Raw genomic sequence first — 121067 nt, forward strand, 5'->3', positions numbered from 1 at the left:
CTGTGTTGATGTGATTGTTTGATTTGTTCTTTACATTTTCACTTTTTTCTCAAGATAAATTGTGAATGAGGCTCTGCTTGGAGTTTATTTGACAATGAAAACAAACACACAGGTTTTCTCACCATATTACCCTTTATTACTTTCTCCCTGTTTCGCTTTCTATCCCTACCTTGGGCAAACACATTCTCTCTATTACTTCCTGTTGCCTCTTCCTCCCAATACAAACAAGTTTTATTTCCCTTTCAAGCCCCCCCACCCCCCCACCCCCCCATCCCCCCATATAGTCATTTGTTTGATTTTAATGAGTTGTTTTGTTTCGATGCCTTCCTTCTCGTCTCCACTCCTTTCATTTCTGAGTTCAAGGTTGTTTTGTATGTCTGTTATCCTCTGCCATAGCTTTTCTCTTTATCTTGTGATATTACCAATTTCACTCTTAAATTGAGATTTATACCCTATCGTGAGGTATCTGTTAAAGCTCTGGAGAATATTCTTCTCTTCACACAATTTATGAGCTGTTTCTTTTCTTTTCATCTCTGTGTGAATTGAAATATTGGTTCTGTTTGGTTCAATGGATGGAGCGTGACACTAACGCTGTCAGGGCGAGCAGCTCCTTTCACTGTTTAACTAAACATGCAGAACAAGTCATTTGTGCCTGTGGTTCACATATCCTGTGTGACCTGACACATACAGGCTTCGTATGACCTTTTCATTCTTGTTTCTCTTGATTCTCTGAAAATGTTTTACAAGCAGCATGACAGGAACATGAGACAAGATTATCTTTTCTGAATCAAGAGGTTCTGCACTTGGATGTCTTTGCGTGTTGATACCACGTGGAAATGGGGTCAATCTGTCTGGATGTTTGATCTCGATCAGGAAAATGGCATGCTAATGCAGGTGTAAATGCATGCAGAACACATTGCAATCAGAATGTGACTGTATCAATCAGACCATGACTGATAGATCTGGCTTGTGTTGTGATCAGATCTCAGCCTGGTGTAAATGACAGCACAGTCCAAAGTCACCTGACTCCACCTCCTCCTGCTATATCAAGCTGCCCGTCCAAAAGCTACAGACAAGCCCTTTTTCTGCAGAATTAAGAGTTCCACACGACAGCGTCACCATGTCTGTTAACAGCTCCTCTTATGAGATCGGTGACAATGCAGGTTACAATTGGGTTAGCAAGAAATCAAATTTATACCAGGTGTAAATGCCCATGATGAGATGTTATTCTCCAATAAACATATCCAGATACAGAGAACAGGCAGACGTGTGGTCTTTCAGTGTCCTGTTTTTTGAAAATGCTTCTTGTTCAGGCAGCAGCAGTCCTTTTGTAACTGTGGCACTGTGCATAGTGTTCAATTCAAATGTCAGGTAGTCCACATTTCAGGTCATTGATCTTAGTTCGCGCTCCATTATCTCTATCCACATTACAGAGCAGTGCTTTTTAAACTTTCACTCTTTCGACAACTTTATTAATATTAGCAGTGGTTAAATTTAGCTGAGGTTTGCACATGACTGCAACAGGACAACACCATGTATAGCCAGTATATATAGATAAAAGTATTAAGTAGTATCGTATTGGCCCAAATATTAGACAACCCTATAAGATGACAACCCGTCTGACCTTGGCTGTCAGAAACTCCTACAGTTTAAATTGGGCATCCTAAACACATTTGGGGCTGACTCTCTCTGAAAGAAGTGAAGAAACTTGCTAGACTGTAAACATTAAGGCTACATACCATAGACTATATATAAAGATGGACGACGCCTCTCCACTTCCTCCCACTGTACAGAAATGAAGTGAAATTATCCCGGATACGGGGGCTGCCATCTTGCTCGTGATGTCATTTGGAGCCAGATTCTGTGCAGTAGTGATCGGGGTTGGAGCCGCGGTATCGAGGTCCCGCCCACACACCCGGCAGACTCAGTTGTGAGCAGAGCTCAGCTGTCAATCATGACGTGAAACCACATTTTTATAGCATCAAATAACAATTAGAACCAACCTTATCAGAAAAATGAACACTTGAACATCAGCGTGATCAGATCTACCTAAAATAACAGAAACCATCTCTGGGAAAAATGTATTTGACCTGTACTTTGATTTTTTTGTTTGGCCCGTGTCCCCCCGCTGACATGGAGGGGCCGGGGTTTATGACCCACACTGCAGCCAGCCACCAGGGGACAATCAAGATGTTTTGACTTCACTTTTGGGGCAGTTGTCAAGCCGTCCATCTTTATATACAGTCTATGCTACAAACCCATAATGCAACACTCCCTGGCTCACCTTGTAAGGCAAGGTACTCGCTCCATTCAAACACAAACATGCTCTTTTAAATATGTAAATATTGAATCATCAAATATAATATGACTCCAATTTTTTTAAACGCATCTGTTTAAAGAAATATTGTCTTATACCTATGGGCCAAAACAATAATAATGAACATATGATGCAGACAATTGCCACTGTCTCACACCAGTGGTGTTGTATTTGTTTCTTTTTCTCCAAATCAGAACCACTTTTCCCATCAGCCTCATTGCTTCCTGTCCCCCCAGTAAATGTAAGTATTTTTTCAATCTACCTCAACACTCGCTCCACATCTACCTGTCACCAGAAACTCTGAAAACTTTAAATCTGTTTTGGTTTGGAGAAATCGGGTTCTCTCCCTGTTCGGAGCCGTAAAGTGATTTCTCTTCAAATCCGTCCTGGTTGATGCCGATGTCCTGTTTTCTTCTCATCATTCTCTCTTCACATAGTTTATTCTCCTTCTCTCTTTCTCCTCCTCTATTCTCCACCATCCTCTCCAGTGGTGGAAGGTATCTAAGAACATTTATTCAAGTACTGTAAAAATACAATTTTGCAGCACTTTACTTGAGTATTTCCATTTTCTGCTATTGTACTTTTTACTCCACTATATTTATTTGATAACTTTAGTTAATTTCCAGATTCATATTAAGAATACAAAATATAATCAACAAATAAATTGATATTATTACAGATGCATCTCAAAAAATTAGAATATCGTGGAAAAGTTCATTAGTTTCCGTAATTCAAAATGTGGAACTTTCATATATTCTAGATTAATTTCACAAAGTGAAATATTTCAAGCTTTTTTTGTTTTAATCTTGATAATTACAGCTTACAGCTCACGGAAATCAAAAAACACTCAAAATATTAGAATAAAGAATTTATTATACAGAAATGTCAACCTAAGAAGAGCTCTAATCAGCTAATCAACTCAAAACACCTGCACCTGCAAGAACTTGGGGAGCTTCACACGGAGTGGACTGAGTCTGGAGTCAGTGCATCTGGAGCCACCACGCACAGACGTGTCCAGGAAATGGGCTTCAAGTGTTGCATTCCTAGAGTCAAGCCACTCCTGAACCAGAAACAACTTCAGAAGGGTCTTACCTGGGCTAAGGAGAAAAAGAACTGGACCGGTGCTCAGTGGTTCATTTGGAAATCAAGGTCCCGGAGTCTGGAGGACGAATAGAGAGGCACAGAATCCAAGTTGCTTGAAGTCCAGTGTGAAGTCTCCACACTCAGTGATGATTTGGGGTGCCATGTCATCTGCTGGTGTTGGTCCACTGTGTTTTCTCAAGTCGAGAGTCACTGCAGCCATCTACCAGGAGATATTAGAGCACTTCATGCTTCCATCTGCTGACAAGCTTTATGGAGATGCTGATTTCCTTGTCCAGCAGGACTTGGGACCTGCCCACAGTGGCAAAACTACTAGTAACTGGTTTGCTGACCATATTATTACTGTGCTTGATTCGCCAGCCAACTTTCCTCAAGAGGAAAATGAGAGACACCAGACCCAACAATACAGACGAGCTGAAGGCTGCTGTCAAAGCAACCTGGGCTTCCATAACGCCTCAGCAGTGCCACAGGCTGATTGCCTCCATGCCACGCATTGATAGTAATTCATGCAGAAGGAGCCCCGACCAAGTACTGAATGCATAAATTAACATACTTTTCAGAAGGTCAACATTTCTGTATTATAAAATACTGGATTTTTGATTTCCATGAGCTGTAAGCCGTAATTATCAAGATTAAAAGGCTTGAAATATTTCACTTTGTGTGTAATGAATCTAGAATATCTGAAAGTTCCACATTTTGAATTAAATTACAGAAACTAATTAACTTTTGCACAATATTCAAATTTTTTGACATGCACCTGTATATCAATAAGACTGTATTGATCCCGAGCAGCATATAAAGTAATATATATAAATTAATTAAAATTAGCCACATTTACCAGCTGCAACATTATTGAACACATTAATGCACCAGTAATTATAATCCAATAATATAATAGTTGACTCTTCCTCTACCTGCCATTTCTCTCTCATCTATTCCTTCCTCCCTACCTCCTTTTTCTTTTTCTCCATCTCAGTTTTTCAGCCCTCTTCCCTTTGTGCTTTTAGGTAATTTCTTTCTCCAGTCATCCATCCATCGTCCACATTCCACTATCCCGCTATTCCTCTATAATATTACATCCTCTTTTTATCTACTCATCATATTGGCCCGCCTTTCCTTCCTGTAATAATACACCTCCCATCTAAAAACACACAGTTTGTCATGCATACATGCACACACACACACACACTCACACACACACGCAGAAGTACTTCTTTTTTTCTCATGGAAGCAATCTCAGCAGCCCCCGATGGCCCTTAGGCCATTTGTTGTGGGTTTAATATCTACCACACACACACAGTATAAAACACACACACACATACTCTCTCACACACACACACGCATACTCATGAACAGAGGCAATCTCAGCGTACCTGCTTTCTCTCCAATCCATATGAACTGAGCTGGTGTTCAAAGCTGGTCAGCCTGACTCACTGCTCCCCAAAATGCCATCGGCACCCTCTCCCACTAGACACACACACACACACACACACACACACACACACACACACACACAGAACACAGAATGTATTGTATGTGCATTTTATATAATGCAAACAATTTTTTATGCTATCCTATCACTTTAATGATTCTTTGCGATGAATATCACAGTCTCACAGAGCAGCCAGTGAGGCTGTAGACTTTTACTCTTGTTATGGTTATTTTTAGGCAACTTAAAGAACCAGTGTGGAACATTTAGGAGGCTCTATTGGCAGAAATTTAATATAATATTCATAAGGATGTTTTCATTAGTGTATAATCAACTGAAAATAGGAATCGTTGTGTTTTCATTACCTTAGAATAAGACGTTTATACCTACAGAGGGAGTGGGTCCCCTTCCACGGAGGCCGCCATGTTGCACCGCCATGTTTCTACAGTAGCCCAGATCGGACAAACCAAACACTGGCTCTAGAGAGGGCCGTTTTTCACGAGTTTTTACCGTAGTTTCTCCTACACGCTTGGAAGCGGAGGGTGATGCGAGCGGTATTCAAATAGTTGCAAACTGCAATTTCACCACTAGATGCCTCTACTACTACATACTGCTCCTTTAAAGCACCTGCTTCAGGTTAGGGAATGATTGTCGTTTTGGTTAAATATTGAAAAAGGCAACACTGACTTGAAGCATGAAACAGCAAGTGTTGACTTTTTCAAGTTAACATACTATCTTTCCCTATCCTTAAGAAAGGTATAGTACTGTAGTAGCCTAGACCTAACTCAACCCTGTATCCCTGTATCACTAGGAATTATGTCCATACTGGACGATTCTGCACATCAAGACTTACATCCAGTGCCAACGTTCAGTGGTCATACAGGAAATAGTGAGTATTATGTAGTAAGGCAGATTTCGTTGTCCATCAAGGCAGAAAGTGAAAAGGTGTGGTGGATGGACGTGCAACATTTCTGACTTTCGTGTGAGAGACCAGAGTTTGTGTCCCATCCAAGCGGCAACCTCCAGGCCTGAAAAATCAAGCCAACGCGGAAGTGCCAGAAACTGCAGTTCCTCAAATGACCACTTGAGGCTCCAAATGCGAGTCAGTCCCCATAGAGCCGCGTGTTAAAATGCCCAACTTTACAGCATGTTTACAGCCTGGGTCAAAAAAATGGTTTTGGTCTCTATAGCAAATTTCCCCCTTCATGACAACTGTGAGGGGGGTGAATTTTTTTTATAACTCACCCGTTTAAATTATGTTAAGGCTTAAAGTTGCGCATATTTAAGGACGTGGCCACTTTGAGTGACAAGTGGATGTCCTATCAGGTGGCATGCTGCTAGGTGGTTTCAGCAACCAGGCTTCATTTGGCCCGCCTCAGCTCCACCTCTTTGCTCATTTTTGGATTAGCCGGAGTCGGGGACTGCCAATATGGAGATTGCTGGAGCCGCCGGGAGCCGCCTACTATGGTTGACGTCACGGACACTACGTCCATGTTTTATACAGTCTATGGTCCCATCACGGACCCGCAACCAACATTTGCCTTTTCATTAATAGTAGCAACAGTCTTTCCCTACCTTTAATCATACCGTAGTTGTCATGCACAGATGTTGCAGATAGAAAGAATTGTTAAAAATATTGGCATTAGACATTTAAGGACATTGTCATTGAACATAATCCAAATCGACTCCAAATCATAAATGCAAAGAGGTTGATTCCTTAAGTATTATGTCAGAGGGAGCAGCTAACATTAAGACTTGTTTCTCTATGTGCAGACATTTTAGATATAAGTGTAAACAGTAGTTTTCAGCCTTATTTACTGTAATAAGATTGCTTAAATATGGAGGTAAGATCCCAAGAATAGCTTGGTATTAGTGTGTACCAGGGCAAGCAGCCTATTATACAGAACGCAATGATGGGTACAGGCAGTTAGTGATAAACTAGAGTACTGTGGCAAATAGAGTTCAGAGTTTGCAGGCATTGAGAAGAAGCCAGTTTATATACAGTATATAATGTATGAAATGCACTCATTCAGCTGATACAAGCCTGATTTTACAACAAAGTTGACATTTTGGACAGCATACACACCCCCATCAGGCGCATGAACACAAGCTATACACCGTGCAGAAATACACACATTAATTCAACACATGCTGGCTCCCTCTAATGCAATCCCACCATCCCACCTCACCGATTACCACAGAAAGGGAGAGAGAGGCTAGAGAGACAAACACAGGCAGATAGCATCACTGTGCGCTCTGTAAAGCCACGAGGCATCAGGGCCTCATTCAATGTGCTTTTATTATCCTAGCCTGGCACAGAGCAGCAGGATGGCAGTGACTAAAGTGTTAGCAACTGCCACAGCGCTTCCACTAAGGCCCTACACGGAGTCACAGTGACACCTGGTGGTCACACCATACAGTGGCACGGATTCATGTGCTTTTATTTTTACCCTCATGTATCCAGGGAAAGTAGAAGGACATCGTCAGTCATAGTCATGTTTTCACACATTTACTCTGGAAACTACCCGGCACAACCATGGTCTGCTACAGGAGCGAACCAGCATGTTCAGAAACCTTGCAGTGTTTGTTTGGTCTCCTAACAACGAAGGAAAAATATGTGTTGTGCTATCTTTTTGCCCGAACAAAAAAATCTCTTATTTAGTCAACATTTCAACAGCACTGTCTTCATCAGAGCATGATAAAATAAAATTACATCAAAGATAGAAATATAAGTTAGGAAACGGAGAAGGCCCTGCCTACAGCACTCATCACATCCTCCCTTTTCATTAAATAAAAAACTCGACATGATGGAGTCACCCAACCCAAACCCCACAAATAGAATTGGACAAATTAAAATTAGCAGCTAAAGCAACTAAAACTGCTTGGTTAAGGTTAGGGAAAGATCGTCATTGTATTACCATTACATATTTAAAAAGCCAACAACTGTTAGTGTGAATCCGGACATGAACTCCAGTCTATGGCATCTACTTCGAAGGTATACCCTTCCTTTTATTAGACACAGTCTAACGCCAGCCATGTCATCAAGACACTGATTTGGCGTTAAATAAAACTGTGATAAATTACTACTTGAGCAAAAATCGATATCCCAAAAAATAGGTCCAACAGGTCAAGAAATACAAGCAGTCAGATGGTCAAACAGGTTTTAAACAAGCCGACAGTTTAGCCACATTAGCTGAACCAATTTATTTGTAGGTAAAACTTAAAGTGAGTCCTCCTGAAATGTCTGTAATAATCCTTCATTGCATAGGAAAAACATTAATGCTCACAAACACAGCAAGTAGTTCAGCAGGAAGTGGGTCTGTAAACTGAGATGAATGTTTAAAACAGACAGTTTGGGTAATTATGTTTCCAATCGTCTTCCCTGGAGGTTTGTTACAAAACTGTCTGATCGTGTCTCCTGACGTCACCATGTTCTGAGATTTTAGCAATTATGTTGGCAAGTATAATGTTGTTAAAACTGATAAAACCCATGGCTCGAGCAATTGAATTTTTTTTTTTTTAGGAAAATGAGTTTATTTTTATAGTTTTGGTCATCATCTCTGAAGGTGTTAATGGTATTTTACTCACAAGCTAAGCAAAACAGGACGTGCATGAGGCTCTGTTGCATACAGTATCCACATCATGTGCATCGTGCCTCACAGACCGTTTCAGCCATGCCGATGCAAAAAGTATAAATTGAGTCCCCAGTTTAACCGTTTTATCTAAGGTGAGAGTGCCAGGAAACAGGGTTTTATTATCATGTATGATATCAAGTATGAAAGGTTCAAGTTCAACCTCGAAGTAGCCCTCCAAAATAAAGCACATATTCCTTGTTTTCACTTTCAAAGGTGGTTTAAACAGCATGATTGGAAAAACATAACAAAATAAGTTATTTTTAAGGTTTAAAGTAGTTTAGTTTCACTCGTTTCTACATAGCTGCTTACTCTAAATACATCTTGTGAATGCACATAAACAGAAAGCAGTGAAATCCCAACTCAGTCTCTGCTGTTTCCTGATATCTATTTTTACAGGGAGGCCTTTGAATATAATTTGCAGCATAACATTGCCAGTGGCTTCATAAACCCTCTGACTAAAATGAAACAAAGTCAAAGTCATTTTAATCTCCATCTGAAAAAGACCTGGGTGTATGTGGAAAGGAAGTAGAAAGACAGATAAAGAGGGACAATCGACAGATGGACGGATTGTGGGTTTATAGTTGGTGAAAGAGAGAGACATCCAAAGAAGAGAGACAGAAGTGAGGATTATGGACTTATATTTAGCTATTGAGACAGAGAAAGGGAAAAATGACAGAGAAAAATATAGAGAAACAGCCAACCAAACAGAGAGAGAAGTACAGATGAGTCACTGAGCCCTGAGACACAGTTATTGACAAGAAAAGATGGAGGAATAAAGAGAGATGGAGAGAAAACGAAAACTCAGGGATGAGGGGGAGGTGGAGGAGGGACGGAGAGAAGGATTGGGAGGAGATTGGACATGAAGAGGATGGAGAGAAGTCTGCAAATAGAAAGCTGAAGCCCAGATTTACAGCTCACTGAGAAAAGACGGTTATCTGTCTGTCTGTCTGTCTATCTATCTGTCTATCTGTCTGTCTGTCTGTCTGTCTGAACAATCAATTGATTTGAGTGTAAAATTCATTCTTTATTTCCTTGGAAAACAATCTTAACTCACGGTCCACTTACTATCCTTTTCTGGAGTTTTCAACCACATCTCATGGTCTTCATCAATGAATGGAGTTTGCTAAATATTATATAGTTGTAAAAGATTAATTGACAGGTTCATCAGATCTATCTACAGTGTCTGTCTTACTGCTTAAACGATTAATCTACCAACTGAAATGTAATCAACAATAATTTGGAGTGATTGGAAGAATAGAGGAGGAGATGCATGCAAATATAAAATTATCTATCTATTCAAGGCCGTAATTTCCACTGGGATGGGGGACGGTTTCAGTTTGATTTACTCACTAAAATCCCTCTAAACAGTGTCCTCTGACTGTCCATGTGTGATCCACATGAGAGAAGAGAGGCGCTGATGTTGATACACTCATTTACGACACCTTCCGTTTCTTCAATTACTGCTCGTAATCTTTATTGCATTCATGGCAATAAGATTAACAACGAGTGCTCCCTGAACTGTTTAGCCCTGGGTTTCACCTCTCAGGCTTCATACGGCTGCCCTGCTCTCTGATTATGGCGGTTGTTGGGGCCGTATGCAGCATGCAAGAAGAGCAGCAGACACTAATCAGGGCTGAAAAAAAGTCCTGCCAAAGGAATTTGCATTTTGATTAACAGTTAATATTCTCCCAAAAAGATGCTAGAATTTAACATTAATGAAAGATAAGGCAGTAAACAACAGCGCTCCTTAATATGCCAAGATGCAAATACAACATTAATGAAACTAAATGTGATTCAGGACAGATGTGCATTAAAGGAATAGTTCACTGCACAAAAAGTTTAAAAGCAACACATTGTGGTTTTGTCTGCCGGACTATTTCTTGGCCGAGTGAAGTAACTTCCTGGAGTCTCTGCTGGTTGTCTGGCAACCTCACGGTGACGACAAGACTGCAGGAAGTTACTGCGCCCAGCCATGGTCTGGCACATAACCCAGTGAAAAGTTTTTACACTTCCACTTTTGTACGGATTAAACAAAGAAAATATAACATGTTGATCAGTGAGCTTTAGAGGTGCTGGTAGGTGGATTTTGTTCCTTTGGACAGAGCCAGGCCAGCTGTTTCCCCCTGCTTTCTATCCATCTATCTATGGATTTATCTATCTATAATTCCATCTTCTTCTTGTTATTTTTTTGTCGGCTGTGTGTTTTTCAGATTTACTTACGTTCAGCTTCACAGCGCTGCAGGGAGAAGAGGCGGCAGAGGTGAGAGATCAAACACACACACACAAACGCACGCACGCACGTACACACAGGTGAGTCCACCAGAGAAGCTCGAACAGAGCATCTTGAGGGAGAAAGAGGTGGAAACATGCCGAGCATACTTTAACAGGGAAAGACCGAGAGACAAAAAGGAGGATGAGAGAGTGAATGAGGAAGAGATGGAAAGAGAGAGAAATGGAGAGCAGCAGTCGGCAGCCATTAGCAGGCCTGGAGTCTGTCTGCCTCTAAGTGCTCTGTAAACATCGCCTTGCCTTAGTAAACAACATTATTCCTCTTTATTGGGCCATTATATAATGGCCTGATCCCCCACAGTATGCAGATTGGTGTCGCTCCATTATGTAAGCTTTCTCTTCCATTATGTAATAATTCTCCTCCACTCTTCCTCCTTTCTTCTCCCTCTTTATTTCTCCATCACTTCCTCGTCACTCTCTCCTTATCTTTTTAACGCTCTTTTCAGTCCTTGCTTCTTTGTTTTGCTTTTTCCTCCTCCTTCCTTTCTTCAGAAACTTCTCTCTCCTCTTTCCTCCTCCTCTTTTCCTATTCTCTTTTCTTTATCTTTCCTTTCTTCCTGCTCCCCATGTTATCCTTAACTTACTTTTCTCCTCTTTTCACTTCTTTTCTCTCACTCCATCATCTCCTTTTCTCCTTTCTCCTCTATTTCTTTTCCCTTATTTCCTTTCCTCATGTTCCCCTTTCTCCTCTTTCTTCTCTCTATCCTCTCAAGTCTTTCCTCTCTTCTGTCCTCCTCCACTTATCAACTTACCTTTCCTCCCTCATCGCCTTTAAATAATTTATCTTCTTTTCATCTGCCTTCTCCTCTCTTTCATATCTTTCCTTTCATCACCTCTCTTCTCTTTCTTTCTTCACTTCACCTTACACATCCTCTCCTTCCCTCTTCCCTCTGGTCTTTTCTCCTCTTCATCTCTCTTCTTTTTTCCTTTCATCTTTGTCCTCTTTCCTCACCCTCACCTTTTCTCTTCTATTCTCCCCTCATCTGTTTTCATCCCCTCTTCTTTTCTCACTTCTCCTCCCCTACTCTTTTTCCCTCCTCGTCGTCTCTCCTGCCACACCCTTCCTTCCCCTCTCTACGTCTCGTGAGCGTTGCTGATTTCAGACGGCTTCATTCCAGCAGCTCGACGGGTCAAAGCTCATTTCTTAACTGCGGTGCAGTCGAGTGAAACAAACTGCTGAATAAGATCAAATCTTCTGCTGCAGGACACAGCTGGACAAAAGACAACAAAACCACAGCAAATTACAGCTGGACTGTAGACCTTTACTTTTCATTACTGTTTGAATACATTAACTGTGCTCGTTTTTAAATCTGCCGTTTTCTAAAAAGCACTGGCATTACATTTTTACTGTTGCATTCCAAAAATCCATTAAACATAAATTTACATATAATTGTGATCTCTGATTTTTTTTTTTTTATTAAGCGCTCTTAATTTGGCAATTCAAGTTCGAGTATGATGCTTACTGAGTGATATTCAAACCCGAGATGCCATGTTTTCTTTTATCTGCATTATTACGTCAGATGGACATATGGCTTGTGAATCATTTTGTATTAATCTCCATGCTAAACATTTTTCAAAACTTTGGGCTTTTATGTAGAACTTAATATTGTCCCATGAGTTTGACCAATGGTTGGTTGCTCAACAATGAATGATGAAATGATTTCTAACCCCAGTATGTTCCTGGTTTTGGAATACGTTCTTTCACAAAATACTACAGTTTACTCAGCGAAGCGGGGAGTGTGCCATCTGATTAATTAGACCTTTACAGCATTTGTTTAGAATTGAATAATAACTACATTTTAAAAAGCAATTATACATTGAGTCATTCAGTTTGCATTTAAATGATGCATTCATGAACTCAAATTAAAGTAATAATAATAAACATTGTGTTAAATTTGCCATTTAATAATTGTGTTTTCTTCCATTTTTTTCTCCGTTAAAAGGGGGGGGGGGGGTTCCCCATTTGAATCGAGGGTCTAAGGACAGAAGGTGTCGTATGCTGTACACACTGTAAAGCCCCTTGAGGCAAATGTGTGATTTGTGATAGTGGGCTATATAAATAAAATTGACTTGACCTTCCTTATTCTATCTTTAGGTGATTAATTATTGCATTTACTTATGTGGCCATCCTATTATATTCATTCTAACAATTAATTTGTTTCCTGCGTTTGATTTCATTTAATGACATGTAAAAAATAATAATAATTTAAAAACCCACAGCAGCATGAGCTCTGATTGGTCAGTCTATAATAATTCTGGTGGCGCACTCAAGGCTCTATAATACACAATCCCATTTGTCAAATTTTAATACACACAGTCCACAGTGGGAAACCATCAACTATTGACCAAGTCTTATGTGATTATTGACATGGAGAGTTCATTTTAAACACTTCCCTTCCCCCAAGAATGACTTGTATATGACTTGATTTTGTATAAATCTCCTCCTGACCATAGTTTACTCTCATTTGCATTTACTGCACTTCAAGGGCCCCCTACTGGAAAACTTTGAGGTGAACTACTTCACTTTCCTGCACATTTATTAGTAGTATCTCCCCCATGCACCACAGTACAGCTTTACCATCTGCTTTATTTACCAGACAAAGAAAAGTGTTGTGATGCCATTTGTTTGCCCACAGTCTGTGTTTCAAGTACAAGTACAAAAGAGTTTGTGGGTGTGAAGGGGGTCGTTTCCAAAGCAAAGTATAGGCAGGAAATAGGTTTTTAAGCCTGAAATCTCAGCAGTTGGCCAAGCAGTCACTGAGTCATCAGTACTGAAAAACAACCTTATAGACCCCTGCAGATACTGCAGGGTTTTTTGTGATTTTGGACAAGGTGGGGGAGGATACCAGCACTCTTTTTCTTTTGTCCAAAAAATGGGATGTCTGAAGTGTGTAGGTTGAAAAAAAAAATAGAACAAGCAAATACTCAAGGAACCTGCACACTATAAGGGAAAGAACTCCACAAGAGTTCAGCTGATGGAAAAACAACTTTACTTTAAGTGGGAAAGAGTGAAAAACCAAAAAAAAAAAAGATTTCACATACATAAATCTGACGAGCCATTTTCCTGCATTATGAGTACTTTTTTCTACTTTTACTTTAAGTATATTTTGCTGATATACTTTTACTTAAGTAAGATTTTGAATGCAGCACATTTACTTGTGATGGAGTATTTTTAAATTGGGATATGGTTCATTTAAAAGAAAAGTATCACCATAACAAACAACACTAAAATCAGACTTAATGCACCTTTAATTACAGTAGTCAATCATTCACTCATTCAATCTGTATCTGTCTCCTTCACTTGTCTTCTTCAGGTGTCCCAGTGGTTTGCATGGTCACATCCTTCTAGTGAGCCCTGATGATCAGGTATTCCACCCAGAGACGCACCCTACCCACTGACGCCACCTCACCCCAGAACTCATGTGAACATCCTGTGGGCAGCCAGAGGAGGATAAACAGCCTACCTGTTGACATGCAAAAGGCTCCACAACGTTGGGATCGAATAAGATGGATACAGGTCAGGCTCTGGGCTTTGGAACCTGCTCATGTTCGGTGCTTAACTGGGGCTTGAAACCTTGGATCAGAGGAATCAGAGTGAACACAGTCTGGAATTCAATGATCTGATGGGGTTTAAAGGGTGTCGAGTGGATTTAGTCTCTGCATTTGACAGTTGCAATCCATGCGGACACTAAATGCTGCCCTGGTAATATACTGAACGGATTAATGTGGATTTGGGAAAACCCATTGTATGACATTTTTCCAGGATCTTCTCGATTGTTTTTTGTCAATGGTCAGTGGCACCGCTCTCCTCTTTCCCCAGCATACAGTCATATGCCAAAGGATTACTACAGTATTATGACAGCATTATTACAATATTGGGAGAATATTCAGACTTCCAAAAGCACACCTCTCTGTTATCTCTTAGCAGTCAAAGAGAAAATACATGTTGGGCCTTGGACTGAAAATACGAGCACATTGTCAACGTCTTGTCTCACAGCATCAATAATAACAAACTGTCAAACTAAACGGTGAACTTCTCTGGCACTTTAATAGTATGTTTTCATCTCATCTCTCTTCCCCTCCTTCCCGCTCTCTCTCTCTCTCTCTCTCTCTCTCTCTCCCTCCCTCTCATTTTCATGAACAACTGAATAGTATACTCTCCAGTATTACCAATCTAACTCTTCTGGCTGCGAAAGACTTAGATGATGTTGAAATAATCTGTGTTTGCGTCCATGGTGGATTGGTTCTCTCTATGTTGGAGTATTAAAAAAAACCTTGGTGTCCCGAGAATGGAGCCTTGAGGAACACCAGCGAGGATTTCTCGCCAAACTTAAAGCACAGACGTCTGGCTCTACATTTGATGGTGAAAATGGTGAATTCTGATGTTCTGTTTGACACTGGAAAGCAACTGTACCTGTACGAAACAATGGTGAACTTGACCATAAGTGTTCCTATTACTAAAAGCTGGCACTTGAGATCGTTAAATGTATTAAGCGGTTTTAAAAGATGGCCAGCAGAACTTGCGCTGTCCCGTCCCCTACCTCCCCCTTGCTCCCCCTTTGCCGTTTGACAGTGTCTGTGTTTGTATGTGACATACACCTTACAGTCTTCGTTGGTTTGATACCCATGATTTACTTTGAATATAACGAAACAAATGACCACAATAAGGAGAAAAAACACAACAACATACGAAATGGGGATTTTATGCTTTCATAGATACAATTATGTGGATTTATAATGAAATAAAAAGGTATTTTTCTTGGAGTGTATGTGTTGTTATTCAAATTTCAAAAGAACTCTGTAAATATTCTTCTTGTGACTGATAATGAAGGGGATTCAAATAAAACAATTTGCCAGTACATTCTACTTGACTAGCAGCAATAACATCCAGTAGTGCAATAGGCAAAATATGCCTTATTTTGAAATGATGAATATTTTGGCTGTAATATTCTGTCCACATGCATATTACATCTAGTATCATGTATTAAGTGTATGTTTAAAAAACACTGGTTGTCCTAATAACATTACTGAGATTGTAGTGACCTTTTGCAATACCTAAAAGCCACTGAAGGGCTGTTACTCTGACTTATTATACATTTCTATACAGCTCATCAGTTGCTGTCCCAACTCCATTGCTTCTTTCTCACATAACATGGGCTAAACCAAAGTATTCCACAGAAAGTACAAAGCGCAAAACTGGGTATAAACAAAGGTGCGAGGCATGGCAAAACCTGTATGCTTCTCACACAAAGCAGCAGCACACCTGAACTTGATTACATTACACTCCTTAAGTAAATTTCCGTCAATTTCTTCAAAAGAAGGATGTTTTGCCTGGTTGTTGGAGGTGTTAATACAAATAAACACAAATATACATACATACAACTGAAAATAGCCCTTCAATGTGTGTACAGATTAAACTAATGAGATACGTTATTAACATTGTTCATCGGTGAGCTTTAGAGGTGCTGCTAGGTGTATTTTAACCTTGCCGGACTAGCTGTTTCCCCCTGCTTCCAATCTTTGTTCTGAGCTTGCCTAATCACATCTGACTCCAGCTCTGTACTCAACGTACACACATGAGTGTTGATCTTCTCATCTCACTCTGGGACAGAAAGCTAATAAGGGTTTTCTTCCCCCCTAAATATTCTATTCCTTTAAATCAACATTCTGTTCAGATGACCTTGTGAAAGTCAGACATGCACCACAAAAGTTTTAAAATCAGTAGTCACGGGGGCTCATTCATATGAATAATCATGTCGAGGTCAAGCTCTTTTTGCACAATCATGTCTGAATACAAAGATTTTGTATGTACAGATCAAAAACTTGATTTGTATTGTGACGTCTTGATAGTTCATTTGCATAGCCATGTTTCAGTGGATTGACAACGGTTTCTGTGTCGTGCTTTAAACAAACAACTGATTGTGATTGTCAGTTTTGAATACAGAAGCTGAATTGCCTTGTCATGGTTAGACAGTGATAAATATTTTCAGATTGCCTGAATTGCTGCTTCCATTACCCAGTGGAGAACTTTTAATGATGACAGGCAGCACTGCGTGTCATCGTCACCCTTCACAAACATCTCCAAAATGTCAGCCTGTCAAGAATAAGAAAAGCTCATTTTCCACTTTGAGGCATGCTTTTTTGATGTTTTACAAAGGATTTCCAATGTTTGGCTCGATCCCTGGGTAATATTGGACTTTTGTGCCTCAATAAGGCCTTCTATAAGGCTTTAAATAGTTTAGTTGACACTTACACCTGGCATCAACTGTTGAGATACAAGGTTGAAGTAGAACCCTGACGAAACTTCCATCAGGATCTCAATTTAGCAAAAAGTGACAAGTGACAAGAAGGCTTCTTAGCATACAAAACGCATTATGATGTGTCACTGGGTGTCTGAATATGTGTAAGCGGTGAGTACTGATCTAGAATGGCAGAGAGTTAACTAAACGTTGGATTGAAAAGTTTAAAGCTGCACCTACCCATGTTTTTTTTTTACATATGTTTATGTATGTTTTTGTATCTGCTAGATGTGTAAATAGGCAATTGTTTGCAAACACTTTCGCCATAAAAACTTCATAAGGTGATAATATGTCAGATGTTGTGTTTACAGGTTGTTCCACGAAATCAAGACATCAGTTATGGCTGCTTTAAAAAAGTTGTAACAAGTCTGTTTGTTTGAGTCTGAAGCTTGATTGATTGTCACCTTGACGGTCTGCTTTCATACTTGTTTACTGCTGTTCCAGTCTGTAATGTCCTGTCAACAATGTGTGTTTAATTTCTTAAAGTGCATACTTTTCCCACTAACCAAGAGGTGACCAAAGGGAAAAGAATCAGTCCAGCTGAAATCCAGAAACACTACTAAGCGGTGTTTACCTCTCACTAATTAAAGGCTTAGTGAAACTGCTACAACAGAAAGACGCTCTATAATAACAGGAAAGTCATCCACACATTCCAGTCAATGCAAGCTTCATTTATTGTCATACATTTTAAAAAGCACATTGTTTAACTGTTCAAATACATTGACCTAACAACAAATGATGTTTGTAATTTGGTTTTAGTGGCTTAGAAGCCCCTCTCATCGACTCTAAAAACCCATTAGTCTTAAAATTATGTCTGACAATAAGTCATCAGACACAGAACACAGACAGAAACATCAAAATATTACTTAGTTACTTACTGCAATTGGTTGCTTCAAAAAATGAACAACATTTAACTTATCATCAGCTTTCTTAATTCATGGAACTCTGTCACCATTACTCGCATCTTACTTTCATCATGCAAAGAACCAACTACAACTGTAACACCTTTATAATCAATTACAATAGTGACTTTAATGATCTGTACTGTACATCCATATTCCCAATAACCATTGCAGTTTCACTGATATTACTTTTAGAACAGGGGTAAGGGTATAACAGGGCGTATTATGTACATCTCCTGTATGAAAAGGGAACACTGAAAATGTGTCCACCTCAGAATCCATGAAGGTTTTGTTTGTTTCAAATGAAAAACCTTCCAGAAAAGGGTGGGATTATGTCCTATGTAATGTGAAACATCAGTGCAGGAATTTAAAATCTAAGAATATAGTAAGAAAACACGAATGTATATATGATGATATTTATATATATGATATTTCACCAGTTATCTTTACCATTTGTAATGGTTTAAAAGTCTGGCAATTTTTCTTTTTTTTGTGAAATTCACTTTTTACCTCCTTGGACCCCAGAACCGAGTCTTCTCCAGGAAAATCTGCAGGATACATATCCCACACCTGACAGACAAGGGGATGGACTTTGACCCAAACAATAAGATCGAGATGAAACACTGAATTCAGAAGAATGCTGCGCTGATGTGTTGTGTGAGAGCTGAGCAGTCCATCTGGATGTGCACCTTGAGGATCCTAGTCTTTTCCCTGGGCTCCTGCCTCTTCATCCAGCTAGTCTTCAGCACCCTTAAGGTAATCCAGCTCAATGTTGTCCTCTCTTGGCATTTGCCCTCTGGTGGCCTACAGAGACATGGCAGAAAGTGTCTTTAAGTCTTTAAATACCTGCTCTTTTCTAAATACATATACTGTATGTTAAGTATTCAACTCAAACCCCCAATTCTGTAGGGATCGCTGTATTAACTAAGTAGTCTTAATAGTCTAATACGGTCTAATTACAGTCTATGATTTAGCACCTGTGGATCGTAAATTCAAAGCATGAGTAATTGTTAGCTACCATAAATTCTCAAATAAAAGCCGATTAAAAAAAAAACACAGAGGGAGGCTGAAATGACCTGTATTCTAATAGTTAAAATGGTAAATTCAGTAATATGTAGATTTCCAGAGCGCTAATTTTATCATAACAACAATACAGTAATGTGATTTATCACGTATTATTTCCAATCACTTCTACTTTTCTATTGCTGTTACGCTATCATCAGTGAAAAACAGTATTTTCTGCAGATGTTTTAAATTAAAAGCCTACCAGGAAAAAGAGGGATCCTGTCCTGTGATCCACTGGAAGGTTTTTGATGTGAAACATCAGTGCAGGAAGTGCTGAGTTTGATACAAAGTAGCTCAAAAATGTAGCTTTTTTAACACATACCAAACTGTGATCTCAAAGTACATTGAATACTGAATTTTGGATATTACATTCCTACAGTCCTTCCATTGATGTGTATCATACCTTGCAGTAGAAAAACAGGGCAGCAGTGAACGCCACAATCAGCACTAGGACAACCAGTCTGATGAACAGAACTGTTAAAGAGGCTGAAACAGATTCACAATCATTACGTCCGTTTATGCAGGAGTGTGTGTGCAGCAGTTTCCTTTGAAGATAAAGTTGCTTCATTAAAATTATTTTTGGCTTTTCCACCTTATATTTTAAACGGTATTTTCCACTGAGCGAAATCACATCCACAGTATTCATTGTGTACAAGAGTACAGTCTAGACCTGCTCTGTAGGAAAATTGCAATGAGAACTTCTGTTATGAATTGGAGCTATATAAATAAAATTGAATTGAATGAGCAGTATCTGCAGTGTGCCGATCACACCATGTGCATACTTCTCCATCCCTGCAGCAAAGATAAAAAAAAATCAACCACTGGAGATCAGCATAAACAAGTTTTTGAGTTAAGGAGTTAGTTAAAGTCCAGCTGAAATTACACTCATCCCTTTTTGCAGTCAACAATAAGTGTTTAGAAAATGTATTATTAATAGTCTTTTTATTATTAAATAAAGAAAAACTGGTCTAAGGGGAAATATTAGAAATGCTCCTTTTTGTCTCAGCAGCTGGAGGGGCGTGTCAGTCTTTGTGTTTGATTGACAGCTGGGAGGCTGAGCTTGTGCTGTAGTTTACAAGCCATGGACAGACAGTGTGTTATTAGCAGTGGTACAGAAGAGTAAAGGACCACACCAGCATCTAAACTTACCAAAGAGATATTTTCACATGTTTACATGCTGTTTAATGTGCTGCAGCTGACCAGCTGATTAGTTATGTAGCCAGCAAACTGACGTTAGTGCTCTTTTCCCCAGTGAAGCTAAGGTGCAGGACAGGACATGTGTTCATGTTTGTTAGTTAGACTTTAGCAGGAAAGCTAATGTATGCTGTTTAAAGTCTTTGGCCCCTGTTTTGTGCAGCAGGCTGCTGTCTGGCTGTTAGTCAGTGAGACCGTCTGCTCTGCTTATGATAGAATGCTAATATTACCGATTTATGCAAATATGGTTTGAAACGAAGTGATTTGATTGGCTGTATGGAAAAAAGTTCTCCATCAACCTAGAAGGAGAACTAGCGGTGCAACAAATTAATAAAAAAACACCATCATGAAACCAAAAAATATAAAATATATTTTTCTCCAAAGGAGAACACAGGGCATGCTATTCAAAGAGTGGATATGTGTGCTGTTGCAGAGAGAAACTGCAATTTAATTTCACTTGGACTTGAATGCTATACATCTTGTTTTTGCTGACTTTTAGTGGTTGAATCCATAACAAAGCTGCACTTCTTATCCTCTGTCTTCTACTATGTGCATGGTATTTAATGAGCCCTGGGTAAACTGATCCACTCTATGGTCATGGACAGAAATCACAAATCTGCAGACTGCTGGTTTTCTGGATGGAAGTGAAGACTTTTTGTTTTCTCATTATCACAGATTGTCAGGTGCTCAAATAAACACATAATCTAATTCTATAAACCAACACTAAATTAATTTTAAATGCAGTTCAGCTAAAGTGTTGTATTATCCTGTTGGGAATGCACTCATCACATCTGCAAACCTGCAATCAAACTTGATATTAACTTTATACTTAGTTACAGTTTGCATGTCCTTTATCCATTCATTCATTCATTCATTCATGAGATTAGTCTGAACAGCAGCAGGAAACATGAAGACATCGTATGCTTCTTGTATGTCTTATAAACAGTTGCCACCTCATGACTTTTTATCTGATTCAGACAAATAATACTTTAAGCCTGCATGTGTTGTCAGTGTCACATTTCCCTGTTTGACCCATATTGTCTATGAAGGTACCTGAGACAGTGAGAGAGAGTGGCTGGCTCTCAGAAGAGAAGTTACTGGAGAAAACATAGATGTGATAAACACAGTTGTAGTCTCCTTGGTGGGTGTGGTCTGCAGCAGAGAACAGGAAATGGGCAGAGTGATTGACAGCTGGCAGGGTGTAGTTCTGTGATGTAGCTGAGGTGGTCAAAATAAGCTGGAAGAACCCTCCTGGATACTGTGGCAGGATGGAGCAGCTGATGGTGAAGTTGGTGCCCATGAGCACCTGAAGCCCCTGCTGCTTGGCTTCAGAAACACCGTCAATGTAGGTAGAGAAGGAGATGTTTGGCTGAGCCAGAAAATCTGCGAACACAGCGGGAGATGAGAAATTTAGTCAGCATTTAAAAGTAGAATGAGCAGGATTTTCCTAAAAAACAATGTATAGACTCAGACCAGGTTACATCACTGTCTCTGTCTCTGTCTCTCCTATGCTCTCTGCTCAAAATCCTTCTTGCAGGGTTGGGCGGAGGGGTGGGCATGTTTATTTGTGCTTTAGAATATAACCGCTGTGAAACAATCAGAAAATAATGTTTTATTTATCTGTTTCACTGATTTGTTCTCACTAACGCCGCTGCCTCTCTTCATTCACTCTCTTGCTCCCTCGACCACAGCCGCTCTCTCTTTCTTTCTAGCTTGTTGAGCCGGGAGGAGGGGCCAACTTATATCAACATATGTTGTCACTGTCACAGGTTGTCATTTGTCCTATTGATTGGTTGCTGAACGTCAAAAAGGCGGGTCTTATCAAACATGAGCCTGTCAGGGGGCAGACCCCAGAGGGTAAAAAGAGGACAGAAAGAGAGACGGGGTGGAGAGAAACATAAGCACAAAAAAGTTGCCGTCCTGCAGAGATACAGGGAGGAACTCTTTCATTGAGACCATGATTGAGAATAAATAATAACCCTCATCCCTGAAGTATTTTGGTTTAGTTTCGTTTGTATAGGACGGTGTAGTCCCTCGTAGTCCCTTCGTTTGTATAGTATGTTAACATACATGAACTGAAACCAACACCGAATTGTTAGCCATCAGTGTTTGGTTGTCAATGCAAGGAGAGGACCGGAGTGGACCCACCCCAACTAGGCAGCAAGTGAAGCGACTGTGGGGAATGAGTCGAGGCCCCCATCTCTTCTCAGTATATGTTTTGGACTGTTAGCCACTGGTGTATCCATAAGACTTTGGCCGGTTTCAGACCGACTTTAGCCCTGCGTGAAAAAACACAGCTTCGTCCTTCATTTGAATTGGGCCAGTCTGTGGACGCAGCGAGAGTGCCAACGCATAGGCCTTTGGCAAAAAACTGCAGGGTCTTCCAGCAAAACAGTTGAACCTGGCTCAATTTATTGCCACAACATGACGTCATACGACCAAGCGCTATAGTGGCCAATCAAATATGTGGAAGTGCTCATTCCCGGTGGATTACATATGTGAATAGGCTATCAAATTTCTAATGTTCATCTTGCGATCCTCACAACGAAAGATACAATAATAATTTGTTGCAGTATTTGCAGTATTCTGCGATAATTTTCCAGAGTTATAACATCCTGTCAGAGTATTATAATCCTCTGTGCAGAGCCTACAAACTAATGGACCTGTTATTCAAATTGGACTTCCTAGATTGTGTTTCATGTCCTTTCCTCAAAATGACAGCGATTTCTTTACATTTCAGTCTAATAAACAGACAGGAAAGAGAATAAGGATTTCTGTTAAAGTTGTTGCCATTGATAGTGTTACCTGAGCAGGTGATTTCCAGACTATTACGGGAAGAATCGGGCCGTAATACTGCACATTCCCTGATTGCAGACTCAGACAAACCACAGTAAGATGTAATTATCCATTTATCTACGTTGTCCGAATCATCTCTTCTTTGTGTTGAAAGAGCAGAGCCACAGTCCAGCTGCCTACATACTACAGCTGCGGACATCAGGTCCCAGTTAGAATAGCTGTTAGACACTGGTCTCCACTCTCCCTTGTGTTTCATCTTAAGTCTGCCGACACAGGGGCTTGCTCCTCCAACCAACTGGACATCATCAGGCACTGAACAGATACAAGAGAGTAATTAGTTAAAGAAGTTAAGCAACTTGCATTACAACAGAGATTAAGCCAAAACAAAGCTGCAGCTCCTCTCCTACCTGAGCATGTAAGTTGAATAGATTTGCCAGGTGAGCAGGTGTTTCTAGCTGAGTCTGAGCTTCTACAGTCCAGGAGAGCAGACTCGTTGCCTTCACACTGGAACTCTTTGGTCCACACTGGAGCCTCTGCTTCTCCATACAGCGCCCCCTGGAGGACTGAAGGAGCCCCACAGCCAAGCTCCCTACAGACCACCTCTGCATCCTGCTGGTCAAAGTCATCCTCACACACTGAGGACCACAACTGATTAGACTTCACTTCCAGTCTGCCTGAACACAGACTATTCCCATTAACCAGCCTGACAGATTCTGAAGAAAGACAGCGACAGAGTGAGATAGAATTAGAAGTTTAAGTGAAAAACAAAGATATGTTTATTGCATCATCTCTCGTCTATCTACAAAAACTCTGGATTTGAAGGATGAAAGGAAAACATCTTATAACTCATGTTACTGCATTGAGGAAAACTGTAGGGTTAGGGTTAGGGTTAAGCACTGGATGGATCCTGTGTATGCAAGTGCCAGCTGAAGCTCAAACTGTTCTCTAAGGGTTTGAGATAGAAAGGGTTGCATTGGCTTTCTTCCCCAGAGGCCTCCTAGTGATTCCTTCTGGTTGTATCCAGCCAAGTTTGACTTTATGCTACCAAACCAGAAATCAATGAAATATGTTTGGGGAAGATTTTCCACAGCATGGCACAAAGACATTATTATCATGACAGAGTCTGTTAGCCTCCTTTGCCAAAGAATCAGACATTCGCACAAATCTAACAACACAGCAAAGGCTGTTTTCCGTCTGTGAAAGACTTTTGCTCAAGACTTGTTGGAGCAGGCTGGTTCATCATCTCTCTCCCTACTAGTGGCTATAGTTAGGAGAATGTCAGTAGTTCATGAGGGGCGTGATGTGTTGATTCTCCTGCAACAAGCCCAGTTCTTTATCCTGCCATTGGGTTGGATAACCCCATACTTCAGTCCAATTTAAACCAGTGTCTGTCTAATTAACAGACAGATGCTCACGTGGTATCTCTTACCACTGATATGCTGATGATACCCAGCTATGTCTGTCCTTTCCACCAGACAACACCAGGACCGACTTTAGCCCTGCGTGAAAAAACACAGCTTCGTCCTTCATTTGAATGGGGCCAGTCTGTGGACGCAGTGAGAATGCCAACGCATAGGCCTTTGGCAAAAAACTGCAGGGTCTTCCAGCAAAACAGTTGAACCTGGCTCAATTTATTGCCACAACATGACGTCATACGACCAAGCACTATAGTGGCTAATCAAATATGTGGAAGTGCTCATTCCCGGTGGATTACATATGTGAATAGGCTATCAAATTTCTAATGTTCATCTTGCGATCCTCACAACGAAAGATACAATAATAATTTGTTGCAGTATTTGCAGTATTCTGCAATAATTTTCCAGAGTTATAACATCCTGTCAGAGTATTATAATCCTCTGTGCAGAGCCTACAAACTAATGGACCTGTTATTCAAATTGGACTTCCTAGATTGTGTTTCATGTCTAATGAATGATTTGGAAATTACCCAAATTACATTTTCTCTTTCCTCAAAATGACAGCGATTTCTTTACATTTCAGTCTAATAAACAGACAGGAAAGAGAATAAGGATTTCTGTTAAAGTTGTTGCCATTGATAGTGTTACCTGAGCAGGTGATTTCCAGACTATTACCGTAAGAATGGGGCCGTAATACTGCACATTCCCTGATTGCAGACTCAGACAAACCACAGGAAGATGTAATTATCCATTTATCTACGTAGTCCAAATCATTTGTTCTTTGTGTTGAAAGAGCAGAGCCACAGTCCAGCTGCCTACATACTACAGCTGCGGACATCAGGTCCCAGTTAGAATAGCTGTTAGACACTGGTCTCCACTCTCCCTTGTGTTTCATCTTAAGTCTGCCGACACAGGGGCTTGCTCCTCCAACCAACTGGACCTCATCAGGCACTGAACAGATACAAGAGAGTAATTAGTTAAAGAAGTTAAGCAACTTGCATTACAACAGAGATTAAGCCAAAACAAAGCTGCAGCTCCTCTCCTACCTGAGCATGTAAGTTGAATAGATTTGCCAGGTGAGCAGGTGTTTCTAGCTGAGTCTGAGCTTCTACAGTCCAGGAGAGCAGACTCGTTGCCTTCACACTGGAACTCTTTGGTCCACACTGGAGCCTCTGCTTCTCCATACAGCGCCCCCTGGAGGACTGAAGGAGCCCCACAGCCAAGCTCCCTACAGACCACCTCTGCATCCTGCTGGTCAAAGTCATCCTCACACACTGAGGACCACAACTGATTAGACTTCACTTCCAGTCTGCCTGAACACAGACTATTCCCATTAACCAGCCTGACAGATTCTGAAGAAAGACAGCGACAGAGTGAGATAGAATTAGAATTTTAAATGAAAAACAAAGATATGTTTATTGCATCATCTCTCGTCTATCTACAAAAACTCTGGATTTGTAGGATGAAAGGAAAAGATCTTCTTCCCCAGAGGCCTCCTAGTGATTCCTTCTGGTTGTATCCAGCCAAATTTGACTTTATGCTACCAAACCAGAAATCAATGAAATATGTTTGGGGAAGATTTTCCACAGCATGACACAAATACATTATTAACATGACAGAGTCTGTTAACCTCCTTTGCCCAGGACGAAGAATCAGACATTCGCACAAATCTAACGACACAACAAAGGCTGTTTTCCTTCTGTGAAAGACTTGTTGGAGCAGGCTGGTTCATCATCTCTCTCCCTACTAGTGGCTATAGTTAGGAGAATGTCAATAGTTCATGAGGGGCGTGATGTGTTGATTCTCCTGCAACAAGCCCAGTTCTTTATCCTGCCATTGGGTTGGATAACCCCATACTTCAGTCCAATTTAAATCAGTGTCTGTCTAATTAACAGACAGATGCTCACGTGGTATCTCTTACCACTGATATGCTGATGATACCCAGCTATGTCTGTCCTTTCCACCAGACAACACCAGGACCGACTTTAGCCCTGCGTGAAAAAACACAGCTTCGTCCTTCATTTGAATGGGGCCAGTCTGTGGATGCAGCAAGAGTGCCAACGCATAGGCCTTTGGCAAAAAACTGCAGGGTCTTCCAGCAAAACAGTTGAACCTGGCTCAATTTATTGCCACAACAGGACATCATACGACCAAGCGCTATAGTGGCTAATCAAATATGTGGAAGTGCACATTCCCTGCCACTGGGCTGGATAACCCCACTCTTCAGTCCAATTTAAATCAGTGTCTGTCTAATTAACAAACAGATGCTCACATGGTATCTCTTACCACTGATATGCTGATGATACCCAGCTATGTCTGTCCTTCCCACCAGACAACACCACTGTCTTGACAGGTCTTGGCCTGCTTCACTGATATCTCAAAATGGATGATGGAGTGCCACCTTCAACTCAGTCTCCTAAGACTTAACTCTTGGTGATCCCAGCCAGACCTTCTGTTCAGCTCAACATTATTATCACTGTATAACATCATCAATATCAGGTTTTACGTGACTGAGTATGCCACTCAACTCCTTGTACAGATCATCTCACACCTTGACAACTGTAACACCCTCCTGACAGGGCTTCTCCCATGCACAATAAAACCTCTGCAAATGGTCCAAAATGTGGTGGTATGTTTGGTCTTCAATTAGCCAAAATGTTTCACTACTGTCCACTGACTCCCTGTTGCTTCTCACATTAAGTTCAAGTCACTAGTCAGTGAACAACAACTAGTCCCATTTGCACTTCTGTGTGCTCCCTTGGTGGTTGAATAAATCATCTAAGTCATTGCTGCCTTTTCATTTCCTTTGCACTTATGTCTTGCTGCATGCACCTGCACCAATGTGGCACCTGTGTCAGGTGGAATGTAAATCTGCACTTAACAGAACTTATTCTTGATTATTTCTCCTTGATCTACTGTGGCTTGGATGGTACCTGATTTGCACAAAAACATCTGCCAAATAAAGAAATGTGAATGTAAGCAAAAAGACTGTAAAGATTAACGTTATAGCTGATGTATTTTCTGGTGTTACCTGAGCACTTGATTTCCAGGTTGGAAGTTGAAGAGTCAGACTTTGTAATTACACACTCCCTGAATGCAGACCCGGACTGAAGACAAGTTGATCTAATCCACCATAAAAATCTGTAAATATGACCTTCTCTCTCCCCTGTTGATACAGCAGAGCCGCACTCCAGTTTTCTACACACTATGTCTGCTGTCTTTAAATTCCAGCGAGAGATTTTGTCATTCACTCCTTTCCATTGTCCCTGTTGTTTCACCTCCAGTTCACCAGCACAGTGACTGGATCCACTCATCAACCGGACATTATCGGGCTCTGAGAAGACAAACAGAAGAGTAATTGGTAAATTTATTAACTTTATTAAAATAGAAACTCAAACCAAATCAAATCAAAGCTCCACTTCTACCTGAACAGGTGATTTCAACAGTGTCGCCAGATGAACAGGTATTTCTAGATGAGCCTGAGTTGTCAATCTGACAATCCAGGAGAGCTGACTCATTGCCTTCACACTGGAACTCTTTGGTCCACATTGGCACCTCCATTTCCCCATACAGCGCCCCCTGGAGGACTGAAGGAGCACCACAGCCAAGCTCCCTACAGACCACCTCTGCATCCTGCTGATTAAAGTCATCTTCACACACTGAGGACCACGACTGGTTAGACTTCACTTCCAGTCTGCCTGAACACAGACTATTCCCATTAACCAGCCTGACAGAGTCTGAAGAGGAAGAGAGAGAGAGAGAGAGAGAGAGAGAGAGAGAGAGAGAGAGACAGAGTGAGAAAGAAAGACACAGAAAGGCATGTAGACAGAGAGTTTGAATTTTAAATATTAGTTTAAAGGGCATGGCAAAATAACACTGACACAAAACAATGAAGTGGTCCTAGAGTGTTTGCCAATCGTAATGCCAGGCAGTGCTTGTTTGTCTGTGCATGTTTTTGAGCACTGTTCCTCTGCTAATACAGTTTTCCTGCATTTGACATGTCCTTTCCTGTTTTTTTACCCTTTGACATCTGTTCTGTCAACTTTAAAGACATCATAGTATACCTCAAATGAAAAATAATTTCTTCAAACAAAATCATCAACAACACAATTGGTCTAATCGACACATCAGGCAGCAAATTCAAATCAGTACCAGTTAGTGGCAATACCGTAACACAATATTAACACAGAGATGACCAAGATGTAAAAAATATACTATAGTACCCAGAAATTACACAATAAACAAAAATCAGCAGACTTTACTGGCAAGATTCATAAAATAACATGGATGTTTGTAACAGCAAATCCAGTCAGTCATTAAAATTGAATCCTATCAGTCTCTGAGCTTGGTTTGTGTTTTTTTGTTATGGCTACTGATGGCGTTACCTGAGCAGATGATCTCCAAACTGGTTTGAGGAGTCGTGGACCTTTTTGTTAAACATTTAGTCAGTCCAGATTCAGCATCAAGACAGGAAGGCGTGATGCTCCATAAAGATGAGTATTCATCAAATCTTGAGACAGCCCGAACCACAGAACCACAGTCCAGATGTCTGCAAACTTCATCTGCTAACTTCAGGTCCCAGTTACGGTCATTCACTTTTCTCCAAACTCCCTGGTGCTTCACCTGTAGCCAACCAGAACAGCGGCTGGATCCTCCCACCAAGTGGATATCTTTCATCTCTGAACACAGAGTAAGAGTGTAATTAGTAAAATAATCTCTTGTGTAAATCTTAATTTATATCTATTTTCTCTGTTTACCTTCTGAATTGTCATTTCCCTCTCTCTGTAGACCTGGGGAGAATCATAAAAACAAAAAAATAATTAGACTATGATTATTTGTTCTGCTCTGGACAGGTTAGGCAGAAAAGTTGCAGTAGAAGCACCCCTTCTCAGTTTTCTACAGAGTTGATACAAACAAGCCATCGAAAAAGATCGAGGGCTCACAAGCTCATGGTTCAAACTTCCAATCTGTTCCAAACGATGTTCACTTTCAGGAGAGATGTGTGCAGCAACATCCCAATATGGAAGAAATATTCAGATTCTTAAAGTAGCAATACTGCATAAATACTCCATTACAAGTCAAAGCCCTGCATTCAAAGTTTTACCTGTGTTATATTATTATATACTTGCGTTATTATTTAACAATTAACATTTTAATGTTAATTTTAATTAACATTTAATTATAATTTCAATGACCTTTTTTATTGCTGGGTAGTAATCTATAATGATGTATCATATTTTATCACTTGATATGTTTTGTATTTGAAATCTTAATCTGCTGCATGTGTTCAGCGTGACCTTCAGTTTTGCAAGCGGGGCCTGACATAGGTCAAGGTTTTTAGAACAAATCATGGCAACTTTGTTTAACTGCAACAAAAACTAGACTAAACTAAACTGTATAATTTAGGTTAATGTCTATCAAAAGGAAGCCATGGTGAGTGCTTCACAAGCAAGTCAGCAGCTTATTCTCTTCACAAGTGGAAATTAAAATAACAAATAACCTGTGATGAAATTAAGCAGTAAAAGTAGTTAAGTAGGGGGACTTCCGGTGATGGCATAACGAGTCAGACGTGTTTGGTGACCGCTCTCCGAGATTGATGGAAAATACCCACCTAAACTCGATGATATATTATCCATTAATAGAGTAAGTTAAGCATTAGAGTGGGGTTCGAAATATCAAAGGCCCAAAAGACGCAAAATGCCTAAAGGAGACAAAGCAATAACCGCGACAAAAGCTAGCAACGCAACCGAGCAAACAAACACGAGCCCGGGTGGAACTAGCAAAACTTCGAGCGCTATATTGGAAGCAATAGAAACGCTTAAATCCGAATTGAAGGAGGACAATGACAAACTAAGGAAGGACATCAATACCCTGCGACAGGAGATGGGTAATAAACTTGACGGCCTGACGGAGGAAATGAGAGGCCTGACGGAAAGAATGGAAGAAGCGGAGAATCGCGTTGGGCACGTTGAGGACATGACAGTGGAACTGACTGAAGCGCTGACTGAAAGCATTAAGCGACAGAGGAGTATTCAAAACAAACTGACTGATCTCGAATCCAGATCGCGAAGGAACAACATTCGCCTTTTCGGGATAGGAGAAGGAGAGGAAGGAAAGTCGGTAACGCAGTTCGTGACAGATTTCCTCAAGCGTGAGTTACCTCTGCCAGCCGACTTGGATCTTAAAATTCAGCGAGCCCACAGAGTTTTCGCAGCCAAGCCCCGACCCAATAATAACCCGAGACAAATTATAGTAAATTTTCAAGAATATACTACTAAAGAGCTAATCCTCAAAGAAGCGTGGAAAAAAGGACGCATTCAGTCAAATGGAAGAAACATTTATTTTGACCACGACTATGCAACTGAGATCGTCCAGAAACGCATGGCATATCAAGAGATTAAGAAAGTGCTGAAGGAAAAGGGTGTACGTTTCCAAACACCCTACACGAGCATACGAATCCACTGGGAGAGCGGCGTTGGAACATACAGCAGCGCACACGAAGCTGGGATGGAGTTGCGGAAGCGGGGCTTGGAAGTGGAGGTGCCGACAGCGGTTACTGAAGAAGTTGCTATGGAGACTCGACTTCAGAAATCCTTGGGATGGCAGCGGGAGGCGCGCCCCCGGCGAGAGCACAGAGTCCCTACTGCGCAGAGGGCAAAAGAGAAATTGATGGAGTTTCAGAGAAGCGGGAAAAAATGACTGATGTGTAGTGTTTACATCATCGACACAGGGAGGCCTCTGTAATTCGTGGTACTGAAGGAGAGGCACCAGAGAAGGAGTTAGGACGTTGGACATTTAGGATGGAAGTAGTTTCCAAACCTTACATAGGGCCCTCCCATTACAGGAGACATTACCCTAGGCCTACCGACGGGGCCCAGTTGGGAGAGACATTTTTCCCTTTGAGTTGGAGTCACAGGTATCCCCTGTATCATTGTTATTTCTTAATGTTTTTTGTTCTCGTTATTAGTTCTTGTTCACTTGTGGGGTCTACAGTAATAATATATTCAGGGTATGAGTGGGTCATGTAAACTGAAAATTGAGACAATTAATGTAAACGGTCTGGGTAACCCGATAAAGAGGAGTAGGGTAATAGCGAAATTAAAAAAGATAAAATGCAAGTGATATTCATACAAGAAACTCATTTGTCAAATGAAGAACATGAGAAATTTAAAAAGTTTGGTTACATAAATTCCTTTTATAGCTCTCACAAGAATAGCAGAAGGAGAGGAGTTATTACCCTTATTTCAAACACAGCTAATTTTGAATTGACTGAGGAATGTTCCGATAAATATGGCAGATATGTGATCGTTAAAGGGAGGATTGATAATACTATTGTTACATTAGTTAATGTGTATGCACCCCCTGAGGAAGATAAAACATTCTTTAAATCATTGTTCGACAAAATAACAATAATGAGTGAGGGGATTTTGATATGTGGAGGCGATTGGAACACAATTTTGAATTATACTAAAGACACAACAAGTACTAAAAGATATACAAACATTAAATCCAAGAATCTTAACATCCTAATTAAAGATGCAGGTCTCTGTGATATCTGGAGAGATCTTCATCCATCAGAGAGAGACTATACGCATTATTCTGCTGCTCATAAGGTACATTCTAGGATTGACTACTTTCTGATAAATACTATAGATAGACACCGGGTAATAGACTGTGAAACCGGAATAGCAGATGTGTCAGATCACAATGCTATATACTTAACCATACATCTTGATTGCCCAAACAAAACAACATTATGGAAATTGAATGTTAATATTCTTTATAATGAAACCGTGATGCAAGAAATCAAAAAAGAGATTCAGGACTGTATAGCCAATAATAAGGATGAACAAATAGAGCCAACAATAATATGGGACACTGTCAAAGCAGTGATGAGGGGAAATCTGATATCAAGGCTAGCTCATAATAAAAAAAAGAAAAAGCAACTACAAGCTGAATTAGAACAAAATATGAGAAAACTAGAAAAACAACAGCATACAGATAAGAGTGATAATTTGGCTGGAATGATAAAAGGAATTAGAAAACAATTATCAGATATGGCAAATGAGGAGATAGAAAAGAAATTGAGATTCACAAAACAAATCTTTTATGAATCAGGTCCCAAAGCTACCAAAATATTAGCAAAAAGATTAAGATCACAGCAAATAAGGAACTCAGTTATCAAAATCAGAGACCCAGAAAGTAAGGACATAAAATATGAACCTGAGGAAATCAAAAATATATTTTATAAATATTATAAATCTCTGTATAATCAATCAGAACAAGTTGATAGAAAAGAAATTGAAGATTATCTAGCTGAATTAGATCTCCCCTCCATAGGAACCTCTCAAAATGTATCATTAAATTCACCCATTACTAAAAAAGAGCTTGATAAGGCTATCAGTAGATTGAAAAGTAAAAAAAGCCCAGGGACGGATGGCTATCCTAACGAATGGTACAAAGTTTATAAAGAAGACCTTGCCCCCCTATTGTTGGAATCCTTTAATTGGACACTCAAACATGCAAAATGTCCTCCTTCATGGAAAGAGGCTATGATAACAGTCATACCAAAGGAAGGTAAAAACAAAGAGTTATGTGAGTCTTATCTTCCAATTTCCTTTTTGAATGTTGATTATAAATTATTCACGTCTATAATCGCTAGAAGATTAGAAAACTTCCTCCCAGACCTGATAGATGAGGACCAGACAGGTTTTATAAAAGGTCGCCAAACGCAAGATAATATCCGCGCACACTACATATAATTAATGAAGCCAATAAACAGAGCTCCCCACAGCCTTAGTAAGTTTTGGCGCAGAAAAGGCTTTTGATAGAGTCAGCTGGAATTTTCTTTTTGCGGTTTTGAAAAGAATGGGTTTTGATAAAACTATCATTAAATGTATACAGGCCCTGTACGATAAACCAGTGGCTAGAATTAAAATAAATGGCGACTTAACAGACAGATTCGAGCTCTTCAGAGGGACAAGGCAGGGATGCTGTCTGAGCCCCTCCCTATTTGCCTCGTTTATAGAGCCTTTGGCTCAATGTATAAGACAAAGTAATGAACTTAAAGGAATCACAGTAGCTAAGGATGATCATAAGTTAGATCTCTTTGCAGATGATATTATTATATACCTCAACAATCCGGATTATACATTTCCTAAACTTTTAACTTTACTAAAAGACTTTGGAGGGAAATCTGGGTATAAGTTAAACATATCAAAAACCCAAGTTCTTTGTATAAAATATAGACCAGCTGACTCAATCAGACGAGCTTACAAACTAAAATGGGATTCAGGAAAAATAAAATATTTAGGTGTCTACCTTACTAGAGAACTAAATACATTATATGAGGCTAATTATAATAAGATTAATAAAACTATACAAAAAGATTTGACAAAATGGGCAACACTAGTCATGGATTTAAGCTCAAGGATAGAGGTGATAAAAATGAATGTGTTGCCTAGATTGCTTTATTTATTCATTTCACTGCCAGTTTGTATACCGAATACTCAATTTGATAAATGGGATAAACAAGTGAGGAGATTTATTTGGAAGGGGGCAAGACCAAGGGTTAAGCTCAAAACTCTACAACTAGAAAAAAAAAGAGGAGGACTTGCTCTTCCAAATTTTAAAGAATATTTCCTAGCTGCCCAGCTGAGATATATAATTTTCTGGTGCTCACCAGAATATTACTCCAAATGGAAACACATTGAGCTTAACTACGGATCATGTCAGCCACAAGCAAGGTTGGGTGAGAAAACAATTAACCAACTTATAGAACCAAATCCTATAGTAGATACAACAATGAAGATCTGGTGGGATGTAATGAATAAATACAAAATGGAGGAGGATTGTAAATTGTTGATCTGGCCATTGTATTCTCCAAAATTCAAATGTGGTCAGATGGATAGCACATTTACAAGATGGATTGACAAGGGAATCACCGCAGTGTGTACATTAACAGACGGAAAAAAGTTTAAATCTTTTGAAAACTTGAAAAGAGAATTTGACTTGGAAAACTCTGATTTATTTAGGTATTTCCAACTAAGACATCTTTATAATACAGACATTGAAAATCACCTTTCTCAAGAGGGCAGTGAACTAATTGATATGGTCACAGGGGCTTACAGACATTTACCTTCGAAAATTGTATCCAGGCTGTATAAAAGTCTACAAAATTGCAATAGGTTTGACTCACTATACATAAAACAGAAATGGGAAGCAGAACTGCAGCTTAAACTGTCAGAGAATGATTGGCATTCAATCTGTCTTTTACAACAAACTTCTACTAGCTCCAGACAATGGAGAGAATTTGGCTGGAAGAACTTGGTGAGATACTTTATTACACCCCTCATTAAAAGCAAACAGTTAAAAAAACCAACAGTGTTGGAGACTCTGCGGGGATGTCAATGTCAATCATTCTCATATATTTTGGTCATGTATAAAAATTCGCCCCTACTGGGAATCTATTGTAATAGAAATGGAAAAGATTTTGGGTTACAAAATATCGAATGACCTACAGACTCTGTATTTAGGCCTGTTAACTAAAGATGTTGTTAGAGGGGAAGACATTCATCTATTCAAAGCGATGCTGATATCAAGTAAGAAAGTTATAACGAGGAATTGGTTGAAAAGTAAGCCTTTGAGTCTGGACCAATGGAAGAATATCATGGCGGAAATTTTTACAATGGAAAAAATGACCCACGACCTGAGATTGGATGCACATAAATGTAAATTACGATGGCGGAAATGGACCAACTATGTAACCCACTCAAATATATGAAACAAATGGAAGATCTGTATTTGTAGCACCCTACCAGTTGTTATCTTGTTCATTGTGAAAATTAAAAAATGCAAAAATAAAAAGTAAAAAAAAAAAAAAAAAAAAAAGTAGTTAAGTAGTTTGAAGTAGTAGTAGTTTTAAGTAGTTAGAAATAATTCGTTTTGCCTGATTTTTACAAGTAAGTAGCTCACAGGATGACATTGTTACTGTTGTCCATTCTAACCTTACAGTTTACTTTGTCTGATTTTCTTTCACGTCCATCCAGATGGCTGCTGGCGAGGATGCTGCAATTCAAGGCCGCAGCTCTGCAACCTCTACTGTCAAGGTAGTAACCAGCCTAAAGCCTGCTGCACACTACAAGCTTTTGCCTTAAACCGCAATTGCAATTTAAGTTCAGTAAAGTCCTGTAGTGTGCAGCAGTCATAAGCAGAAGCTTGCAGGATGTAATTGTTACTGTTGACCATCCTAACTGTTAGTTAACTTAGTCGGATTTTCTCTCTCATCCATATAGATAGGTGCTGTAGAGACCGGAGCTACAGGAGCTGCAAACCAGAGGCCCACAATGTTAAGAATTTATCTGTGATAACAGAAAAGAAAATCAAGGTCTGTGTGCTACATCTGCATTCACTTTACATTATTATATAAAAACCTTTGGTAAGTTCAGCTGTCTTACTAAACAGCTGCTGGCAAGGATGGAGATTCTCTTGGCCACAGTGATATCTCCTTAATCGCCAATGTAAGTTTTCAAATGATGCATATTCACTGTTTTTAAACAAAACCTACTTTTTCCTCAATATTAAGTATAATGTCATATAAAATTTGGGAATTGAAGACAGCTATAGTGTACAGATGAATGTCACACGAATGAAAGAGGAGTGCAAAACGGCCCATCCAAACATGGACATCCTGAAGGAGAAAATGAAGAGGAAGAATTGATCACATCTATAAAGTTAGGAAGGCTTTTGAAAAGCAGCAAAATTGTTGCAGAGGCCAGAAGGAGGAGCCTGGGCGAGGAGATTCTAGTCCAGTACCAGAGGGCACTCAGCCAGGAATGTGAGGAGACTCACAAAGGTATTTGTAACTTTATTTGAGGTTCTTCAAATAAATTTTGCCATCATTGCTAGGTAGGGTAGCTCATAGGTAGGGCTCTTGTATGCCTTGCCGTATTTTGTTTTAATGGAAGTCTGGAGTGTATTACTCCTTGGGTGTGGGTCATTTGGATAGGTGAGTACAGAAATACATTAGTCCCACTCCCATCGTGCCTACTGGAAATTGTGGGATTTTCTTTTGCTTATGACAGTCTTGCAAATAACTTATTTCTCATTTCCTTGTATTGCATATAATTGGGTGAATAATATAACTATATATATATACTGCCAGAAAAGCAGCTTGTGTGGTAAACATGATCAGCTAACTTCCATGTGCTGACTAATTCTTCTGATATTCAGTGCACATCTGGGATAGATAGGGCATCCCCACTTATCAGAATGAACCACACCAAAGAAGCAATACACTCCAGATTTCCATTAAACCAAACAAAACACAGCAGGCATGCAAGAGCTCAGAATATGCAAAACTGTTGTAAGCAAAAGAGAATCCATTTCCAATAGGCATGATGGTACTAATGTATTTCTGTTGACCCTCCAAGCATTTGGCTTTAGGTATACAATGTGTGGTCTGTGTTGTTTTTAAGGAATGAGCTAATCAAAACAAGTTTAAGTAATGTAACAAGTAATGTATCAGATCTTATGGTGGGTTGAAGTGCCCAAATGTTCCCGTATTAAAAGGGGAAATGAACAAAGGGTAGACATATCTAATAGCATTAAGTGAAAAGTGGTCAGTGGCACACAAAAGATTTCTGCAATCCACATCCGCAACAACCCTCAAACCTTACGCTTACAGCACTTTACAACTTAACTGCAAAACAATGTCACTGTTTAGAACTTGGTATCTAATTAATGCCTAATAAACCTACACAAGATTAATATACAATAGAAACAGCATTTAAGCTGCCACTGCAGACAGTTAGATCCCACTGAATGTAAATGTCATATATTCATGTCAGATACTGTATTTGTTGTGTGCTTTTCATAGGTGGTGAAGGCTCCAACACCGGTGCTGCTGGCGAGCGGGAACCCCTTCAGTGCCAGAGGTGAAATCTCTCTTCTGGATGGAGTTGACATTGGGAAGCCAGATGTCATCTCAGTGGGAGTTAGTGCCCTACTGGGGATCGGTTTCATCTTTGGAGTTTGATATGCAGAGAATACGAGGAAGTCTCTAATTTTTATGCAACAGTGAATGGTTGGTATGAAGTCAAATGATAAAGTTCCACTAGGGGTCATTAAAATGGCAAAGTTCTTGCTATAAATTACTTACACTGATATTGATACATAGACATTTTGTCAGCTGATCAGAGTACATGCAAATATTTTTATGGGAACAAAAAAGTGAGCCTCGTATGGTACATGTGGACCTTTAAAGATTTTTCTCACAACAGACATTTGACTCGTCAAAAACAACTGTAACTTGAAACATTAATAATGGCTGCATTTCATTTGGGTGTGGTGGTGACAGGTCTCTGCTGGAGGCCTAAATGCTGACTCACTGCTGTTACATAACTGAAGGAGGTCCCTTAATGCAATTAGTCCTACGTTTCCTGCTAGTCTGCAGTCAGTATAAGGTAATAACTAGTCTAGATTCCTTCTTTGATTGATTGATTTTATTTATGGCGTGTCGGACACGGGGGGGGAATCCAAAGGATAACATGTTAAAGTGAAAACACATATTTTCAACATGGTCCCAAGATGTTAGAAGACACAGAAAACAAAGAACCACAAGACATTCAACATAAAAACTAAACAACACAATCACAATCCTGAAATCCAAACGCACATCACCACAATTTAAGAAATAACTCCCACATCAAAAAACAATCTGTCACCCTGTTCTAACCTGACTTCTATAAGCCCCTCTCATATTTAAAAACTTGATGTGTAACGGAAGGCCGTTCCACAACATGGCACTTTACATCAACGCACACTGGCCCTGGTATTATAGCCTAGTTTTGCTTGACTATGATTTGAAATATTGGTTTAAATGAAGTTTACTTATCCGCCAGTGGGTCAGTCAACCCACACTCATGTTGTGTGGGCAGCAGTCAGGGGGTTAAACAGATTGCAGTCCTACCTGAGCTCCAGAGGAACATGAACACCACCAGTATGTGATCCATGTTCAGAAGGTGACTTGTCCATACCATGCTGTCTCTTGATCTTATGTCTTTTACAGCTCTTCTCTGCTAGTCAGATATATAGTTTCCTCTCCATCTTTTAATCTCTCCATCAGGCTTCGTGTGGTTTCTCTCTTAATATCACGCCAAACCATTTCTCAAGATTTGCTAACAGGAAGCTGCAAGTGATAATAATATACCAACATCCTGTATCCTTGTGATGTTTTACATCAAAAACCGTAAAAACTGCAGTACCATTTAGTGGAACAGGACTGTGTTCCAGTGAAAGTGTGAAGGTGTTTCTGCCGTTTGGGGAGCCTGAAGGGGAAAATGTTCAAATTATAACGTAACCACTTTAAAAGTGTTGTATTTATTCTTTGGGCGCTTTGAATGGTTTTTACAGTATCACATCAAACTAGCTTTAGTTTCATTGCACTGGTTGCCAGTTTCTTTTAGAATGCATTTTTAATCCTATAAAAAGGCTTTATAGGTCTACAGGTGCCGCGCCACAGTGCATTAGTAAACTTTTAAGACTTTCTGAAAACGCAGTAAAAAAGGCTTCTGACAAGAGATTTTTAGGACCTTAGCGACATTGATCAATTTCATATATCAATTTGTCATCTTCTCTTGTAACTTTGTCACTGTAAGTTTGAGGGGTAACACATATCTGCTGCCCTACACAGGGGAGTTAGCGCTGACCAAAGACAACAGTGCAGAAAGAAATTGGTGGATAAATAGATCAACAAACACTGCAAGTGAAGTCTTGTTGCTGTTGTATACTCTAGAAAACTGTTTTAACTCAGTAATATCTACAATTCAATAAGTTATACGTCGGTATATTCACATCTAACATGTCTGCAACCAGCAGAGGGTGCTGTTAAGTACAATTTCTCAGCAGCTGAGTTCAATAAGAATCTTTCATTCAGCAGGTTGATGAAATAAAAATAAGAATATCATTAAGAAAGTGCAGGGGCTCCTGTCGTTTGAAGGAGTATTTACAGCCTCATTTGTGTGTAAAGTTCATGGTTGTAGCTCTGAGTCTGGCACACCAAACTAAAACCACTTCTCTGCTGTTGGACTGTGCATTAAATCATGTAACAATCAAAGGGCAGTTCTGTAAACACTCAGACTTCCTCCACTGCAGGAAGGCCAGTGGTATAAAAAGTCAAACTTCATACTGAACAATGACTCAAGAAAAAGTAAGTCACCAATTACTATATTACTTAAGTAAAGGTTGTATTGTACATGTAAGTCTACTATACATGTATCAAAAGTAAATAGTAACAAGTCATACAATAATAAAAAACAAAGCAACAACTTTTGTATAAAGTTTGTTCGACAAAAAAAAAAAAAACAGCATCAGTAGTAAAATTTTTAAAAAAGTGACAATTTGAGAGGTGACGACAGGCTGTGTGTTCTTTTTTTACTGTTCAACTACCCACTAGTGCTCATATTGGCCTACTAGTAATATTATAGACTAGTTATTTTTAATTTGTGAGAAGGCCTTTCCAAAGCAAGCATACAAATTTGTCTTTGAAGATGAAAAAACTAAAATATAGTCTCATTCTTGGATCAGGTTCGGGTCCCAAATTCGGCAGTACCAAGCGGGTTCAGTCGGGTCGAGTCTTGAAAGGCCACGGGTACGGGCCAGGTATGGTTCTCGTTCTAGGCCCATGCAGAACTCTAGTAGTTACACATGGGAGGTGTAAAGATTACATATGCATATTATACATACACCATTTCATCATCTGGCTAAAAAGCATCTAAAACCACTTGGTTTTAATTAATAATTGAATTTTAGTCCATCTCAAATGCTCCTTGATTGCATTTTCACTTTTGCTTTTTTGATATCTGCTAACAGACACAGTCAGAGAGCAGCTGGTGAACACACTATCTTCTCTGCCAAAGACACTTTAAAGAGTAACTTAAAACCAAAGTTTCAAGCCTGTTTCACCTCTGACCTGGTGAGAAGTTAAACCACTGGAGGTCAACAAGGGTGTTAAGTTACTCAAGACCGAAGATACTGTACGTGTAAATGGGATCAGGGGTCTCACAGATTTGAATTTGAAGGTAACAGCTATCTAAAATCTTTCACTGTTTTCACTGTTTCTATATCTGAATGTGAATCAACCACCTTGGAGATACTACTCTTTCCTCTGGGCTCCAGCCTCTTCAGCTAGCCAGCCTGTAGTACGGGAACCACCAAGAACATAATCATTAATCTCAGCGTTCTTCTCTCGTCCCGGCCTCTGGCTTTTGGCCTGGAAAGACATGACAGCAAACATATTTTGTTATAGCTAAAACAAATGGTCTCTTCTAACTAAATATATCATGCTAAATACTCAATTTAACCCAATCCTCCCCTGAATAAATGTGTGTACAGTACCTTAGAGCCGAAGCAGAGGGCAGCGATAAGTAACATCATACCCAGCAGGAGGACAACAAGTCTGATGATCAACTCTATTAGAGAGGCTGAAACAGATTTAAAATCATCACATCTGATCATATGACTGATCATTTTAATTAAAGGTAAAGTTGCCTTATGTCCCTTGAAACCATTAAATAAAATGGTCAATATTTATCGCGTTTTATTATTAAAATTATAAAACAGATTAACACTAAAAAAATTATACAATGACAGAGTCAAATTTACTAATTGTCAGGAGCTAAATAGAAATTTTAGTTGAATAAACCAGCACCAATGCAAGTAAAAATATCTTAAATTGTTGTTTTGTGACACTGACAATCTGACATGCCTGCGCTTTAATTTACACTATTCACCAGGGTTGTATAGAAGTGTGACAGTTCATAGAGCTGAGAGTTGACTGCAGTATCATCTAAATCTTATCAACTGGTTTTATGAGCAATGGCAGCAGTAAGTAACAAGAAAAAGAAAGCTGCATTTAGATGCTTGTTTGGTTTCCTGACAGACATTTGCTGCAGTGACTGCGCGTGACGCTCTGACACAAACTTACCAAGAACTCCACTTCCTCCTGCCTTGACCCTCGTGTCCATTTGTGTCTTTGTATTGACTTTGTTTGCATCCATGCCCAGTCGTAAATATTGCTTTACATTGTAGAATGTAACTTAACAGCTGCATTCACCACAACTTTGAAATTTAAGTTTATGGCCAACTAAAATGAATTTGAAGAGTGTTAGGCTCATAAAGTTTGTATATTTCCTGAGGACATTTTTATTTAGGAATGTTTTACTATTTATTCAGTTCAGAGAGTTAATTAAATATATTATAATTGTTATGAAAAACAGAATATTGAAACTGAAAACATTTTTGGGGAGATGAAAATGGCTAAATCATAAAGCATTGTAAGCTGACTGCTGACTGAGTGCACAAGTCCTCCAGTGTACAGGAGTTAGCAGTTAGACAATAGTATCTTAAGAAAAAGACACCGCCATCACTGCACCTGAGCCAGCTGCATTTGCTAATGTAGATTATCAGAATCAGAATCAGAATCAGAAATACTTTATTGATCCCCGAAGGGAAACTCTTTGTTACAGCAGCTCGCCTTTACGTGAGTGCACACAGGAGAAAGTACTAGCAAAAAAATATAATACAATACACTATAAAAACTATAAAAACAGGTCAGAAAATAAATTAATAAATTAAGTGGGTATAAGTATGAAATAAAATAAATGAGATGCGGTTTAAAGTTCAGAAATAGCTAGTAAGTGGACCTTGGACTGGAGTTCTGTAAAGCATGCATGTTAAGATAGTCAGTGTCACATTTCCCTGTTTGACCCATATTGTCTATGAAGGTACCTGAGACAGTGAGAGAGAGTGGCTGGCTCTCAGAAGAGAAGTTACGGGAGAAAACATAGATGTGATAAACACAGCTGTAGTCTCCTTGGTGGGTGTGGTCTGCAGCAGAGAACAGGAAATGTGCAGAGTGATTGACAGCTGGCAGGGTGTAGTTCTTTGTTGTGTCAGAGGTGTTGAAGATAAGCTGGAAGAACCCTCCTTGGTACTGTGGTTCGATAGAGCACGTGATGGTGAAGTTGGTGCCCATGAGCACCTGAAGCCCCTGCTGCTTGGCCTTGGAGACCCCGTCAGTGGACGGAGCGGGGGAGATGTTTGGCTGAGCCAGCAAATCTGTTTACAAAAAGAGACATGATTAGCTAGCAGACATGTAAACACAGAGAGATAAAGAGCCCTATTGTAAAGCTAAAGTAGGCAATATTATTTCATTATAATTTCAGTTGAAATACCTAATTTTGACCATTGCATGTCACTAACAATTTTTAATTGAAGGGTTACTTTAAATTTGTATTTAGTTTTTTTTTTTTAAACTGAACCCGGTCTGAATCAAACAACCCAGTGGGACACTGGCCACATCCAGCTTCGCCCTTGTCCTCTCTTTACATGGCTCTGCTCCCTTCCTCTCTGCTAGGCTCAGCGGACCTCCTTTGCCTACAACGACGTATAGCAGGCAACAAAACAAGCCAAATCAAGGAATAGCTTGGAGGAGAAGAGAGAGAAAGAGCTAAATTGAAAACAGAGCCGAGGCTAGCCACGGAAACGTTCACTATCTTATTTTTGCTAAGTTAGCTTAATTTAGCACTTGTCAAGAATGAATAGGGCAACCTCCACATCCCTTTTCAGCTCCTTTCAATCATAGACTGTATCAGCGCGGCTAACAGCAGGCTAGCCACGGAAACGAATTACCTTGCAGGTACTAATTAAACATTAATTAGCACTTCCTTTTTCTCCCTCTTCTCCTCCAAGGTATTCCTTCTTTTGGCTTGTTTTGTAGCCTGCTATACACCGTTGTAATGTAACACACCTCTCTACATGGCTCTGGAAGAGGAACCAAGACATGTAGAAACCGGATGACCGTTGTTTGTACAGAGTTGAAATACCACTTTTGCTAAAAATTGTAAAAGAGGCAATGGCAACAGGAATAATGAGCCCAGGCAATCGAGCGTTTCTGACAAACATAAATAAAGCCCAAAGAATTGAAATCACAAATTATTACGTAATTCATCCATCCTCAATGGCAAGCTTGATTTCATCCCTCCTGTTTTTTTCAAAGTGATCAACAGTGACAAGATTTGTTAGCAACCGCAAAGGACATCGATCTCGTACATGCATCTGTAATTCATACATTAGGAACCAGACAGCCAGTCATTGAGAAGGCATCTTAAGATGTGACTGTTCAGTATTACCTGAGCATATCACGTCAAGGCCGGAAAAGGTTTCAATAATACCAGACAGTACTACACACTCCAACAGTGCAGATGTTGACTTGACACAGGAAGACTTGATCCACCACACAAGTCTGTCAGAAGAATCATCTGTCATTGTTGTTGAAACAGCAGCACCACAATCAAGCAGTCTACACACAGCAGCTGCAGACTTCTGGTCCCATTCAGACTCCCAGTCAGCCACTGGTCTCCACTCTCCCTTGTGTTTCATCTCCAGTGTGCCAGCGCAGCGGCTGGCTTCTCCCACCAACCTGATATTGTCTGGATCTAAGCGGAGACAGGAAAATTATTAGTAGAGGAAGTAAGCTAGTAAGCCAAATCAAAGATACAGCTCCTCTCCTACCTGAGCAGGTGAGTCCAACAGCTTTGCCAGGTGAGCAGGTGTTTCTAGCTGAGCCTGAGCTTCCACAGTCCAGGAGAGCAGACTCGTTGCCTTCACACTGGAACTCTTTGGTCCACACTGGAGCCTCTGCTTCCCCATACAGCGCCCCCTGGAGGACTGAAGGAGCCCCACAGCCAAGCTCCCTACAGACCACCTCTGCATCCTGCTGGTCAAAGTCATCCTCACACACTGAGGACCACGACTGGTTAGACTTCACCTCCAGTCTGCCTGAACACCGACTATTCCCATTAACCAGCCTGACAGATTCTGTGGATACGGAGGGAGAGGGAGCGAGAGAGAATTTTTTAATTCTAAATATCCATCCATTCTCTCAACTGCTTATCCTGCTCAAGTTTATCTGGGTCCGGGTCGAGGTGGCAACAGGCTAAGCAAAGCAGTCCATTCGTCTTTGTGTAAGGGTGAGCCCAGCCTCCCTGTGAAGGAAACTCATTTGGGCCACTTGTACTCATGATCTTATTCTTTCACGCTTGTCACTTTTGAGAGGATGGGTCTTACGTAATATCAGCTGGCCTGAGGGCAGACACCAGAGGGAAGAGAGGAGGGTAGGGATATGGACACTTGAGAGTGAGTGACACTGCAGGGAACAAGTGGAATCATGGCAAAAACCCAGTCGAATTCAATTGGTTTCAGGTAAGTCTTGTTGTTGGTTATGTTACGGCTCGTTAGTATCTGGTAAGGCTTATTGGTAATTAAATCCCCTACACCTAAGAAAAAATTACATCCAAATTGGATAATTTCCTGCCACACCATTCATATCCTATGCCAGTGTTCAGTACCATTGCAGGAAGCAGTGTATCCTTTATGTAGTGAGTTGGGAAGTTGGGGTGGGTAGACGAGCGTGTAACACTTCCATCTTTCATGCAGGAGACCGGAATTCGTATCCCATCACAAACCAATTAATGTTTGTTTTTATTTACCATAACCATGATCTTTTCCTAACCATAACCATGCCATAGTTGCCATGCAGAGATAGTGTAGAAAATGAGAAAAAAAACTCTTTCCCTTGGGGCAGTTACTCAGTCCCCACCTGAAGGGATAAATTCACCGTAACGTGGAGTACCACGGCCTCAGACTTGGAGGTGCACACACTTGGCTGAAAACTGCCCCAGTGAACAGTGGACGTCATAGTCTGAACAGAATCATGATGATGCGCAACCCTGGCAGAGCCCAATGAGCTTGTCTTCCTGCTGAGAATGCAGAGCTGCTCTCACTCCCGTTATATAGTAAAAAGGGAGAAGGAAGGTGTGAGACAGTAACGTCTCCTGCTGGTGGCCAATATCAGGGTGTTTAGAGCAGGATAACTTTACAGTTCAGTCTAATGCAATCCACTACTAACGATGTAACATAGTAACATTGCCTCTACCATAGGTGTCATTAATGGTGTTACCTGAGCAGGCGATTTCCAGGCTGGAAGAGCTGGACTTTTCCCTTGCTGTTACACATTCCTTCACGGTAGTGTTAGACTGAACACAGGAAGTGTTGATCCACCATACAGATCGTTCTAAAGAATCTGTTTTCTTTCTTGTTGAAGTACAGGAGCCACAGTCCAGCCATCGACATATTACAGCTGTTGCCCTTAGATCCCAGTCAAAGCCTAAGTTATCCACTGCTTTCCAGTCTCCATGGTGTTTGTACTCTAGTATACCAGTGCAACGGCTAGCTCCTCCCACCAACCTGACATCATCAGTGTCTGAACAAAGACAAGTGAATGATTAGGGAAAGAAGGAAAGCGACTTGAAATAAAAGAGAACTTAACTCAAATCAAAGCTGCAGCTCTACCTGAACAGGTGAGTCCAACAGCTTTGCCAGGTGAGCAGGTGTTTCTAGCTGAGCCTGAGCTTCCACAGTCCAGGAGAGCAGACTCGTTGCCTTCACACTGGAACTTCCTCATCCACACTGGAGCCTCCACTTGTCCATAGAGACCCCCCTTGAAGACTGAAGGAGCCCCACAGCCAAGCTCCCTACAGACCACCTCTGCATCCTGCTGGTCAAAGTCAGCGTCACACACTGAGGACCACATCTGGTTAGACTTCACCTCCAGTCTGCCTGAACACAGGTTAATCCCATTAACCAGCCTGACAGATTCTGGAAAGTGAGAGAGAGAAAGAGAGAAACAGAGCAACTTTATGTTGTTACATGACACTTTAAATTCTTCACACGGTTTCCGAATCTCTCTAGTGGAGGCTGTAGTAACGAGCTGAATAAACTGAAAGCGCCATATTTCAGAACTTATCTAGATTTTGATTTAGTTCTTCAAGGGTTAAAGGTGCCCTGTGGAGTTTTCTTGTAAACAAAACATTTAGAGTTACTCACCAAAACACACTGTGTGTTTCCCTGAGGTCAACAAGTGTGGAATAAATTCCCTTCCTCATAAAACCTTTGCAAAGCCAATTTTTAAGTATTTTAAATCCTGTATAATTTACAGCCATGTTGACTAGCTTGCAGTCATCTTCTTCCCTGCCTTTGTTGGCGCATTGCTGGGTTGCTTGGCTTATTACCGCCACCTGTAGATCACTGGAATAGTGTGAAACCATTTGCAGGACTGTGACACTTGCATGTTCGCACATAACAAAACGGGGACGAACTTTTAAAATAAAATTGCTCTCACTAACTTGAGATCTGCTCCAGCTCTCAGTTCTTTTCAGAATCAGAAATACTTTATTGATCCCGAGGGGAAACTCTTTCGTTACAGCTGCTCACTGTCACGTCAGTGCACACAGGAATAGAAGCACTGAGCAAATCAAAATATAATACGCTATAATACAGGCAAGATAAATTAAGTACAAAGTGGATATACAGTAAGTATAAAAGCTAAAATAAGTGTAAGTACCAAAGTGGATTTAGAGGTTGATAAGTATGTATGGTATATTACAATCTAATAATATAAGTAATAAGTAATAGTGCAATAATGAGTATTGTCAAGTTAAGTGTAGCTTAAGATGATTATGAGACGGTGGATATTGCATAGCAGTAATAGAAGTATGAATAAATATCAATAAATAGGGAATTTTATACTGAAAACAGTATATTGCCCAGCAGTATCAAAGAGAGAATATTGCACAATTATTTAAAGTATAAAGTTTAAATCAGGGCTTCAAACCTTTCTGTGCCACTGCATTTTATTATGTTGAACTTGGAACTATTTATTCAGATCTTGCACTGCAATGTAGCTGCACTGTAATTTTTGTTGTGCTCTTTGATTTTTCTTATTCTATTTTAGCTTATTTTTATCTTATCTATTTAGTTTTACTCTTTTTAAAATCCTATTCATGTGTGTCTTTTTATATTGCCTTGTGTTTGTTTAACAACCTTTCTTAATGCCTTTCTGTCTGTAAAGCACTTTGAATTGCCTTGTTGTGGGAAAGGTGCTACACAAATAAACTTGCCTTGCTCCATAGCACTACTAGAGGTCACAAACTCCACAGGGTACCTTTAAGCACTCCATGTTGACAGCCAAGCCTATCACCAGACAGAACATCAAAATTGGCTCTTTAGCTGCTAGATGTTGCACTATGGTCACCATCTTTGTCTTCCATTTGGTGCTGGGCAGGTGTATAGTGGGTTTCAGAGCTTTTCACTGAAAGCGGCTGCCTTCTACTGGAAACAATGCTGATGAGAGCACAGAGACTGAACCAAAACAGTAATGTTGTGGGCCGTAAAAAAAAATAATTTAAAAATGGATCCCTTAAAACGCTTGGTAGAGCTAAGGGGAACTGCAGAGTCGGGTGATTATTCTCTGTGGGTTCATCACTACCAGCAACCATTTTCATCTTTCATCAGCTATGAAGATGACAGATTAGTAATGAACACCAGAAACTGAGCAAAATTTTACAACTATATTTATATTAGGATTTTAAATTGGGGACAGATCCCTTTATATGATTGTTAACAAAAAACAAAATGCATAATCTTCCAGTAGATCAGTTAGTGCTGCAAGCATTACTCAAGCTTGACTCCACTGTCAGGTGAATGACAGGCAGTGGCAGTCACCTTCCAGTAACAAACCGACTTCCCTATTCTTTACGTTGTTGAGTTTAAACAACTGACAGACGTGTGCCAGATCAAGTCGCTGTAAAGATTATGAGTAAATATCATTAACGGTGTTACCTGAGCAGGTTACCTCTAGGATGGAAGAGGAATAAAGAAGTCTTGTAAAACATTTCATCAGTGAAGATGCATCACAGCCAGATTTGACTCCCCACATAGGTTTTTTTACGGGACTCCTTCTGCTTCTGGTTGAAACAACAGAGCCACAGTCCAGCTGTCCACACACTGCATCTGCTAACCTCAGGTTCCAGTTCCTCTCATCCACTGGTTTCCATTCACCCCATTGTTTAATCTCCAGCGTGCCGCTACACCAGCTGGCTCCTCCAAACAACCTGACATCACCAGGTTCTGGGTAGAGACAAAACAAGACAAAACTGAACTGACTTCATCCAAACAGAAATGAACCAATATGACAGCTCCAGTCAGTGGCAGGGCTGTAAGCAGGGTTCACCTGGACAGGTTGCCAGTCAGTCACATGGCACATAGATACAGACAATAATGTTATGTTTACTGGTAATGTTTTCTTCTACCTGAGCAGGAGATGCCAACAGCTTTGCCAGAAGAGCAGGTGTTTCTAACTGAGCTGTCACAGTCCAGGAGAGCAGACTCACTGCCTCCACAGTGGAACTCTTTGGTCCACACTGGAGCCTCCACTTCTCCATAGATCGCCCCCTGGAGGACCGCAGGAGCCCCACAGCCAAGCTCCCTACAGACCACCTCTGCATCCTGCTGAGTAAAGTCATCTTCACACACTGAGGACCATGAATGGTTAGACTTCACCTCCAGTCTGCCTGAGCACAGGTTAGTCCCATTCACCAGCCTGACGGAGTCTGGAAAGTGAGAAGGAGAGAGGAACTCTCCAACTTAATGTGTAGCATCTCAAAAAACACTGAGCCAAAAGACACATTCTGTAGTTCTTTGTTAAACTGTGGATTTTTCTTTCTGACTTTACAGCTGATTTATCTCTTCAATTCAGTTCATACTGGTTTGATTCTTGCCGGGTAAGCATGTCATACCCCTCTCTCTCCCCATGTCTCCTGTCTGCCTCTGTACTGCCTGCTATCGAACTAAGGGACCCTGGAGGGCGCCGTCCGCTTCCCTTTTCCTAAGTCAGTGTTGACTTCAGACCTTACCTTAACCTTAACCATGACAACAAAGCTCCCCTAACCTTAACAAAGTACTAATTTTAACCCAAACCATGATGTTTTCCTAATTCTAAGTCATGTTTGAGCCTAAACCTAACCAAACCACTGACATACCAGTGTCAGATCAGAAAACAGTCATTTGTCACAGTTTTGGAAGGAACTGACAAATATCGTTGTCCTGTCAATAGGGGCGTCAGATCAGAAAACTCTTAAATGTCGTTCAGGAGAGCAGTTACAAACGACATGTTTTGCATTATTACCTCACTTGAGGCCCCATCCTGTAGAGGGGCCCTCAGTTCAAATCTAGTTTTAAATCCTTCATCATTCCAGTTTATACTGGGCTCACATAGTCCATATTCCTCGCTTCACCACAGTGACAGACAAAGAAGGAAAGTGAACTGTGGTAGCAGCTGTAAAGTTTACCATCACAGTTAATGACACTGACCTGAACAGGTGATCTCCAGGCTGGAAGAGGGAGCTTCATCTGGCCACATATTAAAGAGCTGCTCAGGGTCAGAGATTAAATAGTCAGTTATTATATTATTAAATGCAACAAAGGAAACACGTGTTCTTCGTAATGAAACAACTGAACCACAGTTGAGCTGTCTGCACACTGCAGCTGCCGATATCAGGTTCCAGTCATAGTACTGGTCCTCCACTGCTCTCCAGTCTCCCTGGTGTTTCTTCTCCAGGCTACCAGCACAGTGGCTCGCTCCTCCCACCAACTTGACATCATCAGTCACTGCTGAACAGAGACACGAAAATAATCAGTACATGAAGTAAATTTACTTCCATTTATTGAAAAATAAATTGTTGAGAAAACGTTGGGTTCTCCATTTGTAATTTTTGTTGCTATTTCTCCTTTACCTGTTGAACTGTGTGTGTCTTCAGCCCAGAGCCCTGAGGAGAGGAATAAACATGGAAATAAAGAGTTTTGATGATTTAACCAGAGTTTTGGATAGAACAAAAATTGTAAGTCTGGCTTCTCCCAACTATCTGCCTCAACGTCTGTTTAAAAGATACAAGAATCGTGAATTTGTTTTTACTTAAATTTGATTATGTTTATTTCGTTTATTTAACACACCAGCAAGTCCACCTCTGAATGGCTGCGGAAGAACAACATGAAGACTTTGGAGTGGCCTAGTCAAAGTCCTGACCTGAATCCTATTGAGATGCTGTGGCGTGACCTTAAAAAGGCAGTTCATGCTCGAAAAACCCTCCAGTGTGGCTGAATTACAACAATTCTGCAAAGATGCGTGGGCCAAAATTCCTCCACAGCGCTGTGAAAGACTCACTGCAAGTTATCGCAAACGCTTGGGTGGCCCAACCAGTTATTAGGTTTCGGGGGCAATCGCTATTTCCCACAGGGCCATGTAGGTTTGGATTTTGTTTTCCCTTAATAATAACAACCTTCATTTAAAAACTGCATTTTGTGTTTACTTGTGTTATCTTTGACTAATATTTAAATTTGTTTGATGATCTGAAACATTTAAGTGTGACAAACATGCACAAAAATAAGAAATCAGGAAGGGGGAAAACACTTTTTCACACCGCTGTAGTTTGGCAGTGTTTCCACACATGGTTAAAAAAAAGGGGGGGGGGGGGTCCAAACAGGTAACACTGGGGGTGCTCCAACCCCTGACGGACATAATGCCAGTGTGTGCCTGTTGGGCAGGGTTTCCACTCACACAAAACGGCTCCTGCGCTTATGCCAACCCGATCGAGGCTCCGGAGGAAGTGAACAACGTGCCAACACGTGTCCTTCCGCTAAAAAACGGCACGCCAGCACGTCCAAATGGAGCGCACTGCGCTCACCTGGGCATCTCCTTTAATGTGTGAGTGACAGTCATTAGTCTAATTATTGTTGGCAGGAGGTGACTTCCCGACTTCCGTGACGCGTTGAGCAGTGAAGGACTATCCCAGGAGAAACTTGTACATTGGGCACACGTTATGTTAAACAGCGTGGGGCATCGTTAACACAAAGCGCCCGTTACAAACCGGGGGTGAAAGTGCAATAATCGCTGGACTGTGCCCGTAAAAACAAGGACATGTCTCTCCGACACAGTGAAATTAGTAGTTTGTTTCTTGGGGTTTTTTACCCAGTTCCAAAGCGGCAGGAGATCTGTTGTGTTAATCAGCCAGACTGCACAAAAAGGTAAGTTATCAGTAATTACTTTATCATTTCAAGGCCTAATATTCCCATAATTCCCACTAATATCCATACAGAGACTGAGAATGTATGTGGTAGGATTTATTGATTTTATACTGAATTTAACATAGCCTATTTTACATTCTTTTATGTAATTTGTATTTACTATCCTATCTTATGTTTCTGTCATCTGTATTGTATTTATACTTAACTTAATACATCTTTATCTTAGTTTTAATTGATCATACATAGTCACATACAGTACATTCTGTTGTAGCTACTCAACAGTGAGATTACAGTACAGTATTTTTCTCATATAATATAAAATAAGGAGCAGATGTTCTCCAGACACCTTTCAAATGTCCATCATTAAACCAGAGTCCTACCTGAGCTCCAGAGCAGAAACACAATCAGCACTCTGTGGTCCATGTCCACTCAATGTGTCATCTCCAGCGACCTGTCACTGCGTCTTCTTCACTATCTCTCGTCTTGTCTTTATCAAGGCAGGAGTCAGGTCCAGCCCTCAGGGGGATTTCTGCTTTTATTTTTGTAGAGATAACTATTTCCTGTTTGCCTCTACTTCAGTAGGAACCATCACAAAGCTGTAATTTGGGCTGTTTTCTCTCAGGGCATGACATACTTTATTTTGAGGCCTCTACTTGGTGAAATATGTAAATTCAGATACAACTTCATTAAAACTCAAGGAGACATGGCATTTGGCAGAAAGTTTCCTGAAACAAAAGCAAACGTAGATGTTGTTGAAAATTGAATGTATAATGTATTATTTCCTCCTGACAAATTCATAGCAAAACTGTATTTAAAAACACTTAATAATGAATATGTTTACTTGCATATAGACAATTTTCAGGCTTTCTGTCTTGAAAATAATGCTTCCTGGCCAGTTTTCTTCAGTGATACTGCAGGCTGCTTCTCATGGGAGATACTGTATATATGCAAATATATAATAATTGTGCTAAAGTGTTTTGATTTTGGACAAATTGGCCTTTAGACATTGAAATGTATGCTTGCGTGGCATCAAAAATACAATTAAACTCACTCAGCTCTTCCTCAATGAATGTCTCCTGTCTGCCTCTGTACTGCCTGCTATCGAACTAAGGGACCCTGGAGGGCGCCGTCCGCTTCCCTTTTCCTAAGTCAGTGTTGACTTCAGACCTTACCTTAACCTTAACCATGACAACAAAGCTCCCCTAACCTTAACAAAGTACTAATTTTAACCCAAACCATGATGTTTTCCTAATTCTAAGTCATGTTTGAGCCTAAACCTAACCAAACCACTGACATACCAGTGTCAGATCAGAAAACAGTCATTTGTCACAGTTTTGGAAGGAACTGACAAATATCGTTGTCCTGTCAATAGGGGCGTCAGATCAGAAAACTCTTAAATGTCGTTCAGGAGAGCAGTTACAAACGACATGTTTTGCATTATTACCTCACTTGAGGCCCCATCCTGTAGAGGGGCCCTCAGTTCAAATCTAGTTTTAAATCCTTCGTCATTCCAGTTTATACTGGGCTCACATAGTCCATATTCCTCGCTTCACCACAGTGACAGACAAAGAAGGAAAGTGAACTGTGGTAGCAGCTGTAAAGTGGGCCTGGTTAACTGCACCTTCTTTGATTTTGAGTAAGTGAAGTATGTCAGCCTCAGCAAGCATCATTTTCATCCTGGGCTCTAACTGGAGCTTTTGAACTGTCTAAATGAAACTGAGAAAACCTTCATTAGGCCTGTAGGTTGTCAAGAATATGTAGATTGTTAGTCTTCCTGAAGTATTAGGAGTAAACAACTGCAATCTCATTAATCTTGTTTAGTCAGCTTTGCTTTTGATTTAGAATAATAGTTTTCTCTAAGGATAAATCTGAAGGGTCACAGGATGATTAAAAGGATGAGACTTTTGGGTTTTTTTCCAAATTTTTGCCTTTTTTTTGTGGGAAGCACTTGGGGACTTGGCTTCATATGAACAGCCCCAGAGGGAAAAATATTCTTTAATTTACCTACTCACCAACTCATGTCTAAACTGAGGCCATAACCTGTGATGAGGGGTCTCAAATTGACATTGAACACATCCTGCCAGCTTCTGATATTGAAGCTCATTTAGCAAAATACACATTCTTAAGCAGTACTTAGAGAGAGAAACACCCTGAATTCGAGGTGATTATTATGAATTTGTGATGGCTCAAGGTGAAGACTGTCAAGAATCAGAATCAGAAATACTTTATTGAAACTCTTTTGTTACAGCAGCTCACTGTCACGTCAGTGCACACAGGAATAGAAGTAAGCAAATCAAAATATAATACGCTATAATACAGGTCAGAAAATAAATTAAGTATCAAGTGGGTATAAGTATAAAATTAAAAGGGAAATAAAAGTGACATAAGCAACGTGCTGACTCAGATGGCCTACTGTTACGACATAGCGCCGCTGGTCAGATGTGCTGTTTCCTCTCCATCCTTTAATCATCTCATCGCTTTCATGTGGTTTTGATCATCAGTCCCACGTTTCCTGCTGAACGCACCAATATAAAGCTGCTGTTTTTAAGTGCATTTTATTATACATATATAACACAAAAGGTGACCTGTCCATTATTTAATTTCAGGCAGTGCACCTCCACTAAGTTACTGGAACTGGCCATCCAGACTGGAGTGGAAAGCTCCTCCCAGCGGGAAAAAGTCAAAACAAAGCTACAGTAAGGCCCCATTTTTAAAGCCTTTGATTTATTTACACTAGGATGCTGTATGACATTTTTATCTGAGTTTATGTGTTGAGCAACAATATTAGTGGTTTAAAAGCAGTAATGCTGCCTGTGATCCGGTTGATGGGGTTGATTAGGTTACTGGTTTTGGTGTTAGTGACGAGTGCAGATCACAAAGATGTTGATAACACTGAAGTGGTTATTAGTTCATTTGACTGGAAAGCAGATCAGAGGATGATTTCATAAAATAATACTAAAAAGACTCAATCACTGAATATATGTAGAGTATTCAATGTATGTGTGTGTGCATGCTATTGTAATTATATCTTGGTAAGGACCAATATGGGTTTCACACACTGAGTGAGGATAGTTTTGGAAAGTGAGGGCATGTTGGTCTATGCTCACTTCTTTAAAGTGCTGTATTTTTGCTATGCTAGACCAAATCGTCCCCACACCTCTCTGTGCTGGACACACAGATTGTAACTGAGGGTTCAAACTCTGTCTTAAACTAGTAAAAAGACCAAAACCAACAATGTTTTAGTCTGTCTCAATACTTTCTGACTTCTCTACCCTGTCCGTGGCTCTCAGCTCCAAGCCCACTGGTTCCTACTGAAGACGTGAAACACCTCATTTCATTTTTACTAATTTCCTTTAACAGCTGCTCACTGTATTTTCTAGCAAACGCAGCACAAACAGGAGGAGATAGTCCATTTGTTGGGGACTATATTCAGCGGCGGATGAATCCACATGTGGTGCTGTAGTGAGTGTTTGGGGCAGCAGGACGGTGTGTGTGGGACTGAGTCAGAATAAACTACAGTGTGTGTGTTCATGGTGATGAAGGAACATGTCACCCAGTGCAGCAGTGCGGCTCGCTGATGTGTTTTTAGACAACAGTAGAGAGATATGGCACAGATGAATAAGATATATCAGACTTTGGATACTCACACAGTATTTGTTAGTAGATACATTCATTGTTGGTTTTGGTCTTCTCATGTGATTTGTTGACGGTTAAGAATATCACCAGACCTATACTTTATCTCGCCACTGCCTTTGTTGCATTGCAATTGTCAAAAAAATTCAGAAAATACTCTCCCAACAGATTTGTCTTCTTTTAATAATAAAATCTTTATTCTCAGGATTTGGTTGTAGGAAACATCACATGGCCTGGTGTTACAGCACAGTTACATGTCATTTGGTCAGTCAGTCAGACAGAGAGAGCCAACTGCAAGTGAGGAATTTAGAATACAACGCTGAGCTGGACAGCATAAAGACGGCCAAAAAAATGAGTTTCAAAAGCACATAATCATGTGTTTTGTGGGCAGCAGAACATCCAAAATACTAACATGTACATGTTTCTATGCTGAGGCGTTGTCTTAGTTTCTCATAAACAAAAGCTTAACTTTTAAGTTGCTAATATATAGATATATTTATTTTTTAAATCTGTATATTTGGGATTTTATGAGGAAGACTGTATAGTAACTCAGCTGGTCATTTCTAGTTACACCTGTGCTGTCACTCCAATTACAACTGGGCCCCAATGCAAGATGGCCATTTGCAACTTGTTTATTAACATTACTTGTTCACTAGTTTTTACTTTGCATTGTGGGATAACTTTACCCTGTTCAAATAGTGTAAATCAACTCCCATCAGACAATCAAACCAAGGAACACAATGTCAAGTAAAATGAAGTGAATTTTGAACACATACCTGCGATAGCAAATCAGATTTCTGTGCAGGCTTTCGACAGTTCAGTAAATAACGGTTACACAAAAAAACAAAACAGACAATGAGTTGATTCAGGGTTTATCTGCACTATACAGGAATGAAATACTTCAGCACAATGCCAGCATAACTTAGGGAACTTTGTACCAAAAGTGGCTACATATCAGCAGTTTGACATCAGTTAGCCTGGTGTAACAACCGGTCTGAAAGTGACCAGAACCCCTTCCTGATCAAGTATAATAAAAATAATAAAATGTTTACTTATATCTCCTCATTGGCACAGGATAAAAGAAAATATCCATTCAGTGTGATTTTAGTTATATCAGCTGACACCTTACGGTGAGTTAGGCAGGTGTTTAAGGACTGGAATCAAATCAGACCTACTGATTTCTCTGACTGGCTCCTGACAGGAGCGTGCACAATAGTTGCTCTCCTCTCAATTAAATTAAACCGTTTTGGGACAGAAAACTAAATAAATAAAAGGAAAACCTCTGATCTTATATAATCCGAGGCAGTCTGAGACAAAACATGAAGGCATTTTGGAAGCAGGTTACTACATCGCACAGAAATGGGATAATTATTTGTCCTTCATGACTCAAATGAACCCTTTTGAAATTGTAGAAGTTAAGTGTTTCATCAACAAGCAGTAAATTCAGCAGTAGCATCAACAAAACATGTCACTTGCGTTAAGACTCTGTCCTTGCATCATCTAGTATGTTCATCTGTGTTTTTATCTCCACATATCAGCACATCCAATGAGTTAGCCTGTGTGGAAATTTGTAAAGGGGTGACATGATTTCAGCAGCTCAAAACACTACCTTTTTAAAATGCCAATTACAGTGTGGAAAACACATGAGCCTGCCACAAACAAACAGTAAATACAGAAGAAAAAACAAGATTCTGGCACATAATTAAACAGCCTATGATATCATGGCCTAAAACTGCATGTTGGTGCCACTAGTGTGCATTTGGGCAAAACATTTTGCCCCATTTTCAGGAAAGGAAAGCAACTTTTCTGTCCAGCAGCCATAGTGGCTAGTAAAGTCAAATATCACCCATCTCTTTCATGCTTTTTGCCAACAAGAACAAACCAAGATGTTAAAATCAGAAGGACTCCAGGTTGTGGCTGATCGCCTGTAATCTTCTCCCGCACTTGGCTTGTGGTTACTTCTCATCCTGGCATGTTGTCTCTTTTGAAAACCTACTAGTTTATTCATTTCCATTTTTCAGAAATGCGAAGTGGGATGAGGATGATGATGATGTGTCCCCATTTGTCCACTGTTGGCTTTGTCTCTCAGCATTGTCAGCGCTGTGTTGGAGAAATCCCTCAGGATGTCCACCGTCTCCCTCTGCAACAGCAGAGACTCCTGCACAAACTCTTGCTGGCTCTCCACCAGCAGCTGGACAGACTGAGCCAACATCTCTAGGGACTGAGACACAGAGGTCAGAAGCATCCTGCTGGCCCGCTGCTGCTGGAGGCTCTGGGAGGCCATCTGGGCCACGTTGTCATGGGCCCTGCGGGAGGACGCTCCGGCTGGGAGAGGGTCAAATGACTTTGAGCCTGATGTGGAGGAATGACTGGGTGGGAGAACTGAGGAGGAGGGAGAAGGTTGATGAGAGTTGGAAAGGGGGACAGAAGAGGAGGGAGCGGAGGTCACATTAGTAGCAACAGAGGAGGAGGATACAGCAACAGAGGAAGTGGGAGGAGCGGGAGGAGTAGGAGGTGGTGGGATGGAGGAAGAGGAGGGTGCAGGGTGAGAGGTAGAGACATTGGCTGTAACAGATGTAGAGGAGGAGGCGGGAGGAGGAGGAGGAGGGGGAGCGAATGAGGTGGGAGCAGGGAGGGAGGAGGCAGTCATGTTGGAGCTTGTGGGGGACTGCGATGGGGGAGGAGCAGCAGAGGACGAGGCAGTGTCTGAATCTGACACTGAAGGGAAAACAGAGGAGGTGGAGGCCACAGAAGAAGATGGTCCAGGTGGAGGTCTGGATGAAGTGTGGTTCTGGATGTGGTTGTGATTCTGGCTGTTGTTTCGGGAGTAGGTGTGGACTGGCTTGATCCTCAGCAGGGCGTCGTCAGGCAGGGGGTCCAGGGAGGTGGAGGAGGGCGGGGGGAGAGAGGGAGGGTAGGAGGAGAACACGGAGTCGTCATTTTCGTCAAAATCCATGGTACGTTCTGGTAGAGCACAGAGACAAACATGTCAGTCAATTTTTCCCTCCCCATCACAAGAATCTTTTCGTTGCTCTCAAACTGAAGTACCAAGTAAAATAAAAAAAGTTGTTTTAGACACTAAATCTTAAGTGTTAATGTCACTGCTTTAAACTGGCTAAAACAGAGTGAGGTTTCATTTATCAGCATTTCCTATCCAAGTATCTATTGGTCACATTCATACAATGTCGTGATAGCTTACAAACCCATCTCATATGCTTGTTTCATATGAATTTAAATGGATAGATTTTAGATAATCCTGTGCCATTACAGCCAGAACCAACAGTCAGGTTGCTGGGCTGAAAATACCGGCTGTATAAAAACTACATTCTTACCTCCGTCGTCAGCCAGGTCTAAGTCAAAGTCAGAGGAGGAATGGAAAGGATCACCTGCAAAACATGGGAACGTCACATCACCATGGAGGGCTCAGCAGCAGTTGGAAATTTTGCAATGCCAAAATGTCTAACACCGCCTCTAACTTGAAGTATTTTAGACAGGAGGCAATATAGTAGAAAATAAACTGAACATGCATAAACTCAGTCTGCTGTCGTCTACCTTGCCACTGTGGGCAAATGTGTTTATTCCCGCGGCCATTAATGAGGTCAAACTCTTCTAGTTTGTAAATCACGAGTAAACCGTGAGACAGAAATGTCTGTACACTTTTCTATTTTTTCTACTCTTCATTAAAATGAACTCAGTCATAATGCATACTATTGAGTTGTTTTGTAATGTGTATATTATTCTTTGCTTTGGTGCAAGAATGTGTGTTTTACTTCAGTGGAGTTCCGATAAATCGCCCTTCCTTTCTCACTGTTTCCAAAGTATTATTGAATTGATCCCTTTGGAAGCTATCACGCACTGGCTCAAGGACAAACCATCAATGTTTTATAAAATCTGGGTCACGTTCTTGAATTATCCTGGACTTGTGGGTAGACAAACTTGTGAGAGTGGTCTCTATGGCCTGAACTGAAAAAGTCACAAATTGCAAATGTTTTTTTTTCCTATTTGTCTTGTTTTAACTTCCTTTTTTTTTTAATATTCTCTCAGTGCGGGTTCTTGTTCAGATTGTTGTATATGGATAAACGTACCTTTTCTTAGTATTATTTCATATTAAGTGGTTGTTTACCATCAGGTTAAAACAAATTAAGATATTTCACAAAGTAATGTAGATATTTTTGATGTTGCACCTTATCTTCCTCTTTACAACTCACCTTAGTCTCTTTATCTTTCCCCCGTTTGCTTATATATTTTTTAAGCTTATATTTAGTATTTTTTTCTTATCTATAAGATTTTTTCATACTGCCAATCTGGCACTCATTAACTTTGGGATTGGGACTTGTCTTTTGTTTTCTTTGATTGTCTTGACAATTAAGTTATATTTTTGCTGCCTGACTCACATATAAAAATGCTACCAGTCACTCAACACTGTTCAGTAACTGCAAATAAACTTGTACAGGGGAACATACATACAAAGCTGTGTGTAAACTGTGCACTGTGGCAGTTTAAGCCACTACAAATCCTTTCTTTCTGGTTGCAAATGAGGGAAAACACACCAATTCTGATCTCACTTTAGTTTTAGCTCACTCTAGCAGCCACTTTGGTACATCAACAGTCTATGTAGAGATAGAGGGGGTAGATAGAGAAACTGGCTGGTCAATTTTCACATTAGTGTACACACTAATGTACACAAGTGAATTTCCTGCCCTGTTACTGGTGCAGACTCATTGCGTTTCTTAGTATCCAGATCTACTTACCACTGAGCTCTTTCTCTGGTGACGAGAGAGGAGAAAGGTCTAAGGAGGCTCCTCCAAGTAAAGAGTGGGAACTGTCTGTCAAGCTGAGGTAGGAGTAAGCTGGAGGGTTAGCGTGTGGGCCTTTACTGTAAAGCTTTGAAAAATCATCATCATCGCCCAAGTCCTGATCACTGTCGCCATCTGAGAAACCAACAAATGAAAACTAGTTAGTTAAGGATTTCATTTTTGTTGAACACATTTCCAATACTTTGCTTGTTTACGACAGGTACACCAGCTGTCAAAAACAGCAGTGTTGAACCACAGACACACAAAACCACTAAAATTCAGCGTCTCTGTTGTTTTTGCATGACTTTCAGTGCACTCCACCTCATATATGCTGCTGCATTTGAATTTTGATATTATCTTTACGCTGGAGATAAAGAGAAGCTGTCTAAATACTGTCCAGTCCTTCCTGCCACAACAAATCCACAGGCACACTGGATATTATACAAAACACTATCCAACAAATTAAGCCATGTTTGTTGTCTTAATAGGAAATATATATAATTTTTTCAACTATTTCAGGGGCAAAATCTGTCTTATGCTTCATTCTACTATGCATTAAGGCTCTCACAACAAAGGCTCTACCATTAATTAACTTTCATCTGGTAAAATCATATTTCACAGACGTCTCGCTCTCTTCTCCTCACCTCCTCTAGGACTCATCATTAGTATCTTATGGACCATCCTCTCCACAGGGCCCAGGTTCTTCTTCCTCAGGTTGCTGCCATTGGGGCCCCGGAGGGCTACGATGCGTCGCTTTCCATCACATTTGAGGTCTGCCCATTTCTTCATGATCTGACGCACCTGTGAGAAAATGAAACCTCCTTTAAAAAAGTATTTTACTGTGATGATATACATCCTTTCCATGTAGGAGCCTGCTACTACTACATCCTCTAATGGTGCTTCAAACTAGTGCTGAAACAATTGGTGGATTAGACTGGACAGAAAATTAATTGCCAGCCATTTTTATTATCGATTAGTAATTTGTAAAGCACAAAAACACTTGGTTCCATATCGTATCAAAGTCAATTGAATATCTGAATATCTAAGACAAAACAAATCATTTGAAGACGTCACTTTTGGCTCTTTCAAATGTCGTGGGTATTTTTCACTCTTCAAACTTTTTTATAGACAAAATGATGAACTGGTTAACCAAAAAAGTAATACTACTAGAAGTGCTAATCCTTCATCCTTTGGGACTCCCCAAGGATTCGCAAAATAAATCTGAGGGGTCATAAGATGGTTAATAGGATAGAAAAAGAGAGAAACATATTTCTGCTGCATAAATTTGTTTTTAAACATTATTTTTTCTCATTTTGGCTGTTTCTCTTGTGAATTAATAGACAATTTTACCTCAAAAGGCCTCTATAAATTTAAATAAAACAATCTGAGAAGGAAGGATCAGTCTTTGGTTGAAGTGGTCACAACCCGCTGACAAGGGGGTGCAAGGGCTTCCCAGTAGAACAAATCTTTACAAGTTTGGGAACCATTGGCGTAATCTATACAGAAAAGCTTACAATTTGAATTGCTAATGATTGAGAAACGCATGAAATATGGATTTTACATCTATAACTAAAACAAAATTATAGTAAACAGTAAACCTCAAATTTACAACAACAAAAATAAATAAAATCATAGCCTGTAAATTCACACAACCATCATCACTAACATGACTAAAATAGTGATCACAATAACAAACCTCTCTATGATTCTCTCCCAGACCGTTGATCTGATTCGTGATTTCAGCCCAGGTCTGTTTCTTGGTTTCAGCCGACACACCTTGGTTAAACTTCCCTACAGGGAGGATATATGATGAGAGACTTGGTTGGTGTGAGAAACATCAGTCCGGGTCATGTTTAACCATTGTGGTATTGTCAGTCCACACAGCTAATCTGGCTCATGCTCTCCCCCTGCTGGTAAAAAATCTTTACATGCAGTTTTGAGTGAAAACAGTACACAATCTACACGGAAACCCAAACTGCCATCTATTAATATTTATAGCTGATTTCCTGATGCCACAGCTGCACCTGACATCTGAATTTTAACCTACCAAAAGAAGCTTCAACCTAAGTTCACCAGCACCACCGACAGCAACCTTTCACACAACTTGGGTAGTGGGAGGAGCTACTTTTTTACGACAGCAACAACAAAGAGTTTTGAATTTGCTACTGCTATGATTCTCGCCCCTGCCTGGGTTATTCCCCAAAGCGACAGTGACAGAGGCTCATCGGTATTTTAGTATTTAGACCGTCCGCCATGCCAAATTGACTGACAAACAAAGATTCCTCAGAAACGAAGTTGAAATAACTGAAACTGGTGGTCATAACATAAACCTAAAGGATCGTTACATGGTCCAGGAGAGTCTCGTGTTTCTGTGTAAAGCAACATTGAAGATATCGTTTAAAGAAACCACTGAAACAGAATACACAATGGGAAAAACACTTCCAGACGTTTGGTATGCGACTCCCTCGGTTCGGTACGACCTGTGGCCCAAACAATTAGTCAAAATACTCGATTTATGTCGACTACTCGCACGTGCGGAACAGAAATTCTTCAGCGCGAGTTTTGGCAGTGCACCAGTTGTTGTCAGCTGTAGCATGCTAGTCGGCTTAGCCAGGTTAGTCAAGCTCATGTAGTGTCGCTGCCTCTGAATGGCGAACACAAAATGAGAGACCAGAGCTGGAGGATCCTCTCGCGACTTTTAGATCCTCTGTGTGGGAGCGTTACGGTTTCGCAGTACGTTACAGCGAAAACGGGCAACGATATGCGTCAAACTGTGTGCCGACATTGTTCAGCTGAAGTAGGGTATGTCTGTGGAAACACTGTCAACACAACATGTCACTTATGACGGCATCACCCAAATGTGTCGATTAGCGGAGCGAGACAAGAACAGACCGGAAGGCAAGTTGCCCCCCCTCCCGACAGACTCTCAGGATCCAGGACTAAGTGTTATGGGGACAGGGCCTTCTCTATCGCTGCTTTAATCCTATGGAATTCTCTTCCTCCTACCATCCGATTCTCCCCCATTATTGAGACTTTCAATAGTCACCTTAAAACACACTTTTACTCACTAGCCTTTAACTGTGCCTAACTTAACCAGCTCAGGTATTTCCCCTGAAGTCTCTGTAGGTCTGTGTTGTCACTATGGGCTCTGTGTGACCATGTGCCCAGTGTTTCCCATTAATTACCTAAACTGTGGCAGCCCGCCATAGTCTAATTTGTCCCACCACAGTTTCATAATGAACCGAAAATATTTTTACACTTATACTAAGCTGTCTGTATGTATGTGACTGTTTCTTAGTTTACCACGAATCTTAAAATATGGCAAATTCTTGTAAAGCTACTGCTGGATGAGACAACCAGCCCCTCCTCCCTCTACAAGTGTGATCACAGCAGCAGCAGAGGGAGGAGGACAGAGGACAGGAGGAAGGACTGATACTGACTCTGTATGCTTCATATTTTGATGTCAGGAATATTATTTATTCCACTGACATTTTAGATTTGTTTCCAGTGAGATATTATTGAGTGTATATAGTGACTTTGCTGTTGCTGCTCTAGAAACAATATTTAGTTATATTTAAAATAGAAATCAATTCTAATCCTGTTCTGAATTTATTCTTTTTTTTTCTTCTAAAAACCCAATTCTTTAGTAATGAAAAAGAACTGGTAAGAGTATTGATAAAGAATCGGGCAGATATGGATAAGATAAAGATACAATCCTAACGATAACCCCCCCACCCCACAGCTGGTTAGTGGATTCACCCTGACTTTGGGAGGATGAACATATCACAGTTCAGATCCTGTCACTATAAATTGTTTAACCAATATTATTTTTTTATGGCACACAGTTACTTCAGGACATCGTGCAGTTTCTCCAACTAATGTCTGAGTGTAATGTGAAAAACTACAACTTGTGGGTTTTTTTATTAAATATTGTAATAATAGTCTAAAATTATGTAAAATTCATAGTTTTTAGTCAAATAACAAAATTTTCTGGGGGGGGAGGACCCCCAAACCCACAATCACATGACCCCCCCACCGCAACCACACCATCTAAGCCCTCCAGAAAACTATAGGCAAAACCCTGAATATGTTTGAGATTAAATTGTTTGCTAGAGCACAAAGTTATTCATAGATCTAGCCTCTTAATTGTGCTCTCAAAGTGCACCAGACTGATGCATTTAACTTGAAAATGTACATAAATTTCTTACGGGGGAGCATGCCCCCAGACCTGAGTGCCTTAACTGTTACAGTAAGAATTATGGCCAACGAGCCACCGTTGAAAGTTTTATTTCCTATATTTTTTGTTTCCCTGCTGTACCGGATATGTACCGAACCATGACCCTAAAACCAAAGTACGTACCAGACCGTGAATTTTGCATACCGTTACACCCCTGGTGTTAGGCAATAAAACAATAACAATAAATATCTCCCTTTTTCCTCCAAGATGGATGATACTAAGCTTGATAACTTTTCAGTAAAGTATACTGTGGAATTACACCACTTTCTACAGGCTTTGGACAAGAAGCACCCCAAAGATCCAACCAAACTAAAGGAATAAAGACAATCTCCTTCCAAAAGCCAACACACACACACACACACACACACACACACACACAGTCCTTCCTACTCACTGAGGATGATGTATCTGTTCCTCTTCACCGCCTCCAGCAGCAGTTTGACCTCAGTGAAGGAGAACCTCGGTTTAGCTCTCAACCCTCCCTTTACTCCTCCCACCCTGAACTCTTCATCATCTTCACGCCACGAGGCCGACATGGCTCCACCTCGTCACCGCCTCCTCCTCTTCTTCTTCTTCTGATGGCCCAATGCAACAGAGTTTGGTGCCGAGTCCAATTTCACCACCCTCGAGGACTGACTGGTCCTGATCCACCTGGCAGTATAGACTAAAGACACCTGTCTGACTGCAAGAGGCCTGCAAAAGAGGAGAGAGACAGAGAGAAGGCAAAGGAGACAGGGAGGAAAGACAGACAGTGCAGATGGGAGAATGAGATAAAGAAGAACAGAGACCGAGCACAATGTGAAAAGATGAATTAAGTAACTCGAAGTAAACAGAAATAAGAGCTCTGTTTCTGAAAACGCACAATATACCAGACGCTGCACTCTAATGCAGACAAACGTATGAAGATGAAGCGGCATCATGAGCTTGGCACCGTTATTGCTTTACTGCTGTGCTTTTTACTGAGCAAGAGTTTCATAAGAATGTACTATTATTACATTTGCGTAACAGAAAAAGAAAAGTCAAATAAATTCAGACAGTACCACATCTACCCGTGATGACTCCTATACTCAGATACAGGTTTGTTGCCTGATATCTTTTCAGCTGAGTCACAGCTGTCCACTCATAGTCCAGGAGAAGCAGCGCCACACACTGCGCAGCCATGTCCCGAGAGTCTCGACATCTAATTCAAACAGTACAGCTGCTCATTTGAGCCAGTAGTTTTATAAGAATTGGTTTCCAAATGGTGAAGAAGCTTTAAAATCACACCACAATGGGGAAAGAACAACATGGCTGTAGTACAAAACCTACAAAGACCAACACAAATAGTGAGATTAGAAAATAATAAAAGAAATAGAAGAAAGGATACATATTTGAGCAATAAGCTTCTGTAGAGTTGGACTGGAGTTGTTTTCACGGGCGTAGACCAAGAACATTTTGTTTTTCTTCAGCTTTAGTCCCTACACTGCCCCCTTCTGGTTGGATTTTAGAATAAACAATTATTTGATGATGAGTTACACCCATGGATGAGAAATGTTTTGTTGTACTGTGATTAGGTGTCAATCTTTATCAAATGACCAAAATGTTTGTCATGAATCTGCTTTTTAAAGTAAAAAAATATATATTTCTTAAAAGCCCCTGTATATATATATATATCATTCTGTGACACATACCCTAAAATATTTATAAGAACAAACACCACACACCCCTCAACAGGCGAAAATACGTTAGACTAGTCAAGCTGCTCAAATTAATGCAGTTATATTCCCCCTTTCGCTTTTTTATTTGTTGTTGTTAACTATTCCATTAAAGTCTGGATTTACCACAATACGCCAGTATAGTGTTAATGTGTGTACTGTCGAAATGAATAAGATATTTATAGTTAATACATCAACGGTTGACAACTTTTCAATGTAAAATGACATAAATTAACATTGCGTTTTTTGCTCTGACCACGTGGCCCGTCTGAGCCAATCAGCTGCGATCTGCTTGTGTCTTTGTTGAGCTCGTGCCTGCCTATCCCCCTGCTGCCTCGTGCCTTTCGGTTCTCACAGGGAGCAGCCCACCGACTCCGCCATCTCTGTCCGCTACGTAGCGCCGAATCGCTGCTACGTTAAAACGACAAAACCTGATTTGACTGCGAATGTCGGTATTGATACGCGGACTCACCGTGGATGTAACACGCGCGTTTACAAAGCAGCGTGTTGTATTTTTGCGCCGGTCCGCTGCGTCAAGCACAGCTGCGCGACTATCGTTAGCCAACAGAGGACGAAATGTCTGCTAACGTTACGCTCTTTTTTTTTCGCATTGCAGCTTTACATGCTTTTTCTAACGTAAATCGCCACGGGTGCGGTCTTTTATCGAGAATTAATCGCGATGTGCAGTGTAAAAAGCTGAATGTATAGAAAATAATTACCAGGAAAAATGGCGTTGTTCTCTCCCTCCCCTCCTTCCTCCGTGGTTCTCCCGAAAGTTCGGAGTGACGAGAACAACGCCACTGCGCAGACTCCGCAGCGCGAGAGAATTTTTTTTCTCTCCCTTGAACGCGCAACATTTTCAGCCCGCTGCGCGCCCCCCAGCTCCCCAGATACAGTGTGCACCAATCAGTCCCATTTTCAAATGCATCAAGCACAAAATTCACGAATTCTGCACAATTATCACATATTTTTGGTAATTAATGAGAAAAACTGATGATTGAACCTCCTCACGATGACGAGAACTCCCCCCAGACAACCCTCCGCCCAGCCGTAACATAATTAGTCCAAAGCCATGCACGCCATATTTTTGTGCATTTTTTTATTCATATTGTCCATATTTTAGCATTTCATTACAACAAATACCAATGCACATGCTCTGTAGTTGCGTCACTTTGTCCTAATAGTTGTCTTAAACCTGCTGTGTGACAAACATGGAGACCTGTTTAGGGGAGCAAAGGTCATCAGCTTATTGTGCTAACATTTTACTAATAATAACCACACCTTTAAACAGACCAAAGGATCCAGCATTAGGGCCTACTGCACACAACAATGAAGACTGGCTGTTTGTGAACAATAATGATGCCTGGAGAGCCAACACATCCACAGCTGCTAATGAAACAACGTGAACCACAAAATTGTGTAATTGGCTGTTATGACAAACACAGGCACAAAAAAAAAGCACAAAATAATTGCATTTCATTTTCAACAAATGCCGTGATTCATATGGGTTTTGACAGTGTCAGCAAAAACCTTGATGAGATCAGAGATCAGAGATCAGATCCCCTTCAAATTACGGAATAAGATTAGAAAAAAACAACACCACCAATTCATCGTCATTTCACCACCATTTTATCAACATGGAGAAGAAAGAAGATGGAGAGGTCAAGAGGAGCAGGCTCCACGTGAGTCCGCTTGGTGTCGCCAGAGATCCTCCTCTGGGGACAAATACGTGTTTCCTTCTTCTGGGCAATACCCGGCTGCGCCTGCAGGGGGCGCCATCACGCACGAGTTTCACCCTCTAAGGAACATTTCAGACTGGAGAAGGGGGGGAGGGGTGTGTGTGTTATTCAATGATGTTTACATTTGGAAATAAACTGGTTGCTGATAGCTATGCATGTTTGTTTGTTCTCCTTTTTTTTTAGAAATTTGGACATATATTCTGCACACATTTCTTTGTTTTGTTTTTTTATTTAATTATCTGTCCGGTAGAAGAAACAGGCCACTTTCTTTGGCTTTAGAATACACGCCCCGGCCCTCAGAGCCGCTCTTCGCTGTGTTGTTCTCCACATGTTCAACTTGTGTGAAATTATTTCTTGATTTATATATTTGGTGTTGTCTGCTGCTGCTGGTAATGGTGCTGCTGCAGTGACCCAGTTTCCCCACAGGGATCATTAAAGCTTCCTATGATCTAATTCTGTTGAGTGACCGCAGAGGCCACCTTGAGGGGAAATACGGAGTGTAAAATGCAAAGTGACAAAGGCCTTGCTGTAAAATCCCCACAGAAAGAGAGTCATAATAATCCTATGACACATTTCAAAAGGGTTATGTCATATCAGTATCACAACAAAACTATGACTCCCTATGAGAATAAATAGGAATACTATAACACATACGAGATAATCAACATCTCATAGGTCACTATAACCTAACTACTGAAAATCCTGGACTCATAGTCCCTATAGGAATATCAGAAATAATATTACAGAAAGTTTTCATGATGACGACACTACTTAAAAAGTGACATATGTATAAAGCATAGAATAACAACAAGCATAGTAATTGCAAGTAGGAAGAATTAGTAGAAAAGAGTGAAATGGAAGAGCGCTCCTATCGTTTCATGAGGTTGTTGGCTTTCTGGTTGGCAGCGTCGATGCGGGACACGTTGAGGATAGCCTGCAGAGAGAGAAAGAGGAAACAGGAAATGTTAATAAGAGCCTGGTGGACAGAACCACTGGCGCTCTCTGTCTATCTTTCAAATTTGCTTTATTGCAATAGCTAATCAAATACAGTCTTCCCGAAGCAGGTTGTGCACTAAATCCGTTAGGATATTGCTCCATTGTATAGTATTAAAATATTAAAAACTCATTGAAAAATTCTTAATTAAAAAAATAAAAACTTGTTTTTTGCTGTTGGATTATTTATCTGTTCATGGGGGGGGAGATAAATAAATTGTATGCATCTCTTACCACATGCCCTGCACTAAAGCAGGGGTGTGCTGATTTCAGCTCTCTTTGTCCTTTATTTTTCAACGCATCATTGTGACACATTTACTCTCCTTATTAAAATCAAGCCACAACTAGAGGACATGGTTTAATTCCTTCTGTGGTGCTGAAACGATGGACCCTTGCAGTACTCTGAGCTGTCCGAATCAAAGCCTGAACTAAATGGCAGAAGCATCTACTGCTGTTGTCGGGTAAAAAAATTTTTAAAATCATTCAGGATGTCAACTTTCATCCATTTTTCTTGCAACTAGCTTTTATCATTTTCCTTCTCTCAAAACTCAGTTTGAAAAAGATCAGTCTGAAACTGAGAAATCCTGATACAGAGTTCACTTTGATCAGCTGAGAAAATCCATGGGTTCCTGTTGTTCCCACCAATGCCTCCGAGCGAGGCCTTCAGCAGCAGTAGCCCACTCACAGTCATTGCACTGTTAGTACTGATAGAGTTGTGCTGCGTCATGAAGCCACTACTGACCAGTTTTGATCAGTGATCAAATTATATAGTATAATAGATCAGAGTTAAGCGAAAACTGAATGCTTGTGAAAGCATAAAAATGTCACATTCAGTTCAAAAGAGCGTTCAAACGCAGGGCACATGGTACAGTAACGATCTGACGCAGAGCAAAGGAAGAACACTGACTAAATACACTCAGGTAGGGGAGACAACGAGACACAGGTGGAACCAATAAGGGCAAGCAAACTAATCACAAGCAGGAAGTAAAACTACACAAGACACATGAGGGAGAACTCTTACCAAAATAAAACAGGAAATAACAGAACACAAACCAAAAACCATGTCAAGGTTGCAGATTTGGAACATGCTAGGTTACCCTTCTGAAGTTACAAAGGCCCACGGTGGCATTTAATGACATTTGGTGACCTATTCTGTCACCCTGTAAAGGAGATTGTGCTATTTTTCAGATGGCGAATGTCCATGTAAGAGACAAAAACTAATGCTGCGTTTTATCACTGGCATCAGAGACCTAGACTGTAAATTGGGGCTAGGTGTGGATGTGAAAGTGAATGGTTGTCTGTGGTTTTAGTCCTGTGATAGACTGGCAACCTGTCCAGGTGTAGCATGCCAATGTGTACTAGGATATGCTCCAACCCCATATAACCCTGCACAGTATAAGCGGATGGATGGATTAAGCATGATTTCTTTCTGTTTTCTTATTGATTTTAGTTGATACAATGTCATACTGTGATTGGTGGTGTTTCTTTTCTGATTGGGTTTTATATTTGTTTGCAAAAACAAATGTTCCCCTAGTAGGTCAATTAAGACTTAAATTGAAAGAATTGGTCATATTTGGTGACATCCGATCATACTGTGACTTTAGTTTATATATTTGTTGGTGTTCTGTGACATACTGTGATGTTTGCTGATACCTCATGAAACTTCACGATGACACACACAGTGCTAAGCGTGTTAATGTGACAGCAGTACCTTGTCCTGTATGCGGTTGCACTGGACGTTCTGTATGTCTATCTCGTTGCCCATGTCCAGAGCCATACTCTTCAGATTCCCGATGATGCTGCCGACATGAGTCAGGTTCTCCTCCATCTCGTCCTCGCGGGCATCGTTAGTCACCCTGAGATTGAGCAGAATAAAGGTTGTGTGTGTGTGTTTGTGATAATGTCCTGTGTTTGGACAGTATGACTGATGACTGGTAGTATTACGTTACATTACACAGCTGCCTCTCCTAACACAACAGTCAACCAACCTATAAGAACACACCTCATTAAACTCTCCTATTACTCTCTCTCTCTCTACCTCCGTATGTATCCTCCACTCATGATCATTTGCTCCCTCTCATCGACGACTCGAGACGACGGCGGCTGATTGGACACAACGCCATCTTGACCGGAAGCTCTGCCCCAAACCGCCTTGTACGCCCCGCTCTCCTCAAAGGCCTTCAGTCTGAGAGAGAGAATGACCTTATGAAGGTGAGTTCAGCCTGTTAAATGAGATGCACAAGAGCCACACTGGTCCTACGGCTACAGTACAGCATTTGTTTTTATTTTATTGGAATACAGACTTTGTAGTTGTTTCTCAAATCTGCTCCCAGCAAAAGTGTCAGGAAGTGCGTACATGGTACCTTTCCAGTTTGGGTACAGCAGTGGTCCATTTATACAGTAGACATGACAAACATGTTGTAAGATGATATCTAAACAGCGGAAAATCCTTACAGCAGCAAAGCAAGCAGGCAACAAAAGAAAGCTAAAGCATCTAATGAACAAAGTATGAAAACTAGTGTTTGCGGCAAAATCTGTGTTTCTCAGTTTGCATATTATCCTTGTGCAATGTGCGCTGTCTAATGAACTGAAATATCATGATGGAAATGTGTTTTAATTCTCTGCTATTTCAACAGAAAATTAACTGGTGATCATCATATACTTACCTCAGAATAATGTGTAGCAGTCGAACAAACACACACACACACACACACACACACATACATACACCTCCACCTACTTATCACAGGAGCAGAGGCCACAGCACTTGCCCAAGTCAGTCAGGTTTTTCTCGGCCTCCTTCATATCAGAGTTGATCTGATCCAAGCCCTCCTCTATACGCTCCAACTGCTCTATGAGAGGAGAAGGAGCAGCGGGGGAGGGGGTAAGAGGAGGTGGAGGAGTAGGCAGGAGAAGAGGAAGAAAGGAAGAACAAAGGTGGACATGGAAAGGAAGGGGAAGGGCAGGAGGAAGAGGACAGTGAAAGTATAAGGGGAGGAAGAGGATGTGGCAGAGGTGAAGGAGGTAAAAAGGATGACGGGAGCAGCAGGGAAAGAGGTAAGCAGAGCAGGAGAAAGCACAATAGGAAGAATGGAGGAAGAGGATGGTGAAGGAGAGCAGAGGAGGAAGGCAAAACAAAATCCAAAAAAGAAAACAATCACCAACTATTTCCCTGAAAGCCCCACAGCTGAACTGACAAACCAGCCACCAGCAACTGAACACAAGACGTCCAAAACTAAACACTGAAAAAATTCACTCACAAATCATAAATGACATCACTCTGCACAAACTATCACGCTGCTAAACTGGCGCAAACATGGCCATACGGGGCCAAGCTGTGGCAAATTGTGCATTGATATGCCGGCTGTTGCACTCTGGCCTCAATGCCCAGTTCCATTATGGTTTCTTGCTCAGGTTTTGGTTGAATTGGAATGGGGTGGGGTATAATGTTTATGGAAGATTGTTCCTGAGGAAGGTAAATGATGGGAAGGTGAGGTTGCAGAATGATATCTCCAGTATTTGCAATAGCTGAGATATAAGTTAGATAGAATTGTAAAAATGCCTACGGGTGCATTTAAAGAGTGGTGCCCAAAAAAAAAAAAAAAAAAAAAGATATTCTGAACTGGGTTTGACTTGTTCCAGAAACTATATGACAATGATGAAAATAGCCATAATCTGCTATTTCCAAAGAAGAGATATTTACATGACTTTGTTCCCCTTCTGTACTGTATTCAGCGCTAAAAATATAGAGTTAACCAATCTTGCTTCTAGTTTGTTAAAATAATAATGGTTACATTGAAGTAGCTATCGAGTGTGTTTGCGCATATATTTGCATATATGTTTATGTATTTATTTACTTATCATTGCTTTTTTATTGTGCTTATGAACAAGTGTTACTTTATTTCTTTTTTGTTTTTCACATGTGTAACTATGTCTATATACGTCCTCAAAAGGGTCATGGTGGAATATAGAAAAATCTAAACAAAGTAATGCAGAAATGACAGAGCACAACATTTTGGCAAAAGATGGTTTAGCGAGTAACTTAAGCCCTCAATGATCAGATTAACAGCAATGATAGATGGGACGCATTAACGCGGCATAAACTATCCGTCATCTGACGGTCTTAGTTCAACCACTCTGATGGCAAGAGTTAATGTTTTGTTGACTGACAGCTTTTTTTTTAAAACTTGGTATTATCCAAATAATAATAATCATTCTGTCAGTGTTGGTGCTGATTGTAGAAATTCCAACCCTTTTCCATGTGGATGAGCTGGCATGGAAAATTGTTGGCTGGATGAATGGAAATGGATGGATGGAGGAGTGAATTCCATAAATAGTGGCGGGACCAAAAGCCAATAAACACCTTATTTTAAGCTCATTTAATGGAACTGGGCACCAGTATGGGTTTCTTAGGCCACCAGTTGGGTGAAGGTGCAGATCCCGGAAACCAGACCTACTTCCTGATTGGCCAGATACACAGACCACAGCATTGGGCCATATCTGTCAGATTCTTCTCTGCCTCTTTCATGTCCCTGTTGATGGAGTCCATGCCTTCCTCAATACGCTCCAACTGCTCTGTTTGGAACAGGAGTTTTATGGCGTTGTAACAACAGTAGAGACGGACAATATGCAACAGATGGTTTCAACCGACTGATCTGATTGGTCAAGGGCATGGTCAGACCGACATGTACAGACCATGCTGACAATCCCCATTAATCAAAGCTCATGCCAAATCTGAAATGTCCTTGAGTGGGTCTCAAACCCATCTTCAATCGTAGTGTTCACAAGTTTCACACAACAGCTACCAGTGCATGTGAACTAACTGAAAGGAATTATAATATTTTTGTATAAATATTATATTAACAACATCCTTGTTAAACCACTACTGAAACACACCAAATGTGTAAAGAGGACAGCTTTGAAGTTGTTGGACAGCATGGCAGTTTGTCCTGCTTCCTGTCTTTGTGCTAAACTGGGTTAAACACATCACAGAACGACTGTAACTCTATTGAACTCGTAGGGATGAAAGTAACATTGATCCCTTCATCTATGTCTTAGTAAGTTCAGGCACATATCCTAAAATATTGAAGAAATACTAAAATATTAGAGCACAACTCCCTACCTTGGAAAACAGACCTTTCTATTTCACAGTTGAAAACATTACAGAACAAGGCTAAAAAGGAGAATTTAAAGAGCGATCAAACAGAACTGATTACCTCCTTGTTCATCCAGCATAACCAAAGCTCTGATCCCAGCATCTTTACTCTGGAGGAAGGAGCACATAAAACCACATAAATGCAGAATACTCATTACTAATAGCATGCTGTTAGATGCATGATTTCCCAATTCTATGAAAATCAGCTATACCAGATAGATAATATATGATCGTCATGTGGTGATGCAGTTGCGATGAGAGACCATTTTAAAAACTCGTCATCTGGTCGTCTCAAGCATCCAGTAAGAAACAGTAAGAGTTCCTGCGCACTTCTACATTAACACATGACAAAACTAATACTAACAAGGCGATCAGTGTTATAGATTGTCTATCTGCAGCAAGTTCAAGTTGATCTTTATGGAAATAAACTGAAACCAATAGCTACCTGGATGACAGACAATATAAATACTTTTTTTATGCTTTGGAAAAAGGTAAAATAGGACATTTTTAACTTTGGGCTTACAGTAACTGATTAAGCTGCTGTACATGTATGTCAGACTGTTGAACCAGTATGTAGACTTTTCCAGCTGTCTCACCCCTCTGCCTCTGTGCTCTAGTCTCTGCTCTCACCCACTTTTGTTTTCAATACGTCAAAGCCCACAGTCACTTTCCAGCAGCTTAAAGTTAATCACATCCCAGCATCCGCCTTGTTTAAAGTCATTTGGTGAGACATCTTTGGGTATTTCCTCTTGTGGAAACAACAGTGGAAAGACAGAAGGCTAATGTAAAGATGATGACGCAAACGTGATAATGAGGATGAGCTTCATGATGAGGTTTGTTCTCTCTGACTCTTCATTTCTTATTAATTGGTGTAAGGTTCACTAGATCTCTGGCTATATACATACATACATATACAGTATATATATGTATATGTATGTATATATGCATGTGGGTGTATGTGTGTGTATGTACCTCCTCAACCAGATGCATCATCCGCCTTGTGCTCTCCAGGGACTGAAAGACACAAAAATTGAGCACTTCAATATATGTTCAAATTCATAACGATAAATAAGTTACTTGAATACATTTATTTTTTATTACTAGTTTGAATTACTACTTTTATTTAAATGACTAGTTTCAATCAGTGCAAATTGTGAGGCTCTATCATGGTTGCCACAGTGAAACTGTGTAACTATAAATGGGTAATGCTTGATTTTAACTGGTCTGTAAATTCATCATAATTTATTAGGAAGTTTCCTGACAACAACTGTAAGGAAACAAACAAATTGTACATTTCCAATAAATAAATTCCAGTAAATTCTATATAGTGTAACCAAGAGAGTTTTTTTGTCAGTGCACAGCAGGTCAGCTGAACATGGATGTGCAGTTCGGTTCAAATTCAGCAATTATTTCAAGTAAATTAAGGAAATCAACAATCATCAAGCTTTTTAAACTGGACACAACAAACTAATACCGTCTTTCATCGTGTCTTTCCCCCAAAATACTAAGGTTTCAGCTGAGTAATGCACAAAAGGTTTATACATCTAAAGTCTTTTCTCGTTTATGTGACTGCCAATGTGAAGAGGCATGTAATTTATATGTATAAAGTCAAAAATATACAGATTGGACCTTTACCCGCTGTTAACTGCCCTGAACCTTTAGAAAGTCAACACACTGTACTGTCGGTCACACACGGAAATTCTCTCTCCCAGTCTTTCCACCCATTGCTGTATGTATGTGTGTGTGTGTGTGTATTGTGTAAATATCATGTCAATCCCTGGGGACTTCCTCACCGAGGGGATGATGAGGTGACAAATGGCTTTGACCTGCAGTAGCCTCTAAACCCCATGGTGTGTGTGTGTGTGTGTGTGTGTGTGTGTGTGTTTAGCACCGCCCCACACCGAGTGCATGAGCTCATCCGTGCCTGATGTTTCTCTGCAGATTGTTGCACTGGGAGACCAGTTGTCTCTATGGCAACCACGTAAACCAGGTGTCCTTAAAGGGAGACTCCCCTCAGGCAGAGCACTGTCCTCTGTAGCTCACAAGAGGTTGTGACACACCAGTAACACTATTGCGTGTGTTGTTCGACATTCTGTGTATGTTGTGTAGTTTCTGTCCCTCTTCTTATTTTGACTCTCTTGTTTGGGCTGACACGTTGTTATAATCCCCATAAGGTTTCTTTGCCTGGCGTAGCTGCTGCTCCCTGAAGAAACGGTAATGAAAGGATGATGTGTGTTGCACACTACAACTGTCCTCATGATGAATAAATCTGCTTTGGTGCTGTTGATGTCTTGTTAGTGGTAAGTAGGTAACCTATGAGATTTTACACGTTCCTCAGCAGCTCCAAAGGTGCGTTGGAAGAGGGAACATCTTATGTATGGATTATTTAGATTTTTTGTATTAAACTTATTTTTATGGCCTGTTTTTTTTTTTTTTAGCTGGAGCCTCTCCAAACTGTCTTTTATTAACCTGAATACACATTGGCTTTCCTTTTAAAAGAAGTATAAAACCTGAGACAGGCCAACGTAATTAAGATTAAAGCCACGTTAAGACATTTGTTCTCGTACCATGTCTCCATTATTTTATTTATAGCCAGGACATGTTGAGCCTAACGAGTGTTAGGGTGAAATCTTTCATTGTTAGCTATACATGTTCATGTACATGTACATGATATTGTTGCTGGGCACTATTAATGTCAACATATGTTGATCTCTGATGCTAACTGTGGCTAACTTTAGCTGAAAAAATGCAGACTAATTAGAAACTGAAGAATTAAACCTGTTGTCTTCTAAAGACCTCAAACAATTAATTGAATAATTAATTTAGTCATTGAACAAAAAAATTATTTAGGATTTATTTTGATTGTTGGAACAGTAGAAAGACTAACAAAGATGATTTTGGTGAGTTTTATTTTGTTTTTGTCCAGTTTGAATGAAGTGTGTTTTACGATGATCTGCAAGGTAAAATCATTATTTTTCTCAATGGAGTCTGGTGGACCATAGCGCTCATTTGTTTTGGTCTGAGATGCTAGTGCTAGTGTGACATTTAGTGGCAGTGAATGTTGCATACAGCTCCTTTAAAGTAAATTACCCAGGAAAAACACAAAATATTCTCTGATTACAACTTCTCCAAATTACAGATTTACAGCTTTTCTCTTTCTAATACCATTGCAAACTGAATAATTTTGGGTTTTGTACTGCTGGTTGAACAAAAAAGATATTTTTAGGGGTCACCTTAGGCTCTGGGAACTTGTAATGTGCACTTTTTATTTGATTTGTGACATTTGGTGTATACTAAGTGATTATTCAAATATTCAAAAACATAATTTACAGATTACTTAATAATGAAAATAATCTTTAGTTGAGCCCTTGTCTTCCATATTCTACTGTGTAGAAAACACTACATTATGCATTGAGAGCAGACTTTGCTTACACATGTCACTGAGGATAGTGGATATTATCCTTACGCTCAATGTTGATTGTCTGAGAGCTGTAGAAGCTGAAACATAAACACACCTCTAACCTAAAACTTTTAGCTATAGTATGAAAAGTTTGGAAAACAGGCCTAGCCAACAACGTTTTGGCCAATGCCATCTCAAGAAGCCCGCCTAAAGCTACAGGATACACTGGTTTGGTTTGGCACTTATAATTACTTAACTGTAATTTGAAGGGCTTGCTGAGGGAAAAAACAGAGCTCCATAATGACCATACTCACATGCTGAACCTGAAAACTCAATTAGAAGGGCCCAAATTTGCAGAGCGGTCATGTACACCCATCCTGAATCTCACTAGCTCTTTATTTAATGAGGAAGTCTAAGAGATTAAAAAGCCATCATTCAAGTCTGGTAGCAGGAAGCCAACAAATCAGACAACTAGGCTTAGATGATGATGGCAAGGAGAAGTACTGTATTTTAGATTTGAACTGATCAGCTCTGATTGGTTAAAAGCGTATCTAATTGCCTGCAGACTACTTAAAACTCTGCCCATTTAAGATTTCTTGAACCAATGGAAATGCACATTCGGTCTCGCCAATGAGTGAAATGACATGTGTGGCTTTGCGAGGCGACTTTGGCCAAACACTTAAGCTGAAGAAGCAGAGTCTATTACAAAGTCAGTGTTTATCTGACACTACCTTTACTATTCCAATGGGGTAAAACCAGCTCACAAGTGGGTTTTTAAGCAGTTACTTCCAGCTATGAATATACTTGGAGGGAAGTCATCTAGACCTTCTAGAAAAAATCCATTACTTACCTCATCTGTGACCTGATTGGCTCTCCTCTGCAGCTCCTCCTGCTCTGTCAAGATGGGCAGGTCTGACGCCATGTTGGCCGTCCGTCCGTGTGTGTATGTGTGTGTGTGTGTGTGTGTGTTCAGTCCCAGGTGACCAGATTAGGCTGCAGCATCAGGTGGTTTTGGCACCTGGAGAGCAGAGTGACACCATCATTATTTATAATGACTGACAATAGAATCGGCCAGAGAGACGAGCTGACAGACAGACAAAGTTCTCATCTTCGTAAAAACAGTTCATTTCAATTCCATTTACTTTACTTCATCAGGATAATCCACTCAATACTGATTTCCAGGGAGTCCTGGGTATGTACATTAAAAACAAACAATAAAACACTGAGGCAGTCGGTACAGTCTGTTGATCAGGTGTACTAGAGTCCAGATTTGAGTCTCCATTTGAAAGCTGTAGACTAGTTTGTTCCTGTGTAACTGATTCTAGATAGTGGCACCATAATACAGCCGGCTGCTCTTGAACGCAGCATTCCTTGCTACAGGGATTTCATTACCATTATCAAACAGGTTTCTACCAGATTTACCAACCTGCAAGTATAGAAATTTGTGCAATACACTGACAACTTGACTATAACAGGGAGATTTTCAAACTCTGACTTTGTGGTCTGTGCAAGGTTAGAGAGATCATGTACAGTTATTTCTCATGTTTTATTTTCTTGTGATTAACAACAAACTGTATTCAATGTTCAATACATTACATTAAAATGTAAGTCAAGTTCATTAAATAGTTATCTTGTGTTTCATCATGATTGCAAAATAATAACATCTTCTATGTTGAAATCATCGAATAAATACAACAGAAGAAAACAAGCTTGAAATGTGCGATCACAAAACAATTTGTGACTCATAGATGACTCCCTAAAAATGTTTCGGGAGCTGGTTCTTTTTAATTATCCAGGACAAATTTATGACTGAAATGCTGCATTAGTGAATTCCAGCTTTTCCAGTCCGTCTACAGCCACACTACAACAAGCTGGTTCAGCTTTTTGTTTACAGTTTGGTTGATAAAGAGTTATTAACAACTACAGAACCTACACTGTATACACTATATACATCTTTCCTCTCTCTTAAAATTACACTCTCCTCTCTAATCAGATGATCAGACGACCACACACTGTCAGTGTCCAACCAGGTGTTGGGTCCTCACAATATAATTAAAACAATCCCTCTCCCTCCTGTAGCTCGTCCACACACACGCTTTTCTTTTCAGACATTATGTTATCAGGCTGGAGCATCATAATCAGGCCTGAGCACTAATCACCACCTGCTGGAATAAAAAAGAGGAAGGAGGGGCAACAGAGAAGGAGAGAAAAGAAGAAAGACTCTTGATGTTCTTTGGTGCAAACTGGAATCACACAAAACAGAGAAGGTACTGTAACTAAATAATGTACTGATTATATCTGCCTTAAACTGATGAATCCTTTAGTCTATAAAATGTACAAAGTAATGAAACATGTCCGTCTCAGTTACCACATAATGATATGACAGCAAATTATTACATTTTTAAAGCTGTAACCAGCAAATGTTTGGTATTTTTCTGGCTGACTGACATAAACAATGAATCAGTTATAAAAGACAGAAATCAGTTTGACTAATCACTTAAACACAAATTGTTTAAGCACTAATGAAGACGGACTTTCCTTCGGCCCAAAAACAGTCAAGCGCGTTTGAGACAGTACGCATGCGTCCACTTGTACTCCAGTACAGTGATCTCTGCTTGTGTTTATGTAGAGACAGCAATTTCATTAAGTTACACAATTCCAAGTGTAATAAACCAGTTTACTTGAATGTTTTTAATAATCGGGCAGTGTGCCATGTTTGCTTTGTAAAAACTACATCCAAATTGACATTCAACCTTTTGCAGATTTTAGCTTCTGCAGCTTTGCATGCTTGTGAACAATATGCTGTCAAAATATGGAGCAGAAAATCCAAATTTGGGCAAAAGCAGCGAAATTAGGCAGTAAGCAATCAGGACTGATTGTGATCAGACAACAGTCAAAATCAAAAATGTTTCTCTTTAAGCATCAAAGTCCTGCCACGCTTCCTGGTTACCGCACAAGGTAAACAGGAGAATAACAAATAATTAATCTACAAGCAAAAATATGCCATCTCTAGATCCTGCTCTGTGGAGGAAATTCACTCCAACATTTGCACTTTAGATGGTTCTGAAATCAAAGCGTGTCCTCCTGCAAGTACCTCGGGATATTTATTGATGAAAAGCTGTCTTTCAAAATGCATGATCGATGAGCTAAAACATTACGCATAAAACTCGGGTTCTTTTTTAGGAATAGGAATGATTTTCCATTGAAAATAGAAAGCTGTTGGTGCAGTCTACCTTCCTGTGACACTCTCTAATACGCACGCTGCCTCTATCACCTTGAAACATCTTGATACTGTTTATCTTTCGGAACATCGTTTTATTACCGGTGATCATTTTACAACTCATCAGCTTCATCAGGCAGTGGGTTTGGCCGTCCCTTGCTGCTAGGACAACGCAGCATTCGCTCCTGTATGTTTATAAAGCAATATTCAAAATCTACCTAGTTATCTGACATCCCTCATTACCTGGAGCTCAGATCTCAGGATTGGCTGATTCCCGAGGTCCCTCAATTCAAGACCGAAATGGGAAAAAGTGCTTTTAATTATTGTGCACCTAGAGCTTGGAATAAGTTTCAAGAGACCACTAAGTTGAATGCCCTAGTCTTCTTGGGCAAATTAAGATTTGTAATTTTGATGTTGAGGACTGTGATTGTTCTAAATAGTGATACGACTACGTCTTTTAACTTGTATGTGTTATTACTGTTTTATGGGTTAGGGTTAGTTTTAAAAAAACTATGTATGATATGCCTATTGCTGTTTAATGTTTTTATTGTATTATATTTTAAATTACTAAAATGAGACCTCGGTCTTAATGGGTTTTCCCTGGCTAAATACACATGCTGTATTTCATAGGCCAACGCAGTGCATTACCGGATGATTTCAACTTTATGAATGGTTTTTCTCCTTTTTATCACAGTCAAAGTTTTCCTGGAACCAGCCTCTCGTGGCAGTGACAGGCACTGCAGCTGAAGACAGTTAAAGCCCTCCACACATCAGCATGAGCCGTTGTTTTTCTATAGAGAGAGCAAAGACGCCGAACCTCAGGCAGTTCAATCAGATTCACTTGTTTGTACCTGACCGATGAGATGACAGCTGTATTTGACAGACACCTGAAGAAGTTCTAAAAGTGTACACCACATTAAAATCACACCACCGTCTTTTGCAGGAAGACTTCAGCAGTCAGACAGAGCTAACAGGTTTGTGAATGAGCAGATAGTAAACAAGCTGGTGCACATTGGGACGTAGCCTCTCCACACTCTGCGCTCCATCTTACAGCTGCCCCAGCTCGTACTGCTGATCATGTGTCCAGAGCCTTAAGCACCTCAACGCTGGGCTGTTGGCTTGAGTAAGCTCCAAGTCAGAGCTTCAAAATGTCCCTTTAGACAATTATGATGACATCACAGATGCTATGTCCATTTTCTCTACAGTCTATGGGTGCTGACATCCAAATACAGGGTACTTTTACTGCATATTTACACTATAATATCTTCATTTTGTTTAGAGGGAAGTATTGTTGTTTATTTCACATTTTCAAATGTGCAAATACTGAATTTAATGAAGATAATAGATGATGATCGATGATGAATCAGTTGGTATTGCTCTTTAAAAAGCCATCAGTCGAACCAGCTTACTCTTTACTCTTTCACACACACACACACACACACACACACACACAGTACATACACATGTAACTGAAAGAAGATCTGTCCATCTGCTGTTGAGCACACACACTACTCTTACTGTTTACATTGAGAGAAGATGCAGAGAAACATACAAACTCTCACTTTTAAACAATGATATTTTATAATTAATGTATGCTGATTGGTAATTTAGCTGGTCTTATATTCAGTTTGCCTTTACTTAGCATAATATCCGCAGGGTTTACACTACAGGCTACCTCCATACTTATATGGAATTAACAATTTAATGTTAGTTTAGTTAAAAAAAGTTCTCTCTTTTATCGCCTGTTTAAATCATTCATTCATTCATTAAACTATATTTCAACACTTCGCTGCTTCTTTCTAATTCCACTTCACAATTAAACACGTAACTACAAGGACTGTTTTATATCAAACTTGCATTTAGTTGAGTTAAGTGAACTGAAACGCAAGCAGGCGGATAGTTAGCCTGCTTATCTTCATTGGTGTATTTCTTTTATGTGAATAAAGCCCTCTCACCTTTCACCGGCTCTTCTTTACAGTCTCTTTGCGCTTTTGTCCAGGTTTTCCGCATTAAACCATCCGCAGCCTGCGGCAGAAACCTGCTGTGTCCCTCCTCAGCATCTCTGTTTCCCCTCTGTCCTCTGCACCGCCCCTCTGCCCCGCAGCGGCCCCGCCCCTCACCAAACGCACCCCAGTGCCAATAACACTGAAACTAAAAGTTCCTATAACAATATCAAAGTGATAATATTGAATTGTGAAGTTCATATCAGATTTAAAATCCCATGTTAACCATGAAAATACAATGTTCCTTTCTTTTACGAGTAATATTAAAATACAATGCAATAATATCCAGGTCGCAATATAAACCCAACACTAAATACCATTTACACTATTGGTCTGAAATCTGATATAAATATATTAAGATATAACGGAAGATGTAAAAAAGGTCTGCTCTCACGTAAATTTCATATTCATTTATACTAAATTATTATTTTTCGTGGTTATATGTATATGAAGAAGAAATTGCTGACCATGAACTGAACCTGGTTTTATTTATCATGACCTAAACCAGTGGCTACCAACCTTTTTCGGCTGGTGGCCCCTTAAAACAAAGGGATGTCGACTGATTTGACCAGTTCAACTAAAGAAGTGTTTTTTTTTTCCTTCTTGTTTTTCATTATTAAATGTTGAGAGGCCTCAAGAGACAAAATGACCTGTAGTATTCCCAGGATAAAAAGCACATTTGAGAAAAATATGAAATTTTTTTAAGTAGCATGGTTTATCTTGTGACCCTTTGTGGGTCTTCCTGACCCCCAGGTTGGGAGCTATGGACCTAAACCATGACCTTAACACATTAAGAAGAACAGGTTAAGGTGGTTTTCACTGGTAGACTGCCCCATTTAGGGATTAAATGGGCAGTTAACAGATCTGAACCTGACCTTAATCTTCATTACATACACTCACCGCCAGTGGTGGAGGAAGTAGTAAAAGTACTAATATCAGACTGTGAAATGACTCCATTACAAGTAAAAGTCCTGCATTGAAAATGTATGTAAGAATTATCTTATGAAATACCTCAAACTACATTGGTATCACTACAAACTCAACATGCAGTCTCAATCTCATGAGCCGCAGTTAAACACATTTTTTAAATTCATATCCTCCTTGTAAAAATGCTTCCGACATTTACGGTGTAAATCCAATACGCATACTAAAGCTGGAACACACTGTCATCGTGATGTCAGCTTAAAAGGACAAGAAATAAAACCAGTCAGTGATATATTTAGACGTTTTCTGTCTCTTATTCTCTTGTCTAATGCAGAAGTGACCCAGACTATAATTTTGTAATTTATGAAAGCTTTTCCATTTTTCCCCCCCCAACCACTTGCTGCCTGGAAGCTCTTTTCAGAAGTTTCCTTTATTGTTTGGAATAAACAGAAAAAGTACCAGGCAGTCAGGATGAGCAGTGATAGCCACAATTACTGAACTGATTTGGAAAAAAGAAACCCAGGCAGAAAAACACGACTTGGATGAAAACAGAAAATCCAGAAGTTGTCACACCCACAAACTAGCCACAGCACTTAAATGTAAGTTATGTCACTTTATTCTCTTAAACATTCAGAGTCAATTTCGTAAACAGTTTCAGCCTAATAAAAATCAATAACTTTTAATTTTGCCTTAAAACATAAAATATAGAAATCTATGAGGGTGTTATAGCGCCGCAGCTTGGCAGCAGCAGGGTAGTGCAGCGGCAGCGTCAGCTAAACTTTGGTCCGAGTTAGATTTTTCCCTTGACTTTAGCTCTACGCTGGCATTTTGGTCCCGTTACCATGGAGACGGTGGGGTTTCAAACACTATTGCACATCCGTAAGCACACACAGGTGTAATGAGTGGACTGAAGAGGGAGTGAGGAACGAGATGAAAGAAGAGAAGTTTCTGTTGTGGAGCTGCTTCCCGCCGTCGCTTCATGAATACATCGTCAGCTGAAGCCACTGTGAGACAGAAGCAGACAGAGTGTTAGTGTCCCAGTAGCTCTTCAGTCACAACTGTGTCTGATCGCTAGATGTTTTCACTCATCAGTGGACAAAGAGGCGTAATTTCCATTGGGGATCAGTGAATCCTACTTTTGTTTCAGGTTTATTTTCTTACTTAAAGGTGGGGTGTGCGATTCTAATCCAATACACGTCTTTTTGTCAAATTCAGAGAATATCTCCTCACGGTCCGCTAGCTGTCCGTTCAGTGTGAGTGCTGAAAAAAGATCTGGTGTTTGTACTCAGCCCTGGCTCTGTGAATGGGAAACGAACAAAGAGGCTCAGACCGAGCCACACAACACCCACGGACATTCAGCTGACTTTCTAGTTTGCCGAGATCTGCTGCTGTTGTGATGTTAGCTATAGCAGCAGGAGAGTTGTGAGCATCGCTGTCTGGAGCTGCTGTGCTGGCTCTGGGAAACCGTCTCGTCCTCTCTGGCTGTTAGCTTCGCAGCAGCAGCTGTAGGGACAGTTTGCTAACCCACAACCTCGCTAACGTTAGTTACATTACTCGCTGTGTTGTTCGCTCTGTATCATGGTATTTGTCATGGTATTGGATTTCTCCAGAATCGCACACCCCACCTCTCTGAACATTGTTTTTACTGTCTGGCCTCCATAATCCAGATGAGAAAAATGTTGATACACTCATATGTGTGCTTCAGTCAGTACCGTGTGGTCACAGCAATAAGCTAAAGGAGCTGCAGAAAGTGTCCCTATTGACTGTTTTTGTCCTGGGTATTGCCTGTCAGGCTACATACAGACTGCCCTACCTTGTTGGCAAAGGTTGTGTAGGCTGTGTGTATTCCTGAAATGAATACCCGCAGACTACGTTTTTCTGGTTTAAAAAATATAATTCTACATTTTTATTTAATTTGATTTATTTAATATTGTCCTAAAATATGCTAGAACTGTCAAAACTAAGATAGTTAAGGACAGTGCTCTTTGTAGTAAAGTTTGAAGTAAACATTATCTATCAGAAAGTATCAGGTATTTATGAAGGATTTTAAGTAGGATTACAATAATAATAATAATAATAATTTGGGTCTTTTTAAACTTCACATTGTGCGCCCCCCACCCCTCTGAAACCAAACCTAGACACTTGTCAATAAGTAAATTCTGAGAATTAAGAGAAAGAAAAAATAGGGAAGTGAACTGTGTTTTACCTCCTTGATGTCCAGGTCGATGGAGCCGCTGTTGTCCTTATCCAGGGTCTTAAAGGCTCCTGCAGAGCACACACACATACATCATTTACCATGCCTGCTGACTCGATACAGTCACATTCATATTTAAACAAGTGAATACTGATTATTGCACATTTTAAAGAGTAGGTTGTCACTGATGCACTGTCAAAAAGATCGACAGCACAGATTGAAAACAATGGAGAACCACCCTTTAATTAATTACAAACATTAAAGAACGTTAAATTAGGATGTATAAAGTGTGAACTTTAAACGAGATGTCAGGACTATATTTTAAATTCTTTTGGAGGTTCAAAAGTTATATGTCTGGCTGAATTTTGTATAAAAATGTGTATAAAATGATGCATGGCACATCGAGAACATAATTTGATGCAGTGATGCACCTATAAAAACTTTTCACTCAGTGTAAGCAGCAGAAAGTATATAATATGTGATATTATTGTACACATTGGAGCAAGAAAGAATCTACTTAAAAGGGAATTTAATGGGAAAACGTGAGTTCAGAACAAGATTATTCAGCCGAGTGTCAGTGTGTCGGGAACAGAGAGGAGAGAGGGTGAGGAAGGTGAGGAGGAAGAAAAGAGAGACTCACTGCACATGGCGTCCAGTCGCACCAGGCAGCCAATGAAATTGTCAAAGTCCATGTTGCCATGCTCATCGCTATAGCGACGGATAATCATCTTGAAGAGCTGGTCATTCAGAGGGAAACCTGCACACACACAAACACACACAAACACAGTTAGTTTGAAACTTTACACTCTGTTCACACGGCGATGATTTTACTGGTTATTTAAGCACACACACACACACACACACACACACACACACACACACAGCAGTGTTTCTCACCTGCAGCACTGAAGGCTTTCGGCAGCTCTTCAGAGCCGATCACACCTGAACCATCTTCATCATGGGATAAATAGATAGCCTGGAGACAATACACAACAACTGTTTTTTTTACAGAGTTTATGCTTGTTGGTTTGGTGACTTTATGTATCTGCTGACTGTCACAGGGAATGTGTGTCGTGTGTGTTCAGTGCTTGTGTATGTATTTTTTTGGTGTCTGTATGCTGAATATTACTTAAAAAGAAATAAGGGGGTCACATGTTAAAATGTAACGTGAAACCAGAGGAAGAGGAAGAAGACAAAGAAGAAGAATCTTTCCTCTACAAATGTTGCTAACCTTTTCGATCTAATGATAAATAAATAAAAAATATAGAGACCGCACGTAGGGATGGGATGATATATGATTTTATTGTGGATCGGGATAAAAAAACACTCAAGATAAGCTGATCGTGGTGAATTTCCATTTTCGGGATAATCGTGAACATCCCCACGAGTGACTTTAAAAGCCCAATGCCAATGCGAGTTGGCAGTTAACTTATATATACTGATGATTAAGCATATTTTGATGTTTATCGGGATAATATTGTGAATCGCAATTATTTTGGCCAGGATAATCACGACAGGAAATGTTCATATTGTCCCATGCAGAACCGTACGTGTGCAGTGAACTGACCTGCCATCTCTTGATGTTGTTCCAGAGGTATTTGAACTCGTGGAAGCCCAGTTTCCCGGTGCTGTCACTCTGAAGGGAGCCGGGTCAAAGGTCAAACTCAGAAACCAGTGCAGAATACATCGAGAACCCAGAGAGTAATTTTTCATATTTACAAGTTTTCTGACCGTCTGATTAAAACAGAGCTCTGCGAACCCAAACAGCAGCCTACTAAAGATACAACTACTACTGCTGCTTCTACTACCACTGCTACTACAACAGCTACTACTGTTACTACTACTACTGCTGTTACTGCTACTACCACTACTACTACTACAACAGCTACTAAAGATACTACTACTACTGCTGCTTCTACTACCACTGCTACTACAACAGCTACTACTGTTACTACTACTACTGCTGTTACTGCTACTACCACTACTACTACTACAACAGCTACTAAAGATACAACTACTACTGCTGCTTCTACTACCACTGCTACTACAACAGCTACTACTGTTACTACTACTACTGCTGTTACTGCTACTACCACTACTACTACTACAACAGCTACTAAAGATACTACTACTACTGCTGCTTCTACTACCACTGCTACTACAACAGCTACTACTGTTACTACTACTACTGCTGTTACTGCTACTACCACTACTACTACTACAACAGCTACTACTGTTACTACTACTACTGCTGCTTCTACTGCCACTGCTGCTGCAACAGCTACTGCTGTTACTACTACTGCTGCTGTTGCTGCTGCTGCCACTACTACTGCTGCAGCAGCTACTGCTGTTGCTGCTGCTGCTGCTGCTGCTGCTGCTGCTGCTGCTGCTGTTGCTGCTGCTGCCACTACTGCTACTGCAGCAGCTACTGCTGTTACTACTACTGCTGCTGTTGCTGCTGCTGCAGCTGTTGCTGCTGCTGCCACTGCTGCTACTGCAACTGCTACTGCTGTTGCTGCTGTTACTACTGCTGCTGCTGTTACTACTACTGCTGCTGCTGCTGCTGCTGCCACTGCTGCTGCTGCAACTGCTGCTGCTGTTGCTACTACTACTGCTGCTGCTGCTACTACTGCTGCTGCTGCTGCTACCACTACTACTACTACAACTGCTACTACTGTTACTACTACTGCAGCTGTTGCTGCTACTACTGCTACTACTACAGCTGCTACTACTGTTACTACTACTACAGCTGTTACTGCTACTACCACTACTACTACTACAACTGCTACTACTGTTACTACTACTACAGCTGTTACTGCTACTACCACTACTACTACTACAACTGCTACTACTGTTACTACTACTACTGCTGTTACTGCTACTACAGCTGTTACTGCTACTACCACTACTACTACTACAACTGCTACTACTGTTACTACTACTACTGCTGTTACTGCTACTACTACTGCTTCTGATTTTCTACTACTATTTCTAGTACTGTTACTGAAACTATTACTAATAATGGCATATAGTACTCAGTATCACTAGTACTGTGTTGTGTTAGCACTATAATTTGTGAAAGGATACGTCCATGACAGCAACCATGCTCCTGCAAGACTCGATGCTGAAACCGTCAGTCTTCAGCTTTCCATCTGAAACAAGAGATCAGCACATGTTTGTTTAGTTTGGTTGCATATTGATTAAAAACAAATATTAAGTGATTAAACCCTAAATACATTAGTAAGAAACAGTAGAACGTTTAGCAGGGAAGGACAAAAAGGCTCTTCTTTACAAAAACCACAGTATACCAGAGTACAGAGTACAGATCTATGGATCTATGGATCAGTGCATGGCTCATCTCTGTACAGAAACACCTTCATGTATTGGATAAAAAGGAAACCAGACTCACGTTTGGAGATGATTTTGTTAAGGATTTCCATCAGCTCATTGGGGCTCACCTCCATGTCCTGTTAACACACACACACACACACATCAGAAAGGGTGTTCATGTTCTGATTGTTTTTTTCCACAGAGGAAGCCCCACAAACAAAGTGAGTCACAGCTGATCTGAGTGTGACTCAACCCAAACTGAAGCTGTTTCCTTTTGTTTCCTTTGAGATTTTTCCAGCTTCTGACTCACTGCTGACAAAAACCCCATAAAAAACATCTAGAGTTATAACAACTCTCATATTTTCTCCCTGTTGCCAACCGCCGTCTGCCAAAATACTGTGAAGCGACGCCATGCTATCTCTGGAAAACTATTTCTTAACTCATTTCTAAATATTAGAAATATTTCTGTGGTGAAACTATGTGCATGTGTGAGCAAAGACTAATTCAACTGAAATCAAAAGGCCAGAGGGAAATTTGTTAAAGATGATCAGGAGAAAGTTATTTTGTGGTATCAACACAACAAACTTGTTTTCTTGACTGTTATGCTTTCCTGATCTTGACATAGCGAACCATCAACACGTTTTGTCGTGACCATGAAATTATTTAGTCACCTCAAACTCTTTCACTTGTTCTTCGCGCTTTCTTCTTTCTGTCTTGCACTCAGTGACTGATTAATTCATGATTACAAAAAACAAACATAATTATATTTCTTATTTCTTTTACTATATTTCTTGGGATTCAGAACAAACCTTAAAGAGTAAGAATGTTTTTGCTTTTATTTATTTTGTGGCTCATAGTTAGTAGCTAAAATAATAACAAATGTGTTTCCTTTCATTCAGAACATTTATCAAATAAAGTAGTTACTCTGAACCATGTAAGCCCTCAAACCCACCTGATACTCCTTTAAAGATTTGCACATTAAAATAGTAAGAAGGTCAAATGGCTTATTATTTTTGGATGTTTGTCATTGAGGGATTTTATTGATGATGATATAAGTATTTATTGTGTCGGTTTGTTGGTAGTATAACGTTGCCTAGTCGCCTGGACTCCTGCATCTTTGCTATCTTTACATCACGAACCACAATGGAATTAAGTCTTGGACTTTATTGTGTCATTTTGGTAGTTATGTGTGATTTGATACCTTCCTTCTCTGAATGTCAACTACACTAAACTTAATACACTCCCTGGATTCGTTATAACAGCGCCTTAAAGTCCTCAGATTTCCTCCCAGCCCACTGTTTGTGCTCTCAAACTCGCTGTTGTGACAGAATCAGGGTTTGTACCTTTTAAAAAGTAACAGGAAGTTTCCAGAAAAGGACAATTAGCAGTCAACATGAGCAGAGCCAAGACAGACTCCGCCTTTACCGGTCGCCTGACCCCACCCACCCCGAAACACAGCCAGGTGGCCTGCAGATAGCTTCATCATCACCCTTATTACTGCTGTTGATTTAGAAAAGTCCACCCACTGACAGTCGGCTGAGTTCTGGTCTAACTGGTGCACACACCCCTCTGATGAGTCAGAGAAAACCTCAGACCCACCCACACACACACACACACACACACACACACACACACACACACACACTCGCACAGTACAACGCCCCTAAGGCCTGAGTGCCTCCCTGCCAGACAATGGCAGGAATGCAGAGAAAGAGCTCTCTCTGTGTGTCTAACACACCCTGAAACCGACTCTGCTGTTTCCACGTTTATCAGATCTCTGCAAGCAAACGACACTGCTGTATTTAAAATCCAGCTGGTGCGTAGATGATATGAGAAATTATATGGTGGAGGTTAAAACTTTGCTCATGACGCCAAATGAGCAAAGTTTTAACCTCCACCCTCAAAGTCCCAGAATGCCACTGTGAATTGTGTGGTAATGCAACAATCCAATACCATGACAAATACCATGATCTAGAGCGAACAACGACACAGCGAGTAATGTAACTAACGTTAGCGAGGTTGTGGGTTGCCAGAGGCAGCACAGCAGCTCCAGACAGCGACGCTCACAACTCTCCTGCTGCTATAGCTAACATCACAACAGCAGCAGATCTTGGCAAACTAGAAAGTAAGCTGAATGTCCGTGGGCATTTAACGTCACCTGACACAAACATCATGGCTGGAACAGTGTTGTGTGGCTCGGTCCGAGCCTCTTTGTTCGTTTCCCGTTTACAGAGCCAGGGCTGAGTACAAACACCAGATCTTTTTCCAGCGCTCACACTGAACGGACAGCTAGCGGACCGAGAGGAGATATTCGCTGAATTTGACAAAAAGACGTGTATTGGATTAGAATCGCACACCCCACCTTTAATATTAGAAAACTTTTTAACTCCACCCGGCTGATGCGACACCAGTGTACGCCGGGATAGTAATCAAGTGTACCCACCATCGCACTGTTCAGTCGTTCAAACTCTCTCTGTCTGTTTCTGGACAGATTCTCTGACAATTTGACATGAAGACAAATACTTTCTTCTCCGTTTTGACCTTTCGACGCCCAGAAACTTAGGTCATGCTCTCTAAAGTGGACAGATTTTAAAACACAAGTGCTTTGTTGTCATGCAGTGTTCAGATCAACTCTCTCTATGATCACTTATTTTGGTGTGTAAGTAGCCAATCACTGCAGCTGCCCAGGAATGACCTGTGTGATCTGGTTGGCCTTGGTAAGTTTTTCACTGCTTCATGCTGATGCAGTTAACTGGACAACACCTGGACAACACCTGGATTTCATGATCAGCTGTTTTGAAACAGTAGAGCAGCAGTTGTTACTAGATGGTGGCCCCAATGCACCATTTCAGTTTTTGCCAGCTGCAATTAGACAAAAAGAGTAGGGAGGAATATGAATAGGTTGAATTTGGTTATACTAATTTACGTTACGTTTAAGTTTACAATTATTTCAATGCTTAACAAGATAATACTGACTGAAGACTGCGTAAAGATGTTGACATTCTGCAGGATGATGAAACTTTTGAATTCCATTGAACATTTTTCTTTCTTTGTTTCAGATTCGTCTTGTGAATATTCGAGAACAGGTGTGAATTAGGCCGGCAGAAGCTACAGAACCTGCATGGCGTGATGATGAACCAGACAAAGAGAGAGGACGGGACAGTTGAGGGTGGAGTTGAGAATGCAGTCGACAGCAGGCAGACAGGTGTGGCGAGTAATAAAGGATCAGGTGAAAAGCTGAAAGAAAGCCCGACTGACAGAGAGACAGGCGGACACTTCACACTTCCTGTTTTTCCTGTTGAGGAAACAACAAGGTGGGGCAAAATGTAAAACCTCCCTCAGATTAAAGAGCGACTGAGCTGTAGAAAGTCACAGCATAGATCACTAACAGAAGGGACTCGATTACTACCTTACACTTACTCCTCAGATTCGAATGTTACCCTGTTAAATTTGTTATTCAGTGCCGACTACAAATACACCCACAAGGTGTCACAACATAAATCTGGAGGGCTGTGGGTCAATTAACGGGATATGAAAGTGTAAAACACATTTCTGCTACACAAAATTATTTGTTGCTTTTTCAGACTTAGTGGAGTTAGTTGATAATTTGAACCCTTCCGGCTTATAAACTATAAATTGTACAAATGAAACAAGGAAAAGTAATCCCTCTTTTGCAGCCGGTGGTGAGGGGTCGAAACGGTTAGAGATCGGGAACCGCAGCTGTGGATCATAATCTACTGAAGAAGTTAGAGGTAATCTGACTGTGTGCAGGAGTTTTCCTTTATGTTTTTAAAAGTGTTACGGGGATCTAAAACATTCTCAACAAACCCTAAAAGGAACATTTGGTGAACATGGTTTATAATTGATTCAAGTCAATTATTTAAAGTCAGTTAGAGGTTGGAGTTCAGGGATGCTGACCACAGAAAGACCTACCAGCAATTTGCCATAAACAACCTTAAAATGTAACCTCCATATTTCTGAGCTCTCTGCTTGGTTCTTGATGAGTTCCCATCCATGTAAACAGTTAGACCGTAGAGGCCGATGTAAACAACTCATAATGCTGTAATTATAGAAGAGACCAAAGTCTCTGTGGTTGTGTGTGTGGTTTGTGGTGAGGCCTGCAGTCATGTGACCCTCAGACTCACTGACACACACTGACTCATGGGAGCTGTAGTTGTAGATTTTTTCTATATGAAACACGCCCGCTATATCAATGAATCAGTTTTGCGCTCTTGTTTGAAGGTCTGAAGTGCATGAAAAAGATTTTTTTGCAGCTGCTTTCTACTGAAGAAATAGTGCCTGTGAAAGCTGGTCTGCTTCTGTGGATTATTCAGCCTAACAGGAACGTCTTAATGATAATTATATAACTTTATTGGCTATTTTTGCAGTAATTACCTTGAACTCGGCCCAGTTTTCTCTGCTGCATTTTCCCTCGTCACTCCCTGTCACGCTCCCAACAACAATATACTGATTTTTGATGTCAGTAGGTCATCAGTAGGTAACCAGTCCATCATCAGCAATTTTCAGTTTTCAGCAGAACATGAAATCTGAGTGAGGATAATGCCTGAGTGTTGCTGACAGCTCGATCTGCAGCTTTTTATTTAGTAAGTAACCACAATGAAACACAGACTGAATAAAGTTATGTTATGGTTTCTGGATAGTTTGCTTGCATGTTCTGTTTCCTGTGAGCTCTATTTTCTCTCGTTTCAGTCTCCCTCCCTCTCTCCCTGTTCCTATCATCTCCCAACTCAATATCAAGGCTTATTTGTGTTTGCAGGGTAAATAAAAAAAATCACAGCTGGACCAAACTACATAATTGGTGAATGCAACAAATTGAAACGGAAATGTGGTGCAAAACATGATGGGAACCACTGATTTACTGAGATAAAACTAAATATAGAAACAGTGTAATTGGGAGAAATGGAGTGAGGAGCCTCAGTGTGAACACGAAGCACAGACAGGAGAACACACAGGATTCAACTGGATTAAACATGAATATTACGGACTCACATCTCCAGCCAGCTGTTTGAAAACTCTCCGAAACTGTTTCTCCTCATCGTTCTCCTGAGCCTTGGCGAAGTTCAGAGGTGCGCGAGGGGGAGGCTGCAAAACACACACACACACACAAAGAGCGACTGTTAGGTCACACACTCACACACATTCCTCAGTCTAACTGCATTTAGACACTCAAGTGTGTTTATTTGCTTATGAAATCTTCCACTGGGAGAAATCTGTGTTGTCATTGTTGATTCAATCACGGTAACGAGGTTGAATTAAACCTCATTTACAGAGATTCACAGTTTAGGGTTCGCAAATGGATTCTCAAGGTTTTGAGTCCATTATTGAGTCCAAAATATCTTATTCTCTTTAAACAAGTGAAAGAAAATGTCCGTGGAGAGAGGTTATCGTAAAATATTTCCAATCCACAGCATCACTATCTTAAAACAACTTGATCTGCGCTGGGAACAGGTCGACATGACCAAAGTTAAACCTTTAAGAGCAACTCTCAGGAGATCACATTATTAATCACATGTATACTCTGAGCAAGAATAGCCAATCAGAGACAGGGATTTACCCTACGTCTGCCATATTGTTCATTCTTTAAAAAATCCTTACATTTTATTTAGTGAACCCCAAAAAAAAAAACGGGTTAAAAATCTAATAAGGATGAAATATTAGGACGTTGGCTGACACAAAAAGATACTGCAGCAGGAAGAGGAGGTATATCAGAGAAATCATATAATAAAGGAAATATAGTACAACACTGTCAGGTGCAGACAATGAAGATGCATGGAAAGTGATTGTAAACAAAATGCATATAAGCTTTATTCTTGCTGTTTGCACCGCTGATAAATGCAAAATAAGAGGCGTAACCCGTGTCACACCCCATCAAATAAATAACAGGCTAACGACACTCTTCTGAATTATAGATATTGCTTCAGCTAACGTATTATTCCTCACGACCAATGATATTTTGTACAATCACTCAGAAGGTGTGTGCTTATCTCTGGAGCTCTCTTAAAATTAACAGTATGAGTTGTAAGACATTTGATAAATAGCCTTCATTCTTCAGTTTGCACGTAGCTCTTGTATCTTTTAGCTGGCTCTTGTGTTATGCCTTTCTCTGTCTCCTGGCAAACTATACGTCAAAACATCTGTTGGTTAAATACTTAGCTACTCAGCCAAAGTCAAGTTTTAAAACAGCTCCTTTTCATTGGCTGAGACCATGAAATATTTGGGTTTGTGAGAATAAAATGTGAATGGTGAGTGATTGTTCAGAACAGACATGGAGCATATGATCAAATACATGATCTGTGGGACGTTATAATAAATATATTTTGTTAGTTTGAGAAGGCCTATTAGATAATTCAGACTAGAGAGAATACATGAGCTTCTGCTGAATGTTTCCTGACGGTGGTACTTACGGGGTCTGAAGGGATAAACTGAGCGGGGTCGACGTCGCTGTTGGAGGAAAAAAAACAGGACATGAGTCGGAGAGCAGCTCTGAGAAGATCAATGTATGAGTCCAGTGCAGAGGGCATGGTTAGCCTAGCTTAGCACAAAGACTGGCAGCAGAGGGAAACTGTTAGCCTAACTCCATCAAAAGAGGAAAGAATGAATCTTGTGTGTGCTCACCTCACGACATTAATGATGCCTTTGATAAAAGTCTTTGCCAGAAACATGTTGCCGTCTGTGTGACACAGAAAACATCAGGGATGAAAAAGAATTACATACGAGAAATTAAAACCTAAAATCCATCCACAGCTTGGCCAGAGCCGCACAATACATGTACAACATTTAAAGGAATCACATCTGGTCTTTCTTTATTACCGTAGCATTAATCAATAACAGGTCTGATTAATTAATGGTGTCATTTATCAGTTTGTAGTTACAACTTTTTAGATGAGAAGAGAAGTTTTCTTTTTTTTGGACTGTTTGTCAAACTAAATAGGACATTTGAAGACATCCGTCTGGGCTCTGGTCTTACGATCTGCTGCTCATGAAAAACAATCAATAGACTGAATAGAAATACTTGAAATAATATAGTTGAAAGGCTGAAAAGCAATAATCGAATAGCCAGTGATATTAAAACCCCACCTTTGGCCCAGTCATTACAAATTAATGTCAAGGTGATGCAAAAATACACTATATTTGAAGCATTAATTTAGCCTTATACTGCCTTCACATGCACATACACGTATTCAAGTGCTTTGTTGAAGTATACATTTAAGTACTTTATATTTCTACTTTCGGGAATATTGTACTTTTTACTCTTCTGCAACTATTTTCCAGCTGCAGTTACTGGCCACTTTGCAGATTAAGATTTTAGATATGATCAGTTTATAAGATATGATGCATTCTTATAGTTCAAACTATCCGACAGAATATAAAGTAGGGCTGCAACTAAGGAGACCGAGGGGGGCCAGTTTGACAGGGGACACAGTACCAAAGTGGTTTTCTACTCCATAAATCCCATTGGTGCTGTACTCATAACATTACTGACATCTTTAAGAAGTTCAAATGGTTCCACTTTACATGAGGTCAAGGGAATTATTCATGGCACAGTTATATTGGTCTTCAAAACCAAGCACATATGAAGGTAGAATGTAATAACACATAAAGCTAAATACTGTCTTTAGGTTTGTCCTGAGGCCTGCTATGGTCTCGGTTAATGTCAAGTTGTCTTAACAAAGACATCTCAAACAATACCAACTCTGCATTAAAAGTGACATAACTGACCGAATGACACTTAATGACAACAGTCATAAAGCTTCATAAAGACTCCTTCATGTTATGTCATGGTTATGACGCCACCTTCAAATAAAGTGTTACTGTTCTTTTTTGTACTTTTCCACCACTGAACAACATGCAAACACCCTGACCTTCACATAATGCACTCTCAGGTTTCAGCACACACACACACACACTGTACAAAAGCAGCACACACACACACAACAAACAGTTCACTAAACGCATCTCAGACCTGCATTTACTCCACAAACACACGCCTAAACATGAGCAACAGCAGGTTTTGTTTTACTTACTGAGACTTGTGCTTCTGCTGAGGACAGAGAGGCGAGACTGACGGGGAGAGAGCTGGAGGCACACTGACAGGAAGACAGAGTCCGGTATGAGGGCACTCCCACGTCCAGATTCCGAAAAACCAGTTGAGCCAAAAGATCAAGTTCTTTTTCAACTCACCATCAACCCCGCCCAACCCGCAAACACACGCACACACACACACACACACACACACACACACACACACACACACACACACACACACACACACACACACACACAGGCAGGCAGGGAAGCCTCCAGGTCCTAACTTCCTCTGGATTTCTGCGGAGGAAATGAGCAAACATACAATAAACACAGTTTATGGTGCATTCAGGGGTCAGCGGGAAAGCTCAGACATTGCGACTTTGGCAATTTTAGTTGTCAAAAATCAAGTAGTTGTAATAAGTAATTCGTAAGCGTTTGTACCTACAGGGTGTACATCTGTCTATCTGTATTAAATGTATTCTAACAGTGTTAAACAATAGAGGTTCTTCTTCTTCTTCTTCTCCTTTCGGCTGTTCCCTTTCAGGGGTCGCCACAGCGAATCATGTGCCTCCATCTAACCCTGTCCTCTGCGTCCTCTTCACTCACACCAATTAACTTAATGTCCTCTCTCACTACATCCATAAACCTCCTCTCTGGTCTTCCTCTAGACCTCCTGCCTGGCAGCTCCAGCCTCAGCATCCTTCTACCAATATATTCACAGTCTCTCCTCTGAACATGTCCAAACCACCTCGATCTGGCCTCTCTGACTTTATCTCCGAAACACCTACCATGAGCTGTCCCTCTGACGTCCTCGTTCCTGATCCTGTCCATCCTCGTCCCTCCCAAAGAGAACCTCAGCATCTTAAGCTCTGCTGCCTCCAGCTCTGCCTCTTGTCTTTCCTTCAGCGCCGCTGTCTCTAAGCTGTCCAACATCGCTGGTCTCACCGCCGTCTCCAACACCTTTCCTTTCATTCTTATATATATGGAATATAAACAGAAGAAAGACAAGATCCGTTAAGATTAAAAGGGAAAAACCTGATCACAGAAAAAAAAAGTCTGATTCAGTTACAACATTTCATTGAGTAGATTGTATTTTTGGTTTTAATGTAATTTTAAATTTTTTTATTAGGGCTGCAACCAGACATTGTTTTCATAATCAGTTAATCTGCCAATTATTTTCTCAAGTAGGCCCAAATCCTTTGGTCTAAGAAATGTCTGAAAACAGAGAAGAAATGTCTGTCAGTGTTTTGCTTCGTCCGACCAACTGAGATATTCAGTTTATAATGATATAAAACAGAGACAAGAAGGAAATCCTCACAATTTAGAAGCTGGAACCAGGTGATGTCTGGCATTTATGTTTGAAAAATGACTTAAACAATGAATCAAAATCATTGCCGCTTAATTTTCACTTGACTCATCAATTAATCACCTAGCTTTAATGACGTTTTTTATCAGACAAATTTAATTTTTGTTTATATTGTTGAAAATTACTTATACAATCTGACAAAAAAAATTGTCTTTCTTCATGTTCGAGCAACACAGGTCTCTCCCTCTGTGTGGAAATTATATTAGAGTTGATATTTTTATTATCCATATTATTATAAAAAAACAAAACAAATCATAACAAAGGTAATGCCTATTGATAGAGAGCAATTTTTGTTACCCTAATTTTAACCCACTGAGCAGATAAATCTATTAATCTTTAATGTTACAGTTTAATGTCTTATTTTGAAACTTTTCAAACTATAAACTATAAACTATATATATATAGTATTATTTCTGCAGATGACAAGAGACAGCTAAGTCATTTAGAAATATGACTCTTAGCTGACCTCTTGTGGCCGCAGTCAGTCAGCTATATTATTTAGGAGCTGTTTTATTAACAGTTTTCTTGTCTGGATATCATACTATAATGTCTTGTGTTTACTGCCCTCCGTAAAGTATTATTATTATTACTTTACTTATTAATAATTATTATTATTTTGAGTGTATTTAGACACATGAGTGCTCTCTTGTGGTCACAGCGAGGAACTGCAACATTACATAAAGTAAATACGTGGCTAACACGTATTATTATTAGCACAATCATTGTTAAAATCAAAATGCACAAATAATTGTGTAATTGTGTGTGTGACTTTTACAAATTATATAAAACTGTATTATGAAAAGTTGTTTTGAATCAGGTCTTGTCTGTTGGTGAAGTTGACTGATTTCATGACTGTTCACTGCCCTCCAGTGGTCACAGTGAGGAACTGCACCAACATCTGTCAAGCTGGACATGATAGCATAGTACCACTTCCGGTTAATATTTTCAAAATAAATCTAAGTCACCAAACTGCGGCAATTATTATAGAATGAACAAAAATGTAATAATAATGTTAAGTGTTCTCTGGTGGTTGTAGTTACAGACTACAACTCCACATTCTTCAGTAGAAATAATACAGATATTTGTTGTATTTTAAAAATAAAAAAACGACATATTTACAATGTATCGTTAAACTTCCCACGGCCCCTGAAAGCATCATTCCTCTCCTGGGAACGTCAGCCGGAACTAGGAAGTGTTCAGCGTGTTGTCGCGGGTGCTTTGCTGTTGCTGGTTCCTTCTTCCTCCTGGCTCAAATGGCGAGCTCCGCGGGCCCGGGTCGGACTGGACCGGGACTCTGGTCCTTGGCGCTGCTACTGCTGGTGCTGATGGGACTGAGCGGGCCGGTCAGTGCCGTGTCTGAACCGGGGAAATGGATCCTGAACGTCGACAGTGTGAGTTTCATTTTTCTAGCGGTGACCCGACACACAGGATATAGCGTCGGAATTTTTTTTTTTACCGTTAGCTGATAGTTTCATATAGGAAACAGGTTAGACAGGAAGCTAAAGGAGCTCAACGGTGGTTTTACTGTGTTTAAGGAGCTACGGACCTAAAACACTGCGGCTGCGCGGTCGCACATTGCGCTGCGTCAGAAACTACGTAAACAACGTTGGCTAGCTAACGCAGAAGCGAGCCACCGGTTCGGTCTAGTCAGCACGTTTTTCTGGAGGCTGAATAAACAAGCTAAGGGGGTAAAGAAGTGCCGTAGCACAAGAACAAGTTCTTCTGAGATAGATGTGTGTCATGATGTCTGCTAATGTTTAAATAAAATGGACTTGACTGGAGTTTTAGCCACGGATTTATTGTTGTGTTGCAGTTCCACACTGCGGCCACTAGAGGGCAGTGATCACTCATAATATTTAAAATAATCATAATAATCATAATAAATGTAGCCAAGCGCAGATCACAAGTTTTTGAATGCTTGTTTCTTATTTAATTGACAAGAAGGAAAACTTTATTTTCTTTAAAATAGTTCATTGTGGTCATCGCTACATGCTGATGCTCTGTTGAGGTATATAAATCTACTTTTCAGAAACATTTGATGTAGCTTGATGACCTTCCGTGAGGATGTGTTTCACATGACTGTATTTGTTTTTCTCTTCTTAAACTGTTTTATTTTGGCCCGAAGAGTTCAAACTAGTGTTTCTCAAGAACAAACAAAAGATTAGAAAAAAGTCTGTAAAATAAACTGAATTTTTGTGAAGCAGAATTTGAAGTCCAAGTTACGTTCTTTCAGTGAGTATTTTTTATAACACTTTGCAAGATTAACAATCAGCCGCTCTGTGTGAGGTGTAATGCATTTTAGGCATTCAAAGGCTGTCAGACACAAAGAAGGTTGTTATTCTCACTACAAGAAGTCTGATCACCTCCCTCTCTCTCTCTAACCCAACACCGTCATGGCGGACGGCCGCCCACCCCGAGCCTATAGGTTCTGCTTGAGGTTTCTGCCTCTTAAAGGAAGTTTTTCCTTGCCTCCGTGGCCAAGTGCTTGCTCATGGCGGGAATTGTTGGGTCTCTGTAAATAATATTATAAAGAGTTCGGTGTAGACCTGCTCTGTATGACAAGTGCAATGAGATAACTTCTGTTATGAATTGGCTGTATAAATAAAATTGAATCGATCAGTTGCTGTCTGGGTCTAAGAATAGAGGGTGTCCTATACTGTACACATTGTGAAGCCCCTTAAAGGTCCAGTGTGCAGGATTCAGTGGCATCTAGTGGTAAAATTGCAGTTTGCAACAATTCAAATACCGCTCGCCTCGCCCTCCCCTTCCGAGCGTGTAGGAGAAACCCGTGAAAAACGTGAACGGCCCTATCTAGAGCCAGTGTTGGGTTTGTCCGTTCTGGGCTACTGTAGAAACATGGCGGTGCAACATGGCGGCCTCCGTGGAAGGGGACCCGCTCCCTCTGTAGGTATAAACGTCTTATTCTAAGGTAACGAAAACACAACGATTGTTATTTTCAGGTGATTATACACTGATGGAAACACACTTATAAATATTATATTCCATTTCTGCCAATAGATCCTAAATGTTCCACACTGGAGCTTTTAAGATAAATGTGTGATTTGTGATATTGATTCACTTTATTTGTGTTTGTTTGTTCCAGGAAACTCTAAAGAAGCAGACGTTCTTCTACTTCCATAAAACTCTGTTCAACAGCAGCTTCATCCATCTCAAACGTAAGTAGACCCTCCTGGTGTCAGAGATTCACTTCTTCTGCCGTTCAGTTTTGATGCATTCAAAGGAGCGGTCTGTCTAGAGTCAGATGAGAAGATAAATGTCAGTTTCATCTCTGTGAGTCCAGTACAGAGAGAAGTCCGGGACGTTTTTAAACATAGCTAGGCACAAAGACTAGAAGCAAGGGGGGAAACTGCAAGTGTAGCTCCATCAAAAGTACAAGAACCCGTCTGACTCTGAGTAAGACGGCAAACAGAAAACATAATGAATGAAATGTTGTTTTCCATTCGACATGCCAGTCCTGTCTGAAAGCTGCCAGTAGTTAACTTGATGTGTGTGTGTGTGTGTGTGTGTGTGTGTGTGTGTGTGGTCAGCGGTGGCAGAGACTTGTAACACCTCGTCTCCAGTCCAGTTGAACGTGTCCTGGTATCTGAGGAACTCTCACTGCTACAATGAAGTCTTCAACCTAGACGTGAGTTTTCTACTCCACAGTCCTCCACTCAGCTCTTCTCAGATCCTGAACTCGGCCCAAACACTCGGGTCCAGATTTTCAGCTCTGGTTTGGTCTGACTTTAGGGTTTGTAAAAATGGAGTTATGTATTTCGATTGTGCCTTAACCTGGGTTTACTAACCCACACAGGCTCCCTTGATATGCAGACAGGGATGCAGGAGACATCTAGTTGTTTGCTTTAAAATAAAAATGATTGAAATAGGTTTGAAATATATCAGCGTTTCTCTTTCACTCTCTTGAAAATGGATGACAAAGTCAGATTCATGTGGCAGATCTGATTGCGAGGGTTGTGAAACGTTTGGGGCCAGAAAATTTAAAGTTTATTTTTTTATTTTTTTATAATAAAAGTTTGACAGAACCCTGAACCGGTCGAACGCGAGACAGAAAATCCAAAAGTTACTTATGAAGTCATTTATCTGCTCTGCTCTCCACAGCTCTGCTTGTCCTTTTGCGAACACACAGTGTGAAGTAAAGCCCGGATGTTACTGTCCAGCTTGATGCGGAGCTGAAACTATTAGTCGACTGACAGATTAGTCGCCTGACAGATTAGTCGACTGACAGATTAGTCGACTGACGGTAAATTAATCGGCAACAATTTTGATAACCGATTAATCGTTAATGTCCGTTTTTTCAAGCAAAGATGCCAAAAACATTTCTGGTTCTCTATTGTGAGGATTAGTTTGTTTGCCTTATGTGATGAATATCTTTGGGTTTTGGACTGTTGGACAAAACGTCATCTTGGGCTGAAGGAAATATTGCGATGGACATTTTCTGGCATTTCATAGACCAAATGATTCATTCATTAATCGAGATTTTTAATCAGATTTGTTGATAATGAAAATAATCGTTGGATGCAACCTGAGTTTAATGCAGTGAACATCAATCAGTGACATGTTAGGACATATATCATTTTGAATTGCTTGCCTATGATCATTGTTAAATGACTGTTCTTTACTCAGTATTGATCTGACGTCTCTGTGTCTCATATTGTTTGCTGCGCGTCGTCTCCAGACGTCGCAGGCAGGAAGTTACTTCAGGTCGACGCAGGTCAGACCGGGAGGAGGAAGCGGATACTTTGTTTTTCACCAGTATCCCACCATCACCTGCCAGCCACACATAAACCCCAACACGGTGATGCACACACACGTACACACACACACACTGTGTATATATTGACACACAGTGCAAACAATGAGTAATAAAGCGAGTGTGAGTGCGGTGATTGTATTTTAAAGCGTGTGCGTTTGTTTTACGACAGTTCGTCCTGGAAGACTTTGAGATGAAAACCCGGCTGACAGAACCGGCTCGGCAGCAGCAGGTGAGAGACTCGTTCTGCTTCTGTGTCTCCACCAGCGCTGCACATGAGAAGAAGAAACAAACAGCAGTTTGAACTGTTTTGGTTTGCACCCTGAATTGGATCCCGAATTAGTTTGACAACTCATAAAGTACAAACCGACCCCACTTACACTTCATCCGTCTTAGAGACAGATTTAAACCTGATTAGTCAAACCCCCTCGGTGTAGAGTTAACCACAGGTTTGAGATTCCAGTTTTTGTTGAGAACTAATTTCTGTTTTACCTCGAAGCATATATATATATTTATTATTTCCTACTGTAACTGTGTTTACATGTTCTCATTTAATTAATGTTATGAGTCACGTTGGGCTACGATGTACTTATGTAACTGGAGTTACATCCAGGTAGTTATGTCTCTTCGTCTCGTTCCTGAAAATGAGCCTGCTGCTGTGCGCTCACCTTGTTTGCATTCATTCATTCATTCACTGCGATGGAGAGCAGCGATCGCAGTGAGCAGAAGGTTTTCAGTCGAGATGTCTTTGTTAGATAAAAGAAAAGCAGAAGATACTCTCTCCACCAGCATCAGAAACCTGTGGGAGAAAACAGAAACAGCCCAAGCTGACCAATCACAGTTCGTGTTGTCCCCATGTGGAACTGTATCTCTGTAGCCGCCGTAGCCCCGACAAGTAGCTTCTTCCTGAGGAGGCGCGTGTCAGCTACCAGGTAGCTGCTGCCGCTACACCAGAAGCCCTTAATGCACGACTACGAAGACGGCTTTAGTGTTTATTTCCTGTCACACTGTAGGTGTTAAAACCCAGAGAGCAGACGTTTCGGGAGTCTTTACTCTGCATTCCTGTTATCATCATAGCTCCGGTCCTTTTGTTTACACGCGTTCTGGTTTGTCAGGTTTCGTCATATTTTGCTGCTCAGTTTCTGTTCTGAATATCACACTGATACTTGGAAAATGGTTCCTGTTTGCTAAAACACAACTTTGAACATTGATAAATCTCTGTGTATACCGTATTTCTGTTTATATCACAATAGTGTTATTCACAAAATAACCACAGTCTAATTATTTAAATAAATAATACTCTACTAAATCTACTTGTCTCTGAACACAGAGCTTAAGTAAAAACAGAAACTAGAAAATAGGATTCTTTATTGAAACCAAGATAATCGCAGTTGTTGTTATTTTTTAAGCAACGTTAAGAATTGTTGTATTTATTCTCACTAACTATGTTAAACATGTATCGTCTTAAATCTACTGTTTGTTTTTCAGCCAGTCACTGAGAAGCCTTCAGGCAGGAGGAGGAGAGAGGTGGAGCCTCCGAAACCAAAGGTGTGCACTTGTACAACATGCAGTAAAGACAATAATCCGTACAGTACAGTAGAACCTGAAGGAACAAGTACAGTAAAAGTTTAGTAGAACGTACAGTTTGACTACCTGCAGTCAGACCTACGTGGGAACCTCGAGTGAAACCTGTAGTAGAACAGTACTGTCGACATGCTTCACTTCAGCATGCTGGTAAAATGAAGCAGTTCATAGAGAAGAACACGTAACAGAACATAAAGGAGAACCAACATGGAAGAACGTTAATTTAACAGATATATGATGCTGATGACTGATGCTTTGTCGTTCTTCTCTCTCACAAACAAAAATCAAATAATGTGAACAGAGACATATTTAAATATATAATAATGATACGTGCAGAATTCAGGGTTCTCTTATGACAGGTCACAGAAACAACAAAACAAAGCAAGAATCCGTGGTGTGTTCATTTATTTGAGATGTTTAATGATTAAATGTTTGAGCGTGTTTGCCTCAGTTCTCTGATTTGATGTCTCTCTGTCTCTCAGGCTGCTGCAGCACAGAAGGAAGGGGCTTCAGCGGGAACAGGGAAAGCTGCTGTCCCTCGTAAAGAGGTCAGTCAGTCTGTCCGGGTGGATTACTTAAACCTGAACGAGTAGCTTGTGACCAGGAGGTTGCTGGTTTGAATCCCAGCATAGACACAGCAGCGTGAAAAAGTGTTTGCTCCCTTCCTGATTTCTTATTTTTTTGCATGTTTGTCACACTTAAATGTTTCAGATCATCAGACAAATTTAAATATTAGTCAAAGATAACACAAGCAAAATGCAGTTTTTAAATGAAGGTTGTTATTATTAAGGGAAAACAAAATCCAAACCTACATGGCCCTGTGTGAAACAGTGATTGCCCCCTAAACCTAATAACAAAAAATAAGAAATCAGGAATGGGGCAAACACTTTTTCACACCACTGTAGCTCTGCTATTACAGAACAGTATTTAACCTGCAAAGCCAGGTCACCTAGCCAGCAATCTCATGTCAGCTGACATTTTCGCTCCACCTTGTTCAGCAGCGTTTTAAAACCAAAATAAATGCCCTAAATGCCACGTGTGTGTCCAGGCTGGGACTTAACACAGCCGGGAGTCAACAGATGTTTGAAGTTGCATCAAAGTCGCAGGCGGTTGCTTTTGTATTTACGTTAAAACTGCTCTGTGTTGTTGCGCAGGCTGCTCGTCTTCGCGTCGATGCGGTGGCTGAGAGCTGGGAGGACGGCCCCTACATGTTCATCCTGAATATCAGAGAAATCAAAGACAAGAACCAAGCCCCCGACCCCGCCAACCCCCCCACGCCCTGGAGTCTACAGCGTCAGTCACACTCATACATAAACCTACACACACACATTAGCACTCCTTTGACCAGGACTGTGTACTGTACTACCTGACTTCCTCTGTTTTCAGCTTTCCAGCTCTATTGGAAAGCTGGTAATGTAGCGGTGAAAGTGTTTAATTATAACAGGAGGTTCCTCAGACCAGATGCTACATTTCAGATTTGCACCAGAGACATTTTTTATACTGTAGGTTTTACGGATGTTGCCATTATGAAATACTTAAACACTGACTGTATTCTGACATTTAAAATAATATTTTATCCAATTTTTACTACAAAGGAGAGCTGGAGAGTGCACGCTTAGCCTACAGTAAAAAATAGTCATGCAGTTTTAATATGTTTGACAGATAAATGCATGAAGAGTGAAAGTTCATTCTGCTGACTATTTATTTTTGTGCACTTTGTGGTTCATTCGTGGTACACTTGCTTGAACCACACAGTGTTTTAAGGTCGACGCACAGTACCTACAGCTAACAAAATGGATTTATATACTGAAACTGCTGCCAGGATCAGCTGTGGACGTCCTAAAGAGGTTTATAATAATGTGGCGTGAGTAGCTGCAGTGTTCCTCTCGGAGGTGAGACCAAGTCAGCTGTGGTCATGTTCCGAGTCTCCAAGCTTCGAGTTTGAATGTAGGAAAGCAGTGACCGCTCAGTCTGATAGTGTCTGTCTGTCTTTGCAGTGCAGATCAGCATGAAGGGTCCTCATGACTACATATCGGCCTCTGAATGGCCTCTGATGGTGGTAAGAACACACACACACACACAAAAACACACACTTAAATAACTGAAATCAAACATTACATGTTCAGCTATAGTCTGGTGTTACTGTAGGTTTTTGTTAATGTCAACAAATCCCGTGAAAGGACCAAAACCAACAATGTGTTAGCCCAAGCCCATTGGTCCCGACTGAAGACACAAGCATTTAAAAACAGCTCACAAATATATAGTTTGTTTTTTTTTTTGTTTTTTTTTTTAAAGCTGGCCACTGTAGTTTTTAACAAACTTTATTCAAACAGGAGTAAATAACAGAATAAGGAAAATACAGAATATCACCAGACTTATGCTTTAGTTCAAATAATTAAAACTCATGTCCAAGTGTTTTTTAAGAGCACTTAAGAATCTATTATATTTGACAAATTATCCCAAAGTCAGTAGTGTCTCTTTCTTTAATTCTGTCTCCAGTTCTACATGGTGATGTGTATCGTGTACGTGCTGCTGGCGGTGTTGTGGTTGGTTCTGTCGGCGTGTTACTGGAGGGATCTGCTCAGGATCCAGTTCTGGATTGGAGGAGTCATCTTCCTGGGCATGTTGGAGAAAGCTGTTTACTACGCCGAGTTCCAGAGCATCAGATATGAGGGCTTGTCAGGTAGGTGAAGACGCAGAGGTGATTTTCCTGGACAGGTGAACGAGCCAGCAGAGCTTCAATCAGTAATGCGTTGCAATGGTGTCCTCCTGCAGTCCAGGGGGCGGTGGTGTTTGCGGAGGTGCTCTCTGCGGTGAAGAGGACTCTGGCCAGGGTGTTGGTGATCATCGCCAGTCTGGGATACGGCATCGTCAAGTAAGTCTTCTCCTTCTCACAGCTCTCTGTGTAGTTTAAACACAATGAGGCTTTTAAATTCACTTCTAACTCGTACCCTTTCATGAACTTTAATTTTAACAAGGGCAAGGACCACAGTGTGTACTGTAACTATAACTAATGATCACTGTCAGATAATCCTTTAGGCTATGAAATGTAAAAAGAATTATGAGAAATACCTATCACAAGTTATCAGACAACATAAAATTGCTTATTTTGCACGAACAGTATTATTGAGAGTAATTTTGTTGACACTGTCATCGCTGGTGTGACGGGGCCCTAAGACTCCTTTCTGCCCCCCAGGCCCAGACTCGGTGCTTTGCTCCACAGAGTAGTCGGAGTCAGTCTCCTCTACTTGATCTTCTCCATCGTCGAGGGGATCCTACGAGTCAACGCTGTAAGTGTGTGTGTGTGTGTGTGTGCGTGTGTGTGTGTGTGTGCGTATGTGTGTCTAACCTGTTTCTCTCTCTAGGATCGAGGCGACAACACCAGCAGTAGATTTTTGTGTGACATAGTGCTGGCCTTCATTGACTCCTGTGTTGTCTGGTGGATATCCTTTAACATGTGTATACACACACACACACACACACACACACACACACACACACACACACACACACCAGCTTCATCAGCTTAAATTTTCCTAATTGATCATTGACCACATCAGTGATCAGTAATTGATTCATTATTAAAAGCTTAAAGTACAAAAAAAAAAGTGACTTTCCTGCAAATTGCCAGTCCTCCTGCTCTGCCTGGCGGGACAACAAATGACCAAACAAAGTTCAGAAGATAAAACATAATTCTGAGCAATTTCCTCCTTCAACATACAGGTCTACATGGTCATTTTATTGGAGCGTCTGAATTCTGAATTCAAAGTTTGCGCAGTAGTGCCCTTAAACATTACCACAAACCAGGGGCACGGCAACAAAATCAAAGTTAGTGTTGCTGAGAGAAAGTTACTGCGTGCTATAATGACGTCATACTAAATGCTGTACATTCATGGTTTTGCATTAATTCAAATCGCTATGATGATTTCTGTGTAACGGCTATTAACAGTAGCGAAGACTCTTTTTAAAATGTTTCGCACACCAGTACAACAGAAACCAAAATTGAACGCTACGTACTTTTCAAAGCAGCTTCAGCAGAATACTGTACTTTCAAATGTTCAGAATTGCAAGAGAGAGATGGAAGTGAGGGACAGAGCGCACTTATGAGAGAGAGAGAGGCAAAGAAAAATTGTTATCAGGTTATCATAGTTCATAAAAATACAGTGCTGATGAGAATACAGCAACCTCTGTACTTTCACACCCGGGTCTATATAATAATAAAGAACCAGAAATAACTGACTCGTACTTGTGACTACTCATCATTGTACTTGATGCTTGAGTTTTAGAATATTTTATCATAGATTTGTGTTCCCAAGGTCAAGAATGAATTTACAGTCTCAAAGTAACAATAGTTTTACTTGAGGACAGTGTTTGACAGCGACCAGCCACCGTTCAGTAAACCAGCCAGCCGTTGATGATGTGCCTACTGCCACTAGAGGGCGATAAAAGACAAAAACCTGCTGTGTCCTCTGTCTGTCTGTCTGTCTGTCTGGATTCAGGCTCCCTTTCTGCATGCTGTGCTCTGCAGATTTGACTCCCGGGCCTTCTTGGTGTTTGTGTTTTGTTCTGTTTGTTTGTGTTTGTTGGTAGGATGGGTTTCACCACATCACACTGTACAAAAATGAAAACTCTTGAAGACTTTTCTAGCACCGTTTGAATGACGGGTGCAGGGCTGTCGTACAATCTTTCACCCTCTTTCCTTCCACATCCTGCTTTCTTCCCTTCCTTCTCTCTGTACTCTCCCTTCTTCTTTTTATCTGTCATTCATTTGTTTCTCTTTAGGCTGAAGATGATGTAGTTCTCCTGGCTGCTATTCCTCTGGCTGTGCTCGACTCTACCCTCTGCTGGTGGATATCCGCTCCTGCATCTTCCCCTGTTTATTACTGCTGAAAGTTTGTTTCTCTCTCTCTCTCTCTCTCTCTCTCTCTCTCTCTCTCTCTCTCTCTCTCTCTCTTTTTAATGTTTTCTATTTTTCTGCTTTGTCCATCTGTGCGTATAGTCAGTGTCCAGCAAAAACCCTGTGCACTCAATGCTAACATCATTTAATTAACCAAATTTAACTATGAACTATTTTAATATGCAGTAGGTTTGGCTGTATGTTTATATTAATTATTGAAAGTCTTTTGGCTTCATTAATCGATAAAAAAGGATCAGATACAGTGATCTTAAACTGGAGATGAAAACCTAAATCCCGATGAGTCAGCTGCTAGTGTTTGTTTTACCCGTTGCTGATATTCCTTGACTGTGTCGTCACATCTTTGTGAGTCTGGCTCAGACGATGAAGCTGCTGAGGCTGAGAAGGAATGTGGTGAAGCTCTCTCTCTACAGACACTTCACCAACACACTCATCTTCGCTGTCATAGGTACGAAAAATACTGTTTGTGTTTTAATATTTGCTGAAACCCATTTCCCGTCTTTAAAGCTTGTATGTGTTTGTGCTTTTCAGCGTCTGTCATCTTCATCATTTGGACCACCAAGACCTTCAGGATGCCTAAATGTCAGTCTGTAAGTACTTGAGATTTTGGATTAAATCAGCAGGATTAAATATAACCTTTTTCATCTTATAATATGCACAATATTTAATATTTAATATATTTATTACTTTGGGGTTTTATTGATTCATTTCTTTTTTAATTTTGCAATTTTTACAAAAAAACATTCACTGGTTATATTGAGAAATGATGAACTGTAAAATCCTGACCCCATACACAGTTCAGCCCTCCTTAAATGTATGTTTATTTACAACAAAATAGTTTTGCCAAATACGTATCGGAGGCAACAAAATTGCTGCCTGAATTAGGTTCAGTGGCAAATTTTATTGCAGTTGAGGAGATGTTATGTTCTTGTGCCACACTTGATGTACTCTGAGTTAAAGATAACCATAAATTCATTAATCATGCTTTAGTTGCAACGAGCAGAAATTGTTGGAAAACACATGAAATATGTTATCAGTGAACATTTTGCAGATATGCTGACTGGTTCATTACAAACGTAAAAATTAGTGGTATATACACTTAATATTCCAGTTGTATCGTGGGTAAATGGTGATTTCAGGAGTTTTCATTCATAGGTTTTTTTTAAAAATGAAAATCAAGTGTTCATTTTATGAACTTCCCATAATACTTGTATAGTACAAAAGGGGCTTTTGCCACCCTTTGTTAGTATAATTTGGCAAAAATACACAGTTTAATTGTGTGACTCTATTAATTATTTTAACCTTGTGTGTTCTTTGATTTATTCTCTAAATTTTGTCAGGGAGATATTTTTTTTATTTCATCTTCAGTGTTTTTTCTTACTGTAAATGAACATTTTAATGCATTTGAAGTGTTTCCATTCAAAATGTCTCTCTCTGTGTGTCTGTAGGACTGGAGGGAGCTGTGGATAGATGACGCGTTCTGGCGCTTCTTGTTCTCCATCATCCTATTGGTCATCATGTTCCTATGGCGACCGTCAGCCAATAACCAGAGGTACGGGGGACGTCAGGGCTGTTTATTTGACAGTTTTTTTCTCTTTTTAACTATTAAGTAAAGCCAGTTTCTCTCTCTCTCTCTCTGTCTCTCTCTCTGTCAGGTATGCCTTCAGTCCTCTGTTTGATGAAGAGAGTGAGGAAGAGGAGAAGGAGCCCATGATGAACGAGGCTTTCGGTCAGAAACCTTCCTCCTTGACTCTCTTCCTCTCTCCTCTCGTTCTGCTTTCCTTCCTCACTTGTTGCCTCCTCCCTTCCCTTCCTGTGTTATTTCGTCTCGCCTCTATACCTTCAGTGCCCTCCCATTTATTCAGTTAGTTAGTTAGTTAGTAAGTTAGTTGGTTGGTTGGTTGGTTAGTTGGTTGGTTAGTTAGTTAGGGACACACAACAATTGCCTCTCAGCCAGTTAAATTATCGATTAAATAAAAAATGAAACATAAAACTTTGCTCTTAGTTCAAAGTGCCACAGATGTTTACCTGCAACTTATTTGGTTATTTCTGCGTGTGTTTGTATTTTATTTGGAAATTATCATAATGATGAATTGAGACTAAAAGATATTAAATTATGTTTATTGTCAACAGTGGAATAGAGCATAAAGTTTACAAGCACTGTGTGCAGTCGAACCATCTTCGGTATATGACCATGGAAAGTTATAAATGTGAGGTCATTACGTCCTCACATCCATACTTTTTCATATTGGCGTCTTTATTTTTTTACTCCTGTGTTTCTCCAGAGGGGATGAAAATGAGGGGCGTGAAAAATGAGACCAATGGTGCGGCCAAAGCCAACAAAGTGGTGAGTGACAATGAAATGCTTTCAGCTCAGAGGGACGGCATTCAGGCCAACACTGGGCGTCTGTACACACAGACGCAGACGCAGACGTGTCTGTCGGTGCTTACGGCCCACGCAGCCGTAAGTTTTGGGCTGCGGGTGGGATGGTTCACACGGACAGATGTGAAAAGTATAATCTGGGCTTTACTTTGATAACTGTTCTCCTCATTTTGCCGAGCAGACTGTGTTCATAATAGTCTCTGTGAGGATAAAATCGATGACAGGTGATAGTTTTACTACCACAGGTACAGTTCAGATATTCAGCAGTTGCTTTTATCCAGAGTGAAACAAAGCACCAAAATTACTTTTCGTGTAATTTTAGTAACTCTATAATGAGTTTTGTCTTTAAACATGTGGAATATCATTTATTTCATCAAACTGAGCCAGTCAAATGTCCTGCATTGTGTCTTGAATTTGTTGTTTTTCCAGGATGAGGATCTGAAATGGGTAGAAGAGAACATCCCTTCATCGATGGCAGATGTGTAAGTCATCATCAGCATGAAGTCAGCATGTTGGAACTGATTATTACATATCACAAGTGATCATAAATTAATGTATTAATCAAATTTGATGCTGAAAGTCTTTTTTTTCCCCTTTTCACAGCGCTCTGCCCCCGCTGCTAGACTCTGACGAGGTAACTCTACTGTTTTTTTCACTTCATTATTAAACTATGGTGTAATTGCATACTGACAATAAGATAAGATTAAACTTCATAGATCTCTGTTCAGAACTGAGGTAAATTCAGGGTCAAATAAAATTATACAGCAACCAAAAACAGAAAATAAGAGTAAAGCAGTTTGTTTTGAAAGTATCTGTTGTGTGCATTTAAAGGTGGCGTATCCGATTCTAATCCAGTACACGTCTTTTTGTCAAATTTAGCGAATATATCCGTATCCAGAATCACATACCCCACCTGAGTGAGTCTGGCACCAACATGGCCGCCACTGAAAACTGTAGACAGATTCAGAGAGTTAGTCCATTTAGATAAAAAATAAGTTGCACACAGTATTAAATGTATATAAATCTTAAAGAATCTCCTCATTATCTTTAACCTGAAAATAATAGCGATTTTAGTAAAAAGCAAGGTTATATATACAGACGAACACACTTTAACAAAGACAGACATGTTTTTTATGCACTTATTATTTAATGTCAGGTTGAGACATGTATTACTCTCCCTTCGACTGCAAGAAAACTTTAATGTATTCAAAACGTGTAAACACAAAAGAGGAAGAGAAAATTATGCCATTTGTTAAAAAAAAATTATAAAAGCGAGTTATAAATGAGGTATTTTTTACTACAAAGAATTTTAATAATTTTTTGTTTTACTGAGACAAATTATTAGAAAATTTCTTCACACAAGATTGATATATGTCCGCAGGAGACACGCACATATTCAACACACACACACACACACACACACACACACTTGTTTATCATTTTTGTAGTTCTGATTGTGAGCAGCAGAGGGTGGCAAACAATCTGCAGAGAGCAGTTGTTGCCACGGTTACATCACATTGTTGTTTATCCTCTTCTCATGGTTGTCATGGCGAGCAGAACAATGTGACGGTGATGCACTCGTGTGTGTGTGTGTGTGTGTGTGTGTGTGTTTGGTGTTAGTGCTGCTGCAGTCGCTAATGATCATCTTCAGCACAAAAATAAACAAAATATAAGAAACACTGATTATGTATCTGATGTTAAACATAAACCTTCCAGTCAGAATCTGTTTTATCAGACATTAAATGTTTAAAATCAGTTTTTGTTTATCTCCTCTGTTGACTGTTTATCCGAATTTTTCGTACCATTTTCCAAATTATTTACTCTTTGATCTCCAAGCTGAACCTTTTTAAGTGATCCAGCAATCAACTAAGTGCCTCTTATGTAAAATCAATTTCTTATGTAAGCTGCTGTACGAACACTGAGCGATATTAAAATCCATAGAAAATATTAAGCACTTGCACACTGGAATGTCCTCTATAGTCTTGCTGTTGTAAGGAATGAAGCGAAGAGTCAAAGAGGACAAAGGAACGAAGGAAGAAAAGTTTTAATCGGCTCACATCTATTAGTTATACTAGTAGTTGTAATTGAATGTTGTAGCGCGCTTATTTTTTCCTGTCGCATCAATGATTTTGTGTTTTAAACTGCAGGCTGTTTGACATGGGAGTGAACACTAACAATGTAATGAATCTCCCTTATTAGAGGATGAAATAAAGGGGAAGTAATTGCCTCAACCCCCTACTATTCGTGTCCTTATGGCAGATTATGTAATGCACTCTTGTTATTTAAGAGGTAAATTAGGGAGAAATCTGACCCTAACCTGCACATTATCCCTATTATGACATATTATGTAATTCATCACGACTAAGGAGGGAATTAAAGGGAAATTGCTTTACCCTGCAACCACCCCAATGCTCAGTTTTTTCTGTCATGTCCCCGGGGCTCACTGTACTTTGTGTTGTTTTGCAATCAGAATAAATCTTATCTGGATTTTGATAGCCTTGCTATAGCCCCCCCTATCCCCCATCCCCACAATTTGAGAACCAATGAACTATTCTGTAATTTTCTTACTGTCAACAAATCCCATGAAAACACCAAAACCAACACAGTCAGTTTTTCAGTACTTTCTGACTTCCTTTCTGTGGCTTTCAGTCCCAGGCACATTGGTTCCTACTGAAGGCTTAAATCTTAAAAAACAGTTTGCTAATATATAGTTTAATTTAAAAAAAGGCTCAGTAATTTCCTAAAACAACTGGTCACAGTAGTTTTTAGCAACTATTACTCACACAGTTGGAAATAGTGCATTTGTTGGGGACTATTTTCAGCTTTGGATTAAAAAATATGTTGGCTTGTATGCGAGGAGTACAAGGCAACGTCAGAGATTTCACAGATGTTTTCTGGCAGAGAGGACAAAATGACGTAATTTTCTCTGAAAGAATACAAAGAACAGTGGCTGCAATAAAAACTATAATCTGTGACCAAGATCAGTTGATATACTAAAGTACATATAATTCACTAACTCAAAAAAAGGATTTAGTTTTAAGTTACTCTTTAAGGAGGTAATTAAGGGGAAATCAGTGCTTGTCCTCCATCTCCCATCTTGCTCAATGTTTAGCTAATACACAGACTCTGATGTAATTAAATAACCACAAATAACACAGTTAGTCCTGTTCATTTCTAGGGAAGAAATGGGTGGAAATGAAAGAGCTCCTTGACATTTAAAAAAAAGGTTTGGCTTTCTTTCCTAGCAACCCATCACCTGACACCTTTCTCCATCAATCTGCCTAAAATGGTAAATTAGTGTTGAAACCAAGAAGCGCAGCTAGTTTTCCTACAGACCAGACTTCTTGTTAAAAGTGGACAAACTGGCTTCTTCGTGTCAACTGTGATCTCTTCTGTCACTCTTTTGTTTGTGGTTTACATCCCCCATGTCTGCAACTAAAGGAATCATCTTAATAATGTCAGCCTCCTCACTGAGGGGGGATAGAAGATGGAGGGATGCAATGAAGAGGGGACGAGGAAAGATAGTGTTTTAAGAAAGTCTGAAATACTAAGACGTCCATGACATAGTCTGCCACTGATTTAAAGATAAGATAAAAGTCTTCTTTTCTATCTAGACCTATAACGAACAGCAATGTCACCTTATTTTGAACATTGACTTGGAAAACATGAATATAGCAACGTTTGGGTTTACAGCCAGAAAAGCTAACAGACTCTCAAACAAGCTCTTTTTAAAAGCTGTAGTAGCTTGTTAATGAAACAAGTTTTTTTTTGTTTTTTTTGTTTGTTTGTTTTTTTGCACAACACACGACGACTAACATTAGAAGAACGGAAATTAGATATTAAAAGCTTCTTGTAGAAACAATGATTGACTTTGTGTTTCTAAAGAGATGTTTGGGGTTTTCCCGCTCACGTCAACACAGTCGAGTGTAACTGGAGTGGCATCTAGTGGCCATTAGTGGCACTGCAGTTTAATGCACTTTGGTTTCGTTCTGACCGACATTAAGGGGCCAGTGTAGTCCGTCAGAACTGCTTGTCAGATGGTCGAAAAGCTTCGGAACCCCCCCCCCCCCCCAGAAACGAGCCAGGGTTTGAACTCTCTAGCTTTCTTTTTTGTGCAGTATGAATGTCTTCCAGGAGAGACTGTCTGAAAATGTGTACCCCACCTTCAAGTGTAGCCGTTTGGAACAACTATAAACACTTTTGATTTCCAACGTGGTCGGGCAGCGCGTTGTAAGAACTAGTTCTGATTGAGTATACCCCGGCCCTTAGCCCTGCATGAAAAAACGCAGTCCCCTGATTCATTTGAATGAGGCTGCTTCATTGACAAAGCGGGTTGCCAACACTGAAGGCTCCAGCGAAAAAAGAAAAGTTCAGATGTAAGGTTGCCTGGCAAAATAACTGAATCTGGCTCAACTTTTCCCAGAATGCAGTGCAATGTCATTTGGCAAAGTGCTGCATTGGCCAATCAAACAAATGCAAACGCTGTATTTCTACTGTTTTCCTTACAATCGTCATGATAAAATCATTGTCACCATGATAATTTTCCATAACTTTACTTTGTGTTTGGTCCTTAACCTGTTTCATGCATAACCCATGCACAAGACAAGGCCCATAATAAAATGGTTTTCCCAGTTTGGTGTGGAAGCTGTTATAGCAGAACATTAATGCCCATGGTTTTTATCTTACATGTGCAGATGTTGTGTGAATGCAGCGTGAGCTCCGAATCAGCCAGATGGATCAGTGATTAAATGATCAGTAAAGACAGAAATCAACCAAGTTTCTAGTATGACATTGCCAGGCTAAAAGTGTACAATCACCATTTCTCCGCTGCTGTAACAAAACGTTATTCAGTGTGATGGTGTGTTTTCTGTTGCAGGAAACCTTGACGACTAAGTTTGAGATGTCCAAGATGGAGTAAAGCAGAAGAGGAAGGACGGACTAATGGAGGGAACATGGAGTAGGAGGAGTGTTTGGAAAAACACAAGTCTGGTAAACAGATGGATAAATAAGCCAGATTAATAACGAGGTGGAGTAAAAGAAAGGGATGGCTGATTAAATGCACATGTGAGGAGGTATAGATGGACTGATGAAAGGGAACGCAGAGAGGAACGAGACGGCGTGTCTGTATGTGATTTAATCCCTGAATTTATGAGCTTTGTAAGCCTAGATTGTACATACACTGGGAGTAAAATCGACCACAGATCCTTTTCATTTTTTATTTTTATTGCCTGTTTGTATTTATATTTCTATATATATATATATATACAGTATATTTTGACAAATTTGACATTTATGAGGTTCTCTGCTACAGAGTGGCTTATTTGCCTTTTCACCGTTTACATGCGGAAATGTGATTGTTTTTTTTTTTTTTTTTCTTTTCAAATATTGTCTCATCAGACATTTTGTTTTCACTGTTCCAACAACAAGAGATCTCCTCGTCACTGCTGTTGGGGGTTAGTTTAGTTTTTTACGTTGGCCGAGTTCCATACCTGTTGAGTGGGTTTCTTTTAGACTATTTCAACCTGTAAAAACCAAAGTTGTGAATCTGAAAGAAAAAAAAAACATGGATGTGAATGAATACATGAACTTTTTTCTCATTCTTACTTTTTGGAGTTGTGAGGTTGGTCATTGAAGGTAGTTTTGGTTTTGGATCCGTACAGTTCCAGCTTTGCTTTCCAGTGCAGTTTGAACCATTAAAACTGTTCACATTTGGATAATTTCAAATGTGTGAAGATGATTTTATTTTATTGTTTGACTTTTTCTTTGTGTCTGCATAAAGGAATTGTGGCATGTTTTTGCATCAAAAAGGACAGATTTGCTGCATCTGGCTAATTAAAGTCAGTTAAAATGTATGTCTTTGATTCACTTTGATGAAATACTCCCCTGGTATCATTATTAGCATTTCACGTCACTTGCTAGCCTTCTTGATGATGATGATGTGCGTTAAGGTGACGTGTGTGGTCGCCTCAGAGTTTTAAAGCCAGAGTAAACTGCTAGCAGAGCCTTAACATACACAGACCGTCCCTGTGCTGCACATCGCAGGTACCACTGTAGCATAAAACATGCTTAAGGGCCCCGACACACCAAGCCGACTGTCAGCCATTGGACACCATCAGGCTGTTGTTGTCTGTTGCTGCCAATTGAGCCTGTGGAACTGATGACTGCAGCTTGTAAGATAACACTCTGGTTGGCTGTTCAGCCAGGTAAATCAGGGATTTTACCAAATTAGAATAGTTTTTATGTATTTTTCACGCTTGCCGTTTGCCTTCTTTTCATGCTAGCGGCGTGGCGCGAGGGCAGTGTCGGTTGGTCGGTCCAGACTGAAGGATCTCAACAACTGGAGGATACATTTTGTACAGACATTCATGTTCCTCAGAGGATGAATCCTCCTGACTTAGGTGATCCCCTGACTTTTATTCTAGCGCCAGCAGCAGGTTGTCACTTTTGACTTTTACTGAAATATCTCAACATCTATTGTATGAATTTCCATGAAATTTGGTACAGATGTCCATGGTGCCCAGAGGATGAACCCTAGTGACTTTGCTCGTCCTCTGACTTTTCATCTAGCAGTTTTGAGTGAAATGTCTCAACAACTATTGGATGGATTTGCCATGGGCATACTCATATCACCATTAATTTCCTGTCTCCATTTAAGTGTAAACTAAAATAATATTTTTTTTTAAAGTGAGAACCCTGCCAGACTCATGCCAATCTATTTATGGTATCTGTCATCCCCATACACAGAAACAAAACCTCCCTCCATTGTCTTTTTATTAGCTTGATCATGCATAAATATGACCACTTACACACTCTGCTCACACACACACACACACACAGACACACACACAGACACACACATAGACTCACGCATATTACTCCTGTCCCAGTCTCATGTGTGTAGCGTTTTCTATGACGGCAGCCATTATCGCTCTGAGTGGCCTGTACAGCCAGCAGCCAGCTCTCTGTGTGTGTGTGAACATATAGACTATCGTGTGTGTGTGTGTGTGTGTGTGTTCCAGCCTGTAAAGTGTTGACAATGACTTGTCTGAATGGAGTAAACGCTCCATACATCATCCAGTTCTGCTGCAGGGAAAAGTCCACTCTCCCTCTCTGCTGTCTGCTCCCATCAGCCTGCAGCAGCTCACAGCCTGTTCGCTGTTCTCAGGAACATCACATAATATGTTTTTGGTTATTTTGGCTGTTTTCAGCAACGTTTGAGATTGAAATTATGGATGGCATTATAAAGTTCTTTTCTCACAATCCTTCTTAATAAGGTCTTTAACACTGAATATCTGCAGATACTGATTCCATATTTAGATTTTCTTACACAACACAGCTGCACTCAAAGTAGACGAACATCAGAATTGGTAAAGCAAATTCAGTTTACATAAGACATGTTTGACCGCTAGTGTTGTTTCATTTTCTGCAGGAGTATTCAATTTTATTTACAGTATATAGCACCAATTTGTAACAGAAGATATCTCATTTCACTGTTCATATAGAGCAGGTCTAGGCCGTACTCTTTATAATACTACTGAGCCAATACAACAACAAAAATGTGTCGCTGTCCACGTACTTACAGACTGTGGTATAAAATCCAAGTAATGCAATTGTCAGGCTTTGAGAATCTTTTTTTTTTTTTTTACCCACAAAGCTCATTACACTGAAATATCTGCCACAGTGTGAAAGCACAGAACAGTGTTTGTTTATAAGGCTGTTAAATTTAGATGAAAATGGTTTTAAGAATTAAACATCTGTTCCTTCTGAATTGTTCAGTTTCTAGTCTGAAATGTGGAGACAGAAGTCGCTTAAAGTAATTACACTTATTTAAAAGCCTTTGTAATTACTTTTTCTGTTAATCAATTTGAAAGACTAATTGTGGATTTTATATGAGTGGTGGATGTCTCATTTTGGGGAGAAACGCTTCAGTTTGATGTCTCCACAGTAAAATGTGTTCCAGGTTTGTCTCTCATAGCAGCATCTGTTTGTTGTTGTCCAAAAAATACCTTGATTATGTAAAGAACTGTGCTGTTTGGGTTGTCAAAAGTTAATAATAAAAGTTAATAATAAAAAACTTAAAAAGTTAATCATTAGCTTGATTTTTCTGGTCCGATGTTTATTTTTTTCCCTTTGGGAATTTGTGAAAAACAAATTGACAAGCTGCTCTGGAGCCTTAAGATCATATCTGGTGCCTTACAGTTTCTCCAGACTAAGAAATATGCTATAGACACATCATGTGTTCATGTTTGTAATGATGTATGCGGTCATGATGACAATCTGAATTCTGTGGGATCTTATTTCACCACGCCTACAGCTAGCTCTAAGTCAACAAGGACATCATTTGTGTATTTTAGCCATCTAAAGAGCAACACACACCTGTTTCTCTCTGTAAGCGGCTTGACATGCGCCAGGTTGTTTAAAGGTGGAGTGTGCGATTCTAATCCAATACACGTCTTTTTCAAATTCAGCAAATATCTCCTGTTGTGTGAGCGCTGAAAAAAGATCTGGTGTTTGTACTCAGCCCTGGCTCTGTAAACGGGAAACACACAAACACACAACACTACTCCAGCCATGATGTGTGTGTCAGGTAACATTAAATGACTTGCCCACGGACATTCAGCTGTCTCTCTAGTTTGTCGAGATCTGCTGCTGTTGTGATGTTAGCTGTAGCAGCAGGAGAGTTGTGAGCGTCGCTGTCTGGAGCTGCTGTGCTGGCTCTGGGAAACCGTCTCGTCCTCTCTGGCTGTTAGCTTCGCAGCAGCAGCTGTAGGGACAGTCTGCTAACCCACAACCCAGCTAACGTTAGTTACATTACTCGCTGTGTAGTTGTTCACTCTGAATCATGGTATTTGTCATGAGATTGGATTTCTCCAGAATCGCACACCCCACCTTTGAGTGCAACACACGTCAGTGGCATCACATAGCGTTGCATCAAGCTGGACTTCTCTGGGCTGCATGTAGGTGAACATGCACAGAGTTCCTTCAGAGACGTTCGCGTAGCTCTTTCTTTTATACTTGTTTGTATAACTTACGTATGATTTCTTCTCTGTTTCAAACACGCCTGAATCAACCAATTAACTTGCTTGACACTCAGGTCCAAAGCCTGCATTACTCCTGATATCTGTATGCAACAGCTTTGGATAAATAATTTACTGAACATAGAAAATCTGGACTGTACGACAACAAGACTGAACAATGCTCATTCCTGTAATGTACGTTTGATTTCTTATGTACAGAAGCGTACCGCTGCCACGCCAGAA

At 40.3% G+C, this 121067-nt stretch overlaps 7 protein-coding genes and 1 long non-coding RNA gene across 28 annotated transcripts in view; 3 read left to right on the forward strand and 5 right to left on the reverse strand.

The window, feature by feature from the left end:
- The window catches only part of si:cabz01090165.1 (uncharacterized protein LOC100333421 homolog), a 359346-nt gene extending 343811 nt beyond the window's left edge, over positions 1-15535 (forward strand). For 11 of the 14 annotated variants that reach the window (XM_044202660.1, XM_044202664.1, XM_044202653.1 and 8 more), the window contains 2 exons: positions 10693-10742; positions 14086-15535. The gene's annotated coding sequence lies outside the window, so the exon portion shown is untranslated. Of the gene's footprint in view, positions 1-2511; positions 2559-5658; positions 5737-10692; positions 10743-14085 lie in introns of all 14 variants that reach the window. The other 3 variants (XM_044202662.1, XM_044202656.1, XM_044202665.1) reach the window with 3 other exon arrangements.
- Positions 15536-17726: 2191 nt separating this feature from the next.
- LOC122879606 (scavenger receptor cysteine-rich type 1 protein M130-like) lies at positions 17727-38481 on the reverse strand. The gene is made up of 12 exons (XM_044203934.1): positions 38412-38481; positions 29200-29232; positions 28828-29121; positions 27868-28179; positions 27474-27776; positions 25489-25794; positions 25091-25393; positions 23435-23740; positions 23037-23339; positions 21285-21614; positions 19441-19523; positions 17727-18776 (listed from the first exon to the last, which is right to left on the reverse strand). The coding sequence occupies exons 1-12, from the start codon at positions 38479-38481 to the stop codon at positions 18708-18710; spliced, it is 2712 nt and encodes a 903-aa protein (XP_044059869.1). The 3' UTR covers positions 17727-18707.
- LOC122879604 (scavenger receptor cysteine-rich type 1 protein M130-like) lies at positions 37586-52008 on the reverse strand. Of its 4 annotated transcripts, XM_044203931.1 has the most exons (13): positions 51802-52007; positions 50134-50166; positions 49712-50011; positions 48652-48951; positions 48182-48469; positions 45854-46159; positions 45462-45764; positions 44015-44320; positions 43633-43938; positions 42230-42559; positions 40838-40923; positions 40586-40712; positions 37587-40134 (listed from the first exon to the last, which is right to left on the reverse strand). In XM_044203931.1, exons 1-12 carry the CDS (start codon positions 51842-51844, stop codon positions 40596-40598), a joined length of 2718 nt encoding a protein of 905 aa, XP_044059866.1. In that variant the 5' UTR covers positions 51845-52007; the 3' UTR covers positions 37587-40134; positions 40586-40595. The 4 variants fall into 4 exon arrangements, with proteins under 4 accessions (XP_044059867.1, XP_044059865.1, XP_044059868.1 ...); XM_044203932.1 differs by having other exon boundaries at positions 37586-40712; positions 49712-50008; positions 51802-52008; XM_044203930.1 differs by having other exon boundaries at positions 37586-40712.
- LOC122879611 lies at positions 50971-57214 on the forward strand. Its single transcript, XR_006378745.1, has 3 exons — positions 50971-51421; positions 54028-54117; positions 57076-57214. It is a non-coding gene; the product is annotated as an uncharacterized LOC122879611 (long non-coding RNA).
- Positions 55230-66659, reverse strand: zgc:113149 (uncharacterized protein LOC541363 homolog). Of its 3 annotated transcripts, none has more exons than XM_044203938.1 (7): positions 66501-66659; positions 64482-64780; positions 61547-61641; positions 60495-60651; positions 59806-59985; positions 58387-58440; positions 55230-58018 (listed from the first exon to the last, which is right to left on the reverse strand). In XM_044203938.1, the coding sequence occupies exons 2-7, from the start codon at positions 64621-64623 to the stop codon at positions 57072-57074; spliced, it is 1575 nt and encodes a 524-aa protein (XP_044059873.1). In that variant the 5' UTR covers positions 64624-64780; positions 66501-66659; the 3' UTR covers positions 55230-57071. The 3 variants fall into 3 exon arrangements, with proteins under 3 accessions (XP_044059873.1, XP_044059874.1, XP_044059875.1); XM_044203939.1 differs by lacking the exon at positions 66501-66659 and adding an exon at positions 65128-65381; XM_044203940.1 differs by lacking the exons at positions 61547-61641; positions 66501-66659 and having other exon boundaries at positions 64482-64613.
- Positions 66660-66863: 204 nt separating this feature from the next.
- zgc:101731 (SNARE_SNAP25N and SNARE_SNAP23C domain-containing protein) lies at positions 66864-82374 on the reverse strand. 2 transcript variants are annotated; one of them, XM_044203943.1, is made up of 8 exons: positions 82244-82374; positions 77919-78086; positions 74641-74682; positions 73730-73778; positions 71254-71365; positions 70552-70698; positions 70225-70369; positions 66864-68454 (listed from the first exon to the last, which is right to left on the reverse strand). In XM_044203943.1, exons 2-8 carry the CDS (start codon positions 77988-77990, stop codon positions 68389-68391), a joined length of 633 nt encoding a protein of 210 aa, XP_044059878.1. In that variant the 5' UTR covers positions 77991-78086; positions 82244-82374; the 3' UTR covers positions 66864-68388. The 2 variants fall into 2 exon arrangements, with proteins under 2 accessions (XP_044059878.1, XP_044059877.1); XM_044203942.1 differs by lacking the exon at positions 71254-71365 and adding an exon at positions 72971-73088.
- A 1439-nt stretch (positions 82375-83813) lies between these two features.
- On the reverse strand, positions 83814-96970 carry capns1b (calpain, small subunit 1 b). The gene is made up of 11 exons (XM_044203941.1): positions 96785-96970; positions 95376-95430; positions 95165-95201; positions 93750-93842; positions 88819-88876; positions 88497-88561; positions 86977-87045; positions 86307-86385; positions 86050-86166; positions 85422-85480; positions 83814-84219 (listed from the first exon to the last, which is right to left on the reverse strand). Exons 2-11 carry the CDS (start codon positions 95420-95422, stop codon positions 84193-84195), a joined length of 651 nt encoding a protein of 216 aa, XP_044059876.1. The 5' UTR covers positions 95423-95430; positions 96785-96970; the 3' UTR covers positions 83814-84192.
- Positions 96971-99323: 2353 nt separating this feature from the next.
- On the forward strand, positions 99324-119894 carry zgc:162698 (Transmembrane protein 87A-like). 2 transcript variants are annotated; one of them, XM_044203936.1, is made up of 21 exons: positions 99324-99545; positions 101258-101330; positions 101703-101800; positions 102851-102970; positions 103098-103157; positions 104414-104473; positions 104992-105057; positions 105664-105802; positions 106507-106568; positions 107009-107192; positions 107285-107384; positions 107706-107799; positions 109292-109360; positions 109764-109872; positions 109956-110014; positions 110873-110976; positions 111080-111153; positions 111710-111771; positions 112237-112289; positions 112411-112441; positions 116684-119894. In XM_044203936.1, the coding sequence occupies exons 1-21, from the start codon at positions 99408-99410 to the stop codon at positions 116723-116725; spliced, it is 1797 nt and encodes a 598-aa protein (XP_044059871.1). In that variant the 5' UTR covers positions 99324-99407; the 3' UTR covers positions 116726-119894. The 2 variants fall into 2 exon arrangements, with proteins under 2 accessions (XP_044059871.1, XP_044059870.1); XM_044203935.1 differs by lacking the exon at positions 109292-109360 and adding an exon at positions 107875-107952 and having other exon boundaries at positions 99325-99545.
- The last annotated feature ends 1173 nt before the right edge of the window (positions 119895-121067 follow it).

This window comes from Siniperca chuatsi, linkage group LG7 (assembly GCF_020085105.1).
Source record: "Siniperca chuatsi isolate FFG_IHB_CAS linkage group LG7, ASM2008510v1, whole genome shotgun sequence".
Lineage (NCBI taxonomy): Eukaryota > Metazoa > Chordata > Actinopteri > Centrarchiformes > Sinipercidae > Siniperca > Siniperca chuatsi.

Excerpts from the sequence above, each read along its gene's own strand:
- LOC122879606 (XM_044203934.1), bottom strand. The coding sequence starts at position 38,481 with ATGGTATGGACAAGTCACCTTCTGAACATGGATCACATACTGGTGGTG. Across the intron at positions 29,122-29,199 it reads GGGAAATGACAATTCAGAAG|AGATGAAAGATATCCACTTG; the intron begins GTAAACAGAGAA and ends CTCTGTGTTCAG. Across the intron at positions 19,524-21,284 it reads ACTCTCTCTCACTGTCTCAG|CCTCTTTAACAGTTCTGTTC; the intron begins GTACCTTCATAG and ends AATCTGTTTCAG.
- LOC122879604 (XM_044203930.1), bottom strand. The coding sequence starts at position 51,844 with ATGGACCACAGAGTGCTGATTGTGTTTCTGCTCTGGAGCTCAG. Across the intron at positions 48,952-49,711 it reads CCTGGAGATCACCTGTTCAG|ACTCCGTCAGGCTGGTGAAT; the intron begins GTCAGTGTCATT and ends CTCACTTTCCAG. Across the intron at positions 40,924-42,229 it reads ACTCTCTCTCACTGTCTCAG|CCTCTCTAATAGAGTTGATC; the intron begins GTACCTTCATAG and ends AATCTGTTTCAG.
- zgc:113149 (XM_044203938.1), bottom strand. The coding sequence starts at position 64,623 with ATGTCGGCCTCGTGGCGTGAAGATGATGAAGAGTTCAGGGTGGGAGGA. Across the intron at positions 59,986-60,494 it reads AATGATGAGTCCTAGAGGAG|ATGGCGACAGTGATCAGGAC; the intron begins GTGAGGAGAAGA and ends TTGGTTTCTCAG. Across the intron at positions 58,441-59,805 it reads ACCAGAGAAAGAGCTCAGTG|GTGATCCTTTCCATTCCTCC; the intron begins GTAAGTAGATCT and ends CATGTTTTGCAG.
- zgc:101731 (XM_044203942.1), bottom strand. The coding sequence starts at position 77,990 with ATGGCGTCAGACCTGCCCATCTTGACAGAGCAGGAGGAGCTGCAGAGG. Across the intron at positions 70,370-70,551 it reads AGTGGAGGATACATACGGAG|GGTGACTAACGATGCCCGCG; the intron begins GTAGAGAGAGAG and ends GCTCAATCTCAG. Across the intron at positions 68,455-70,224 it reads GCAACCGCATACAGGACAAG|GCTATCCTCAACGTGTCCCG; the intron begins GTACTGCTGTCA and ends CTCTCTCTGCAG.
- capns1b (XM_044203941.1), bottom strand. The coding sequence starts at position 95,422 with ATGTTTCTGGCAAAGACTTTTATCAAAGGCATCATTAATGTCGTGAG. Across the intron at positions 87,046-88,496 it reads GCATGGTTGCTGTCATGGAC|AGTGACAGCACCGGGAAACT; the intron begins GTATCCTTTCAC and ends GGCTCCCTTCAG. Across the intron at positions 86,167-86,306 it reads GAAAGCCTTCAGTGCTGCAG|GTTTCCCTCTGAATGACCAG; the intron begins GTGAGAAACACT and ends GTGTGTGTGCAG.
- zgc:162698 (XM_044203935.1), top strand. The coding sequence starts at position 99,408 with ATGGCGAGCTCCGCGGGCCCGGGTCGGACTGGACCGGGACTCTGGTCC. Across the intron at positions 101,331-101,702 it reads CAGCTTCATCCATCTCAAAC|CGGTGGCAGAGACTTGTAAC; the intron begins GTAAGTAGACCC and ends GTGTGTGGTCAG. Across the intron at positions 101,801-102,850 it reads ATGAAGTCTTCAACCTAGAC|ACGTCGCAGGCAGGAAGTTA; the intron begins GTGAGTTTTCTA and ends CGTCGTCTCCAG.